Source organism: Bufo gargarizans, chromosome 10, assembly GCF_014858855.1.
Source record: "Bufo gargarizans isolate SCDJY-AF-19 chromosome 10, ASM1485885v1, whole genome shotgun sequence".
Lineage (NCBI taxonomy): Eukaryota > Metazoa > Chordata > Amphibia > Anura > Bufonidae > Bufo > Bufo gargarizans.
Genome location: NC_058089.1, coordinates 5,191,638 through 5,335,816, shown reverse-complemented (window position 1 = coordinate 5,335,816; position 144,179 = coordinate 5,191,638).

Below are 144,179 nucleotides of genomic sequence, written 5' to 3'. Positions count from 1 at the left end.
AACGCAATCGCAGTCAAAACTGACTGCAATTGGGTACCTACTCGCGCGGGTTTGCCGCAACGCATCCGGACCTTATCCGGACACGGTTGTGTGAAAGAGGCCTAAGGCCCCATTCACACGAGCAAGTTTTCCGCGCGGGTGCATTGCGTGATGTGAACGCATAGCACCCGCACTGAATCTTGACCCATTCATTTCAATGGGGCTGTGTGACATCACCGGGCTTCCTGGCAGCTCCACGGAGAGCCCAGTATGTCACCGGAACTCCGGAAAATGCCTTTGCCCTGCGCGATTTAGTGCGGGGAAAACGAGAGCATCGGAGCATGAACTGCTACAAAGCTCAAGTCAGGGAGGCTGCCAGGGTGAACCCGGACAACCCCTTTAGGACCAACATTCTGTGGCAGATAATTTCTCAACATAAAGTATCTTTATAGTTATCTGGAGCTCTAAAGGAAAATTATAAAATTCTATAAAATTACAAAGTTCTAGCTACTGCTAAGAGGAGCTTACTGAATTCCGTATATTCAATGAACTGAATGAGCTCTCAAGCTCCCCCTGGTGGTGGTTGCAGGAGATATGATAATTCATTTTCCTCCAAACGTATATTAAAAGTCTGTAATCCTTTATTGGGCACTAAAAAGTATTACATATTAGAAGTGAATTGTAAGAATTTCCTTGATAGAACAATAATTGGATAGGAAATGCTTCCTCGGGCGATTTGTAGCTTCTCTGACTTAAAGTTTGAACTTGAAAGTGTCAATGATTCTGACAGAATACAAGTGATGATAAGTCTGTCTGTTTTAAGTGATCATTACTCCGACTGATTTTTAACAAAGACGACTTCCTCATGATAATGAACCTTCTTTTTGAAGACTCCCGGGTATGATAGACAATTTTCATTATGTTTTAAGAAATGTGTTTGCTTTTATCCAGTCAAGAATATTCTCTAGAATCCTTTTTAAAGGTATATGTGTCATTGATCCTTATTTCTCACCTTAAAAAAATATAATCTACAAGAAAAGCTGAATAACTGTGCGCATACATTATGTTACTTGTCCTGTACTGATCTTTAGCAGTGTATACACAAGACACTTATGCTACGTTGCTTCTGAGTTTCATACTGTATTATATCCAAGGGCTGCACTCATTATTCTACTGGTGCCATCAGCATATACCTAGATTGGATACCCTGTACTGATCCTGAGTTACATCCTCTATTATATTCCAGAGCTGCACTCACTATTCTGCTGGTGGAGTCACTGTGTACATACATTACTTATCCTGTACTGATCCTGAGTTACATCCTGTATTATACTCCAGAGCTGCACTCACTATTCTGCTGGTGCAGTCACTGTGTACATACATTACTTATCCTGTACTGATCCTGAGTTACATCCTGTATTATACTCCAGAGCTGCACTCACTATTCTGCTGGTGGAGTCACTGTGTACATACATTGCTTATCCTGTACTGATCCTGAGTTACATCCTGTATTATACTCCAGAGCTGCACTCACTATTCTGCTGGTGCAGTCACTGTGTACATACAATACTTATCCTGTACTGATCCTGAGTTACATCTTGCATTATACTCCAGAGCCACACTCACTATACTGCTGGTGCAGTCACTGTGTAATTACATTACTTGTCCTGTAATGATCCTAAGTAACATCCTGTATTATACTCCAGAGCTGCACTCACTATTCTGCTGGTTGAGTCACTGTGTAATTACATTACTTGTCCTGTACTGATCCTGAGTTCTATCCTGTATTATACTGCAGAGCTGCACTCACTATTCTGCTGGTGCAGTCACTGTGTACATACATTCCTTATCCTGTACTGATCCTCAGTTATATCCTGTATTATACTCCAGAGCTGCACTCACTATTCTGCTGGTGCAGTCACTGTGCACATACATTACTTATCCTGTACTGATCATGAGTTACATCCTGTATTAGGGTATACCCCAGAGCTGCACTCACTATTCTGCTAGTGCAGTCACTGTGTACATACATATACATTACATTTCCTGTATCAATCCTGAATTACATCTTGTATGATACTCCAGAGCTTCACTCAGTATTCTGCTAGTGAAGTCGCCATATAGGTACATTGCACTACTTATCCTGTACTGATTATGACTTACATCCTATATTATACTCCAGAGCTTCTCTCACTATTCTGCTGGTGCAGTCACTGTGTACATACATCACTTATCCTGTACTGATCCTGAGTTGCAGTCTGTATTATACTCCAGAGCTGCACTCACTATTTTGCTGGTGCAGTCACTGTGTATATACAGGTCCTTCTAAAAAAATTAGCATATTGTGATAAAGTTCATTATTTTCTGTAATGTACTGATAAACATTAGACTTTCATATATTTTAGATTCATTACACACCAACTGAAGTAGTTTTAATATTGATGGATTTGGCATACAGCTCATGAAAACCCAAATTTCCTATCTAAAAAAATTAGCATATTTCATCCGACCAATAAAAGAAAAGTGTTTTTAATACAAAAAAAGTCAACCTTCAAATAATTATGTTCAGTTATGCACTCAATACTTGGTCGGGAATCCTTTTGAAGAAATGACTGCTTCAATGCGGCGTGGCATGGAGGCAATCAGCCTGTGGCACTGCTGAGGTGTTATGGAGGCCCAGGAGGCTTCAATGCGGCGTGGCATGGAGGCAATCAGCCTGTGGCACTGCTGAGGGGTTATGGAGGCCCAGGAGGCTTCAATGCGGCGTGGCATGGAGGCAATCAGCCTGTGGCACTGCTGAGGTGTTATGGAGGCCCAGGAGGCTTCAATGCGGCGTGGCATGGAGGCAATCAGCCTGTGGCACTGCTGAGGTGTTATGGAGGCCCAGGATGCTTCGATAGCGGCCTTAAGCTCATCCAGAGTGTTGGGTCTTGCGTCTCTCAACTTTCTCTTCCCAATATGCCACAGATTCTCTATGGGGTTCAGGTCAGGAGAGTTGGCAGGCCAATTGAGCACAGTAATACCATGGTCAGTAAACCATTTACCAGTGGTTTTGGCACTGTGAGCAGGTGCCAGGTCGTGCTGAAAAATGAAATCTTCATCTCCATAAAGCTTTTCAGCAGATGGAAGCATGAAGTGCTCCAAAATCTCCTGATAGCTGGCTGCATTGACCCTGCCCTTGATAAAACACAGTGGACCAACACCAGCAGCTGACATGGCACCCCAGACCATCACTGACTGTGGGGACTTGACACTGGACTTCAGGCATTTTGGCATTTCCCTCTCCCCAGTCTTCCTCCAGACTCTGGCACCTTGATTTCCGAATGACATGCAAAGTTTGCTTTCATCCGAAAAAAGTACTTTGGACCACTGAGCAACAGTCCAGTGCTGCTTCTCTGTAGCCCAGGTCAGGCGCTTCTGCCGCTGTTTCTGGTTCAAAAGTGGCTTGATCTGGGGAATGCGGCACCTGTAGCCCATTTCCTGCACACGCCTGTACACGGTGGCTCTGGATGTTTCTACTCCAGACTCAGTCCACTGCTTCTGCAGGTCCCCCTAGGTCTGGAATCGGTCCTTCTCCACAATCTTCCTCGGGGTCCGGTCACCTCTTCTCGTTGTGCAGCGTTTTCTGCCACACTTTTTCCTTCCCACAGACTTCCCACTGAGGTGCCTTGATACAGCGCTCTGGGAACAGCCTATTCCTTCAGACATTTCTTTCTGTGTCTTACCCTCTTGCTTGAGGGTGTCAATGATGGCCTTCTGGACAGCAGTCAGGTCGGCAGTCTTACCCATGATTGCGGTTTTGAGTAATGAACCAGGCTGGGAGTTTTTAAAAGCCTCAGGAATCTTTTGCAGGTGTTTAGAGTTAATTAGTTGATTCAGATGATTAGGTTAATAGCTCGTTTAGAGAACCTTTTCATGATATGCAAATTTTTTTAGATAGGAATTTTGGGTTTTCATGAGCTGTATGCCAAAATCATCAATATTAAAACAATAAAAGGCTTGAACTACTTCAGTTGGTGTGTAATGACACTAAAATATATGAAAGTCTAATGTTTATCAGTACATTACAGAAAATAATGAACTTTATCACAATATGCTAATTTTTTTAGAAGGACCTGTATATTACATTACTTATCCTGTACTGATCCTGAGTTACATCCTGTATTATACTCCAGAGCTGCACTCACTATTCTGCTGGTGCAGTCACTGTGTACATACATTACTTATCCTGTACTGATCCTGAGTTGCACCCTGTATTATACTCCAGAGCTGCACTCACTATTCTGCTGGTGCAGTCACTGTGTACATACATTACTTATCCTGTACTGATCCTGAGTTACATCATGTATTATACCCCAGAGCTGCTCTCACTATTCTGCTGGTGCAGTCACTGTGTACATACATTACTTATCCTGTACTGATCCTGAGTTACATCCTGTATTATACTCCAGAGCTGGACTCACTATTCTGCTGCTGCAGTCACTGTGTACATACAATACTTATCCTGTACTGATCCTCAGTTACATCCTGTATTTTACTCCAGAGCTGCACTCACTATTCTGCTGGTGCAGTCACTGTGTACATACATTACTTATCCTGTACTGATCCTGAGTTACATCCTGTATTATACTCCAGAGCTGCACTCACTATTCTGCTGGTGCAGTCACTGTGTACATACATTACTTATCCTGTACTGATCCTGAGTTGCACCCTGTATTATACTCCAGAGCTGCACTCACTATTCTGCTGGTGCAGTCACTGTGTACATACATTACTTATCCTGTACTGATCCTGAGTTACATCCTGTATTATACTCCAGAGCTGCGCTCACTATTCTGCTGGTGCAGTCACTGTGTACATACATTACTTATCCTGTACTGATCCTGAGTTACATCCTGTATTATACTCCAGAGCTGCACTCACTATTCTGCTGGTGCAGTCACTGTGTACATACATTACTTATCCTGTACTGATCCTGAGTTACATCCTGTATTATACCCCAGAGCTGCTCTCACTATTCTGCTGGTGCAGTCACTGTGTACATATATTACTTATCCTGTACTGATCCTGAGTTGCATCCTGTATTATACTCCAGAGCTGCACTCACTATTCTGCTGGTGCAGTCACTGTGTACATACATTACTTATCCTGTACTGATCCTGAGTTACATCCTGTATTATACCCCAGAGCTGCTCTCACTATTCTGCTGGTGCAGTCACTGTGTACATATATTACTTATCCTGTACTGATCCTGAGTTACATCCTGTATTATACCCCAGAGCTGCTCTCACTATTCTGCTGGTGCAGTCACTGTGTGCATACATTACTTATCCTGTACTGATCCTGAGCTAACTATTCCACTACATTACAACCCATATGATAGTCCAGAGCTAAATATACTGATGGTCGCTGTAAGAAACAATCAGCAATTTTTTCAATAAATACTCTTAGCAGCTAGTGATCAGCAGCATAGGCAATATTCGTTTTCGCCTAATTTTCGTCATAAATTAGCAAATTCTAGATTTCGCGATCTCCAGTCATTATTTTCTTGATTGCAAAAATCGGCAATGTAAATTGCACGTATTGCGCGCGCAATACAGGCGTGGCTCCCTTTTGCTACATTTGCCAGGCTTCTCGAAGTTTCCTGTGACTGGAGAAAATGGTTGGCAGCAACTTTCGTGAGTGTGAGGAAGAACTCCTGATCACTGGAAGTAATTTTACATTACAGCACTGTTTTTGATTTACATTTCGCATGCATGGCAGAACAATAGCTTTATATGCAGATGGAGTGCTCCAATATATTCGCGATTGCGCAAATTGGCACTAATGATGCGCATATTTTTTTTCACGCAATACATGCAACTTTACATTTTATCAGGTCTGAGTAGATATTACTGATTGGTGCACTAAGTATTCTTGTGACATCACAGCACTATGTCTGTAGCATGTATGTATGGACAGCAGAGAAACAGTAATCCCTATCACACTACCTAACACAGCTACACTATATCACTATCTAACCTAGACTGACTATCTCCCACTAACTATCTGTATTATAGATATGAGCTAACTAACTATATAATGTATTTGGATAAGGAATAGGATCCAGATGAAAGCACAGAGCTCAGCAATGTCACTGCTCTCTCTCTCTCAGAACTGCAAAAAAACTGCAGAAATCGGCCGCTGGGGAGTTTTCTCTATAGTAAGGGGTCGGCAACTTTCCTATTGGTTGCTAGGGATGTTGCTAAGCTCTGACAAAAATATTGCAGCCTTCTTATTGGCCCACAAGCAAGAAGGGAGGTTACTGATGGGGGGAAAAAAAACTAAAATATTCGCTATTACGAATATATATCACTACATTCTAGATTTTTGCGAATTCTTGAAGTGCCGATATTTATGATAAAATTTTTCGCGATTAGAATATTCACGCTCAACGCTATTAGTAGCTCAGCTATGATAATGAACAATTGAATTCATACCTTAGTGTAAAGATGGCACTTCTCAGAATATACGTCTCAGGAGCAAGACTTAGGCAGACACTGAAATAGTTAAGAATTATTAATGCAGCTCTGGGCTATAAAATTAGCTGCAACTCAATAAAACGGTTATCTGCAATCTCTTACCAAAGTTGTGTCTGAATTATAAATAAAAGCTTGGAAACTCATTTATTTCTAGCTCCGTGCTGCTCCTCAGGTAATTGCTGATGTTAATATTTTAATGTACAATGTGTTCAATCCAATAATAATTTGCTTAATAACAGCCCATGCAAATGTATTACTGTAATTATTGTATTCTTGGAATAAACACCCACAATGTTCTGTGCAGATAATAGGCACATCATCTGTGAGCAAAAAAAAAAAAAAAAAAAAGGCAGATTATTAGTCATTATCAATAGAGATGAGCGAATCGAAGTTGATGAATTTCAGCAAAAATTCGATTTGCATCGAATCTGAATTTCCTCACGCTTCGTGGTAACGAATCAAATTTTTTCTTAAAATGGCTGCTGCACGTGTGAGGACATGGAGAAAGGAACTCTGGGAAGGCGGGATCACCCACAATGCCATGCATGCGGCCAATCAGCAGCCAGCCATCCCTGTGATGTCACAGCCCTATAAATAGTCTCAGCCATCTTGGATACTGCCATTTACCAGTGTACTTAGTGCAGGGAGAGACAGGACAGGCACTAGGGACAGTCGTAGTAAATACTTCATTGTGCTAGAAAAAAATGATTTACAAGTTCAGGGAAAGATTATTCAAGGTGCAGGCAAAGGATAGGGAGGAATCATTCCACTGCATTTATGTAGAACAGGGTTCAGTCGGGGAGGTTACAGCCTGGGTAATAGGAACAATCCTATTACACCTTGCTGAATTCCCATTATACAGCTCTGCAAGTGCTGTTTCATACAGACATTAATAGGGTTTATTACAAGGAAATATTTCTAAGGCTACTTTCACACTTGCGGCAGAGTGATCCTGCAAGCAGTTCCGTCGTCGGAACTGCCTGCTGGATCAGGCAATCTGCATGCAAACGGACAGCATTTGTAGACAAATCCGGATCCGTCTCACAAATGCATTGCAAGAACACATTCGTCTCTCCGGCATTCCAGCAACTGATCCGGAATTTTGGACGGAGATAATACCGCAGCATGCTGCAGTATTTCCTCCGTCCAAAACGCCGTTCAGTGACTGAACTGAAGACATCCTGATGCATCCTGAACGGATTTCTCTCCATTCAGAATGCATGGGGATGAAACTGATCAGTTTTTTTCCGGTATTGAGCCCCTAGGACGGAACTCAATGCCGGAAAAGAATAACGCTAGTGTCAAAGTAGCCTAATTCTTATTTGCCCTTGTGTAGTGCAGTTATATGTTCTAAAGCTTTTTTGGGCTTGTATTAGTGAAAAAAATAGCTTATTTGCCGTTGTGTGGTGAAGTGAGAAAATTACAGCCCTTTTTGGCGTGTATTAGTGCCCAGCGATGCAGAGGTAAGTCATTACCTGTGCCTGCGCCGCGAGCAGCTCTGAAACACATGCGGTCACCGGGAGCAGGCAGTTTCGAGAACAGCCCGATGAAATCCGTTGAGGATGCATCAGGATGTCTTCAGTTCAGTCACTGAACAGCGTTTTGGACGGAGGAAATACTGCAGCATGCTGCGGTATTATCTCCGTCCAAAATTCCGGATCAGTTGCCGGATCAGTTGCTTGCGGCGCAGGCACAGGTAAGGACTTACCTCTGCATCGGGAATAAAGATGTCAGATTGCATGTGTTCGTCAGCGAACACTGCAAACTGCCCTTCACTGTTAGGCCTCATGCACACGACCGTTGTTGTGTTCCATGTCTGTTGTTCCGTTTTCCGTGATTTTCTGCGGACCCATTGACTTTCAATGGGTCAGTTGAAAACTCGGATAATGCACCGTTTGTCATCCGCGTCCGTGATCCGTGTTTCCAGTCCGTCAAAAAAATGTGACCTGTCCTATTTTTTTCACGGACAACGGTTTGCGGACCAATTTAAGTCAATAGATCCGTGAAAAAAACATGGAGGCACACAAGATTGTCATCCACGTCCGTGATTCAGTTTTTTTTCTATCATTTGCAAGGCAAACTTGACTTACTGTAGATTTTTTTTCACTTTCCTTCTTGTCTGATGATCCTCCAAACATCAAGGAAGACACACGGAAACAAAAACGGATCACGGAACAACGAAACCCCGTTTTGTGGACCGTGAAAAAATACTGTCGTGTGCATGAGTCCTTAGTGGCACAAAAAAAAATGTATTTGCCGTTCAGCGGTGCAGTTGTATGTTCTAAAGCCTTTTGTGTCGTGTATAAGTGGAAATAATAAGGGCCTATTTGCCGTTCAGCGGTGCAGTTATACACTGCCTGTCCGAAAAAAAAGGCGCCACCTGGAATTAACTAAGCAAATAGTTATGAGCCTCCTATTGGATAAATACTGCATAGGCGATTATCTTTTTGTTGGCAACAAGTTATTTAACCCCAACTGGTGCAAAGAGTTGCTTCTCATTTCTTAATAAACCATGTCGAAAGACACATCTCGTGCTCAAGGAAAGGATGTTAGTCTGTTTGAGAAGAGTGAAATCATTGGCATCCATTAAGCAGAGAAAACATCTAAGGAGATTGCAGAAACTGCTAAAATTGGGTTAAGATTGAACTGTCCAACACATTATTAAAAAGTGGAAGGATAGTGGGGACCCATCGTATTCGAGGAAGAAATGTGGCGGGAAAAAAATCCTGAATGATTGTGATCGGCGATCAGTTAAATGTGTGGTGAAATCAAATTGAAGAAAACCAACAGTAGAACTCAGGGCTATGTTTAATAGTAAAAGTAAGAGCATTTCCACACGCACAATGCGAAGGGAACTTAAGGGATTGGGACTGAACAGCTGTGTAGCCGTAAGAAAACCACTAATCATTTAGGCAAACCAGAAAAAAGGCTTCAATTTGCTAGGGAGCATAAAGATTTGACTCTGGAGGACCAATGGATAAAGGTGATGTGGTCTGATGAGTCCAGATTTACCCTGTTCCAGAGTGATGGGCGCATCAGCGTGAGAAGAGAGGCAGATGAAGTGATGCCCCCATCATGCCTAGTGCCTACTGTACAAGTCTGTGGGGGCAGTGCTATGATCTGGGGTTGCTGCAGTTGGTCAGGTTTAGGTTGAGCAACAGTATGTGCTCCAAGAATGAGGTCAGGTGACTACCTGAACATACTGAATGACCAGGTTATTCCATCAATGGATTTGTTCTTCCCTGATGGCACGGGCATATGCCAAGATGACAATGCCAGGATTCATCAGGCTCAAATTGTGAAAGAGTGCTTCAGGGAGCATGAGACATCATTGTCACACATGGATTGGCCACCACAGAGTCCAGACCTTAACCCCATTTAGAATCTTTGGCATGTACTGGAGAAGGCTTTGCGCAGTGGTCAGACTCTACCATCATCAATGCAAGATGTTGGTGAAAAATTGATGTAACACTGGATGGAAATAAATCTTGTGACATTGCAGAAGCTTATCGAAACAATGCCAGAGCGAATGCTTGCCGTAATCCAAGCTAAAGGCGGTCCAACTAAATATTTTTGGTGGCGACTTTTTTTTTTGATGAGCAGTGTATGTTCTAAAGCCCTTTTTGTCGTGTATTAGTGCAAAAGAAAAATATATTTGCCCTTCAGTGGTGCAGTTAAAAGTTCTAAAGCCTTCTGTGGAGTGTATAAGTGGAAAAAAGAAATACTGTATTTTTCGCCCTATAAGACGCACTTTTTCCCCTCCAAAAGTGGGGGGAAAATAGCAGTGCGTCTTATGGGGCGAATGCTGCTGATTTTGCCGAATATCAGGTAGTGGCAGTTGTCAATAGAGGGATTCTTCTACTGCTGATACTCTACAGGCAAACTGAAGATTTACTTTAAGTTCCAACTCTAGCACTCTGGTACTGAATATGATATTTGCTTACTTCATATTTTGAGTTATCTAATAAGGGTGTTCCCCTCGCGGAAGGCAAACACTTCTGCTTCTTTATTCGCAGGAAACTCTATCATAGAATTCAAGGTCCACTATATCCCAGAAGGCTTTGTAGTAGTAAAGACAACTTTGCGCAATAATTGTCTATTTGTGTCCCGGCACTCGGAAAGTTGCTCTCAGGCACATGTGCTAATGAGGTCCATAGGCTAGATTCAACTGTAACCCTTACTAGTCTCTCCCCATATTCAGACATAGACCTACTTGTCTGTAGATAAATATTAGGTATACTCCCTTAGCCTGACCATGACCAAGGGGTAGAAATAGCGGACCATGCCTGTTTCTTTCCTCCATGAACTCGCTTCTTCTCCTCTCACTAACTACTAACTTCCTGTTATTCTCTACATTCTGCATTCTTCTTTAAGCTAGACACACCCCACTATATATATTATGTTGTGCGAGCAACACCTAGGGGCGAGTGGGTGTAATGACATTGCCAGCCAGATAATAGGAAATACTATACAATGCAAATACATAAATAAGCAAATGTTTAAAGTGTCCCATTTACACACTGATGTGGGACGCTGCACTTGGACAGGAGCATGTTCAGCTTCTGCACCGTTGGATGCGTGCATGTATACTGTTGTCTCTTTGCAATCGCTTCAGTGATCCCGATGCATGCTCCCTTGCTTGCGTAGTGAAAGCCGAATTGTAACCATTTGGCAGAGAGAAGACTTCTGGCTCTCCACCTTGTTGGACCCTTGCTACTGGTCCAAAATGGGACCTTTTTTACACCCAATGAGAGGGAGGACAAACTGAACTACTATAGAGACATCCTATGTAGTCAGTTGGCTGATGCCTATCTTCGCCATTGTCCATCCTCTCGCAGGTCTGACCGGGGTGGCCCTATGCACTCACGTTCCACTGCCATAGCTGCTAAGGAGGGGTGGGGTGGCAGGAGCAGTACCAGCTCATCAGCATCAGCCTGAGTCTAGCGACGCTGATAAGCAGCTTTCTTCACCCGCCTAGTGAAGAAACTACTCACTAACAGCTAGACATAAAGCAGAACTTGAACCAGCAGGTGGTTGCATACTTGGACAGCACCCTGCCACCCCACATTGAAGATCCACTGGACTACTGGGCAGTCAAACTGGATTTGTGGCCGCAACTGGTAATGTTTGCCCTGGAAAAGCTGTCCTGCCCAGACAGTAGTGTGGCATCAGAGCGGGTGTTTAGTGCGGCGGGGGCCATAGTTACCCCAAGAAGAACGTGGAGAGACTGACCATTGTCAAGATGAATCAGGCATGGATCAGCTAGGATTTCCACCCACCATTGCCTGATGCATCAGACTAGATCATCCATGGTGCCACACCAACACTTTGACAAAAGAGACCGGTTTCTTCTGGCTACCTGCCTCAGCTACTATTCTGATGCTGCCAGCCGCCTGATGCCACACATCTGATGCCAAGTGCTCCTTCTTTCACCCACCATCTTCAGCTGATACTTGTATTGCCACCCACCTCCCCACTCTGTCACCGGGTCACTCTGTGGTCTACTGATGCTGATGCCACCTCCTCACTATGTCACCTTGCCACTCTGTGGTTTTATGATGCTGCTGTCACCTCCACACTATGTCACCTTGCCACTCTGTGGTCTCCAGATGTTGCTGCCACCTCCATACTGTCATTGTGCCACTCTGTGGCCTCCTCCTGATGCTGGTGCCGCCACCTCCACACTCTGTCATTGTGCCACTCTGTGGCCTCCTGGTGCTGCCGCCTCCTCCACACTCTGTCATTGCGCCACTCTGTGGCCTCCTGATGCTGCCGCCACCTCCACACTGTCATTGTGCCACTCTGTGGTCTCCTCATGCTGCTTCCACCTCATTACTTTGTCATGGGGCCACTCTGTGGACTTCTTATGCTGTTCCCACCCTTCCCACTTAACGACTGGCCACTATTTTACTTCCGGCCAGGCTGACATAATCATTTATTTGACCCTTCTTCTGATCTGTCAGAAGGAAGGAAAAATGAGATGCACAACGGATTGTATAGCAGCTGTAAGGCCTGAAAAATTCGCTCATCTCTAATTATCAATCACAAAGAAGAGTTGGTTCGTTCAGACTTGGTGAAACACTATTCCTAGTACAATGAGGCGGCAAATGAAATGTTAAGTTGGATGAACAGATTAAATATGACCAAACTTTTCAAGATTCTTTCAGGTTTGCCTAATTTAAAAAAAAATTGGTTCGGGGCACGAATTGATGAAAGCGACAGTGAGAGAGCACCCATTATACTAATCTGGGTTTCTTGACAATATAAATGCATTGTAGAAGGGGTCTGCTTTCTCATTATGCAGATCCAGCCGACAATGCCGGTAATTAGCCAGACATAAACCGGTGCGTGAAGCAGTTTGTGTCCAGCTGATTCTCTGCATTGTCTGCCGAAATGCGGATGAATCTCCACCGAACCCCATTATACTTAAGGAACCGGCGGGCAATCTCTTTGTATCCAGCATACAGCAGACTGTTCTCTGCCGGTGTTAAACTAGCCTAACTGCTGCCAAAACATGTTATCAAAAGCATTCTAGATGGGATTAGACATTACTGTCCTACAATAGGCCCAGGCACTTACCATTATGTCACGCAATAGATGTCCATTTTATGGAGTATCATAAACACTCATCTCATGGTGAGATTTTATCTATGGTGAAGGAGGGGGGATCTTCATCTCATTAGTCCTATTCATTGCTACTGCATTTCTACAGTTTTCTCCACTTTTTACCTTCTAATTTGCTTATGGACTCAACAAATTCAACACAATATCACATAAGCATGCTAGCTGAACCATAGACAAACTGAAATTCACGTCACGACCACTAGGTGCAGGGGGTTAACAAGAACCCATGGGGATCCATTTCAAAACTCAGAATTGGGCCCAACTCTATCATAACCACTAGGCTCAAGCGAATCGAGCTTCAGAACATAGGTCCGAAGTCGATTCCTTCAAAAACTCGATGTATGGGCTCCGTGCGCCAAACTTCATCTCGCCCAGTTGCGTGAGACTTCGGTGAATTACTACTGTATGCATATCTGCAGTGGGCTTACTGCAGTGGGCGCACTGAGGTACTGGCCAGTACCAAAGCCCACTTCAGATTCCTATTTTAAAATGTTTTTAAATACGCAGATAGTAATACCATAGGAATTCACCGAAATCTCACGCAACTTCGGTACAAGACAAAGTTTGGCTCACGGAGCCCATACATCAAGTTTTTGAACGAATCAACTTCGGATCTATGATCGATTAACCTTCAAGCAAAGTTTAGGTCACGAGAAAATTTTGATTATGTTTGTTTTCCTAATACACATGGATAATGCACAAAGTGATGTTACAATAGTGGGATAATGTGCACAGGAATGCCACAGTGCAGCACTAAGGCTCACAGTGATGCCACAACAGTATGATGAAAGGCACAGTAATGTACAGAGATAAATGAGTTATGTCACAACAGTGGGCATAATGTCCACAGTAATGCCAGAGTGCAGCAATAAGGATCACAGTGATGTCAAAATACCATGATTAAACACATGGTAATGTGCATAAGGAAATCAGTGATGTCACAATCATGGGATAATGTGCACAATAATGCCACAGTGCAGCAATAAGGCTCACAGTGATGTCACAACAGTGTAATAAAATGCATGGTAATGTGTAGAAGTAAATCAGTGATGTAACAGCACAGAAATAATGCAAAAAGAAATTTGCTCTTCCCTTGTCCATATAAATCATAGCACAGAATGGCTCCCTTAGTTGTTGGGCCCCATAGCAGCTGCCACCCTGGTTGTGAAGACCAGTAACTGGTTAGAAAGGACCTGTTATATCTCTACTAGGGATGAGCGAACCCGTAGAAGTTTGAGTTCACTGGGTTCGGCTGAACTTCACATCAAAGTTCAGGTTCAGAAACACGAACTTGACCCCGTACCCCATTAAAGTCAATGAGGACTCAAACTTCACTTAATTTTTTTGTGTTATAACAGGGTTATATCGGAAAATAATAGAATTCTTATAAGAGAATGCAAATCAATATGACCATTTAAGGGTTAAAAAACAACAACTCACCTTATCCACTTGATTACTCTGTGGCAGATTCTTCTATCTTGACTGAACCGGACCTGCCAAAGGACCTGCAATTTTGACATTACCACATGGGAGAGCGCAGTGACGTCATTGCGCACATCGCAGGCTTTTTGTTTTGTATATTGTTTTGCATTCTGTCTTAAAAATGCTATTATTTTCCGAAATAACCATGTTATAACGGAAAATAATAAAATCACCTGAACACTGAATCCCAACCCGGACTTTAGTGAAAAAGTCTGAGTTTGGGTTCTGGTCCGGGTAACCGAACTCCTAAAGTTCGGTACGAACCCGAACTTTGCAGTTCAGGTTTGCTCATCCCTAGTGTCTACCATTGTTCTTGTTCTCAACAGTGCTGACTTTGTAGGTACCCCCCCCTCCTGTGTTATGTTCGGTTGTCAATTTATTCACACTGTGGAATATCAGAGGAACACTGCAATGCGAAGTTATGAGCAATGGTAATCCATATTTCATGGAGAATTTAGGAATTTACTAAAACAGAGAAGTCGGGAGAGCTGACGGGTCCCGTTTATATCTATAATCTCCACGCAGATAGAACTGATTAAGGTCAGCCTGGTTTTGTGTGTTCTTGTAAATCAAATAGCGGTGCAATATCCAGGGATCCGGCTGCTACACTGAAATTTATTGAAAGTTTGTACTGAACCTAGCAATTATTATTCATAAGTCATTTCTCTGCTATCTAAGTTCTTCACGTCTTTCCCTCAAATGCCAAGAGAATGCCAAAAACCCGTAAGGTCATTTTTACATCAGAAGGAAAAAAAAATCCTGCAACGTACAGCATGGAAACGTTTTCTTGGCACATGAATAACATTTGTCGAAAGGGCCAAAGGAAGGAGTAATATAATCAGGACTCGGGGAAGAAAGAAGGTGACAAGTCTGCAATGAACATCGACGTTACACTTCTTCTAATGTGAACTGTTCCCAATAGAGTGACGTATGTGTGTGTACAGCAGTGTGCATATAGAAACGCTGAAAATGAGAGTACTTTCTGCTTGACACCACCACACTCCTACCACCGGTACGATAGATAGAGTTGAGCGAAGTTCTTGAAAATTTGATTCGGCTTCTTCGCAGAATTTTTCTACCAAATTTTCTTTGTGACAAATAACTTTGTCACAAAGCGCATTTCTTTGTATGTAATGGGTATACTGACAGGGAGCGGCGATTGCACTGACCCCAACCCATCAGATGCCGCGTTCATCGCTGATGGCGTCATCTGACATTATTATTAATTAAAATAAAATCATACTCACTTCATCCATTTAATCACAAAGAGCCTTCCGCCGCCATCTTGATAAAAGATACAGTGTGAATTCTCACGAGGCGTATGATGATGACATCATACAGTCATCGGCAGTTGTGGTGATGTCATACGTCACCGTGCACGAGATTTCGCTTTGGGATCTTCAATCAAGATGGCGGCAGCGGACTCTTTGGGCTCAAATGGATGAGGTTTATTTATTTATTTTCTACTGCATTTCAGGGATAATTGATTAGCACAAGGAAATTTGGCTTTGGATCCGAAATCCTCTTTGGACAGTTCAGTTTGCTCCACACTAATTATAGAGATAGCCACGTGTGGATAGTCTGTGGTAGGCGTCTTTTACACATCAGTGATTCTTGTTCGTATGCTTCGGTGATACTACGGAAGCATGCTCTATTTTCATCCGATCCTTGACACACAGTATAGTCTATGGGTCTGTGAAACCCATGGACACAGCATGGTTGCCATCCATGTTTAGTTTGTGGTTTTCACAGACCCTTGGTAGGAGATGCTCTGGAAATTCATTTTCAGCCTAGCAGTTTCCGTGGAATACGGACACACAGAGGACCAAAAACAAACACATGGACTCTTCACGGACATCTTCATGAAAGAACTTGTGACCATCTTGTGTCAGATGTCATTAAAGACAAGTGAAGTGGGCCTAACCCTTTAGTGTGCAGCCAGGTTTAGCCTTTTTGACATTTTTTTTTTTTTTTTGTCACCCCCACCTTACGAAAGCCATAACTTTTTTTTCCCAACATTAGCAATAAGAGAGCTTGTGTTTCAGGGGGCTAGATGTGTGTTTTTTAGTACAGTAGTTCCATATTCTGGCAATATATAATTTACTGAAAAACTGTTATCATTATTCTTAGTATTATTATTATTAATATTATTATTATTTTTATTATTAATAATCTTTTTAAGCGGGCGCAGAATCAGCAATTCTACATTTTTTTGGTTTTTAAAAAAAAGTTAAGGGTATCTTTTCATAAATGGCACATTATTCTTTTAGGTAGATGTAATTACAGTTGTAGCAAATTTCAAAAGTTTTTTTAAATGTTTTTAATGTTTTTAATTTTTTAACTGTTTTATTTTCCATTGATAAAACCGTACAAGGGCTTGATTTTTACAGCAATGGGGTGATGTTTTTGCCACCATTTTGGGATGCACACAACTTTTTTTTTACTGCTTTTTGTTCAAAAAGGAAAAAGAATAAAAAGAGCCACAATTTTGGCAATTTTTTAATTACTTTTTTTTTCTACTGCAGTCAATGTGCAGGACAATTAAGGGGAATTTTCTAACTGAAATATGGGGGGGACCATTTTTTTGCATTTTTTTTTTTCCAAAATGTTTTGTATCACTTTTATTAGTTATTGTAGGAGAGTCATCCTCTTATTGATATAATACAGCGCAATACTTCTTTATTGCAGTCTATAATGCCTGTCAATGACGCTGACAGGAATACTTTTAGGTCCTGTCTCTGAACCACTTTAAAGGGGGTTTTCTGGCTAACATCTCGATGACCTGTGGGTCCTATGAACCGGGCACCTTTACGTATTAGCAGCAACTGCAGATTCCGGAAGAAAATTGTGTATGAAGCCTAAACACCACAACACCATACAATGTGTAATGACCGTTATCTAGAGCTGATGTTCCTAATTAAATGAATGGTAGTGGAGCTGCAGTGGTCAAGGTGGGGTCTAGGCATCACCCTTATAAGAGGTCAGGTTGAAGGGGTTTATTCCAAAAGCTACTCCACAACTATCCACAGTTTATAAGTGGTATTGCATTTCAGTCCATCTCACTTTATTAGAGCTGAATTGCAATTTATGATGCAGCTCTTAAACAGGTGTGACACTGTTTTAAGAAAAAAGCCATCATAAATTTCAGTCCTCCACATCCTCTCTAGATATTAAAATAATTTTGACTGCCACTAGGGGATGCATGCTTCATGATACTTTATTATTGATTCCAATGGGGCCTGTATAATTCTCAGTGAGCTCCCCCTAGTGGTGGTTACACACAAACCTTTTTTTTTTATTATTGGTTTTGTGAATGGAAATTATATCAATGAGCTCCCCCTAGTGGTGGTTAAACACAAACATTTTTTTTTTAAATTAGTTTTGTGAATAGAAATTATATTTTGAGATGTGCTCCTGTTTTAGGGGAACAGACCTCCTAAAAAATTGTGCCACCTATTTAAATAATTTCATAGGTACACATGACTGCTCTAACTTCCTTGATTAACCCCTGTACTACCCAATCCATCAGGAATATAGAATGCGAACCAGGCTTACCTATTTTCCAAAAGCCCTGGACAGCCATATACTGGGGAAGTGGGGGCTTTTGCTAACTTCACTGTAGGCACCAATCCAATTGGTTCCCCTCGTTTTAAAATTATGATATTTTTTCTCTATTTGATCACTTGTCTATAGATAAAATATGTGAGTCCAAATCTCCGATCCCATTTACACCCCCTGGGGCTGCAGAGTCAGAGTGGAAACTAAAATGATCCTTCACGACTGTTCCTCTTTAACAATACACACAGATGTGACAGGGTCCATTCATTACCGTGCGTGGTGTGATGTACCAGTGGGTGTCATGGCATGATGTGATACATCTATATCTGCAGGACAAATGGCAAAGAAACAACAGATTCATCTAAGCTTACAGGCAAACCTAAAGGAATCAGTGGCTTCAGTTTAAAAAAAATGTCTTTAATGAGTTCTGAGCATTTTCTAAATTGTCGCTTGTTTATCTCAATAGGATGCACATAAAACTGGACCGCCATCTGTCCCCGGTTCCAGTCCCTGCCAGAAATCACAGACTTGGCAGTCCTACCAAGCCATATTTAAAGATGCATTCGACTTTTTAACACAATTTGATGTCACAAATTATAGACACTGTTAAATATAAATTACTGCTTTGGAAAGACAGGGTCGCATTCTGGATTACATTTGTATACAGAGTAGGAATCTCATAAATGGATGAATCAAACTTAGGGCTTACTCTTCAAATAGGCAGGGAAAGCGGTCTGGATCCTAGTACAGGGACTCACTGTCCTCGTTGGTCCTTACCTACAGTCGTGACAGTCCCCTTAGCAGTGTCTTTAAGCATCATAGTATCCCCATTACTGAGCCATACATTGCATCGTTATAGCAGAGCATTATAGCATAGATAGACAACCAAAGTTTCCTTATAACAATGTCACTGAGTGACATAGTACCCCCATTACTGAGTCATACATTGCACAATCATAACAGAGAGAGACAGCCAACGTGTCCCCATAACAGAACCATATTGTCTCAGTGACATAATATCTCCATTACTGAGCCATACATTGCATCATCATAGCAGACACAGCCAACTAAACTGTCTACATAGCAATGGCAGTAACTTCCATTACTCCCATAACAGTGACAGTCGGGGTACTCTCATTATTGATCCTACACAAAAACCATTGTAACAAAGCAGGTCAAAGTGACCCCATAACAGTGTCATGAAGTTCCAGCACCCTTATAACATCAACTCAGTATTCTAATCACTGAGGCATACATTGCATCTTCATAAAAGAGAGAACAAGTTAAAGTGTCCCCATAACAATGTCCAGGGGCGTAACTACCATAGCGGCAGAACATGCAACTGCCAGGGAAAGAGGGGGCCCAGTCTTAGTTGGGATTATCTCACTTTCTACTGGAGGTGAAAACTTGGTCAGGGGTGTAACTACCATAGCGGCAGAACATTCCTCTAAAGTTCCTCTAAATGAAGTTCCTCTAAAGGAACTACTGTACTTTTACCAAATGAGGCAGTGGAAAAATGGGCCAAGGGTCATTGAAAAGGGTTTAGGCAGAAACCCCTCTGTCCTGTGTGGGGGGCCTGGTTTGATCCTTTCTATGGGACCCTTACTTCTCTATGTACGCCACTGACAATGTCACCAGACTTCAGTTCACCTACTATATGACAAGAGTCTTAATAACTGAGTCATATGTTGCATCGTCATAACAGAGACAGCCATCTAAATTTTCCCAATAAGTTTCCCCAAGTTCCAGTACCCCTATTCACATGAAATCTTTCACTGCCCGCCATTAGGTATGCATATTGTAATTTAAATATTTTTCTCTCCACTCTATTCACTGAAGAAAATAAACTGTCAGATGAAATGCAGAATGTAAAAGTAAATTCCCCCCAAAAAAGTGCCCTGTCTAACCCAGGAAGAAGTACAGCGGCGTCTTAAAAAGATAGATAAATTTCCAGGACCAGATGGCATACACCCCCGTATCCTAAGAGAATTAAGTAATGTCATATCCAGACACTTGTTTCTGATATTTTCCGACTCTATAATGACAGGGAGTGTTCCACAGGACTGGCGCATAGCAAATGTGGTGCCAATATTCAAAAAGGGTCCAAAAACAGAGCCCGGAAACTATAGGCCGGAAAGTTTAACTTCTGTTGTGGGTAAACTGTTTAAAGGTTTTCTAAGAGATGCTATCTTAGAGCATCTCAACGGAAATAAGCAAATAACGCCGTATCAGCATGGCTTCATGAGGGATAATTCAATCAGTTTCTATGAGGAGGTGAGATCTAGACTTGACAGCGGCGAATCAATGGATGTCGTATATCTGGACTTCTCCAAAGCATTTGACACTGTACCACATAAAAGGTTAGTATATAAAATGAGAATGCTCGGACTGGGAGAAAATGTCTGTATGTGGGTAAGTAACTGGCTCATTGATAGAAAACATAGGGTGGTTATTAACGGTACACACTCAGATTGGGTCACTGTCACTAGTGGGGTACCTCAGGGGTCAGTACTGGGCCCTATTCTCTTCAATATATTTATTAATGATCTTGTAGAAGGCTTGCATAGTAAAGTATAAATTTTTGCAGATGACACTAAACTGTGTAAAGTAATTGACACGGAAGAGGACAGTATACTGTATATATATATATATATATATATATATATACAACAGAGGACAGTATACTACTACAGAGGAATCTGGATAGATTGGAGGCTTGGGCAGACAAGTGGCAGGTGAGGTTTAACATTGACAAATGTAAGGTTATGCACATGGGTAGCATGGGTAGGAATAATGCAAGTCACCCGTACATACTAAATGGTAAAACACTGGGTAACACTGACATGGAAAAGGACCTAGGAATTTTCGTGAACAGCAAACTAAGGCCTCATGCACACGACCGTTGTTGTGTTCCGCTCCGCAAAATGGGGTTCCGTTGTTCCGTGATCCATTTCCGTTTATGTTTCCGTGTGTCTTCCTTTATTTTTGGAGGATCACCAGACATGAAGGAAAGTTAAAAAAAAGTCTAAGTCAAGTTTGCCATGTAAAGTTTGCCACGGACGCGGATGACAATCTTGAGTGCCTCCGCTTTTTTTCACGAAGCCATTGAATTGAATGGGTCTGCAAACCGTTTTCCGTGAAAGAAAATAGGACTGGTTATATTTTTTTGATGGACTGAAACCACGGACACGGATGACAAACGGTGCATTAGCCGAGTTTTCAACTGACTTATTGAAAGTCAATGGGTCCGCAGAAAATCACGATAAATGGAACAACCGACACGGAATGAAACAACGGTCATGTGCATGAGGCCTAAGCTGTAGAAACGAGTGTCGGGCAGCTGCTGCCAAGGCCAATAAGATAATGGGTTGCATCAAAAGGGGCATAGATGCCCGTGATGAGAACATACAGGTAAAACTCGAAAAATTTGGATATATTGCAAAAGTCCATTTATTTCAGTAATGCAAATGAAAAGGAATTGCATTAATGCAGCTTAAAAATAGAATTTTGTGAAAAGGTTCAATACTCTAGTCAGCTAATTAATCCATATCCCCTGAGCAAAGGGGACCTCAAAATTGTGACTTTGGGGTTTCATAAACTGTAAGCCATAATCATCCAAATTATAACAAATAAAGGCTTGAAATATTTCGCTTTGCATGTAATGAGTCTATCTCATATATTAGTTTCACCTTTTAAGTTGCATTACTGAAATAAATGAACTTTGTACGATATTCAAATTTTTCGAGTTTCACCTGTAGTCCTACCACTTTGCAAATTACTGGTCAGACCACACATGGAGTACTGTAAACAGTTGTGGGCTCCTGTGAACAAGGCAGACATAGCAGAGCTGGAGAGGAGGGCAACTAAAGTAATTACAGGAATTGAGGAATTACAGTACCCTGAAAGATTATCAACATAAGGGTCCATAAAAGGGTCCATTCACACGTCTGCAATTTCGTTCCGCATTTTGCGGAACGGAATTGCGGACTCATTCATTTCTATGGTCTAGGGTCCGCAATTCCGATCCCGAAAAAAATAGAACATGTCCTATTCTTGTCCGCAATTGCTGACAAGAATAGGCATTTTCTATTAAGTGCCAGCAATGTACGGTCCGCAAAATCCGGCACGCACATCGCCGATGTCCGTCTTTTTGGGATCCACGGATCCGTGGATCCGCAAAACACACACTGTTTTGCGGAACAGTACTTTAGGGTTATTCACTTTAGAAAAAAGACGACTAAGCAGAGATCTAATTACTATGTATAAATATATCAGGGGTCAGTACAGAGATTCCTCCCATCATCTATTTATCCCCAGGACTGTGACGAGAGGACATCCTCTGTGTCTGGAGGAAAGAAGGTTTGTACACAAACATAGAAGAGGATTCTTTACGGTAAGAGCAGTGAGACTATGGAGCTCTCTGCCTGAGGAGGTGGTGATGGTGAGTACAATAAAGGAGTTCAAGAGCGGCCTGGATGTATTTCTGGAGCGTAATAATATTGCAGGCTATAGCTACTAGAGAGGGGTCGTTGATCCAGGGAGTTATTCTGATGCCTGGAGTCAGGAAGGAATTTTTTATTCCCCTAAAGTGGGGATTTTTTTTTGCCTTCCTCTAGATCAACTTGCAGGATAACAGACCGAACTGGATGGACAGATCAATGCATGTGTATATTAACCCTTTCATTGTCCCGGGTCACCAGTAGTGCTGATGTTTAACCTGTTTACTGCCCTAGACCACCCAGGAATACAGTCAATTGTTTTCACTGCACTAGACCAGGATGTTATATGGCCCTGTATATGTCGCTGCTTTATAGTTGATTATTAGAGCCATTTACATTTAATTGCTGCAAAACTTAAAGAGAACTGCACCCAGGTCTAAAGCTTCGCCCCCACCAGGACCGATGAACCTCTAGCTACATCCCTGTTTGTAGTTATGATCTTTATACATCACTGCAGAACCTATTTACCGGTTATAACAGGGAGTTAATGCAATTAATTATCTGTAAATATTTTCCCCATTAATCCATGACATTACATAATTGGAGGGGTGCCCTACAATTATCTAATTTTTGACAAATAATCAGCCTCACATTAAGTTTGCGAACTTGTAGAGATTTTCCCCTCCCATTTTTCAGCTTATGTTGAGCTCGCTGAGCTTTTTAATTATTGACTTAAATTAAGCAAGCAAAGTGTCATTTCTATATAGCATTTAACTAAGGAGTAATTACATGCGCAGTAATTATGTGTACCTTCTGCACAATTAATACATTACACTGTCTAAGTATTTAAATCTGATGAGAGTTAATTATGATTTTGAACTAAAAATGTCTGTCCCCGAACTGCTGCAGTTTTATAAACATATTTTTGGCAAAAAGTGCTGAAGTTAACATTAATTACTGTGTACGGGGGCATTATAGCAAAAGTAATGTCAGTGAAAGCCTGAAGTTACAAGCTTGCTTTTATACGAAACATTCCTTCTGTGTCTCTGGCCCATGAGTGGACATGGGAGCCCTTGACTCGGGATCCACATGGTTATCTTATCTATGAATCCATCAGATAGAAACTTTTATCCCTGAACTCTCAAACTACTGTGATGTGTTCTTACAAATTCTAGGGTGAATTTATTAATAGTGTCCTGAAGTTAGAACATAAAACTAGACCAGGCACAAACTACATCTTTCTTTCTTTCCTTCCTTTCTTTCCTTCTTTCTTTCTTTCTTTTTTTCTTTCTATTATTCCTTCCTTTCTTTCCTTTCCTTTCTTACTTTCCTTCTTTCTTTCCTTCCTTCCTTTCCGTCGTTTCTTTCTTTCTTTCTTTCTTCTTTCTTTCTTCTTTCTTTCTTTCTTTCTTCTTTCCTTCTTTCCTTTCTTTCTTTCTTTCTTTCTTCTTCTTCTTTCTTTCTTTCTTTCCTACTTCTTTCTTTCTTTCCTTCTTTCTTTCCTTTCTTTCTTTCTTCTTTCCTTCCCTTTTCCTGTCACGGTGGGGAGTGGGGAGAATACTCCCCACCGAACACAGTCAGGAAATGGGGATAACAACTAGGCTTGAATGCCGGGATAAGGGAGCAGGTCACCTCCTATTGCAAACCTGATCCTAGCCCTGACTCCTATCCGTATGAACAGACCCAGATGATAGTAGGGCTCATACACAGTAACCTCGGACCCTGAGTCACCATGATGATCCCTGAAAAGAAGGTCAGGAACTAGAGATTACCTTTTCCTCCACAGGCCTAGCAGCAAAGATAAGGGAAGACAGTGAACAGCAACTGGATCGGCAGGTAAGAACCCAGTAATACAACAACACACCGGAACAACAAGCATTTACCTGCCACAGCAACAGGGTGAAACACCAACACCAATAACTACCTGGAGCCCCATGCGCACAGGATGCATGGCGGCACCAGGCAGAGATGCTCACTGGCTCATAGTTCCCCCTCCGGGGAACCCAGGAGCCCTCTCACTGAAGGTACAGACTGACAGGGAACATCTAGCATACATGTAAGACAATACACACCAAGAAAATTTGATGGTTAAGCACTTGAATAGTGAAATAGGATATAAGAATCTGGATGAAGGTTAAGAGTTATTATGGGTCTAGCGATCTAAACTTGTTTGTTGAAATGAAGGGAAATAAGAATTTGAAAATATTACCTTGGTGTCTAACAGCTGTGTGTGTAGCGCGGCTTCCCACGTGTGGGAAGGCGTGCGCTTGCTTGAGCCGGGCGATAGGGGGGTGTGGCAAGTTGCAGGCTGACGATTGGAGGATACGGGAAGGCGGGGGGGCGGAGCTACTGATGGACCGCTGGAGTGAAACTATCTATGTGCGCAGTGTCAGTGCGCTCTGTATTGGAGTGCTGGCATTAATAGATAAGGGATATGAGGGCTGACTTGTGCTTGGTTGTGTGTGGGGTGAATTAGTGATTATGAATAGTACAATTGAATGTGGATGTACTGATGTGCATAATGGAGGATGGGCTGGGAGTGACCGAGGCAGGGGATGGTGGAATGGTGTATGAAATAATGGCAATGTAGAATATTAAGATGGAAAGGTGAATATGTGAAGGTGAAAAATAAATAAGAAAAAAAGAAAAAGAAAAAAGGAAAATAAATAATGAATAATAAATATAAGAATAGATATGAATATACATATTAGAATAAATATAAATATGAAAATAAATATAAAAAAAAAAAAGGGTGATGGGGATGGAATCGTATGGGTGGATGTGGGGCGACAAAGGAGGGCCACAAAAAAAGGGGGGGTTTAGAAACAGTTGCTTTCCAGGGATTTGTTGTGGCCATAAGGATCTATTGTCTGCAATTTGAGGATGAAGAACATTTTTTTTCTTCTTAGTTTCTGATACCGGTTGGTATGGGTAGTGGGAATTTGTTCTATTGGTGTTATGGACAGGTCCGCAGGATTTTTGTTATGGCAGTGGAGGAAATGTCGCGAGACCCCCTGTTTTGTGAAACCATTTGTAATGTTCCACCGATGTTTGTTTATTCTCTCTCTCAGCGTCAGGGTAGTGCGGTCTATGTATTGTAATCCGCAGGTGCATTCTAGTAAGTAGATGACGTAAGATGATGAGCATTTTAGAAAAATTTCAATTTGGAATTGTTCACCGGTGACGTTACTTGAATATCTGGTGACCCGGGAGAAGATGTTACTACAGCATTTACATCGGCGGTTTTTGGCACCTTTCTTCTTTCTTTCCTTCTTTTCCTTCCTTCCTTTCCCTCCTTTCTTCCTTCTTTTATTTTTTTCTTTTTCTCATGATCTATCTTTGTCAGTTGTAATCTATGAATCTATTGAATCTTCTTTAGAGAATGTTCTCATTATTTAATATTAAAAATTATTATACAGTAAAACTTCTCCAGAAGATCACCTTTTTGAGAAGGCCGACCCATTATCCAGACCAGATTTCCTGTGACAGATTTCCAGTTCCACCCTATATTATATTATACATATTGCTGATATCTACTTTGAGAAGACCTTGCCCTAGAAGACCACTTTCCAATGCAGTTCTGGGTGGCCATCTCATAAAGGTCTCATTGCATATTTACTCCTTTTTTCAGTACATTTATTTATAAGAAAGGACGCCTATTTTCATTACACATTGTCAATAAGAAAGCCAAGTCTTCTAGCAAGGTAAAGGAAATGGAATCAGAATGATTAAATCTCAACATATTTGGTCTTGTTTAAATGAAGTTGTCAATCTCCATATATCAAAGCATCCCTGGAATGTGAAATCACCAGATAGTTCTGCTGCACAATTTGTGTTTTGGAAATGCTGCTAAATGTCAATGAAAAGATAATAATAGTAAGACAATATTTCTAGCAGAGAAGTCTATTGGGTATAAAGAAAATAGATTTTTCCAACAAAAAATATATTAGCCTGCTTTTATTAAGAAATTGTGCGGACTATCCCGGAAGATTCAACCTCTAACATGAGACAATATTGCGAGTATAGATGAGTGAAATTCGGTTCACAGACATTCTGTCGATAAAGTAATGCACGGAAGGCTGAAATTTGGTTCTATATTTCAACAAGTCAGACCCTATATTATTTAACCATCTCTAGATTGCTACTGAAGCAAATTTTCACCTCTAAATGACTGTATATTTTATGGTGTTACACACAGAGCCAAATATTATTTTAACAATAAATAATGACACCAGATGGAGCTGCATTAACATAATACAAGGCCTTCTGAAGGCAAAGATAGGTATAACGGTGAAATAATGCACACCATTTAGTGAGCTAATCCAGCTTTGAATCCAAGATCTAAAGTCGATTCACTTAAACCTTTTTTTTTTTTTTTCTGTATGGAGACATTAAGATATATGGCCTCTGGCAAGTTGAAATTCGTAATTACCGAAGTCTCGGCTTTCGATTTTTAAACTTGAACCATTTTAAAACAAGAATCCGAAGTTGGCTTTGGTACCGGCTGGTACCTTGGTTCTGAAGCCGACTTCAGATCCAAGTTTTAAATGGCTTTAAAGTTCTAAAATCGAAGTCTGAAGTCTTGCAGGACTTTGGTGATAATGAATTTCCCTCATGGGAGCCCAAAAATTTGAATGCTTCGTACATTATTTTAGCTAATACAAATGCAAAACTAATGCTGTCCTCTGGTGTAACTTTCACTCTTTTTCACAGTTTTTTCACAGTTTTTACAGCTTTGGTCCCTTCACTTTCTGTGGGTTGACAGCAGAACATCCCATGTGACCATAAAGCAGCTGTGCATCTTCCAGGAATACATTGCAGGCAGCTTTTTTTAACCCCTCTCCGCCTCCCCCATAATTGCTGAAGCTCTGTTCTCCTGTCTTCCTACCCTGAATAGAAACACTGCTCCAGTGATTCCACTAATTGCTAGCGCTATAGTATGACTGGTTCTATATGTTGTGATGATGCAACAGACTAGGTCCTACCACGGATCCCTTAAAGTGAAAGGAGTCCCAGGCCTGACGTGATGCCACTTGCAGCGGGTGGTTGACAGCATCTGCGGTATCCCTTGCCCCTTAGATGGTTTCTACAATAAATTTCCCTCTTATAGAGCAAGTAACAGAGACGTCAGTTGCAGTTAAGCAACGAGGACGCAGAGTCCCCTTTGTAGATGGTAATGTTGGTACCCAGGGTAGGATTGCCAGAGTGGTGTAGAGTGGCCTACAGTCTCTGTAGATGTTGTATACATGTGTCACGGTGCTTCTACCTTTGTATGCGGTTGGATCCCAGACGTGGTGTAGTCCGAAGCAGTGCAAAAAGGGTAGTTGAACTTGGATGATGAATAAGTAGAAAAAATGGAGTCCAGACTTGTAGTAACATTGAACACAGCTTTACTTGGCATAAACGGTAATCCAAACAGTTTCCAAACGGTATCTTGGTCATCAGCAGGTACTGGCTTATTTTTGGCAGGCAAATGCTTCACTGCAACAATCTCAGCCCCACTATGCTAGCAGGAGTAAAAAAGGAACTTTCCTCTTCTGCTGGAACTTATTTTAGCTGTCTATAGTCTGTCTCTTACTTTAATCCTAGGAACTTTTTGTCTTGGCTTTTGAGTACCTTAAGCTCTAGCTTCAGCTTGGATGAAGGCAATGCGAGCACAGGAGGGGACAAGCAACCATGTAGACTTCAGAGGCAGGGCCTCTGGGCACAGCACAGCAGAGCAGGCAGTGCTCTGCTGGCTGACACACAACCTCTCCCTACGGAGGGTGGACCAGACTGCTCCCTAACTAACTAACTAACTAACTAACTAACTAACTAACTCCTCCCTCTCTAAAGAGGCTGGGAGGAACCAGAAGGTTCCTCTCCAGATAAACTCTCTCTTCCAATGCTGCCGCCATCTGCTGGTGTACCAGGCAATCACATGAACATAACCAGTTACATAAATGAATATGCACAATATTAGGTAATAATAAGAAAGAGTTACATTAGATAATATAAACTAGCACATAGGAGACAGTAGCAAGGTGCAAAAAAGAAGTGGTAATGGCACTCCAGGACATTACAATAACATTGACATAACCTTTAATGTGAAGCCTAAAAGCTAAAGGGTTAAAAAGCTGACCCTTAGATATTTGTATGATTTAGTTGGATCCCTGAATCTATGTTCTGGATAATGTGCGTATTGCGTTGTTGTGTGAAAGTCTTTGGAAAACATAAAATGCAGGACAATTATAATTATTATTGCTATTATTATTATCTTTTTTTATAGTGTTATTGCTTTTTTTTTGGTCAATTGCATTCTTTTTTTAAGTTGCAGTATTCTTCCACAGATGTGTGTTAGAGAAGTCTCTGACTGGTTGTGAGTGGTAATCTCTGTACAAGCAATGGTAGTCAGCTAAACTCACTAATATTCCTAGCTCGTGGTACCATGTATGTAAAAATCCAGTGAGGAGGATACAATGGAAATACTTTGGTAATTTATTGAGATTACCATGAGCAAATTCATATAGAAGAACATTGGAGTATATTGGAGGATATTAGAGGTCAAAACGAAATGCTCTCACCAGCTCTGAGTCTCCTGCAGAAGAAAGCACACAGGAACATAACAAACAGGATATGATGTCACCGAAAGGGAGGAGTAGAACAGAGAGCAAAGGCAATGGGATTTACATAATACATTCAGAAACCTATAACAAGAATGACCACAGGGTGGCAGCATTACATAACATGGTAATGATATGATAACACAAATACAGCCATTAATCTTAAATGGAAGAAATAAATGCTGGGACAGCACATGCAGCATGGTCTGGGGGCAGCTTGTTGCCATTTTTCATTGTATTTATATATGGAATATTTTTACCAAAGATTTTTTTCTCCAGTACAGTTCTGCAGATGTAGTCACTTTACAGGGGGCAAATACTTTGTTCTTGAAAAACATTTAAAAATGTCATTCAAAATCACTGGGGTGGGGGGATAAAACACACTTTATGTTAATCAAGAGTTTTTTTAGGCTACAAAACTACACAAAACTTTGTATGGCTGCAAACTAATGCTTTGAAATCAGCAGCAAGTCTGCATTACAATCTGCTTGTACGACATACGGATTCTGCAGTGGATTTGTCCTTGGTGCCACTTTATGCTGTATGTGAGTTCATCTTAAAGGGGTTCTGCAGTTTGTTTAAACTAATGATCTATCCTCTGGATAGATCATTAGCATCTGATCGGCGGGGGTCCGACACCCGGGTGTCATTAGGCAAAACGGATCCGTTTTTTTTTCTTCTCATTTTTAAAGGTCTGCGCATGCGCATTCCGGTATTTTGAAAGCCGGCACTAATACATTCCTATGGAAAAAAGGCAAGTCTTCAGTTTTTTTTGCCGGAGATAAAACCGTAGCATGCTACGGTTTTCTCTTTTGCCTGATCAGTCAAAAATGACTGAACTGAAGACATCCTGATGCATCCTGAACGGATTGCTTTCCATTCAGAATGCATGGGGATATGCCTGATCAGTTATTTTCCGGTATTGAGCCCCTGTGACGGAACTCTATGCCGGAAAAGAAAAACGCTAATATAAAAGTAGCCTTACTCATGTAACAACAATTCTAGTACATCTATCTGTACGACTCTATGTTGTGTCATTCCTCTATTACTCCTGCTAGAAGTTTTTGAATGAATTGCCAGGAGTCTGCAATAAAGGTCCAAGTGGGTGTTACCAGTCTGCCACTGGGAGCAGTAATTGGATAGTGTCAGGCTGTGTCCCAAACCCCCCCCCCCCTGTTAACACCCAGTTGGACCTTTATTGCATACCGGTGGCAATTCATTTGTAAACTTCTTGCAGGAATAAAAGAGGAATGACACAAGATAGATGCTCCAGAATTGTTATTATATGGAGAATGCAAGTACTTATTAAAGCAGCTGTTAGAAGGGATTAAAAGTCCTCTTTCGGTCAAAAGAATGGCAAATTTGATGTTCCAGGAACGTAATACTTTAGAACCATATAATTAATTGGTAAATTACCGAGTTGTCACCTTCTTAATTGTTCCTATCACATTACCATTCTATAGGCTACAATTACAGACAAATCCATATTTTTTAATGAACATAAATATTCCCTGTGTGTTTAACCCTGGCGGCTGGAAACTGCCTTGAGGAAGTCCTGTGTACAAACACATTAGAAATGAGAGATCTGCACGCAGCCTCATCTCATTGCAACAAGACACTCCAGGGAACGTCTAAATGATCCATTTAAACGGTTCTTGGGTGGATAAAAGCACTTGCTCTTTGGCCCCCATGCTTTGTAATGTACGTGAGGGATGTTTAAATGGATCAGTTAAACATAGCCTGCCATGCTTTACTGCTTAATTGGATTTGAATGTGCTACATATTTAAATTGTACAAAGAAGGGTAACGTTTTTAACCCCTTCTCCCCTCTGGCATCCTTTTCATATTTTCGTGTTGGAAAAATAAGTTATTACGATGAAACAGATGTCGATATCTGCACATGAAGCACATAGGAAACAGCAAAAAGTTTCCATTCAAAGCCATCATTTAGGAATTGGAAATTTAAAGGGGTTGCCCATTGGGGCAAAAGTTAAGAAGAAGCCTGACCGGGCTACGAATCAGTCATAAAATAGAAGTATTGATTGGCACAGTCTGAGAGCTACACTTGTCATGTCAGGGATGTCTCATCAAAAATGGTCCTCACTAGAGAAGAGCGAATCGAATCAGAAGAAGTGGAATTCAATCTAAATTTCATGAAAAATTTGATTCGCAACAAATGCGAATTTCCTCGCGCTTTGTGGTAACGAATTGCAATTTTTCCTAAAATGGAAGTTACACGTGTGAGGACTGAGGACATAGGACATGGAACTCATGCATGCAGCCAATCAGCAGCCAGACAGTCCTGTGATGTCACAGCCCTATAAATACGGCAGCCATCTTGGAGTCAGACATTTTCTAGCATTCTAAGTGCAGGGACAGACGTGTGAAGATGCTAAGGACAGCAATAGGAAAAACCTCATTGTGAAAAAAAAAACAGAAAAAAAAAAATGATTTATAAGTGCAGGGAAAGGATAGGGAGGAATCATTTCACAGCATCTTAGTGCAGGGAGAGATGTCAGAAGGCGCTAGGGACATTGATAGGAAAGTGCAGGGAAAGATTATTTGGGGATCCAAATAGCCATTTGATAGCTCTGTCATTCCAGCAATTTGTTCTTGGGGTGCAAGTGCTATGTTGAAAAGCCTTTAGTTGCTTATATCTGTAGAAAAAAAATATATACAGTGGATATAAAAAGTCTACACCCCCCTGTTAAAATATCAGGTTTCTGTGATGTAAAAAAATGAGACAAAGATAAATCATTTCAGAACTTTTTCCACCTTTAATGTGACCTATAAACTGTACAACTCAATGGAAAAACAATCTGAAATCTTTTAGGTAGAGGAAGAAAAAATATAAAAATAAAATAATATGGTTGCATAAGTGGGCACACCCCTGAACTAACAATTTTTTGAAGCAGCTTCTGATGTTATTCCAGCACTCAGTCTTTTTGGGTATGAGTCTATCAGCAGGGCACATTTTGATTTGGCAAGATTTGCCCACTCTTCTTTGCAAAAACACTCCAAATCTGTCAGATTGCGAGGGCATCTCCTGGGCACAGCCCTCTTCAGATCACCCCACAGATTGGGGATTGCCCCTGACTTCTTTACTCCACCAGAGGAAAGCGGCTGAACATAAAGGCACTCTAAATGTGGCTTTTATAGTGTATTGAATACACTGTATTCCCATGTACCCCTTCCACCACTAAAATAGGTATATGGTTCAATATCCCTTTTCTCATCCTCCTCCTCCATCATATCAACATGCTTATTAGGCTGCCCTAGCTCCTAATGTTTTAGAGGGTCAGCAGCAGGCTTTCAACCATATTGTTTTTGAGGGTCACCAGCAGGCCCTCAACCATTATGTTTTAGAGGGTCAGCTCAGCAGCAGACCCTCACCCCTAAATGTTTAGATGGTCAGCTTGGCAGCAGGCGTCACCCACAAAATTTTCTAGATGGTCAGCTCGGCATCAGGCCCTCACCCACAAAATGTTTTAAATGGTCAGCTCGGCAGCAGACCCTCACCCATAATGTTTTAGATCGTCAGCTTGGCAGCAGGCCCTCGCCCAGAATTTTTTTTTGTTGGTCAGCTCGGTAGCAGGCTCTCACCCCCAATGATTTAGATGGTTAGCTCAGCAGCAGACCCTCACCCCTAGTGTTTTAGATGGTCAGATCAGCAGCAGGACCTCGCCCCTAATATTTTAGAGGGTCCCTAACAGGCCCTTGCTCCTAATGTTTTTAAGAGTTACCAGCAGGCCAGCAATCATAATTTGTCAAGGGTGTGTATGATGCCCTCCTTTATGTGTATTAAAGGTTGTATTGGAGTGCTGGTTCCTTGCAATTTTTGGAAGCTTTTTCACTTAGTGCATAGGTTTTATGAGTGTAGGAGTTCCACTACCTGAACAATTGTACCACAATGTGAATGAGGCCCTCCATTATGTGATATACAGGTTGTATCGGAGTGCCTCTTCCTTGTAATTTTTGGCAGCACGTGCACTTTATATACAAGTAAATATACAGGAAAGAATGTTTCCTAGCAATTTTTCCTCTAAAATAGATTTTATCTTCGGTTTGGTGCGTATTATTGTCAGTCTGTAAAAGTGGTGTATTACTCGGACAACATCATTCCCAGCAGCGACCTGGGAGTCCAAGATGCATCCAGACCTCCTCCCCATGCTGTTCCCGAACCATTTTAGTGGTGTTTCCATCAATTTCTGTCCTTTTATTATGAACCAGACACTCTCTTCTCTTCAGAGCAGGGGGTACCTGGTTTAATGCTCGGTAGAGCACCCTAGCATCCCGAGGTGTTCTACTCGAGCACCCAAGCACTTTGGTGCTCGGCCAACACTAGTCCCCACATGTCCAGAGGGTCAAAGGATCTGTCCCTGTTTTCCTGATGCAAACATTGACACTGCTATGAATGTACCACCCACCACCCATAAGGATGACTCTTAATTGATTTTTTGGATACAGAAGCATTCTTCCAAGTTATTCTGATACTAGCATTGACTCTGCCACAAATGTGCCGTGAGAACCTTGATGGATCTATTTTATATTGTTGGTTTCTAAAGTTCTAGTCTTTCAGCGAAGCTTCTGTGAAATCCTTTATATCTTATTTTTATAAGGTTTGCCAACTTTACCTAAATCAGGTAATTATGAGTCAAATCTAAATAAAGCAGGTGGGGACATAATTAACAAGAATATTTTCAATGCAGTAATATTAGATTCTCTTTCCTTAGTTCCCTCCTTTCTTGTTATCTTTCTTATTCAAAAATACTAATATTGCTACTAACTGATAATAATAAATCCATTATCGGCCTTGTTATCCCTCTTGCGATAATTGTTAGTAGACGTAGAATTTAATTAAGCAGTTCTATATTGGTAGTTAGTAAACTGTAAGTCATACTATCAGTATCAGCAGTAGAGATGTTTTTTTTTTTCCCCCGAAAGAACATAAGCGGATGATGAAGACATTTTCTGATTACTCCAGATATTGAATTTTATGCTTGTATGATTTTTTTTCTATAGTGTCTATTGATGCATCATTTGTAAACTAAAGATAGCAGTTGGTCAGTTCTAAACAAAATTAACTCTGTATTCCTTTGTCTCATTCTTCCTTCCATCCTATATTTCATCCTCTATTCATGTCTTCCTTCTTTTCTCACTTCCTTTCTTCCTTTCCATCTTCCTTTGTTGCTTAATTCCGCCTTCTATCATTTGTTTCTACTCTTCGTTTTAATTTTTTTCCTAACCTTTTTTTCCTTCTACTGTTGTTTACTTACTTTCTTCTTTTTTGCTTTCTTTCTTCCTTATTTCCCATTTTCCTTTCTTTACTCCATCCTTTTCCAACCCTCTTCTTCTTCTCTTACTTCAAATGATGGCCAGAGGGTAGAGAAAGGCGCTCATAGGGTGAGTATGTTCAATAAGTGGAAAATCCACAAAAAAAAAGGGTTTTGTTTGCTCACCTTTTGTGGTTGCACCTAATTGGGTGCAACCCCAGTGAAAGTTGTTTGAGGACGGTTCACAGTTGGTGCAGCCCAGATCTCTCCAAATCCCTTGGGTGGGAGCCACCCCACCACTCGGGTTAGACAGTGGGAACAAGAAGAAAGGACGCTTGACTGTTTCGGTCGAACGTATGGAAAGTAGGAGGCGCACTATCACAACTGGATGATTTGTATTTTTCAGGTTTATTGGTAGACAACGCGTTTCGGGGTACTTCTGACCCCTTTATCAAGTCAGAGGTTTTTAGGTTGTTGGTCAAAAACCTTATGTCAGCGGTGTCAGCGGCACGGCTAGTGTATCGGCAGCATGAGGTGAACGCTGAGCATGGGATGGAGCATGGAGGCAGCGAGGCCGAAGGACACACCTGGAAGGTATGCGCCTGCCATACCTGGAGGAGACAGCAGCTGGCAGCGAGGCAGGAGATGCAGGGGTCATGACAGGTGAAACAGCGAGAGTCAGGGCTGGCCTTAGGTGTTCAGGCGCCCTGTGCGAGCTATTCTTGTGGTGCCCCCCCCCCCCCTTAGGTTCACCTAAACATACACAAAGAGGAAAACAATCTTTGTAACAAATAGTTTTTCACACAATCTCGGGCCGGCCTGCTGTAAGACACCGACTGCGAGCTGTGTCCAGTGGCGGATCCAGAGCCTGGTCTCGGGAGGGGCACTTCCAGATTATTTTCTGTCCGCCGTCACAAAACAATGGTGCTTATAGAACAGACTACACAGTGCAGAGGTATACTGTATATTGTGGGGCACAGTGTATGCTATATGTGTATAACAAACATATTTCATATGAAAACTTACAATTACTTGGCTTGGCCCTTCGGGATCTCGGACGCCACTTCAACACTTTGGCCGGGAGCTCGGCGGAGCTGATGTTGTGTTTTATCCTATTGAGAAAGATTTCATAATACGGATTTGGAGGGGCAGAGGGATAGCAGAGCAGGGAGACGCTGGTGCTGCTACTAGGGTGTTTATACCATGAGGGGAGTAATAAAGCCCCCCCAGTAGAAATAATTCTCCTTATAATGTGACAGTGCAAATACCCCCTTGTAATGCCCCCAGTTGAGCTAATGTCCCCATAGTGCCCCACATAATGTGCCAGTATAAAATACCCCTATATAGTGCCCCTATAGTGCTCCTCTCCCCCCACCCTTCTAGTGCCCCCCATAATGTACCAATATAAAATGCCCCAGTAGATGCCCTCAGTGTCCCCCTTAATTTGCAAGTATAAAATACCCCTTCTTAGTGCCCCCATAGATGACCCCATAGTACTCCTCTCCCCCTTCCCCATAGTGCCCACCATAATGTGTCCCAGTATAAAATTCTACTGTACAGAGCCCCCATATAAAAAAAAACTTCTCTGTGGCCTCACTAGAAGCCCCTATAGTGCCCCCAATAATGTGCCAGTAATAAGTGCCCCTAATAATGTGCCAGTAGCAAGAGCAACCCCCCCAATCATGTGCCAGTAGTAACGGACCCCCATTATGTGCCAGTAATAAGAGCCCCCCCATCATGTGCCAGTAATAAGAGCCCCCCCATCATGTGCCAGTAATTACAGCCCCCATCATGTGCCAGTAATTACAGCCCCCCATCATGTGGCAGTAATAACAGCCCCCCAATGTGCCAGTAATAACAGCCCCCCAATGTGCCTATAAAAGTATTGCATATATAAAAAAAACAAAAAAAACACTTATACTTACCTCAGTGTCAGCGATGCGATGCAGGCCTCTTCCGGCCTGTTTCCCACGCTGTACGGTTCAGGCAGCGAGATGACGTCATTGCGCCGCCTGCGCGGCCCTCTGATAGGCTGCCTATTGCCTGCAGCCTATCAGAGGAAGGGAAAGGGACATGCCTCTCCCTCCTCTGCCTCAGCACAGTCACAATGGAAGCGTTCATCTCGGGGGGTGCAATTGCCCCGTTTCCTGCCCGTGGATCCGCCAGTGGCTGTGTCGGCCGCCAGGCGCCCCTGTTGCCATGGTGCCCTGTGCGGCCGCACAGCTCGCACACCCAAAAGGCCGGCCCTGGCGAGAGGTATGGTAGAAGGCCCAGACCTAACGTATTCCTTACTTCCAGCCTAGCTTCCTTTCTTCTTTCTTTCTTCCCAAATCTCTTCCTTTCTTTCTACCCATGTTTCCTGCCTTATTTTGTATCTTCCTTTCTTACTTTATTTCTTTGTTCCTTCCCTTCTTCCTTTCCTTCTAATTTTTACCTTACTTTTATCCAATCCTTCCTTCCTTCCTCTTTTTTCTTCATTTCTGTCCATTTCTCCCATCCTTTCTTTCCTTCTCCTTTCTTTGTGTTCATATAGCTGTAGTTACTAGATGGAACAGGGACTAGATGTAATACAGTCAGTAGCAGCAGTAATACATTTTATTTTTTCAAATGCATTTTTTTTATACTTTTGTTATATTGGAAGAATAAAGAATTCATTCCACCCTCTTTATTTTTACACTCGCTTATTGAATCCTTTTTCTAAGCTAAAGAAATGAGTGAGTCAGATGGAGGACAACAACAATGTGAACAGCTGTGGGAACACAACAAAGTTCTTCTCCTCATCCAACACAAAGATGCCCTCAGTAGATAGAGGATTGTATGTATTATGTAAGGATAGGTTCACAGGACAGGACCACTCATCTTTAATGAAGACACCTCTTGAAACTAAAAGGACACACTGGGTCAGATTTATTGCCTTAAACTTAGACCAGTCAAACATTAGAGGCTTATGCTTTGTGGCAGATTTGGTGCACCTTTTTTATTCTCTTAGCTTACTTTTTTTTTTTTCACCAGACATTTGGTGTCATTTGGCACATTTTCAAGTTTGAAGAAACTTTTTCAAAACTGTCTAGTGAAGTGCAAAAAGTGTCTAAAACTCCTAAAACAAATCTGACATAAGGCATCAGCAACAATATACTTCAGACCAAAGTGAATAAATGAAATATGTACAACGTCCACCTCCCCATCATCTGCAATGTGCGCCATGAGCCTGGGGGTGGGGTACATTGCTTTGTAGGTAGAATATTTGACAGTTTTCCTGATGTAATATCTACAAAATAATTACATGCTTACTATTTCCATGCTAAGCATTTACTGTAATTATTTCATATAGATTTTTTTCATTGTGAAAAGGTGCAAATATTGCTTTTGTGACATGTTTCTGATGCCCCAATAATAGGGTTCACTGAGTGTCAAATTAATTGAATGAAGTTTTGCTTAGTAAGAGACATTATTTCAAGGTTGTATTATAGTCTTTAAGGCTCCATTCACATGTCCGTGGTGTGTTGCGGACCCGCAAATTGCGGATCCGCAACACACCCGCCCGGCACCCCTATAAAAATGCAGCTGCGGACAAGAATAGGACATGTTCTATCTTTTGCAGAGCTGTGGACCCGAAGATCGGGGCCGCGCTCCGCAAATGCGGGTGCGGACAGCACACTGTGTGCTGTCCGCATCCATTCCATCACCATAGAAAATGAATGGGTCTGCACCCGTTCCGCAAAATTGCGGAACGGATTCGGACCCATTTGCGGACGTGTGAATGGAGCCTTATCCTTATGCTTTTAGCTTACAAATGATAGATATACGGTAGATTTTATTGTTTATTACAATGACAATGAAGACTCTGTCCATTTCCCTAGGGATGTCTTAGAAGAGAAAAAGATTTTCCTATTAGTCAAAGCAGCAAAAAACTATGTATAAATATATCAGGGGTCAGTACAGAGATCTCTCCCATCATCTATTTATCCCCAGGGCTGTGACTGTGACGAGGGGACATCCTCTGCGCCTGGAGGAAAGAAGGTTTGTACACAAACATAGAAGAGGATTCTTTACGGTAAGAGCAGTGAGACTATGGAGCTCTCTGCCTGAGGAGGTGGTGATGGTGAGTACAATACAGGAATTCAAGCTGGGCCTGGATGTATTTCTGGAGCGTAATGATATTACAGGCTATAGTTTTTATTTTCCAAAAGAAAAAAAAATGATAGGGTTCTATTGCCTGTTAATCTATCTCCACAAGGAAGTTCTGTTTCTGGTTTAGCTTTTGTGGATTGAAGAGCTGCAGCTAGTTTAGTTAATTCAGATTTTCTGATTTCTCTGGGATCCTAATTACTTAGGTTACCTGTTACCTGAACCAATTCCAGTCTCTGGGGTGGATACTACTCCTTTGGCCAGAGGATTTATTGAATGTGAGACTCCAGATTTGGTAATGAAGATTTGTTCTATTCATTCTGAAAAGTGTGCCTTATACGTCATGAGAAATGTGTCTGCTGACATCGTCCTACGGTTACCCTGGTTGAGGAGCCTTTAATTTGAATAAAATACGGGAAGGAGACGAATGGAAGACAGCTTCAGTACCCCTGAAGGGCATTTTGAATACCTTATAAAGCCCTTTGGGCTGTGTAATGTCCCAGCAGTCTTCCAAAACCTAATTAATAGAGTTGAGCGGACACCTGGATGTTCAGGTTCGCCGGGTTCCGCTGAACTTTGCAAAAAAGTTTGAGTTCGGTACCCGAACTTGACCCGAACTTGACCCGAAACCCATAGAATTCAATGAGGACCCGAACTTTAGAGCACTAAAATGGCTCTAAAAAAGTCATGAAAAAGGGCTGCAAAAGGCAGCAAAATGTGGTTAAGAGCATGACAAGTGCTCTGCAAACAAATGTGGATAGGGTAACGACTTTAACCGCTTCAGGACCGCCGCACGCAGGATTGCATCCTGGCGGCGGCCCTGTTATTCCTCTTGAAGGCGCCGGCGCGTCATCCGGAGGTAAACGAGTGCATCTACAGCCTGCCACATTTAAATGGATTCTTGATCAATGCTGAATGCAGCATAAAAAGGAACAAATGACCCTGCATCACAATCAACCCTTAATATGATATACAGGCAAGCACTGTAGGGTCTGAAGGACCCCAGGGCTCTCCAGCCTTATTATCTGTGGTAAGGGCATATTACAGTTTTTTGAGAACCTCTTAAAACCAGTGATATCATGCACTATAAACTGATAGAGCACACAGAGCATGATCTATGGGGATTTAGAAAGAATTCAAATTTGATACTATTTCATAAATGTTGTCTTCACGGTATAACCTCAGTCATGCGTTCTATGCTTTTCAGAATATCTCCCCTAGGTTCTAACCTATCCTAACATATAGTGGACACCCGCTGCTCAGGCTGTTCTATTAGTTTTGAAGATAAACAGACACGCGAAAGGCAGGCTGAGCTCGCATTCAGCAAAGCAGCGTGAAAACTATTCATAAATGGGATTGCGGTAGAAAGCTTTTTCTGACCTCATAAGCTTTTCCCATATGTACCGGAGAGGTCTAGAAATGAATTAAAGGAAAATGTAAATATCACACTGTAAATAGGAAATGTCAGCTATGAAAATTCATTTCAGGGGAGTAAGCAATATCCTTCTGAAAATGTGGCACCATGACATACAAGCAAATACACAGCATTGTTTCGGTGTTTTTACAATATATAAGAATGGGCGTAACTATAACCGTAGCAGCTACATGTAGCAACTGGTGAGGGGCCAAAACACCAGGGGTCTACTCAGATGCAAGAAGTTAGGGACATTTTAACACATTGGCGGGCCAAGTACAAAAAGCGGGCTTCACCCTGTAGGTGTTTGCTAGTTTCACACTGCCATTAGTAGTTCCAGGAGGCTGTCCCGGCAGAGGGCATCCAGTATTGGTGGAGGTTACCATAATGCCTGTTGGCCCTGTTGGCTTTACTAGGGTCTGGCGGAGATCTGGACACTACTCGGCAGCTTCCCTACGCTAGGTAGCATGATTTACATGTTGAGTAAGTGAGTTAAGTTGGGAAGGGGGTACAATTTGGCTTATTTATGGTGGATGTTAAAGAACAACAATCAAGGTTATTCAATAAGGTCAATCATTATTCATAACCCTAATGTTTCACCAGAATACAAAACAATGGAGAGCGATTTTGCAGGCATTTAAAGCACTTTCCACTCGGGTAGAATCGAATCACATGGCTAATTTGGACCTGAAACAAATTTTAATAAATTTGCTAATATCTACACCGGATGACACTAAGTGTTTTCTTTTTTTAGACCCCCATTTGGCATTTTGGGGGGATTTCTATAAGAAAACTTTTTACACTGTCATAACTCTATAAGGGCATCCAACTGATGATTAAATACAAAGATGCAGTAAGTTATCCATAAAGAAAATGTGTTATCAGAAAATGACCTATTGTTTAACACATTATCAAATTTTTATGTTGATATTTTTTAGAATTTTTAGAGAGGGTTTTTTTTTGTTTGTTATTTCTTTTTTTTCTAATTTTAATTTTACTATCTATATTTAAACAAACAAATATATATATATATATATATATATATATATATATTTTTTTTTGTTAGACCTAGTGGCCAGTGTTAAAATTGCATATATGTATATATATATATATAGAAACCAAAAAAGGATCACAGCAGCACAAGACCGATGATACGGGTGCAAGTCCTCTCAGCCGTAGGCTCAAACGGCTATAGGTAAGTATAGTATCCAAAGGATGAGGCAGCACTCCAATTAAAGTGAAGAAATGGTGGATCTTTTATTCCCCTCTGCGACGCCCCAACCGTCTCAATGCGGTCTTCCTTGAGGAAGACCGCATTGAGACGGTTGGGGCGTTGCAGAGGGGAATAAAAGATCCACCATGTCTTCACTTTAATTGGAGTGCTGCCTCATCCTTTGGATACTATATATATATATATATATATATATATGCAGGTGAAACTTGAAAAATTTGAATATTGTGCAAAAGTCCATTTATTTCAGTAATACAAATTAAAAGGAATTGTATTAATGCAGCTTAAAATTAGAAATTTGTGAAAAGGTTCAATATTCTAGCCTCCTGAGCAAAGGGTACCTTAAAATTGTGACTTTGGGGTTTCATAAGCTATAAGCCATAATCATCCAAATTATAACAAATAAAGGCTTGAAATATCTCGCTTTGCCTGTAATGAGTCTATCACATGTTAGTTTCACCTTTTAAGTTGCATTACTGAAATAAATGAACTTTGCACGATATTCTAATTTTTCGAGTTTCACCTGTATATATATTCTTGCAATTTTCACACTGGCCACTAGGTCTATTAATAGGTCATAAATTCCTGTTCTGTGCAGGTAACTTTTCAGTAGCTCTCTCATTATCACCACAGGCACAATTACAATGACAAGTGACACCTCTATATCAATTCTCTCTACCAAATCACATAGACCACACATGTAATATAACAAAACATCACTTTATTGAAACACAATGTAACAATGACAATAACCACATATAAAATCATGCGGATGAGTACTGTGATAGAGACCCCCCTTGGCTAGTAAAGTGCATCCAATATTAGATAAAGTGACCAATGCAAAATGGCAAGAACCAGGAATTACTGTAGGGAAAACAACTCAGACTACCAACTGAGTCAAAGGTTGAACCCACATTAGTTTGCCCATACGGGTATCAAAATTCAAATAGTGATCAATTGATCAATACAGTCTACTGGTACAGCCATAATCAATGCATAAATACAAAAATAGACATAAATTGATACGCCATACTAACCCGGGGGGGGGGGGGAGGAGCAGTTTCCCTGATGCGGGTTTCGCCTCGCCAAGCTTTTCTTTTGTATATATATATATATATATATATATATAGGACAAAATTTGGACTGCACTCCGGAGGACTTTCCAAAAAGTCAATGAACTTTATTCACCCATAAAGTGGCACAGAGTGACGTTTCGGCTCATACATGAGCCTTTCTCAAGCCTTCTTAACCACTTCAGCCCCGCTAGCTTAAACACCCTTAATGACCAGACCACTTTTTACAATTCTGCACTACACTACTTTAACCGTTTATTGCTCGGTCATGCAACTTACCACCTAAATGAATTTTACCTCCTTTTCTTCTCACTAATAGAGCTTTCATTTGGTGGTATTTCATTGCTGCTTTTTTTGTTATTAATCGAAATTTACAGAAATTTTTGCAAAAAAATGAAATTTTTCACTTTCAGTTGTAAATTTTTTTTTTAAAAAACGACATCTATATATAAATTTTTCTCTAAATTTATTGTTCTACATGTCTTTGATTAAAAAAAATGTTTGACATGAAAAATTCAAGCAAAAAAATATATGCTTAACATAAAAACGTGATTTAAACAGAAGGTCATTACACATTCCATTTAATTGACCATGTAAGTTTATTCAGTGATGCCATAAGGCATATTTGATTGTGGCTTACTCTATTGATGCATAATAATGTAAAAAGGATATATTGCCTTAGTCCTTGCTCTCCTCTCCATATGTCACAAAATGAAATGCTGAAATGAAGTACCGTACAACCCAAGCAATCTTACCGACCTGTCACGTGACAAGGTATGTCCTCAGATACTCTTTGAAACATAGAAAACTGACTATCGAATCTCCAGTCTCCAACCAATATGTTACAAGTTTATCTTCTCTGTTTTTCTTGGTGTCCTTGTATATGTTGCAAATGATCTGAAAAAAAAAAAAAATCTTTATTGAGTCATCCATACTTTAAATTAGCTCATCTATAATAGACAAAAAAGTTGTAAAAACTTTCAATACTTTTTTTGCAAAATGCCTCAACTTTTTGAGCTCGTCGAGCATTACATCCCAAAACCATGAAGTCAATCTACTTTACAGCATTGACAATCTCCACTCTACCAAGAAGTTTTTTTTTTACTATGTTTTGGAATGTGTCTGTGGGAACTGGAGATCATTCACCGCAAAAAGCATTTCTGATACTGGACACGATAGCCTGACTCACTATCTGGACTCAATCCATCCCAAAGGTGATTTAGTATGGTCTTCCGCCTCTCAGTAAGACAACTTTCGATTTACTGGGGCAGATCTGCAGATTAGAAATTTCACAAACTGACCTCATGCTTTGCCACAATGACAACTTTTCACCTACTCACAGGACAGTTGCTAACTGTCGGATTGGTAGTAACCCCTCCGATCATGAGAATGGGGGTCCTTTGTCGGGAGGTTTGACTAGAGTAGCAGTTGACTCAATAAAACCTATAGGGCTGCTGTAGATGGCCAAATACTATACTTGCTGTCTGCTGGAATTAACATGCTCAACCAACACTCCATGCAAACTTTTTCAAATGTATTTAGTTGTTTCCTTTATTTACTGGTTTCCATTAGATTTTATATGAAAGGAACTTGAATATTAATGGCCTATTCTTAGGATAGGAAATCAATAATGGATCAGTGGAGCTGACTCTCAGCACCTTAGCCAATCATCTGTTTGTAGGGGCTCGATCAAGCACTGAGGCCTCTTCATTAGATACCCGACACAACACCATACGTTTTATAATGGCTGTACTCGGTATTGAAGCTCAATCCCATTTGCTTGTGGTATTAGAGGTGATGTATCTTCTGTTAGGTTTTTAATATAGAGCATATAATTATCTCTCATTCTGCTTATCATATGGTTTAAATCCAATATGTGGAGTCGGGAAGGAATTTTTTTCTCCTAAACTGAGAAAGATTGGCTTCTACCTCACAGTTTTTTTTTTTGCCTTCCAGGATAACAGGCTGAACTAGATGGGCAGATGTCTTTTTCAGCCCTATACACTATGTTACTATGTCCACTGAGTCCTAAGAATAGGCTTACAGTACTTTTCAGCTTGTGCTGTGTACACGATGAACAGGATCAGCGGGGCCCACTTTATCAACAGGGGGTGGCAAAACAATAAAAGGCGTTATCACTAGAGATGAGCGAATCGAAGTTGACAAAGTGGAATTCGATCCGAATTTCAGGAAATATTCGATCTGCAACTAATGCAAATTTCCTCATGCTTCGTGGTAACGAATCACAATTTTTACTAAAACGGCGTCTACACGTGTGAGGACTGAGTACATGGGACAAGGAACTCTGGGAATGCAGCCAATCAGCAGCCAGCCAGCCCTGTGATGTCACAGCCCTAAAAATAGCCATTATACAGCTCTGTCATTCCAGCAATTTGTTATTGGGCTGCAAGTGCTATGTTGAAAAGCCTTTAGTGGCTTATATCTTAGTATCTTTAGTATCTTATATTATTACTACAAGACAAATATATACAAATTTTACTTCTACAGTTATTTCTGTTGAAAGTGTTTAGGGGCGTATTTTAGTACTACAAGAAAAATATATACGCACTTCACTTTCAAATTTTTTTCTGGTGAAAGCTTATAGTGTCACAGAAAATAATGTACTATAATAATAATAGATGCAAGCATAACATATAGACTAAGCCCTCACTCTATTGATAAAATCTGAGACACTTGGTCAATACATTTTGATCAAAACACATCTAAGCCCACCTACCAAGCGACAAGGTGGTCTCAGTTCAGGCAGGTCCTATGCTATATATGTAGCGTAGGACCCGCCAGAACTGAGACCACCTTGTCGCTTGGTAGGTGGGCTTAGATGTGTTTTGATCAAAATGTATTGACCAAGTGTCTCAGATTTTATCAATAGAGTGAGGGCTTAGTCCATATGTTATGCTTGCATCTATTATTATAGTGCATTATTTTCTGTGACTGTATAAATGTTGCCATGTACATCCACAACATTCATTATCATATTGTGCAGGATGTTTTATATATTTTTTTCAGTGTTTTAAAAAAAGCGTATAGTGGCCTATTTCTGTACAAACAGAAAAATACATTGTCAGTTCACGTCCGCTGCGGTTATATGTCCTGAAAGCGTTTAGTGGCCTATTTCAGTACAAAAAGAAAAACAAATTCCCAGTTCATGTCGGCGGCGCTTATATGTCTTGAAAGCATTTAGTGGACTATTTCAGTACAAAATGCAAAATATATACGCATTTCACTTCTGCAGTTATTATTATTTCAGTACAAAAACAAAATATGTTCAGCGTCCACTTTTGCAGTTGTATGTGGTAAAAAATTTAGTAACGAATTTCGGTAGAAAAAAAATATATATTCAGCGTTCACTGTTGCAGTTATATGTGGCAAAACCTTTAGTGATGTATTTCGGTTGAAAAACAAAATATATTCAACGTTCAGCGCTGCAGTAATATTTGTGATAAAATCTTTATTGACGTATTTCAGTTCGAAAAAACTAATTTTATTCAGCAGTCAGAGCTGCGGTTATATGCGGTAAAATTTCCATGATGTCTCCATGATAAATCTGCAGCGTGAGGACCCCGTGTGGCTTCTACACACTTTCAAAATAATCCTTCAGCGGAGCGAATAGATGCTGGATGACCGGGACGCTCCATGACCTTCCCAGGAGCTGGTGTCATTTCTGAGACGTCTGTATAGTGTGGGGGGAATCCGAAGACCCTCTCCATCTCCGTGCTCTGTTATATGTGGTAAAATCTTTATTGACACATTTTTCTCGAAGTTATATGTGGTAAAACCTTTTGGGACGTATTTCAGTCGAAAAACAAATTTTATTCATCATTCAGCGCTGCAGTTATATGTGGTAAAATCTTTATTGACTTATTTCCGTTGAAAAACACATTTTAATCAGCGTTCAGTGCTGCAGTTATAGGCGGCAAAATATTTATTGACGTATTTCCGTTGAAAAAAAAATTATTCAGCGTTTAGTGCTGCAGTTATATGCAGCAAAATTTTTATTGACCTATTTCTGTTGAAAAACAAATTTTATTCAGCATTCAGCACTGCGGTTATATCCAGTAAAATCTTTATGGAAGTATTTTGGTCGAAAAACTAAATTAATTCAGTGATCAGCGCTGCAGTTATATGCAGTAAAACCTTTAGTGACGTATCTTGATGAACTTCGCGACTCTTCCGGGCTTCAAGCTATCTTGACCTTTTGTCTTCTCATTGTCTGTAGCTACTAGAGGCTTGTTCATGCCAGGCAGGTTTCCCCAGTAGTATCTGGGTCGATGAGCAGCTGATACCGTACTTGCATTAATCTTGACAGGATTCGTCTCCAGGTAGAGAGAAATTGTTTTTTTTATTTTTTCTCCATCATAACCACGTCGTTGAATAAACAGAAGACTGGCAGATTCTCTCCTGTCTTAGGCAACACTTAATTTTTATTTTAAAATTAAATTGAACCAAAACTTGATCAAAATTATAAGAAAGTAAACTTAAATTCACCAATATATTATCCCAATCATTGAGGAAAATTCACTGACAATAAATTTGCCAAGCCTTCTGTGTCGGAGAACGTGTATTATTAAATAGTGTTTTAAGCAACACTTTCCATATGTTCCATATTCCCTATAAATGAATAGATGAAGCGGCCACTCTGTGGACTCCTCATGCTGCTGCCACCTCCATAATCTCTTGTCATCGTGCCACTCTGTGGCCTCCTCATGCTGCTGCCACCTCCGCAATCTCTCGTCGTCGTGCCACTCTGTGGCCTCCTCTTGCTGTGGCCTCCTCATGCTGCTGCCACTTCCACACTATGTCACCTTGCCACTCTGTGGTCTCCTGATGCTGCCACTACCTCCACACTCAATTATTGTGCCACCCTGTGGCCTCCTCCTGATGCTGCTGCCGCCGCCACCTCCAGACTCTGTCATTGTGCCACTCGGTGGCCTTCTCTTGATGTTGCTACTGCTGCTGCCACCACCTCCAGACTCTGTCATTGTGCCACTCGGGGCATCCTACTGATGCTGCTGCTGCCGCCACCTCAGGACTCTGTCATTGTGCCGCTCGGTGGCCTACTCATACTGCTGCCACCTCCAGGTTCTGTAATTGTGCCACTCGGTGGCCTCCTCATACTGCTGCCACCTCCACACTCTGTCATTGTGCCACTTGGTGGCCTTCTCCTGATGCTGTTACTGCTGCTGCTTCCACCTCCAGACTTTGTCATTGGGCCTCTCTGTGGTCTCCTCTTGCTTTTTCCAACCTCCCCACTTCATGACTGGGCCACTATTTTGCCTTTCGACCTGGCTGACATCATCATTTGTTTGACCCTTCTTCTGATCTGTCAGAAGGAAGGAAAAATGAGACGCACAACGGATTCTGTCTGTCTAGAAGCTGTAAGGCCTGTATGGTCCCATCAGAATTGGCTTATGATTTGGTAGCCAAAAGCAGGAGTGGGTACAAAACACAGAAGACATGCAAATATTCCATTAACGTGTCATCTCTTTTTTAGATCCAGTCCTGTTTTGTTTTTTTTGCATTAGAAATACTGATGGATTACTGACCAAATGTTAACTGAGTGCAGTGGCGTAGCGTGGGTAGCCAGCACCCGGGGCAAGCCAAGTATTGCGCCTTCCCCCCCAACCTGTGACCACGCCCCTTTTTAATACTAATAATGTAGTAGATGTTACCTGCAGTCCTATGTAACACCACAGATAACACGGTGATAACTCTGAGTTCAGATAATGTAGTAGATGTCTCCTGCAGTCCTATGTAACACCACAGATAACACAGTGATAGCTCTCTGAGCACAGAATATGTAGTAGATGGGTGTGAGGCCCCAAAATTCAGAACACACACAGTGTGACCTCAAGTCTGGGGCCAGGCTGAGGCAGTGTGGGACAAATTCTATATACCCCCTACCCTACCGTGAAACAGATATTTGGATGGACATAACATACATTGCTATGAAATATACAGGAGAATACAGCACCATACCTGTTACATCCAGTGATATAGACTTTCCTCAACGTCCTCATTCGGAGATAGGACCATCATGACACCTTCTTTCAGCCGTGTCTCGTCTCTGCAAAGTTTTGCAGAAAATGTTTTAGATCCCTCACTTTACTATCATCCTCAGATAACAGACGTCCCCTTCCCCAGTAGTGCCATAAGTATAATGCTCTCTGTATAATTATAATATATAATGGCCCCCTCTGTATTATTATTATAATGACCACCTCTGTAGTATTATAGTAATAATTATGGCCCCCTTCAGCCCCTCCAGCATACAGTCCCGTGTAAGATACATCACTCCCCCTGCCTTCAGTCCTTCTTGCAAACAGTCCCATGTAAAATACATCACTCTCCCTTCAGCTCCTCCGGCATACAGTCCCATGTAAGATACATCACTGCCCTGCCTTCAGCCCCTCCAGCATACAGTCCCATGTAAAATACATCACTTTCCCTTCAGCTCCTCCAGCATACAGTCCCATGTAAGATACAACCCCCAGAGGATGCCATCTTCCCATCTCTCCTGTCCATATACCAGGCCTACCAGTATTACCCCTTCAAATACCGCCTGGTCACCCCATACCTAACACTCTGAGTCACTTGTCTCCCTGAGTGTTAGGTGGGGTGACCAGGCAGGCAGGTGGTATATCAAGGGCTAATGCTGGTAGACCTGGTATATGGACAGCAGAGATGGGCAGATGGCATCCTCTGTGCAGTACTGTCTCTTTGGTCTTCCTTCACCAGCACCCTGACTGCCACGGTCCTGCTTGGCCTGGCTCTCATGGCACTTCACTGACTGGTGCTCGGCTATCGGCACTGAGTGACAGTCACACTGCGACACTGACTGAGTCACTCAGTGCCGATAGCCGAGCACCAGGCAGTGAAGTGCCATGAGAGCCAGGCCAAGCAGGACCGTGGCAGTCAGGGTGCTGTTGAAGGATGACCAGAGAGACAGTACTGCCCAGAGGATGCCATCTGCCCATCTCTGCTGTCCATATACCAGGGTAGGCCTGGTATATGAAGAGCAGAGATGGGCAGATGGCATCCCAGAGAGGGATTTGACGTGAATATATTGGCATCGAACCAAATTTTTCTCGAAAAAATTGGCGAACCAGCGAATCCAATTTTTTTAAAATTCACTCATCTCTAGTCATCACTATTATAAACTTTGAATCATATAATATAGGCTAAAAACATTAAAAATCAATGATGGAGCCAGCTCCTCTGCCCTCTCCAAACACGTGACTAATGCACACTGCATAAAGCATGCTCACTACAATCTATCATAGGCATCAAAAGGTTGATTTCTGATTTAGCTTTCAGAAAATAAAAACAGACTAAAACACAATATTGAGGTGCTTTATTATGTTAATGCATCTCGTTTCTGGTATTAGTATCCAAAATTTTGACAAATTGTGTATTGCACGCATTTATTGTAGTTGAACGCCAAAAAAAAACATAGTCATTTGTGGCACACTCTCCATTTTAGGTTGTATCCACAGAATATGGCCATGTCTTTGCTTTGCTGAGTAATACAATGTGCCAGGTTTATTAATGTTGGTTAGTTGGTACAAAATACTAGTCCAAACTATACCACCCAAGAGATGGCATACGTAAGGGTAATAAGACTGACACATGCCAAATTTGTACCAAACAGCATGCACCTAAGTGATAAATCTGGAACATCTTGAGCCTAGCTCCCCTAGCTCTAGGCTAATTTTAATTAAGTCATTTCATTAAATCTGTTCTAATGTTTTAAAGTATATTTTAAAAGAGGTGTTTTAAAAAGGTCGCATTTATTTTCTAAAACAGATGGTATGGGTTTAAAAATATGAATCTCTCCAATCCTCAGCAACTGTGATTCCATAGCTTCTGGGTCCCTGCTGGTCTCAGATTCAACAGGAAATGTCTGGAGATATCTGCTCAGTGGATGAGGTGGCGTAACTAGAAATGGCCAGGTCCCACTTTGCAACTCCTGACTCCTGTGCAATCCCTACTTCTGAGGCTGGTCAAGATCGCGCTGTAAGACGAGGCCCGGCAGCCGCTCAGTCTGTTTCCTATAGTGCCGCTGTATATAATGTCATTGTATAATATTGTTGAGGGGGCCCTGACAATAGAATCTGTTAGTCCTCCTCCTAGCTGGGCCCCTTCTGAGATTGCGCCCCAAAGCAGTCACTTCCCCTTGTTCCCCTATAGCTACACCCCTGTCTCCACCCCAGCCAGTGACTGGTAGAGCAGACATCTCCTATCATTTCCTGTGCGTCAAACCGGAACCAGGAAGTGTGGATCAGTGAGAACTCAGTAAGCATTGCAATGGCATTAGTGGGGGATCGGCAAGGAAAATAAGGCTCCTTTTATTTTAACCTATTCTGTTCCATCAGACAACTTCTTGAATTTGTACAGGACAATTAAAATGATACTTCTTCTTTAAATGGAAATTATATTTTTCCAAACTGTGTGGCTAACGATCAGTTTCTGAATCTGGTCTCAATTATCTCTTGTAAATGACAAGTTTTGGACCGTCCTCCTGGCACAGACCGAGTGAGCAGATCTAATGCAAGAGATAGTTGCACAATTCATCTTGTTATCTGTAATAGGTGACAAATCTGCTCGGTGCAAGCATTTATTCCCAGGCTTGACACAAAATAACTGCATTAAATCATTGGTAATCATTGTAGCTGGGGATTCTCAGGCTTGTGTTTGTGACTGTGATATAATGATACAGTAAGTAAAACAGCAGGAGGGATTACAATAGAAGAAATTTGAATAGTCATGATGAAAGAAAATAAAAAAAAGTGCATGTTCTAGAGATGTCTCATTCATCAAATTCACAGAGCGCTCCCAAATCAGAGTCCCTGAGAAATGTTATGGTCAGGGGAGTTAAAGTGATGAAAGTTATGGAACTCTGCTAAAGTGATGCAAATGGGTAAATTATGGAGTTACTGAGGAAAACATTCAATGAGATGTGGAATACATAATTAATAATGATTCCAGAGAAGCAGAACACTTGTGAGCTTTGGGTTTGGTTTTTCTGAAATGTTTCTCATTTACTGAAATGTTGGCATCCCACTTCATTGAGCTCCATCAATCATCTCCGATCTGTCGTGTAACTCAGTAGTAAATCCTTTAACGTACAGCTCCATCACAGGAGAAAAGAAGCATTGCACAGTTCCATATAATGCATGAACATACTGGATCCTGTAGGTCAAGAGATGATCTTTGTGGCCACTCTTCACTCTGGTTAATAGGTGAAGATTCAATATGAAAATCTCACCTCCTCCTTGGCTGAGGAATGTATTTTCTGAACCAGATGATCCCTTTAAATACTAATTAGACAAGGGTGAATCAATTCTATAGATTCAGAACGTTTCCCAAATTTTGACAACAAATTGTATTCTAATGAGCCTGAATTTCTTGTGATTTGTTTCAGTTGAATGACAGAGAAAGGGGGAGAGAGAAAATATATTTTCTAGAAATGCAGAAGTACTCAGATTAGTTTCCTTCTGACAAGAAAAGAACACTAAGCATCTCTGATGCCAGCAGATGTAAGATGCGCTAATTTGCATATGTGTTTTTCCCTGGAATACAATACTTGTAATGCTTCCTAGATGGTCTCCATAAAGAGACAGATCACCCCAAAGACCATGATGCAGGCCACTAAGTTAACCAGGACAATTTCCTCTTGAGACACTCAGTATTATTTTGGATGGACATCTGACTTTCATGGCTCATTCAGAGGAGTATAATACAGTGACAAACAGTTGGGATCCTTTTATTAAGACTGTTTACACCAATATTTGTGACTTTTTATTACTACCTGTGTGACAAAATCGTGTTGTATGCACCATTTTCACAATGCCCTTAACATTGGGGAGTGGCCATCAGCCCTGGCAAAATGGCCTCCAGTATTTAATTTTTAGAAGAAAATCGGACTTGCCTGTCTCTTTTCCAGTGGAGTGCTACATTTGGGTCTTTCTCTCTCTCTCTCTGTTGCCAATGACTTATATTTATTTATCTGGTGCGGGTGATCAACAAGAAACAACCACCTAGCAGCAACTTAGCAAGCTAAGACACCTTTTGCTCAGGCACCCTTCCCTTGGGAAGGTCCCAAAAGTATCCACAGGTTGCCAACTGGTGAAGATTAAGGTGTGTGTTGGTCCTTTAAAAGCCAAAGGGAGCACACGGGCACCCACTGAGAAGCAACTTTGCCTGCAATCAGATCACATCCTGTGAAGAAAGACAAACTGGATTTGGAGATGAGTCTGGCACACTAGGTAAGCAGAGTGGGAAAGCACCACTGTAACATGGAGACCTTCTGTAGATTCAAATCACCATCCACATCTACATCCTACTTGGTTTGAATATTGGCAGTTCTGTATGGTACTGTATGTATAGTACTGTATATGTAGAGACAATATTGATTATTATGAGATCAAAAAATAATTTGGAATGGAAGAACTTGATTGATCTAAAAAAAAATAATCTACTCTTATGACTTAGGGAATGCAAATTTCCAAAGAATTTTCTAAAATCTCATAGAAAACATTCACAGTCAAATATTGACAGTCCAAGCTTCAAAATGTTGATAGACATGTTCTTGGAACCAGAACTTATGTTAACACATGAAATTCAAAGAACCCTCATGTACTAACTAACACTTCTTTGGTTGTAGAGATGTAAATTCCCACAAATGTCCCAAAATCTAGTAGAAAGCCTTCACAGAAAAGTGATGGCTACAAGAGCTTTGATTTCCACATGCATTTAGCCATGTATATGTTCACCTAGATATTACAGCTCTTATGGTAGACTCACTTGGCCAACAGAACACCTATACCTAGGCTGTATGATATTGTGATTATGTAGGTAATGGATTTGATGATCAAGAATGAGGTTACGAAAAGGATATTTCCTAAGAAGTTGAATGAGGGGGCAGCTCTGCTGGTGTCCCAGCCTGGCCACAGGAACTCTCAGGAATTATTGGTATCAAAACGTATTGAATGTTAACTACAACTTTCAAGCTGTTAATAAAATGCTGGATAACCAAAGAAGAAATCCATATTGTAAATGTTTTAAGTAAATACTAAGCGTGAATGAGCCACATTACCAGCAAGATATTAAAATAAAAAATGAAATCTTGATCTTTTAATTAGTAAGGAAGCTTGAGAAGCTTTAGAGGTAATTCCAAGGGATCTAGATGATCAGATTGTTCATTGTGCGCTTGTCTTTTTACCGATCCTCTGCTCACTTGCATACCAGCTCTATCTATCCGCATAAATCCTGCAGCGAGGGGCTGCAGTGAGCTGTATATTGAGAGAAAATTATGGGCAGATAAATTTTACTTTCTGAATTGTGATCTGAAAATGACACGCTCAATTATTAAAGGGAGATAAATCTTTTCACATGCAGGTTGATGCCAAGAAATTCAACACCTTAGATAAAGAGTAAAGAAGATGGCACTGCCATGACACGGAGCTCAACAAATCTAAGGGCTCATGCCTCAATGTGTCTTTCATACAAAAGTGCAGGGGGGTAGCTATTTAGACCCTAGAAGAGATGAACAGATCAGTTCTCAATATCTTGAATTTGACCAAAATTTTGGAAAAATTACCAAGCAGTGATGGCCAGTTTGCCGCATTCGCCCGCGAACACATGTGGGCTGCCATCTTAAATCACAAGTCCGGCGATGCACAGGCAAGCCCTTACCTGTGCCTGCGCCGCGAGCCGGTCAGAAACAAATGCGGTCACCGGGAGCAGGCAGTTCTGAGAACAGCCCATTGAAGGCCCCCGGCGGCTGTTCTCGGAACTGCCCGCATTTGTTTCAGACCGGCTCGCGAAGCAGGCACAGGTAAGGGCTTACCTGTGCATCGCCGGACTTCGCTGGGGAACACAGCAAACTGGCCATCACTGTTCCCAAGCTGCATCTGATTCTACATTTTTGGGGACTTGATTTGGGGAAATTTGGGTGGTGGGAGAAGGAGAGAGAAAGAGATATTAGTTCTAAGGGATTGCAGAATGTCATACACAAATTCTCAGGCCAATTTGAACACTTTTGTACATAACTGATGGACAGAATCCATTTTTTAGAGGATCTTGTTTATTTTTTCTTCCGTTCTTCTGATGGATCAGAAAATGAAACAGAGATGTGCACTCTCCCTGCACAAACTACTCCCAAGTGTGGTGTAGGTGTGTGTGTTACTATATCATAATAATAATGATAATTATAATGATAATAATATAAAGTGAATAAAAAAGTTTTAAAAAATAGTACAAGTAGTAGTAGTAGTAGCAACAGCATAAAAGTAGGGAAAATCATTTATTAAATTATCATTATACAGTAATAATAATGATAAAATAAATAAGTAAAGAATACTACTATTACTAATATTAATAATAATAATTATTATTATTACTATTATTATTATTATTATTATTATTGTTATTATTTCCTATTTAGAAAAAAATACAAGGTAATATACAGACATTTTCTATTCTTTTTGCCTTATGCATATATATCCATCCCTTTCATACTTATTGCCATCCTTACTAATTTGTGCGGCGCTCAGCTCATCCCTTGAATCATTCAGTAGGCCAGTTTCGCCTGCCAGACTCTGTATTATCATGAAGTAACCTTCATTGAGAATATGCTTTGCTGATGGACAAGCTACATTACATATTTCATTTTTTTTTTATATCTCGAAAGAGCATCTGAGTAGAGGACCCATCTGTCGCTATTAGGCAGACAGGGCCAAATGAAGTGAAAGAGCAAGGCATGCTGGCACATGATGAGCCTCGGTTGTACATGGCTGTAGCCATGGGGCATCTGTCCACTCCAGACAAGAGACCCCTGGAACATCGCGCTCACCCTTCTGGCACCTCGTGTAATTATTATGACCAGCTGTAATCAGCACCAATGATTGCCCTGCCGAATAGTGATACTTGGGAATAATCGCTTGCACATATTGTTTTTGTATTTGTAATAAAGGACTTGCCAATTCATTACCCTGCAGTCAGTGACAGATAAGGCGGGAGCCCGGAGGGCCCACGTTTGTGGTGCTAATACTGTAAAAATAATTTCATAGTTTACCAGTGTCAAATTCAATTTCCCAACTTTCCAATTACAAAGGAAATTAAGCAAAGTGGCTGGTTTCCAATGTGCAGCTGCCGAGACTGGCACCATTTTTATTGCATATTAATCATGATGTAGTAGAGCTCGATCTGTCCTTTAACCACTTGGGCTGTATCATTTCTACACTGTGATTGCGCTGGGTTTATACATAGTAGAAGCAACTGCATAGTCAAGAACTGAACAGTCACACATGTCTACAGGCGTTTAGTGGTGGGTTCATATGACTGAGTTTTCCTCATTAGAAAAATTGTGGCAAATCCATGTCTCCCACCCATCCTGAACCAACGGGACACCCTGGATTTCTGTTCTGTCCTGGTGTTCCTAGGAAGGCTGCTGTATGATCCTATGGTGAAAGCTCCCTCACTGAAGATGGTAGCCTAGGAAGCAGTACAGGGTGCTATCAGAAAACTACCCTGCCTGCCACCTCCCCTGACATGTTTGTTAGATTGACTACTTGCATGACCCATGTAATAACAATTCTGGACCATCTATTCTAATCACTCTGTGTTGCACCATTCCTCTATTATTCCTTCTATAATGCAGTCAGAAATAAAGGCACTTCTGGGTCTTACCAGTTGGGGGGTGTTCCTGTATAGTCTTACACACTGCTTCCAGTGTCAGACTGTGCAGGGTCACACACTGACTGGTCACACTAAGAAGGACCTTTATTTCTGACTGCAGGCAATTCATAATAGAAGGTATAATAGATGAAGGGGAAGCTCCATAATTGCCATACTCCAAAGAGGTCATGTAAGTAGAAGTGACTGGTCCTTTTTAAATACAATTTGTACGGTAAACAATTTTTAGATTTTTATATATATATATATATATATATATATATATATATATACAGTATATCCCTTAAAACAATAACTGTAAGAATCTGTCTGTGGATAACTCATTAATTTCTATGAGAGAGTGTTGTGGGCATGGTCTGTGACCTATACAGAGTTCATTGTGCAGGGAGGGGAGTAGATTAGCTGTGTTATCACCTATTCTAAACAATGGATCATGTGCTATTTACATATACGGTAGGTGTTAACTTTTATTGTAATCCTACTGTAATGAGATGACTGCAGAGAAGTAAACTCTACAGAATAGGAAGTCTTGGTATATGCTTAGTGGATTTTAGGGATTTTAATATACAGTACAGACCAAAAGTTTGGACACACCTTCTCATTCAAAGAGTTTTCTTTATTTTCATGACTATGAAAATTGTAGATTCACACTGAAGGCATCAAAACTATGAATTAACACATGTGGAATTATATACATAACAAAAAAGTGTGAAACAACTGAAAATATGTCATATTCTAGGTTCTTCAAAGTACCTTTTGCTTTGATTACTGCTTTGCACACTCTTGGCATTCTCTTGATGAGCTTCAAGAGGTAGACACCTGAAATGGTTTTCACTTCACAGGTGTGCCCTGTCAGGTTTAATAAGTGGGATTTCTTGCCTTATAAATGGGGTTGGGACCATCAGTTGCGTTAAGGGGAAGTCAGGTGGATACACAGCTGACAGTCCTAGTGAATAGACAGTTAGAATTTGTATTATGTCAAGAAAAAAGCAGCCAAGTAAAGAAAAACGAGTGGCCATCATTACTTTAAGAAATGAAGGTCAGTCAGTCCGAAAAAATTGGGAAAACTTTGAAAGTAAGGGCTATTTGACCATAAAGGAGAGTGATGGGGTGCTGCGCCAGATGACCTGGCCTCCACAGTCACCGGACCTGAACCCAATCGAGATGGTTTGGGGTGAGCTGGACCGCAGAGTGAAGGCAAAAGGGCCAACAAGTGCTAAGCATCTCTGGGAACTCCTTCAAGACTGTTGGAAGACCATTTCAGGTGACTACCTCTTGAAGCTCATCAAGAGAATGCCAAGAGTGTGCAAAATAGTAATCAAAGCAAAAAATGGCTACTATGGAGAACCTAGAATATGACATTTTCAGTTGTTTCACACTTTTTTGTTATGGATATAATTCCACATGTGTTAATTCATAGTTTTGATGCCTTCATAGTCATGAAAAAAAAGCAAACTCTTTGAATGAGAAGGTGTGTCCAAACTTTTGGTCTGTGCTGTAGATGGAAAACAAAAGAAATAAAAAAAAATAAACCTCCTCCCCCCAAAAAAAGACAACAACATGAAACAGAAAACTGTCATAAGGATATTGTCTGTCATACATCTAGCCAATGGAGTTGTACGGACACATTACATCATGAACAAATGTGGTAAGCATAGATCCTTCCAAACTCATCCCTGCTACATCTGAACTATTTGCCTCTTCTTACAAACCTGTACAGCTGCCTAGAATGATTAGATTCAGTGAGCATAGCACAGTGAGAACTGGCTCATAACAGCAGAACAAGCTTTTGTATTCTGCAGAGATAGACCTCAGTCTCAGATTTAGTAAATCTGAAAACATCAGCGTGCAGGATTCAGCAGCACATTTATCCTTATTGCCAGGTTAAAGAACCAGCATAGGAAAGAGAGCGCTCATCATCCGTAACCCAGTACAGTACTTCTGTTCACTAGATATGTGAATGGCCAGCATACAGTATACCGTATATACACATGATAGATAGACTGATAGATAATATATAGATAGATATGAGATCGATAAAAAGATATGACATCGATAGATAGATATGAGATAGATAGATAAAAAGATATGACATAGATCGATAGATAGATAGATACCGAAAAAGCTGAAGGACATGGCGGAAAAAAATCTAAGATTTCCAAAACCCTCTAGACACACCGATCACTCTGCAGGAGATAACAGAGAGGATCTCAGTGATAAAGAGTAAAAAAGCCAGCTGCCGAAATGGGATCCTTCCAGAAATGATCAAATACAGCCGCCAGGTATCCAAGCCGCAATAGTAAAACTCTACAATGTTGTACTGAGTGCCGGCTACTTCCCCGAGAGCTGGAACCAGGGCATCATCACCCTCATACACAAGGGCAGAGACAGGTACGACCCAGCCAAATACAGAGGGATATGCGTCAGCAGCAACCTGGGAAAACTCCTCAGCAGTATCCTGAATAAGAGGATCCTCAGCTTCCTCACCCAGCACAACATCCTCAGCAGAAGCCAAGCAGGTTTCATGCCAAACCACCGCACCGCGGACCACGTCTACACCCTGCAGAGCCTCATCAAGAGCCATGTCCACAATACAAAGCATGGAAAATTCTATGCCTGCTGTGTGGACTTTAAGAAGGCCTTTGACTCAGTGTGGCACCTAGGCCTATTCTCGAAACTCCTCGAAAGCGGAATAGAAGGAAAAATATGATGTCATTAGAAGTTTCTACAAAGAGAGCAGATGCAGCGTGAAGGTGAATGGGAGGCTTATTTCCGGCCTTTCTTGTTGGCCGAGACTGTGGGAACAATTGCTGTGAATAGGACAGTTTTTCCTGTGGTGTGCCAGCACAGTCACCACATCTGGATTGCAGGGTGGGCGTAACCATGCAAAGAAGTAGTGTATAATGCGATGGAAAAAAGGAGGCAATATGGACAATCACAATACATTCGTAAGTGCCTTCATTTACTTTGTTTATATGATAAATGCCATTTGCTGAAGTGAGACAACCCCTTTAACTTCTCCAACATCTGCCATCTAGAGATAGTGTTGACATCCCCCTGTGCATTAGATTAAATCTGCTGGTTCAGTCAAAATGTATCTGATATATATGGCAGGCTTTAATCTTTACAAAAGGGAAGAGTCATGCTTCACCGGGGACGGGGACGGGGGGTCACCCTTGCTTTGCTGCTTTCCCAGGGCACTGTACGTAGTAAAAGGATGTGACCATCATGAACTTTTAAGAACAGTATTTGTCTCTGTAATTACTTCTATTTAAATCCCGTCCTCTCAAAATTGTTCCTTGAAAACAGTCAAGAGTATTGAGGACTTTTATGATTACGAAAGTGTGAACTATAAATATCAGAGGCCACTCATCTCCAGGGCTCAAACATCATAAACTCAAGCTGAGCTTATTGTATTTCTGCCTTCAATTTGATTGAAATGCATACTCCAATGGAGCCGCTGTCAGAAGGATCGCTGGCTTTCTCCACGCTTCCTCTAATCTTGGTTTTTTGAATCGAGGCTTTAACGTAATTTTCTTAATTTAAGCAATAAAGAGATGTGAGTATATTTCCGGAGCCTCTCTATCAACTGAAAACCAAATCATGTTATGGTAATGACTTCCAATCATATTTAAAAGGGTTCTTTATCAAAGCCATTATAGGCAGCCCTTTAGAAGAAAAAAAAAAAAGATAACTTGGAAAAAGTAAAGCTGAAAATATCTGACTGTTCAAGTATTTCGAAGAAAGCAGAAGGAAAAGATGGTCAGAAATGTCTACCATAAATGACAATGTTGGAAAAATTTTAAATTGGCATATATTGTTCAAAACACTCAAAAATATAATTTCATTTTGGAAGATTCTGTCTGTTTTTGAAAGTTTTAAAATTTGTAAATATTTCCAAATGTACATTTTGTTAGAAAGAACGATAGTCAATCCTTACGATAGGCCATCAAAGTGTGATTGGTGAAGGTCTAACCCCTGAATTAAGAGGCTGATGGAGGTCCATAATAGGAAGAATTCAACATTTTTGGAATAACATTGAGTAATCTGCAGCCTTTACATTCCTGCAATGTCGATTTGCACTTATTATGATCTGCAGGAGTTCGATGATCTGACACCATCAATCACATCACACACTGATCTAGGGATTAGCATTTATAGTTTCTAGAAATACACTTCGATACTTAACCTTCATTATTTTTGGAAATTACTGCATTTGTTTCATTTCCTGCAAAATTTTTAAAAATAAAATAACACATCACATTTGTATTGTGTGCCTAATATAACCACCAATTAGAAATAGTAATGTAGACCCACGCAGCTTCAATAGATAAGGTGGAATTGGGCAGCCCCCATCATTGAACCCCTCAGATGCTGCAGCATCTGAGATTAACAACATTGAGGGATTTCAGGGGTTAAATAAAGGCTCATCCATTTGATTGCGTAGAGGACGCCGTCATATGTCACTGCATGTATCTTCAATCAAGATGTTTGAGATGGCCTCTTCCTACACAAATGGATGAAGTGCGCCTGTATTTTTATTTATTTTTTACCACCATTTCAGGGAAAATTGATTTGTTACCACATACTCACTCAACACTCATTTCAATCTATCTACAGTATCTATCTATCTATCTATCTATCTATCTATCTATCTATCTATCTATTTATCTATCTATCTATCTAACAAAACAGAAGTGGCACCCTCTTCATATTTGCTTGGATAGGTGTATGCCACCCCTTAAATCAATCAGATGGTCATGTTGCACCTATGATGTTAGACATCTTTTTCCTGAACCTTCTCTGTGTCAAATAGAGAATTTTCTCTACCACAACATGCCCAGACTAGATGTTGAGTATGGGGTTGCATCAAGATTTTGTTTGTCCATGACCTGGAACTTCCAAATGTCCTAGTGACCACTGAGTCACAAGCATACAGTTTACACATTGCTAACATTTTAGTATTTCAATGGAGGGCAGTCATCAGGGTTGCCAGATTTTTTTTCTTGACAAATTATGCCAAAACCAAGGACAGCCAATAATTTTTATGGACAAATTGAAAAACCATAATGAATGGTTAAACATATCATACTAAGTAATACATAGCTATAGCTCAATATACTGATAATAATTTCTTACCAAGTACCAACAGCCTTGAAGAAAAATTCACATACACTTCTATTTTTTTTTTCAAGGAAACAGGAAAAAAGTCGCCTATTTTTACAGATTGTCCAGAAATTTCTGGACAGTTGGCAACCCTGGCAGTCACTCCAGTGGGTGCTTACCATTTTCTAGTTGTGAAAGGAGAGCTACAACAAACTTTGCTCTGTGTTACAGTGTCTCTCTGATATGACCTCCTGTACATAAATTCCTCTACCTCAACATCAATTTTTGCATCCAGAGTCTTGTTTTGGTCTTTGACCAGTCTGTGGGACAACCAGAAACTAGAAGTCCTTAACCAAATTCAAGCAAATGTAAGACTGGACACATATGTAAGAGTATATTCAGGAAGCATGTCCGTGTGGGGCACTAATAGTTCACTCCTCTTACATGATTCTCCTCATTTGATTATTTCAGTTTGCACTTCTTTGTGTAGATTGTGCTGCTTTTATCCATAATTTATATGTTTAATTCTGTTATTCCGAGGAGCATTGTGTTAAATACCTGGTATACCATCAGATGAGTTAGCTTTTAGGTTCTTATAATGGTGACGTGACTAGAAATCTTTCCCATGTGTTTCATTTCCAGCAGTAACAACAGAGTTGCTCTCCTGTGGTTCATAAGTATGACTAAAATTAGATTACGTTTTGTACATTGTTGACCAAGGTAGTGACTAGGACCTCAAGGACATACAGTACACCAGTACGTCTTGAGTCTAAACATAAGACATATTTCAACAGCAAAACAAGAGCAGACAGACAACAAATTCAAGAAGAAAGGCTAAGAAGAGAAAGGATTTTGAAAAGACACGTGAGGAGCAATGAACAGAGATGGGATGACTTGTGACAGAAGGGTTCTTTTAAGATTTTGCCGTATGGCACAAAAGACCTTGATAGGTCTCTTTTGTGAAGATTTTCTGAAACACAGTGGTCTAATGTATTCAGCGTTTCAAAGTCATAAGAAAGGCAGGAGCAGACCATCAACATAAAGTGGCCCTGGAAAAAAAACTAAAAGTAGCCCTTACCATCAGCATGCTGCCTGGACCTCTCTAAGTAATGGGCTCCATAATGTTCCCCATAGTAAGTGGCAAAGGAAAGACGATACCCATACCAAGTGATTGTCTCTGGTGTAAGCCACGGGTCTCTTCCAGCCTGAGATGTCTGTGCCATTTTTACACTGCCTCATATAGTAGACTGTGGCTTATGAGGATGAACAGCATGGCAAAGAGCAAGGGGCTCCCATGCTTTAAAACCATATTTAACTGCATCACCATATTGAGAATGGAAGCACATGGGTCCATGCAGCCACACCACATAAGATAGGACATGTCCTATCTTTGGCTGCATCTTGCGGATTGTGGACCCATTGAAGTCAATAGATTAACGATGCCGGGAGCACATGGCAGGTGTCCTAATTCCTGCAACGGAACTGATCAGTGAGGGTGCCGCATGATGAATCCCTACCAACTGGATATAAATGACCTATCATCATGATAAGTCATCAATATCTGGAGCCTGGAAGTCCCTCTAAACAATAGGACCCTACTGGAAATAGGTGGAATAGTGCCCTGTGCAGTACCTTATTTTGGCTTAATGCTGCTCAATGAATTCACTAGGAAATGTACATAGCTGTATTGTGAGTCATTGCCTGCCCATAGTATGGAAGCATGAAATACAAATGTGCATTCTCTACCTCTCAGTACATCCCAAGATATGTGGAATGCGATGACCAAGTTTGAAAAATAAATACAGTATAGACCAAAAGTTTGGACACACCTTCTCATTCAAAGAGTTTTCTTTATTTTCATGACTATGAAAATTGTAGATCCACACTGAAGGCATCAAAACTATGAATTAACACATGTGGAATTATATACATAACAAAAAAGTGTGAAACAACTGAAAATATGTCATATTCTAGGTTCTTCAAAGTAGCCACCTTTTGCTTTGATTACTGCTTTGCACACTCTTGGCATTCTCTTAATAAGCTTCAAGAGGTAGTCACCTGAAATGGTCTTCCAACAGTCTTGGAGGAGTTCCCAGAGATCCTTAGCACTTGTTGGCCCTTTTGCCTTCACTCTGCGGTCCAGCTCACCCCAAACCATCTCGATTGGGTTCAGGTCCAGTGACTGTGGCGGCCAGGTCATCTGGCGCAAGACCCCATCACTCTCCTTCATGGTCAAATAGCCCTTACACAGCCTGGAGGTGTGTTTGGGGTCATTGTCCTGTTGAAAAATTAATGATGGTCCAACTAAACGCAAACGCTGTGGTAGCCATGCTGGTTCAGTATGCCTTCAATTTTGAATAAATATCCAACAGTGTCACCAGCAAAGCACCCCCACACCATCACACCTCCTCCATGCTTCACGGTGGGAACCAGGCATGTAGAGTCCATCCGTTCACCTTTTCTGCGTCGCACAAAGACACGGTGGTTGGAACCAAAGATCTCAAATTTGGACTCATTAGACCAAAGCACAGATTTCCACTGGTCTAATGTCCATTCCTTGTGTTCTTTAGCCCAAACACGTCTCTTCTGCTTGTTGCCTGTCCTTAGCAGTGGTTTTCTAGCAGATATTCTACCATGAAGGCCTGATTCACACAGTCTCTTCTTAACAGTTGTTCTAGAGATGAGTCTGCTGCTAGAACTCTGTGTGGCATTGACCTGGTCTCTAATCTGAGCTGCTGTTAACCTGCGATTTCTGAGGCTGGTGACTCAGATGAACTTATCCTCCGCAGCAGAGTTGACTCTTGGTCTTTTTTTTGTGACTGCACTTGGGGACACTTTCAAAGTTTTCCCAAATTTTCAAACTGACTGACCTTCATTTCTTAAAGTAATGATGGCCACTCGTTTTTCTTTACTTAGCTGCTTTTTTCTTGCCATAATGCAAATTCTAACAGTCTATTCAGTAGGACTATCAGCTGTGTATCCACCTGACTTCTCCACAACGCAACTGATGGTCCCAACCCCATTTATAAGGCAAGAAATCCCACTTATTAAACCTGACTGGGCACACCTGTGAAGTGAAAACCATCTCAGGTGACTACCTCTTGAAGCTCATCAAGAGAATGCCAAGAGTGTGCAAAGCAGTAATCAAAGCAAAAGGTGGCTACTTTGAAGAACCTAGAATATGACATATTTTCAGTTGTTTCACACTTTTTTGTTATGTATATAATTCCACATGTGTTAATTCATAGTTTTGATGCCTTCAGTGTGAATCTACAATTTCCATAGTCATGAAAATAAAGAAAACTCTTTGAATGAGAAGGTGTGTCCAAACTTTTTGTCTGTACTGTATATATTTTGGGAATATTCTGATGTTGTATGTGTCTATGTGCGGCCATTTAACACCAAAGCTGCCAGATTTCTGCTGTTTCAAACAGCAGACACCCTGAGCTAGTGTCTGCAATTGGTGATAACCCAGATTGCAGAAACTGAAACCTTCAGCTGCCGTGATCGCAATTAAGGTTTTCCCCAGGAGCTCCTGAATGACTTTCCTGCACAGTGATCGGGGAAACCATTACTTTGCTGTAGTAGTAGGCTGGGTCCCTTTGCTGTAGTAGTAGGCTGGGTCCCGCTGAAAAATCTCAGTTCCTTCAGAAGCCTTCAGGTGGCAGGGCTCCATAGAAATTCTCTGAATCACACATAGACTGGTGTTAAATCACTTTTAAAAAAAAGTACAACAAAAACGTTTTTTAAAAATATAAAAAATAAAAAACTATAAAATTCACCCATCTTTCCCTATAATTAAAATAACAAGTCTCCCAAACTATTAAAATATACGGTAAAGGCCGTAACGGAAAATAAATCAAAATGCCTGATTCGTGATTTTTTGGTCACTACACCTCACAAAGCAAATCAAATAAAAGTCACACCTACTCCAAGAAGGTATCAATAAACACTACGGATCAATCCACCAAAAATAAGCCCTCACACAGCCCTGTCAGAATGAATGAAAAAAAAAATAACGACAATATATTTTTCCCCAAGATTTTTTTTGTTGTAATAAAACACAAGAAAAACTATATAAATGTGGTGTCACTGTAATCGTACTGACCTGCAGAATTAGGCTAACAGGTCAGTTTTACCACATACAGAACACTGTAAAAACAAACCCCATCAAACTGTGGCAGAGTTGCTTTTTTTTCCAATTGTACTTCATTTGGTTAGTTTTTTCCCCCCCCCCCCCCCCCCAGCTTTTAACTACATCATATGCAAAATTAAATGGTGCCATTAGAAAGTGCAGCCCACAAAAAACAAGCCCTCATATGACTATTTGAACAGAAAAATAAAGTGAAAAATATGGCTCTGGGAAGGCTGAAAATAAAAATAGGAAATGCCAAAAAAAAAACTCCACGAGCCTCGTTCTAGAAATTAATTGGTGCTTTAACTAACCAACGACTCTTTTCTAACATACATGGATGAAGATGTATGAAAGTAAACCTTAACCTTAAAGGGGTTTTGGGGATTTTGATACTAATGACCTATCCTCAGGATAGGTCATCAGTATCTGATCGGTGGGGTTCTAACTCCCCTGAGTGCCACGGCCTTCTAACAGCTTACCAAGCACATTGTCTTACATTGTATAATGGCTGTGCAGATCTGTCCGTCCTTTCCTCTAGGCTCAAGATATCCAGCTTTGAAAAAAAATGTTTTCCAATCCTCTGTCGGGAGTTGTTTATGTTATATGTTCCTATACATAAGGGGTTGTCTGGGTTGTCAGAACTAAAACTGGACATAACCCCTTCTTTGCCCAGGATGTCCCTCTGAGTTGGGCATCGGAGCATGCTCCGATGCTCTCCCTTGCCCTACGTTGAATTGCGCAGGGCAAAGACTTTTTCAGCAGATCCGGTGACTTACCTGGTCTCACCATGAGAATGCTAGGTGAAGGCTTCAGCCTAGCAGTGAGCCCGGTGACATTACCAGCACTAATGGGTGGTGACATCACCAGGAATACTGCTAGGCAGAAGCCTTCACCTAGCAGTGTAAAAATATAAACAAAACAGCCCTTGCCCTGTGTGATGCAGTGCAGGGCAAGAGAGGGCATAAACAATGAAAATCTCCGATGCTCTACTCAGAGGGGATTCCTAGGTGAAGAAGGGGATATGTCCGGGTTCAGAGCTGCAGCATTTTCAAGATGTGAGCTGCTGCCTGACAAAGGTTTTTTTGACCATGCGGCGATATTGTGTTACATTTGTATAATGTAATAATGAGAAACTGGAACCTTTAACAACATTTGCAGAAAGTCCTGGGTAGATCCATATTCTCTAACCTGTAAATCTCTACTTATTGCTAAATTACACCGTGTAGGATGATGAGAATGATAGTTTTTCAATTGCCTAAGAGCCACCGTTTGGAGAACACTGATATAAAGTGCAACAGTGAGAAATAGTTCTCTGCTATTAAAAGCAATTATTTGTGCCGCTTCCTTACACCCATTGCTAAATAAACCCCCTTCTGTCTCCCTTTTATTTTCATCCAACTATATCTCCACTGTCTAAAGGTAAGCCGAGTTTGAAGGTTGCTGGTGCAGTCAATTTCCTCTCCTGTCATATTCTTCATTCCTATCCTTCACTCCTGTGACACAGATCTTGAGATTACGATATTATTTTTAATGCTAACAGGGTATGTTTTCTGATAAGAGTCCCGGCTAATGGATTTTGCAAGAAAACTTGTGTGTAAAATGTCAACAATAGATAAGTACTGCAAAGAGTCAAACAGGCCGGCTCGCTGGAGAAAAGATGTTTATCTGTGAATATTTTACCTGGGATATAAAAACTTTGTTTTTCTCCCCCCTCTCGACTGGATTACGTGTTGCCATGGTGATTCCAACATTTCAGAGCATCGCTTTAATTTGGTTACAAGCGTCTCTACAAACAGAAGACGAGGATAATATTCCCTGTCAGACTGGTGTGTGCCACAGACGAGGAGACTTCACTCCTTACCCACTGCCCTTCTAGTGTAAAAATAATTCTTCTTAAAATGAGAATAGGATAATATGGCACCATTTTAGTGTTCTTAAAGGGAGGGTTCACTTATTGAAAGAGATTTTTCACCTAAATGTATGCACAACCAATTCTGATTATTGTCTTAGCAAAGGATAGAAAAGCATGTTGTTTGCGTACTATAAAGAACCGTCATCTATTATCCAATGTCTGGAAATGTTATAAAAAGTGTCTTGCTCTGGAGGACCCAGCATGTCCAAGCATTCCAATGATTTCAAATTTGCAAATTCCAGAGGTCCCTTCAGTGGTGCTCTCTCTCAACTTATTGAACAATCGTTCACTTACTTAAAGCTCCTCTGTCACAAGGATCAACCCTATTAAACCAGACATATTGCCTGATAGGGCTCATCATGATGACTAAAACAATACTTTTCATTTGTCTGTATGCTAAACAGCTACAGATAAATATGCATGTTATTCATATGCAAATGAGAAGTTTGAGCACTAGAAGGTGGGACTGAATCCTTTGAGCACTGCTTTGTAACACCTCCGAAAGTACACTCCCCCACTACTTGATTGACAGGGCCGGACATGCTGTGTCCTTGCATGCACATATCATATACACTATGTACTATAGTTTTACCACACTGAGATCTGCTCAGAAAGCCAATCTACATATTACTGCTTTATCCACAAGCACAATATATGATTATAAAGACACCAGTAATATGTGTCAGCTTATAAGCATAGGAAAAACATGCTACACTCTATGGTAATGATATAGCTTTGTGATAAGTGTGTAAATTTGCATGTAGAGATCCCCGGTTGAATCCTGGGAGAAACTTACATAAACTATTTTTTCAGTATTTTTTTTTTCTTACTCATTTAACCCAAAATAAAAAGCTATACTATAATAAAAAAATATATAATCATATAATAGCAATAAAAAGCTTTACTAGTATTGAGAATAATGTTTGTTTTTTTATTTTTGCTTAGAAACCCAAAACCTTTTACTGGTTAATTCAGATGCACAATATATGATTATAAAGAGACCAGAAATATTTATTAGTTTTTTAAGTCTAAAAACATTATACTCAATAGGATATAGGATATAGACTTTTGTTATGAATTAAATGTGGAAGAAGAAAAAACAAAAGTCTCTCCCCGGATTCAAACATGGGATTTCTATATGCAAAATCAAACAATTATCACAAAGCTATAGCAGCTATAGTACATAGTGGTGCAGCTATAGTACATAGTGTATATGATATGTACATGCTAGGACACAGCTCTGACCTCCCCATGTCCAGCCCTGTAAATCAAGGGGAGGGGGAGTTTGCAGAGCACAAATCAGTGCTCAAAGGATTCAGCTTCATCTCCTGGTGCTCAAACTTCTCACTTGCATATGTATAATTTTAATTAATAATTAATGCATATAATGAAAAGGGTTGATCCTGGTGACAGAGCCTCTTTAAATAGATTATTCATCTAAATGTAATTAATTCCAATCTGACTAATGTGCTAGTAAAGGACATAATATAAATTGTTGTTTAAATAGTATCAAAGAACCAGGAACTTCTTCTATTATCCAAATTGTAGAACTTCTGCAAACTGTTTAATGCTCTGGAGGACCCACTACGTCCAGGCATCACCTTGACAGTGTATTGATTTTAATGGGAAATCTATAATACTTTTTTTGTCCTGCAGTGGTGCTGCAGAGAAATTGAACACTTGTTACTTTTTTCCTCCACAGATCACAGATAAGTTCAGTGGGTTCCTGCATCAGGACACACAACTTACTGCTAGGGACGTTGTTTTTCTCTCTTATGCCCTCCTTGAAATTGTTTCCTAAAAGTTTGTCTAGGCTTCAGTGGTCAGATTAGAAAATGTGACTCATAAAGACTCAAGAAAAAGTCTTCTGAAGTTCTAAAACTCTTCAGATATTTTTACATAATTTAGTAAGCAGTAAACAAAGTTATAAGTCATCAGCGAAAACATGTTAATAATAGAAAAGGCTAAAATATGCTAATTACAAGAAAGATGAGCTTGTTGATTCGAGATGTGAGAAGACATCCTTGGATCTTTCATGATGAATAAGCCTGATGTAAACAGAGTACAGTAGTCAAACTTATCAGTTCATGCCATTTCCAGAGCAAGCTGATGACTAAGCTGGGTCTCCAGCAGAATACCAGTTTTAGGACTGATCAATTTTCCCTGAATGGCAGTAAAAAATAAAAACAATCATTCCTACCTCATCTTTTTGTGACATATGATGTCACCATGCTGGCTGACCTGATGACATCATCATGGCCACGCAAGATTTTGTTCTAGACCTTCAATCAAGATGGTGGTGGCTGGCTCTTCGAGATCAAATGGATGAGGTATATATGATTTTATATATATTTTTTATTTTATTTTACACCGCAATCAGCTATGAACGCGACATCTGAGGGGAACAATGATGGGGAGCTGCGCTATCGCCACTCCCTGTCATTGCACCCACTGCGCTTTGTGATTAAGTGACTTGAAAATTTTTGTAAAGTTCGGTGAAGCAGCCAGATTGAGTTTTTCAATACTTTGTTAATCCCTACTTATAGCCTCTGTGGCACATGTGTCCAGGAGACGCCTCTGGCGCCTGGATATGCATGTAAGCAGATTAATCACCTGTGTGGAAATCTCCACATCCCAAACTGGATTTTTAGGTGATGTACTGTAAGTACAGAAACGTGTTTACAAAAATGCAGAAGCGTTTGCATGCTGTCTAAAATATACATTATGTCCTACATATGGATGTTTAGGTTAGAGTCAGCTAGTGAAGTGCAGAGTAAGGAAGACTACTTTAAACTGACACCTTGGTGTATTAACTACCTGAAACCTGTAACATCCATGAAGAGTGCAGTGTGTGAAAAAATGCCAGTCCATGCATGATAAGTACTGCCCTGATCATTTTGCATTTGATATGTTCAGCAGAGAACTGTTCTGCTGCACAACTGCCTCATTATTGCTTCCTAAACTACTACACCGCAAATTGTTGGTGTTAGGACAACCTGGGAACCTGCCTTCCACTGTAAAACCATCAACACCAAGATTACCTCAACCATCACCAGGCAGGAGGACCCCAGAACCAGATTGTGACCTAAATGGGAGAACAAGTGTGCCCTTCCATCACTGCATGATGGTCCATGGAGCATCAGAACCGTGAGCACTACTACTACCATCATGTGAAACGACTCACACCGACACCATCCTCTATCGCACTCCCAACATTGTTGTCTGTGAGTGTTCTTGATTCGTCATAACACTTCCTAGTGAGCCGCCTTCCCATCTTTCCTTCCTCCTCCCACCATTTCATGTCTAGTCCCCACCCCTGTCGGCCACCTATTTATTTAATTCTTTTGTGGGATTTGAGGTTCCTCTAGGACTGAAGTAACTTCCTCCTTTTTTTCTCTCTGTCTTTACTGGTTGCATGAATGCCATGGGCATAGCTCCTGCAGTATCAGATATAGTAAAGGACGAACATTGGTTGAGACGCTTCCCGAATGCACGTTCGCGATCAAATGAACGCGAACAGCGCGTTCATGGCAGGCCCCATCTTTAATAGCAGGTGAACCTAAAAGAACATAGTGCACAAATAGTCCCACAACATGGACAGTGACATACCAGAGGGGGATCAATGGCAAATATATGATATCAAGTATATGGGACGGCTCACCATATATCAGGAATGATAAGGAATGATATGGTGCTCCAACTAAAATTGATTCACCCAAATCAATAAACTTAAGAGGTTACAGGATAGGGCACAAACGCGTTTCGGAGTGCCCTATCCACATACTTGCATAGTGGAGATATTATTTATTATAATTTAGAACAACTGTTTTTTTATATGCTTTAAGAAAAAGATTAAAGATCGTGATTTACAAACACCCGAAAGACACAGACTCTAGAGAAGAACGCCCATAGGATCAAGGAAGAGGTGAACGGTGGTTTGCTGTACCTGAAAAAAGATCTGTTTAATGTGTGGAACTCAAAATTCGCAGAGTCTGGGTTGAAGAATTTACCGAATTTTTGACTAAAGGCAGAGACACGTGGGACGCCGAATACGAACTTTCTACACTCCACAGCATATAGCCTGATTGCTGCAGAGACTATTAGCGGATGGCCTATAAAAGTCCTTACGCAGAAAGATAAGTACAGATTCTATGTACACTATGTTGTCGACTATTGCTGCCTTGTCGATTATGCTATTATATGAAAACGTGGGACGCCACAAATTATTTTAGCATGGACTGATTCAAACATACAATTTTGCACGTACCTACATTAAAAACTTCAGCTTACGACACTTTATATCGAAAGTCTTTGTGTGCACACGATTTATGATCCAAGGTTGGATGTGTTATTGACCTTTACATTTCTTCAGTTGCTTTTTTTAAGCGGTATTGGACATTTCAGTTTAACCATCGGTATATTATCCATTTATTGTCTTATCCGTTGGTTTTATGTTATTTTGTTTTGACATTTCTTTTTATGCTATAATTATTGCATGTTTTTAGACATATGTTTAATAAATCGGAATATTTTAGAATCCTCTATTTCAGTGTGACTCTGATTGTTGAGTGCCCTTCTATATGTATTTTTTTCAGAAAAGAACAAGTGATTATGTGGCTGGAGGTATATTAGGTGGTCAGTGGATAACAATTTTACTGTAGGCCAGTGGAGTATAGGCCCCAAAAATTATGCATTCACCTGACAGAAAAGAACAAGTGATTATGTGGATGTCACGACCATGGTCATGGTCGTGACTCCTTTAACCGCATGCAGTGGCCTGCAGTCTTGGTTGTGTTGTCAATCACAGGTGAGAGCTGAAGTATGTTGCCTCACCTGTGGTTGTCACTGGCAACATTTTTATGTGGCAGCTTGCTGTTTGTGTATGCGGTTGCACCTGTCTTCCTGTCTTTGTAGGTGTGCCTTTTATGTGTTTGGTGTGCACAAGGTTTAGGTGTGTGCACTGTGACACTTCCCTTCACTGGTGGCTGCCCGTGGCAACGTGTTCTATATTGTACATGTGGTGGCAGTGTCTCGGCCTTTTAGCTGACTCCCAGGACATGGCGGTAACAGCTCCAGTGTGTTTGTGTGTGTATTCCCCTTTAAGTGGTTTCACTTCCCTGGTTGGTGTTGGAAGGGTTAATTCCCTTTCCTGTGTGTGTCTGTGTGGGTGTGGCCACTTTGGGCTATAAAGCCTCTTTGGAGACCTGAAGCTGAGGGGTTCTTCAGCCATGCTTTGCTGGAGACATCCTCCTGGCAATTTACCATCTGCCAGTGAGGGCCACCCTTGTGGTCATAAGTTATGTCACACATGATGTTATGAAGGTGTGTTTTTGGTAAGTTGTTTATGTTTCCCCTTTATTGTAGCCTGGCCTGTGAGACTCCTGTTCCTCCGTGCCTAGGAGGAACAGGTTGTCTTACCCTGCTCCTAGTTGAAGGCAACCCTGAGGGCTAGTAGGGACTTCAAGGTTCCGGAGTATGAGCCCTCCTACCATCAGGGTCGGCTCATACAGCTAGGAGTCAGGGTCAGAGTTAGGGATATGATAGGAGGTGACCTGCTCCCAGATCTCTGTCCTGGCCATGCAGCGACTCCATCTTCTGGCATCGCACGGCTGAGGGTTTTCCCCATCCTCAGCCGTGACAGTGGATGGAGGTACAATAGGTGTTCACTGAATAACAATTTTACTGTAGGCTGTAGGTCTGGGTTGAAGAATTTACCGAATTCGTGATCAAAGGCGGAGACACGTGGTCCGAGACATGTGGGACGCCGAATACGAACTTTCTACACTCCACAGCATATAGCCTGATTGCTGCAGAGACTATTAGCGGATGGCCTATAAAAGTCCTTACGCAGAAAGATAAGTACAGATTCTATGTACACTATGTTGTCGACTATTGCTGCCTTGTCGATTATGCTATTATATGAAAACGTGGGACGCCACAAATTATTTTAGCATGGACTGATTCAAACATACAATTTTGCACGTACCTACATTAAAAACTTCAGCTTACGACACTTTATATCGAAAGTCTTTGTGTGCACACGATTTATGATCCAAGGTTGGATGTGTAATTGACCTTTACATTTCTTCAGTTGCGTTTTTTAAGCGGTATTGGACATTTCAGTTTAACCATCGGTATATTATCCATTTATTGTCTTATCCGTTGGTTTTATGTTATTTTGTTTTGACATTTCTTTTTATGCTATAATTATTGCATGTTTTTAGACATATGTTTATTAAATCAGAATATTTTAGAATCCTCTATTTCAGTGTGACTCTGATTGTTGAGTGCCCTTCTATATGTATTTTTTTCAGAAAAGAACAAGTGATTATGTGGCTGGAGGTATATTAGGCGGTCAATGGATAACAATTTTACTGTAGGCCAGTGGAGTATAGGCCCCAAAAATTATGCATTCACCTGACAGAAAAGAACAAGTGATTATGTGGATGTCACGACCATGGTCATGGTCGTGACTCCTGTAACCGCATGCAGTGGCCTGCAGTCTTGGTTGTGTTGTCAATCACAGGTGAGGGCTGAAGTATGTTGCCTCACCTGTGGTTGTCGCTGGCAACATTTTTATGTGGCAGCTTGCTGTTTGTGTATGCGGTTGCACCTGTCTTCCTGTCTTTGTAGGTGTGCCTTTTATGTGTTTGGTGTGCACGAGGTTTAGGTGTGTGCACTGTGACACTTCCCTTCACTGGTGGCTGCCCGTGGCAACGTGTTCTATATTGTACATGTGGTGGCAGTGTCTCGGCCTTTTAGCTGACTCCCAGGACATGGCGGTAACAGCTCCAGTGTGTTTGTGTGTGTATTCCCCTTTAAGTGGTTTCACTTCCCTGGTTGGTGTTGGAAGGGTTAATTCCCTTTCCTGTGTGTGTCTGTGTGGGTGTGGCCACTTTGGGCTATAAAGCCTCTTTGGAGACCTGAAGCTGAGGGGTTCTTCAGCCATGCTTTGCTGGAGACATCCTCCTGGCAATTTACAATCTGCCAGTGAGGGCCACCCTTGTGGTCATAAGTTATGTCACACATGATGTTATGAAGGTGTGTTTTTGGTAAGTTGTTTATGTTTCCCCTTTATTGTAGCCTGGCCTGTGAGACTCCTGTTCCTCCGTGCCTAGGAGGAACAGGTTGTCTTACCCTGCTCCTAGTTGAGGGCAACCCTGAGGGCTAGTAGGGACTTCAAGGTTCTGGAGTATGAGCCCTCCTACCATCAGGGTCGGCTCATACAGCTAGGAGTCAGGGTCAGAGTTAGGGATATGATAGGAGGTGACCTGCTCCCAGATCTCTGTCCTGGCCATGCAGCGACTCCATCTTCTGGCATCGCACGGCTGAGGGTTTTCCCCATCCTCAGCCGTGACAGTGGATGGAGGTACAATAGGTGTTCACTGAATAACAATTTTACTGTAGGCCAGTGGAGTACAGGCCCCAAAAATTAGGCATTCACCTGACAGAAAAGAACTTGTGATGATGTGGCTGGAGGTACAATAGGCAGTCACCGGCTAAAAATTTAACTGTAGGCCAGTACAGGCCCCAAAAATTAGGCATTCATCTGACAGAAAATAACTAGTAATTATGTGTCTGGAGGTACATTAGGCGGTCACTGGATACAAATTTTACTGTATATACATAAGACAAGGACCATTCTTTGTTCTGGGTGGTGTCTGATATGTGTGGGCTAGCATGAGGAAATTCAATTACACATAGTCGTCATAAGGGGTTAAATTCCTCCGAGATCCATGCCTCATTCATTTTTAGAAATGTGAGGTAGTCCACACTGTCGTGAGCTAGCCGAGTGCGCTTATCGGTCACGATTTCCCCTGCTGCGCTGAACGTCCTTTCGGACAGGACACTCGACGAGGGGCAAGCTAAGAGTTCCATGGCAAATTGTGCCAGCTCTGGCCACAGGTCAAGCCTGCACACCCACTAGTCCAGAGGTTCCTCACTTCTCAGAGCATCCACATCAGTGGTTAACCTGATGTAGTCGGACACCTGTCGGTCTAGGCGTTCCCTGAGGCTGGATCAAGAGGGCGGCTCTCGATGAGTTGGCTGCAAGAATGATCTCATATCCGAAGTCACCAACACATCTTCAAATTGTCCTCTTCTTGCAGGCGCAGTAGGATTGGTACCCGCACCTGTTTCGCTGTGGGTGTAAATTCCTCTGCCAGAGCCCGCAACATTAGAATGCAGCATCTCTCACAGCAAGGACTGGAAATTCTGCATTCTGACATCCCTCTGTGATGCTGGTAACATGTTCACTATTTTGTGTTTGTACCGGGGTCTAAGTATGTTGCCACCCAGTACAGGTCTCTGACCTTTATGATTTTTATACGGGGGTCCCTCTTCAAACACTGGAGCATGAAGGCCCTTATTTGCACAAAATTGGAAGCAGTGGAGTGCCCTGGCTCCTGCTGATCGCCCAGGAGAATGTCTTCCTTGGTCTCCTCCCCCCAGCCACGGACAACACCATGGATCCCCAAAAAGTTTGAAGTGCCCCTCTAAGAATGCTCTTCTTGCTCCTCCCCTGCCCCGAGACCATGCTCCTCTGACTCCTCTGCAGATTCCTGCTGACTTATCTCAGATGGAGTAGCCCCCCTGGGAATTCATTCAGCATTGCAACTTCCTCATCTTACAGCTCCTGCTCCTCAATGGCTTGATAAATGACATGAAGCATTGCACGCTCCAAAAAGAAGGCGTAAGGTACGATGTCACTGATGTACCCTGCCTGCGACTAACCAGATGATCTCATCAAATGGCCGCAGAATTCTGCATGTGTCGCGCATGAGCAGCCACTGGCGCGGTGAAAAGAAACCAAGCTCCCTAGAACCTGTCATGCTGCAGAGTTCGTAAAGGTAGTCGCTATTGGCACGTTGCTGGAGCAGCCTATCAAGCATATACGTCTGGCAGTCACAAATCAGACTTCTGACGAGCAGGTGGTGTCGCCGCTGAACGTCAGTTTAAGATCTTCTAAAATAGGCAAAGATTTTCCTGGTCTTCCACAAGACGTCCTGGACCCCGGGGTATTTGTCTACGAATCGCTGCAGAACTAAGTTCATGACGTGTGCCTTGCACGGCACATGTGTCTTTTTGCCCTGTTCCAGCGTGCTCAGCAGATTGGCACCGTTGTCACACACCACTTTACCAACTGTCAAATTGAGCAGGGTTAGCCACTAAACAGCCTGTGACCGCAGAGCTCAAAGCAGTGCAGGACTGGTATGGCTCTTGACTTCCAGGTACAACAGCAGCAAAACAGCATGGCAACGTCTCACCTGGTTATCCGGCGTCATCAACTTTTTACACTCGAACATTTGGGCCTCGGATGCCTGCCTTCTGCCAGATGAACGCGACGATGGCACGGTGGAAGGTCGAGTGGAGGACAAATGGAAGGAGAGAGGAGAAGGAGAAGAGGCAGGACGTGGAGCGCCGAGAGTGTGGCCTTGTGGGTTCTACCGGTGTTGCTCCCACTGGGCTCGGGGATGGAAGGCCAGCTGCCTTCTTAAGGCGGTCGTCCCTATGTGAGTGTTGGGCTTACCGCAACTTATGCATGGACAGCACAGGCTGCAGATGGCAACACTATTGTCAGCAGCTGACACGTTAAAAAAAGCCCATACTGCGTAGCCATGTGTCGGCGTCCTGGGAGCACAAGATGTGACCATGCATGGTGGATGGCTCGCTCCAGATACATTTGCAGTCTGTTTTTTGTCTCCTGTGCACTGCAAATTCTATCTGCTTCTCCTCATTCTCCTCCCTATCTTCTGCTCTGTCTCTGCCTCTGAACTCCCCTCCTCTTCCTCTCTTGTGGGCACCCAAGTGACGTTCATCGAAATGTCATCATTGTCACCTTTAATTTTCAAAAATGACCCTGTGCCAAAATCCCTAGAGAAGAGCAGTATTTGTGGAAGCAGGTATATATCGCAGGCCTCAATCAGTATTTAGGGGAAGCCGGTATGTCACACCACTCAACCAGTATTTTGTGGAAGCAGGTATATAGAACCCCTTAATAAATATTTTGCAGAAGTAGATATATTGCACCCCTCGATCAGTATTTTGTGGAAACAGGTATAGAGAACACCTGAATCAATATTTGGTGGAAGCAGGTATATCACAGCGCTCAATCAATATTTGGTGGAAGCAGGTATATCAAATCCCTCAATCAGTATTTTGTGCAAGCAAGTATATCGCACCCCTTAATCAGTATTTTGTGGAAGCAGGTATATCGCACCCCTCAATCAGTATTTTGCGGAAGCAGGTATATAGAACTCCTTAATCAGTATTTTGTAGAAGCAGGTATATCGCATCCCTCAATCAGTAGTTTGTGGAAGCCGCTGTATCGCAGGCCTCAACAAATATTTGGTGGAAGCAGGTATATCAAATCCCTCAATCAGTATTTTGTGGAAGCAGGTATATAGAACCGCTTAATCAGTATTCTGTAGAAGCAGGTATATTGCACCCCTCAATCAGTATTTTATGGAAACAGGTATATAGAACACCTGAATCAATATTTGATGGAAGCAGGTATATCGCACCCCTCAATCAGTATTTTGTGGAAGCAGGCATAGCAAGCCCCTTAATCAGTATTTTGTTGAAGCAGTTATATCGCACCCCTCAATTAGTATTTTGTGGAAGCAGGTATATAGAACACCTAAATCAATATTTGGTGGAAGCAGGTATATTGCACCCCTCAATCTATATTTGGTGGAAGCAGGTATATAGAACCCATTAATCAGTAATTTGTAGAAGCAGGTATATCGCACCCCTCAATCAGTATTTTGTGGAGACAGCTATATAGAACCCCTGAATCAATATTTCGTGGAAGCAGGTATATCGCACCCCTCAATCAGTATTTTGTGGAAACTGGTATATCGTAGGCCTCAATCAATATTTGGTGGAAGCAGGAATATTGCACCCCACAAACAGTATTTTGTGGAAGCAGGTATATAGAACCCCCTAATCAGTATTTTGTAGAAGCAGGTATATCCCACCCCTCTATCAGTATTTTGTGGAAACAGGTATATAGAACACCTGAATCAATATTTGATGGAAGCAGGTATATCGCACCCCCCAATCAGTAATTTGTGGAAGCAGGTATATCGCACCCCTCAATCAGTTTTTTGAGGGCAACAGGTATATCACACCCATTGCCAATAGTGGTTCCAATTGTGCTTGTCCCTCTATATACCTGCGGAAACGCAGCAGAACCGCACACAACTGCTGCACAATACAAATGCACTGTAAAATACTTTCTATGCTAGAAAGTATATTATAGGTATATCACACCCCTCAATCAGTTTTTTGGGGGCAACAGGTATATTAAACCAGTTGCAATTAGTTATTCCAATAGCGTTAGTCCCTCTATACAGCTGCAGTATCGCAGCAGAACCGCACACAACTGCTACATACTACAAGTGCACTATAATATACTTTCTATGTTGGAAAGCATATCACAACCCTCAGTATATTACACCTATTGATAGCACACCTATACCAGTCCTTAAAAAAACTTTTATGCCCCTATTAGCTAGCGTTTGATGTTCCTAACAGCCTGTCCCTGCTCCACAAAGCAACCACTTCCTACACTGGCAAAACACAGAATGTAAAATGGCTGCCAGATCGGGTTCTGTTCTAGGATGGGGGTGTGTCCATGTGCTGAAATGTCTCAATTGGCTGTCCTGTCCCACCTGATGGATGTGTCATGGGTCAAAGTTCGGCGCAATGCAAAATAATATGGTGAATTCTAACATCGCCATATGTTCGCATGTTCGGCGAATCGCGAACTAGCAAAGTTTGCCGCAAAACGACCGTCGGGGGAACTGCAAGCCATCTCTAATCAGATATAGCAGATTTCAGGGATAGACCCAGGTTTCCTTTAGGGGGTGGTAGCAATAAACCGTCCACAACCCTGAACTACCATCTCTTAAAAGGGTGAATCTGAATAAAAATGTATTTTACATACTTTGGACTGTTATTCCCCATGGATGTTGACTTGACCATGCTATGTTTGATGTGTTGGTGGTGCATTGGTTCTGGTTATGGATAGGGGTGCTGAATTGTGGTACCACACAGGGGTAGCCATGCATGCCGTATGGTGAGTGGTACATGTAAAGCAGTAGTGGACATCAGGTGGAGCCGGGGCAGTCTACTTGGTACTAAAGGAGAGATGCAACCCTGCTGATCTTTGAAGGTGGGGATGGATGCATCCAATAAAACAATCACCACTAGGGAAGTTCCAAAGTCAGAACCAAATGAAGTTGTCTTCTGCAGGACATTTGTGGTCCATGATTTGGTCAGAGTCTGGGGCCACCAGAAGATCATTTGAATCTTTGATGGACCAGGCTAATCATGCAGTTAATGGACACAATGGAGTATGGGGTGGAAAATCAAATGCAGAACACTGGAGACCAATTGTAGAAGCTAAAGACCCAAGGAATAACGTGGAGAAGTATGAATTGTACTCATCTGTTGCTGGCAGCACTCCAGTCTTGGTAAAGAAAAAGTAGATCCTTACACCCAAGGCAACATTTCAGCTCATCTCAATGGAGCCTTTGTCAAGCTTGATAAACGCTCCATTACGATGAGCTGAAACGTTGCATTGGGTCTAATAAAGGATCCACTTTTTCTTCACAAAGACTGGAGTGCTGCCTTGTTTATATTTTGGATAACATTTTGTGGATTTTCATCCAGAATCCTTTAAGGACTTTTGCACCTGACAAACTAAGGAGTGCCTCTATTTACCTTTTGTTGCTATCTATCTATCTATCTATCTATCTATCTATCTATCTATCTATTTACAGTATCTCATATTTTATATATCAATCTATCATCTATCTATCTATCTATCTATCTATCTATCTATCTATCTATCTTTTTTTACTGTCATTACATTACCTTATCCACACATTACAGCAGTGATGTGGATTACATTGACATTTAATAAATGAAGGTTAACAGTAGTAATAACTCTACTCCGGCTATATGCGTCTTTCATATAGAAGTGAGCCTGTACTGTCTATTGATTTGCTTTCAGCGCTCCACATGTTTCTGTGGGAGATGAGCAAAATTATTTGTCTATCATTAATCAGGATGTAAAAATGACCCAATCAATATCAGAGATGAGTGCTTCATTTTCCTTAGAAACATCGCCTGATGTCAGCTTCTTCTTATGTATAGTACGCGCTGCTGACCGCAACAACTATTAAATGACAGCATCGTATAAAACAAAAGAAAAAAGATGAAAAATAGAAAAGCAAACAAAAAGCATTATATTCTTTTTTTTGTTTTTGTTTTTTGTTTACGTTGGCTGTTACATGTTATTTATTCCCCCCTTCCTCTATTTGAGGTATCTAAACCATAGGATATGGAGAAGGGACAGGGCTAAGCTGATTTTTGTCTGGTTTGCTGGCAGCCTACAGCTGTACATGATTACCTTTATAAACTTAAACAGTATTGCTACCTTATGTAAAGTTATCCCCCTTTATAGGAGGTGTGGTAAATATTAGATTGGTGGTGGTCCTACCTCTGAGACCCCCAACAATCATGAGAACAGAGACTCCATACTCAGTGGAGCCCCTTGAAATGACAGGAGCTACCATTCTGGCATGCGTGCAGCCACCTCATTCATTTCTATCAGAGTTCAGGTAATGTAATTAATGTACAGAGTGACCTCACAAGCAGAATAGTGAGTGCAGCTCTTAAGTATAATACAGAAAAATGCTATTTTTTTAAATCTTCACTGACTTTTCAATACAATTTCTAATGCATGATACCAGTAGATTCAGCAGGCATATACGGATGTGTCCACCCTTACCATTCCTCAGATGGATTTCTTCAGTTTCTCACAATATAAATTCAATACAGTATTGCGACATGCTGGCCATACCCTCAAAAGGTAGTGTTGGTCAAGCACCAAAGTGCTCGTGTGCACGAGTAGAACACTTCCCTAGTAAGTATTCCTATACAGCAGAAGTCTCATATTTTTTTATTATTTTTTAAGACAGTGGCCATGGAGCTCTGTAGTGTAGTAGATAAGATTATTGGCTGTAATGTAGAAGGTTGTGAGTTCAAATCCCATCAGAAGCTTTTCAGAAATAGAGCCTAAATTTAATTTAAACATATATATGTTTTTATTTACTGCCTATCTAAAGTACGTTAAAAACACTTTATTTATTAATGTTAAAAATAATAAATCTCCACATGAATAGGCTGATAAGGTGAACTGGAATTTTTCAGACTATTTATATGCTGGTTCCTGGTAACACCCTACCACAAAGACTCCTTTATACTTAGGAGTGTATGGATAATGGGGTAAATCCTCTGGTGATCTCACAGGGATATTATTGCACTATATATACAGGGCTGTAAACCCTTTAGTAAGTGCTGTAAGGGGTCTCACACTTAGAGGATTAATCCCTAATAGGCTCAATATGAAAGCGAGAGTCAGTCTGCATGTTATCTTGTACTGCAGTCTAATGCTCAAAGCATTAGACTGTAGTACAAGAAAACATGCAGACTGACTCTCGCTTTCATATTGAGCCTATTAGGGATTAATCCTCTAAGTGTGAGACCCCTTACAGCACTTACTAAAGGGTTTACAGCCCTGTATATATAGTGCAATAATCGAGTTGCGGGCAGAGGTTGCGTTGGGAGCTCTAGAGGGTGACGTTAGATGGTAAGGCTCATCCGAGAGGGGCGCCCTAGACAAAATATTCTCCCTGCTGGAGATAGCCCAGGGGGGAGTGTGCTAAAGTAGCTGCAGAGTTCTTCTTCAACCCACCACAACAAGAGGTTTAGACTCTGATGCAGTACTGCAAAGCCCTACAGTAAACGCTCAATAATTTACAGCTGCGAGACCCATAGGCCATGGGAGCCTTCCAGGAGGTGGACCGGCTACTACGAGACCAGTTCATAGTGGGGCTCTCCAATAAGTTCTTACAGAACAAATTGCAAGAGATGACCCAGACAATGACCGACATAACATTTTACAGCATCTACCTAGCCTCAGTGGAGAGAGAGTAAGAGCACATACCTATGGCGGTGAGAGTGGTGAATAGCACCCATGCTACAAGGAACTGGTCAGGGGCTGAAGAATCAGAGTCCTAAAAGGATGTGGTCCAGGCCCTACGTACAGAATTGAGAGAGCTTCGGCTGTAAGTGTATTAAATGAAAACAGGATCACCCCCACCTCCGGAAGCGACCCCAGCAACTCCACCCAGGATAACTCGGGTGCGGGGGCCCGTCAGAAGAGGTTTCCTTTGATGAGCTTGTCGACAATATGGCCTTATGGCCAGAGAATACCCTAAACTGATTGAGTCCGAGACAACGTTAAACTTCTGACCGCTGCAGTAGCTGGGCATCCTGCGGCCGTACACTAGAAGATAAGCCCTATGCGTGAGGAACACGACCTGTATGCCAGCAGACCCGTTATGGAAGCCAAGTTGGAAGACCAAAAGGTATGCTACCTAGTTGATACAGGGTCAGAGTACACACTTATGCCTCTGCAGTTCTTCGAAAGACACTTTAGACATATAATGGAGCCAGAAGAAAGGAGCGTCATCAGGCTGATGACCGCCAATTACAGAGAGATGGATGTCCAAGGGATAGTCTGGATGCAGGTCTGACTGTTAGGACAAGACGTCGGCAAGAAGGGGGTCGTGCTCGTGGACTATCCGTCCCGGAAAGGAATGGATGTGATCCTAGGTATGAATGTACTGAGAGACCTAGACCATCAACTCTATGCCAAGGAATGGCCGAAGTATTGGCAACGGGTCACCACATACTGGCCAACCCAGAAGGTTTTACAACAGATGGTGAGAAGCTGTAGTCTGCAAAAGAGCAACATGTCCGGTCGGCCCATCGGAGACATGAAGGTGCCGCGGAGGACCCCGGTGAAGATCCCACTTCGACAAGAACAAAAATGGATGCTGCGGGTGGGGTCTGGACGACGACTGAATGGACTGGATGTCCTGATCGAGCCCGCTTATCAAGAGGAAACACAGGCCCGCCCACTGGTAGCCTGGGCCCTTGCCATTTTGAAGAATGGATGTGTGCCTGTATGCTGCCTAAATGTTGAAGACTGCGAGTTAACCGTCTCCGGAAACACCTTGCTGGCCAAAGTTTATGTGTTCAAGGGGGATATCTATCGACTAAGGAGCTTCACGCTACAGCCTGATAGAGGATCAACATGGACCTATGTTAAAGAGGTTCATCAAAGGGAGACCCAGACAGCAGAGTGGAATGGTCGAATGATCATTGCCCAGATGGGGGTGGACTGCAAGACTCTGACTCCTGGACAACAGAAGTTGCTGGAAGACACCCTCTGGGAATTTCAAGAGGCATTGTCGTGACATGATGAGGACTTTGGGTATGCTTCCGCCATTGAACACGAAATCCCAACCGGCGATGCTGCACCGATTAGGGAACACTACCAGCAAATCCCACCTAAAATGTACCAGGAGGTGAAGGATATGGTAGCCAGCATATTGGAAAACCGGGTGATTCAGAAGAGTCAAAGTCCTTGGGCTGCTCCAGTAGTCTTGGTGCGGAAGAAAGATGGGAGTCTCTGGTTCTGCATGGACTATCAGAAACTGAATGCCCAGACCGTCCAGGATGACAGTCCTTGTCAGCCCTGAGTCAGGCGAAGTTCTTCTCGACTTTTGACCTGGCCAGTGGGTATTAGCAGGTACCGGTGGCCAAGAAGGACAAAGTGAAGACGGCTTTCATTCTACCTATCGGACTCTACAAGTTCAACCGGATGCCATCCGGTCTCTCCATGGCCCCTGAAACATTCCAGCAGTTGATGGAGCATTGTCTGGAAAATTTCAACTTCGAGTCAGTATAGTCAGTGTTTGGGGCCTCCTTTGAAGATCACCTCCAGAAGCTGGGACAGGTCTTAGGATGGCTACGAGACCATGGGCTCAAGATCAAGCCCAAGAAGTGCCAACTGTTTCAAGAGCAGATAGAGTATTTGGGACATGTGGTCACCCCAGAGGGGGTAAAACTGGCCCTGAGAAGTGGCCCCAGCCGAGTACACTACGAGAGGTGCGGGCGTTCGTGGGACTGGCCGGTTACTACAGGAGGTTTATACCCAAATTTGCTCATTTGGTGGGCCTATTAAATAAGTTATTGAGGTGCACTGCGTGAGGCCCGAAGAATCTTCCCATTGACTGGGGACCCAAGCAACAAGAGGCCTTTGAGGCAGTGAAGGAGGCACTAACCAGTGCCCCGATTTTGGCTTATGCGCAGTTCGACACCCCATTCCTGCTGTACACTGACGGAAGTCTACATGGTCTTGAGGCAGTGTTATCCCAAGTCCAGGATGGACGTGACAGAGTTATTGCCTATGGCAACTGGTCTCTGAAGGAGCCAGAGCGCAACCCTGACAACTCTAGCTTCTTTAAATTGAAACTACTGGCGCTGGTTTGGTCCATGACCAAAAGGTTTACGGAATACCTGACAGGTGCAGAGGTGAACATGATGACGGACAACAACCCGTTAGCCCATCTGGAGAATGCCAAGCTCGGTATGCTTGAGCAGAGGTGGTTGGCTCGCCTTTCTAAGTTACATCACATCAAGTTTCGGTCAGGTGGGGAGAACGGCAACACCAATGAACTCTCCCAAGTCCCTGTAAGGGCGCCGAGTTACAGAGCCAATGAGGAGCTAGATGACACTGAAACTCCTGACCTTGGTCGATTACCCATGTTTCAGGATGTGTCACATTCAAGTAGGGTGGCGTCTGGGGTGTCCGTGGTATTAGGAAAGACGTTGGCTGATTGGGAGAGGGTCCAAAATAGCTACCCGGACCTGTTGAAAGTGAGAGAATGGGTCCGGACCAAGACCTGGCCTTGGCCGGAAGAGCAGGCCAAAAGTTGTTGAGGCAGTAGGATAAGCTGACTGTTACCCAGGGCCTCCTGTGTCGGATGATATACTTACAGTCAGAGCTGCAGTACCGGCAACAGATTGTCATCCCCATGTCATTGGGAAAGGAGGCCACCTAGGAAGCCTATGAGAGGGGCGCCCATTTTGGGAGTGACAAAACGTTCAAGTGGCTCCAACGGCTAGTGTACTGTCATCAGGCAGACATGGTGGCCGAGGCCTGTCTTAAGTGTCAGCCCTGTGAGTTGAGCAAAAGTACTGAACAGCAGGCTCCTGTCCAGGCCATCCGGACTTCAGCGCCACTAGAGCTTCTTATGATTGATTATGTGCAGATTGGATACTCTACCTCGGGATACTCGTACTGTCTAGTCATGAGAGACCATTTCACAAAGTATGCGGTGGCTGTACCCACTAGAGAACAGACAGCAGAGTTGGCCATTAAAGCGGTCTTCGGGTGTCCATGGAGAATACATTCAGACCAGGGGGCATGTTTCCAGGGTACTCTAATTAATGAACTATACCAGTTGTATAGGATCGAATGCTCCCGAACCACCCCATATCACCCCCAAGGAAACGCGGTGTGCCAACGCTTCAACCGCACTTTGCTCCAGATTCTACAGATTCTGGAGGATAGCTAAAAGGCTCAGTGGCCCGAATACCTACCTGAATTTAGGTGGGCCTATAACAACAGGGTACACAGTGCCGGATACTCCTCACATATGCTGATGTTTGGAAGAGTCGGACGGGAGATGGAAGACTTCCACATGCCTGACCCAATGGAACCAACACCAAGAAGTACCACTGCATGGGTGCAAGAGCACCACCGCCGGCTAAGAGCAGCACACAAGGTTGTGGGGGAGCGCCTGAGACAAGTGGTATACCCTAACCCAAGACCAGTGCAGAGGGATGGGTATGCCCCAGGTGATTGGGTAATGGTCAAAGCCAAACGGCCTTCTGGGAAGTTGGATGGGCAGTGGGAGGCGGTCCCATGCACAGTAAAAAGGAGGGTAGACCCTGCGACCCTGGTCTATGAGGTACAGCCAATAGGGACTGGGGGACCCTCATGGAACTTGCACCGTAACATGTTGAGACGTTGTAATTTTGATGAGCCAGTGTGCGTGGAGGAGATGCCTCCTCACGCTCAGAGTACAGAGGAAAGTCCCTGAGATGAGAAGGAGGAAGAATGGTAGGTTGTTCTTGCCCAGGTACTCAGAGAGAATGCTGAACAAATAGTAGATCCTCCCCTGACAGATGTGCCTGACGTCCCCAGTGTTTCTGATGTTCCCACACTGAGAAGGTCAACCAGGGCCAATGCGGGTGTGCCCCCACAGCGCTATGCACAGGATGAGTTTGTATGGGGGGAGTTACTGAGGAAGCAACCTCTAGTGGGGTGGCATGTGAGATTCAGAAGCAGCTGTCATTGCATGAACACTGTGTAATTTAAGTTCAAGACTTGTTTTTTTGTTGTTTAGCCATTAGATGTCGCGATCAGCGCTGACCGCGGCATAGAAGGGATTTGCGGTGGGTGACGGAGCACATCGGGTCCCCGCGCTGCTGTGGCGGGGACCCGACCGGTGAGAAGGCAGCCCGATGCCGTGCAGAGGCTGCCCAGTGCCTTTCACGGCATCTGGACCTGCCTTCAGGTGCCCAGGAGATCCAGCCTCAGGCCCGTCTCATAGGCAACCTGTTAGTGTATTACTCAGTGTAATACACTAACAGGCAATGCTTTACAATATGATGTATATATAAGATGTATTGTAATGCATTGCAGAGGAGTTCAGACCCCCAAAAGTAAAGTCCCAGAGTGGAACAGAAATAAAGTTTAAAAAAAAATCTAAAAAAAGTGTATAAAATAAAATAACATTTCAAGTAAAAAAAAAATGTAAAAAAGCCCCTTTCCCCCGATTTTATAAAAAAAAACAAAAAAACACACACATATTAGGTATCGCCACGTCCGTAACGACCGGCTCTAGAAATATGTCACATGATCCACCCCGTCCGATAAACACCATAAAAAAATAAAAACTGTACAGAAAAGCAATTTTTGTCACCTTACATCACAAAAAGTGCAACACCAAGCGATCAAAAAGGTGTATGCCCTCTAAAATTGTACCAATAAAACCGTCACCTCATCCCGCAAAAGAAGAGCCCCTACATAAGATAATCGCCCAAAAAATAAAAATAAACTATAGCTCTCAGAACATGGAGACACTTAAACATAATTTTTTTGCTTTCAAGAATGCAATTATTGTGTTAAAGTTTACATATTAGGTATTGCCACGTCCGTAACAACCAGCTCTATAAAAATATCACATTACTTAACCCCTTAGGTGAACACAGTAAAAAAATATATAAATTAAAACAGTGCCAAAAAAGCCATTTTTTGTTACCTTACATCGCGAAAATTGCAACACCAAGTGATTAAAAAGGCGTATGCCCCCCAAAATAGTACCAATCAAACCATAACCTCATCCCGCATAAAATGAGACCCTACCTGAGACAATTGCCCAAAAAACAAACAAAAAACTATGACTCAGACAATGGAGACACAAAAATATGATTTTTTTGCTTCAAAAATGCTATTATTGTGTTACAGTGAAATAAATAAAAAAGTAGATATGTTAGATATTGCCATGTCCGTAACAACCTGCTCTATATAAATAATCACATGACCTAACTCCTCACGTAAACACCGCAAAAATAAAACTTAAAAAAAAAACAGTGTAAAAAATGTCATTTTGTGTCACCTAACATAATTTAAAGTGCAACACCAAGCGATCAAAAAGTCGTATGCCCCACAACATAAAACCAATCAAACAGTCATCTCATCCTGCAAAAAATTAGATCCTACCTAAGACAATCGGTCAAAGAATAAAAAAACTATGGCTCTCAGACTATGGAGACACTGAAACATCATATTTTTTTTTTCAAAAATGCTATTATTGTGTAAAACTTAAATAAATAAGAAAAAGTATACATATTAGGTATTGCCACTTCCGTAATGATCTTTTCTATAAAAATATAATGTTCACCCCTCAGGTGAACGCTGTAAAAATTAAAACTGTGCCAAAACAACCCATTTTTTATTGCCTTGCCTCATAAAGTGTAATAATGAATGATCAAAAAATCATATGTACCCAAAAATGATACCAATAAAAACGTCAACTCTTCCTGCAAAAAATGAGCCCCTGCACAAGACAGAAAATGGAGACACAAAAACTTTTTTTTTTTTTTAAATGCTTTATTATGTAAAACTAAAACAAACAAAGAAAGTAGACATATTTGATATCACCGTGTCCGTAACAGCCTGCTGTATAAAAATAGCACGTGATCTAACCTGTCAGATGAACTTTGTAAAAAAAATTGTCAAAACAGCAATATTTTGGTTACCTTGCCTCGCAAAAAACTTAATATAGAGCAATTAAAAATCATATGTACTCAAAATAGTACCAATAAAACTGTCACCTTATCCCCTAGTTTCCAAAATGGGGTCACTTTTGGGAGTTTCTACTGTAGGGATGCATCAGGGGGGCTTCAAATGGGACATGGTGTCTAAAAACCAGTCCAGCAAAATCTGCCTTCCAATAACCATGCGGCAGTCCTTTCCTTCTGCTCCCTGCCATGTGGCCATACATCAGTTTACGACCACATATGGGGTGTTTCTGTAAACCTCAGAATCAGGGTAATAAATGTTAAGTTTTTTTGGGCTGTTAACCATCAATGTATTAAAGAATTTTTTTTTTTTATTAAAATGGAAAATCTGCCAAAACAGTGAAATTTAGAAAAGTCATCTCCATTTTCCTTTAATTCTTGTGGAACACCTAAAGGGTTAACAAAGTTTGTAAAATCAGTTTTGAGTATCTTGAGGGGTATAGTTTCTACAATGGGGTCATTTATGGGGGGTTCTATTATGTAAGCCCCACAAAGTGACTTCAGACCTTAACTGATCCTTAAAAAGTGGGTTTTGTAAAAAAAATAATTTTGAATTGCTTCTAAAATTCTAAGCCTTGTAACGTCCCCAAAAAATAAAATGACATTTACAGTTGCAAGAAAAAGTATGTGAATCCTTTAGAATGATATCGATTTCTGCACAAGTTGGTCATAAAACATGATCTGATCTTCATCTAAGTCACAACAATGGACAATCACAGTCTGCCTAAACTAATAACACACAAAGAATTAAATGTTACCATGTTGTTATTGAACACACCATGTAAACATTCACAGTGCAGGTGGAAAAAGTATGTGAACCCCTAGACTAATGACATCTCCAAGAGCTAATTGGAGTGAAGTGTCAGCCAACTGGAGTCCAATCAATGAGATGAGATTGGAGGTGTTGGTTACAGCTGCCCTGCCCTATAAAAAACACACACCAGTTATGGGTTTGCTTTTCACAAGAAGAATTGCCTGATGTGAATGATGCCTCGCACAAAAGAACTCTCAAAAGACCTACGATTAAGAATTGTTGACTTGCATAAAGTTGGAAAGGGTTATAAAAGTATCTCCAAAAGCCTTGCTGTTCATCAGTCCTCGGTAAGACAAATTGTCTATAAATGGAGAAAGTTCAGCACTGCTGCTACTTTCCCTAGGAGTGTCCGTCCTGTAAAGATGACTGCAAGAGCACAGCGCAGACTGCTCAATGAGGTGAAGAAGAATCCTAGAGTGTCAGCTAAAGACTTACAAAAGTCTCTGGCATATGCTAACATCCCTGTTAGCGAATCTACGATACGTAAAACACTAAACAAGAATGAATTTCATGGGACGATACCACAGAGGGAGTCACTGCTGTCCAAAAAAAACATTACTGCACGTTTACAGTTTGCACAAGAGCACCTGGATGTTCCACAGCAGTACTGGCAAAATATTCTGTGGAGAGATGAAACCAAAGTGGAGTTGTTTGGAAGAAACACACAACACTATGTGTGGAGAAAAAGAGGCACAGCACCCCAACACCAAAACCTCATCCCAACTGTGAAGTATGGTGGTGGGGCATCATGGTTTGGGGCTGCTTTGCTGCATCAGGGCCTGGACGGATTACTATCATCGAAGGAAAAATGAATCCCCAAGTTTATCAAGACATTTTGCAGGAGAACTTAAGGCCATCTGTCCACCAGCTGAAGCTCAACAGAAGATGGGTGTTGCAACAGGACAACGACCCAAAGCATAGAAGTAAATCAACAACAGAATGGCTTAAACAGAAGAAAATATGCCTTCTGGAGTGGCCCAGTCAGAATCCTGACCTCAACCCGATTGAGATGCTGTGGCATGACCTCAAGAAAGCGATTCACAGCAGACATCCCAAGAATATTGCTGAACTGAAACAGTTCTGTAAAGAGGAATGGTCAAGAATTACTCCTGACCATTGTGCACGTCTGATCTGCAACTACAGGAAACGTTTGGTTGAAGTTATTGCTGCTAAAGGAGGTTCAACCAGTTATTAAATCCAAGGGTTCACATACTTTTTCCACCTGCACTGTGAATGTTTACATGGTGTGTTCAATAAAAACATGGTAACATTTAATTCTTTGTGTGTTATTAGTTTGAGCAGACTGTGATTGTCTATTGTTGTGACTTAGATGAAGATCAGATCACATTTTATGACCAATTTGTGCAGAAATCCATATAAGTCCAAAGGGTTCACATACTTTTTCTTGCAACTGTACAAAATGATGCAAACACATAGTAGACATATGGGAAATGTTAAGTAATAAATATTTTATCAGGTATCACTTTCTGTTTTAAAAGCAGAGAAATAGAAATTTAGAAAATTGCACATTTTTCAGATTTTTTTGTAAATTTTGGATTTTTTCATAAATAAAGGTAAAATACATTGACTCAAATTTATGACTATCATGAAGTACAAGGTGTCACGAGAAAACATTCTCAGAATGGCTTGGATAAATAAAAGCGTTCCAAAGTTATTACCACATAAAGTGACACATTTCAGATTTGCAAAAAATGGCCTGGGCAGGAAGGGTAAAACTGGCCCGGGGTAGAAGGGGTTAATATGCTTATATTTTCACATGCCACAGAGATCTTGTGGGTTTTATATCTTAGCACAATGGTAACATATTGGGAGCCGGCCAGTGATCTATTCTGTAAGGCATTTCCCATCTGTTGAACAAGGTTAGGTCACTAGAATGATGCCGATTTTCAGTTCCGTTAAAGACAACATCTGTTTCCATAATATTAATCCATCAAGGGGTACACAGATGCAAAAGTGACATTTAATTCAAATCCTTTTTGTTTAAATAGAGGATAGATAGATAGATGGATAGATAGATATACACATATGCACATAAAAACTAAAAATAGCAAAAAATAACAATAAAATATATATTAAAACATACAGTGGCAATACCAAGAGAAGTGCATGTATGATAGATCTGCTGATAATGTGGTGTTATATAATATCATCCATACAGTGGTCAAAACACTGCCACACTAGGTACCATAATTGTGTAATGGTTCTTTAAATGTGATTACATTAATAACTCAATTTGTTACTCAAACATATTATATAGAGATGCAATATCCTTCAAATATAATGACACAGTTATATATGTTGTTACATAATTTGTTACATCCACAGAAGCTTTGCCTCCTTATAGGGATAATTATCTTCTTCAGAGAAGGTTTGATGTTAGTGATAACTGTAAGTCTTTTAGTTAGTTTGCCACTTTAGATACACAGATGTTACTGTCAAATGTCACTTAATTAGTATTGTGTCCATTATATCTGCGGTTTGCTCAATCATAATAGTGGAGATGCTGTATCTCATTAAACAGTGTTAACTGCCAGTTAATAGCAACCGCCGGCCGTGGCGTCCCACATGGTGGTCAGTGCCCCGTTCTCTGTTAGCTCCTTCCCACAGCCTACTTGGCTCGTGTTACCTCCATTCCCAGTAGCATTCTCTGCGATCCCTGGAAGACGGTACCTGGCCCCACGTGACTCCGTAGGTTGGTGCTTAGCGTCCAACATGTTTCCATGCACCTGCTCCAGGCTTTTCAAGCCTATGTTGTATTGGGGGATTGTAGGAGGATGGTTAAATAGTACTCAAAGCGCTTCACTTACTCAATACTGAAGCCATATTTTACAGATATCCATGGATATTAGTAGTTGGTCTTAGGGTTTGCAGTATCGTTCATATCTGTGGTTTTAAAAGATAGACATGCAAGCCCTAAGACCCACTACTAATATCCATGGACATCTTTGAGTAAGTGAAACACTTTAAGGACTATTTAACCCTTCTCCCACAATCCCCCAATACAACATAGGCTGGAGAAGCCTGGAGCCGGTGCATTGAAACACGTGGAAAGCTAAGCACCAACCTACGGAGTCATGTGGGACGCCAGGTACCATCTTCAGGGATCGCAGAGAACTCTGCTGGGAATGGAGGTAACACGAGCTGAGTAGGCTGTGGGAAGGAGGTAACAGAGACCAGGGAACTGACCACCAAATGGGACGCAATGGCCGGCAGTTGCCATTAACTGGCAGTTAACACTGCTTAATGAGATACAGCACCTCCACTATTGCGATTGAGCAAATCTCAGATATAATGGACACAATACCAATTAAGTGACATTTGATAGCAACATCTGTGTATCTAATGTGGCAAACTAACTAACTGACTCACAATTACCACTAACATCAAACCTTCTCTGAAGGAGATAATTATCCCTGTAAGGAGGCAAAGTTTCTGTGGATGTAACCAATTATGTGCCAACTAGAGATGAGCGAATCGAAGATGATGAAGTAGAATTCATTCCGAATTTCAGGAAAAATTTGATTCACACCGAAGGCGAATTTCCTTGCGCTTCATGGTAACAAATCAAATTTTTTCCTAAAATGGCTGCTGCACGTGTGAGGACATGGAAAAAGGAACTCTGGTAAAGCGAGGTAACCCATAATGCCATGCATGCAGCCAATCAGCAGCCAGCCAACCCTGTGATGTCACAGCCCTATAAATAGCTGCAGCCATCTTAGATTCTGCCATTTAACAGTGTACTTAGTGCAGGAAGAGATGTCTGCAGGCATTAGGGACAGTGATAGTAAAGACTTTATTGTGGTGAAAAAATTATTTATAAGTGCAGGGAAAGGATAGGGAGCAATTATTATACAGCATTATGTACAACAGGGTTTGGTAGGGATAGTGACAGCCTGGGTAATAGTAACAATCTTATTACACCTTGCTGCACTGGCTGCGGATCCAAATTGCCATTATACAACTCTGTAATTCCAGAAAACCGTTCTTGTTATTGGGGTGCAAGTTCTGTTTCATACAGCCATTAACAGGGATTATTACAAGGAAATATTACTACAGTAGTCTTATTTGCCCTTGTGTGGTGCAGTTATATGTTAAGCCCTTTTTGCCGTGTATTAGTGGCAAAATAAAAATATATTAGCCGTCCAGCGTTGCACTTATCTGTTAAAAAGCCTGTTGTGTTGTGTAAAAGTAGAAAACAATTAGGGCTTAATTGGCGTTCAGCAATGTAGTGATATACTCTAAAGCCCTGTTTGCCTTGTATTAGTGGCAAAATCAAAATATATTCGCCGTCCAGCTTTGCACTTATCGGTTGAAAAGCCTTTTGTGTTGTGCAAAAGTAGAACATAATTAGGGCCTAATTGCCATTCAGCAGTGTAGTTAGATACTCTAAACCCCTGTTTGCCTTGTATTAGTGGCGAAATAAAAATATATTCGCCGTCCAGCTTTGCACTTGTCTGTTGAAAAGCCTTTTGTGTAATGTAAAAGTAGAAAGATATTAGGGCCTAATTGAAGTTAATCGGTGCAGTGATATATTCTACAGCCCCGTGTATTAATGGCAAAATAAAAATATATTTGCCGTTATGCGTTGCACTTATCTGTTAAAAAGCCTTTTGTGTTGTGTAAAAGTAGAAAATAATTAGGGCCTAATTGCATTTCAGTGGTGCAGTGATATACTCTAAAACCCTTTTTACCATGTATTAGTGGCAAAATTAAAATCTATTTGCTGTCCAGCGTTGCACTTATCTTTTGAAAAGCCTGTTGTGTTGTGTAAAAGTAAAAAATTATTAAGGCCCGATTGCTGTTCTGCTGTGCAGTGATATATTCTAAAGCCCTGTTTACTGTGTATAAGTGGGAAAAAAAAATAAATGATCTAACATTTGGTTATTTGATATAACAGTATGTCAGACAGAGAAGTTCCAGGCCCTGCACAGGGGAGTGGCAGAGGCCTAAATGTTTCTGGTGCAGGCACAGGTCACAGCAGAGTAAGGAGGCGTGGCAGCAGGGGTCGCAGCGAGAGGCTTGAGCTCCCGATGTCATCTAGCGGTCGTGTCTTGACCAGCAACCCAGTGGTTCTTGAATAGTTGACTCGGTCATCCACTTAGTCCCAAGTTACATCAGAAACCCCCAGTCAAGAGTCAGTGGGTTCCTCTGACATGACGCTTAGTGGGCATGGCCCAGGAGCAGGCCCTGTGCCCCCACCTATCCTGAACCTTCCTCTGACACTTTCAGTTCCCTCACTGCGAGAAGTATTATATGCCGTAGGCTCGGCTCTACTTTTCAGCGTGGAAGAGCTACTAGAGGGCAGTTAATAGCTACCGCTCAGCCAAGATCTGGAGGAGACATCCGCCGCATCATCCGCTAGGCGGGAAAGTAGTGATGAGGAGAGTGCCGTGTGAGCTGGTGTTGTGTGCATTCAGGCTGCTGACCCAGAGACGGTTGAGGAGGACATCAGTGACATGCAGACACTACTCGAGGATGATGATGTAGCTGATCACACTTGGGAGCCGGGTGATGAAGGGGCTTCATCATCATCGGGAGAAGAGGGTGGCAGCTTGCCCGTGAGCCAGCGGCGAAGCCAGCAAGTCGCTAGCGTGGTCTGGAGTCAGCAGGGTGGCAGCAGTGGGAGGTTGGAAGCCAAACGTGCCTGGGGTGGACCACTCACTTTGCGGGAGCCTACCTGCCCGGGAAGTAGCGGTGCAGGGGTTCATGGAGGCAGCGGCATTAGCAATCAGTCAGTGCATAGTGTTGAGGGTAAAATCACCTACTCGGCGGTGTGGCAGATTTTTTTTAAGCTGCCGGAGGAGATGAACGTGGCCATATGTAGAATCTGTTGGCAGAAGGTGAAGCGTGGCCAGGGTGCCAATGTTGGCACCATGGCCCTGTGTCAACATATGAAGCGTATCCATAAAGTGGCTTATTGCTCTGATGTGGTGGTCCAGCATGCCGCAGCAACCGCTGCATCACCCAGTGGCACAAACCTGGTTTCAGACAGTCAAGGCTCTCCCACCTTAGCCGAAGGGAGCTGTCTGTCCTTCCCATCATCTGCTGGTCCTGATGCTCCTCCTCCTCCTCCTCTTCACTCATTTCGCCAGCATTCAATCATATAAGCGATTGCCAAGAGACAACAGTGCACTCATCCAACGGCGCAGAAGCTGAATGTGCTCCTGTCCAAGTTGCTGGTGCTGCAGTCCATCCATTTCCAAGTGGTGTACTCTGCACCTTTCAGAGAACTGATGGCTTGTGCCGAGCCGATGTGGAGAGTCCCAAGGCGTCATTTCTTTGCCAAAAAGGCAGTACCAGCCCTACACACACATGTAGAACAGAAGGTGGGCCAGTCCTTGAGCCTGTTAGTGTCTGCCAAAGTGCATGGCAGCGCCAACGTGTGGAGCTGTAACTACGATCAGGGACAATATATGTCCTTTACAGCCAACTAGGTCAATGTGGTTCCTGCAGAGCCACAACAGCAACTTGGCCAGGTGACGCTGCTTCCGCCTGCACGTTGCCACGCCATTGGTCCTGCAACAATGTCCGCCTCTGCCTCTTCATCCTCCACAGTGTCCTCAGCCTCCACTGCAAGGACAAGTCACAGTGCCCCTCCAGCATACCACATGTGCAGGGCACGGCGGTGTCACGCTGTTCTGCACCTCGTTTGCCTGGGAAAACTGCTCCATGTGCTTCAGCAAGAAATCGAATCCTGGCTTTCTCCGCGACAAATGAAAATCGGAACCATGCTTTCCGACACCGGGAAGAACATTGTGTCAGTGCTGCTTCAAAGAGGGCTGAGCCATGCACCCTGCATGGCACACGTGTTCAATCTGTTTGTCAAGTGTTTCCTGAAGTCTTCCACCCATCTGTAAGACATCCTAAAAATGGCCAGGAAACTTTGCATGCACTTCAGCCACTCATACACAACAAAGCACACCCTTCTTGAGCTGCAGCGGCAGAACGGCATCCCCTAACATAGGCTGATATGCTACGTTTCTACCCGTTAGAATTCCACCCTCGATATGTTCGACCAACTGTACAAACAGAGAAAGGCCATAAACAATTTCCTGATGATGCAAGCGGACAGGAGTACTCCTGTGTAACAGCCACTAGCAGCTCATGCATGACACATGCCGCTTGCTCAGGCCCTTTGAGGAGGCCACATTATTTGTCAGTGGTTAGGACTACGGAATGAACAGTGTCATTCCACTGCTTTATGTCCTGGAACTGATGCTGGTAAATTTGGATGGTCAGGGGACTGGAGACGTGGCACCTAGATCTCATGGCCACGTAAGCCCTGTAGGGGCTGAACTGGAGGAGGAGGAGATTGTAGCACAAGCAATGTGTAGCAAAAAGGGTGGTTTTTCTACACAGGTGATAGGAGAGGAGGAGCAGGTAGAGGAGCTACAGGGCAATGAGGAAGATGAAGCAGAGGACCCAGACACACCTTGGCAGTATGCAGTGGAGATGGAAGCAGGGAGTCCCACAGAGTCACTTCCGCAAATGGCCCACTGCATGCGCACTTGCTTGGGTAGTGACAGCCGAATTGTCACTATTCAGCAGAGGGATGACTTCTGGCTCTCTACCTTGTTGGACCCTTGCTACTGGTCCAAAATGGGGGTCTTTTTTACACCCGCTGAGAGGGAGGATAAACTGAACTATTATAGAGACATCCTATGTAGTCAGTTGGCCGCGGCCTATCTGCGTCATCATCCATCCTCTCGCAGGTCTGAGCTCTGCCCTCACATTTCACTGCCATGGCTGCTGGGGGCGGTGTGGTGGCAGGAGCAGTACCAGCTCCATCAGCAGCCTGAGTCTAGAGTAGCTCGTGAGCAGCTTTCTTCACTCGCCTAGTGAAAAAACTACTCACCAGCAGCTAGACATAGAGCAGAACCCGAACCAGCAGGTGGTGGCATACTTGAAGTCCACCCTGAAGATCTGTTGGACTACTAGGAAGCCAAACTGGAATTGTGGCTGCAACTGGCTGAGTTTGCCCTGAAAAATCTGTCCTGCCCGGGCCAGTAGTGTAGCATCAGAACGAGTGTTTAGTGTGGTGGGGGCCATAGTTACCCCAAGAAGAACTCGCCTGTCCACCCAAAATGTGGAGAGACTGACCTTTGTCAAGATGAATCAGGCGTGGATCAGCCAGGTTTTCCAACCACCAATTCCTGATGCATCAGACTAGATCATCCATGGTGCCACACCAACACTTTGACAAAAGAAACTGGTTTCTTCTGGCTACCTGCCTCAGCTACTATTCTGATGCTGCCATTCGCCTGATGCCACACATCTGATGCCAAGTGCTCATTCTTTCACCCACCATATTCAGCGGGTACTGGTATTGCCATTCACCTCCAAACTATGTCACCTAGCTACTCTGTGGCCTCCGGATGCTGCTGTCACCTTGCCACTCTGTGGTCTCCTCATGCTGCTGCCGCCACAACCACAATATGTAACCTTGCTCTCTGTGGCCGCCTAATGCTGCCGCCACCTCCACATTCATATCAGATCAAACAGATTTTTTGCAAAAAAATTAGGCAAACCAGCGAATCAAATTTTCGAAAATGTTGTTCATTTCTAGTACCAACATATATAAATGTGTCATTATATTTGAAGGATACATCATCTCTGTATAATATTATGTGGGAGTAACAAATAGAGTTTTTAATATCATCACATTTATAGGACCATTACGCAATTATGATCCCTAGTGTTGCAGTGTTTTGATAATTGTATGTATTACAGTTATTATCTAACACCACGTTATCAGCAAATCTATAATATATGCACTTCTCTTGGTATTGCCACTGTATGTTTTATTATACAGTATATTTTATTATTATTTTTTGCTATTTTTAGTTTTTATGTCCAGATGTGTATACAGACGTGGACAAAATTGTTGGTACCCTTTGGTCAATGAAAGAAAAAGTCACAATGGTCACAGAAATAACTTTAATCTGACAAAAGTAATAATAAATTAAAATTCTATAAATGTTAACCAATGAAAGTCAGACATTGTTTTTCAACCATGCTTCAACAGAATTATGTAAAAAAATAAACTCATGAAACAGGCATGGACAAAAATGATGGTACCCCTAGAAAACACAGAACATAATGTGACCAAAGGGACATGTTAATTCAAGGTGTGTCCACTAATTAGCATCACAGGTGTCTACAACCTTGTAATCAGCCATTGGGCCTATATATATGGCTCCAGGTAATCACTGTGTTGTTTGGTGATATGGTGTGTACCACACTCGACATGGACCAGAGGAAGCAAAGGAAAGAGCTGTCTCAAGAGATCAGAAAGAAAATTATAGACAAGCATGTTAAAGGTAAAGGCTATAAGACCATCTCCAAGCAACTAGATGTTCCTGTGAGTACAGTTGCACATATTATTCATAAGTTTAAGATCCATGGGACTGTAGCCAACCTCCCTGGACGTGGCCGCAGGAGGAAAATTGATGACAAATCTAAGAGACGGATAATCCGAATGGTAACAAAAGAGCCTAGAAAGACTTCTAAAGAGATTCAAGGTGAACTTCATGCTCAAGGAACATCAGTGTCAGATCGCACCATCCGTCGTTGTTTGAGCCAAAGTGGACTACATGGGAGACGACCAAGGAGGACACCATTGTTGAAAACGAATCATAAAAAAGCAAGACTGGAATATGCCAAACTACATGTTGACAAGCCACAAAGCTTCTGGGAGAATGTCCTGTGGACAGATGAGACAAAAATCGAAGTTTTTGCCAAGGCACATCAGCTGTATGTTCACAGACGAAAAAATGAAGCATATCAAGAAAAGAACACTGTCCCTACTGTGAAACATGGAGGAGGCTCTGTTATGTTCTGGGGCTGCTTTGCTGCGTCTGGCACAGGGTGTCTTGAATCTGTGCAGGGTACAATGAAATCTCAAGACTATCAAGGAATTCTAGAGAGAAATGTACTAGCCAGTGTCAGAAAGCTTGGTCTCAGTCGCAGGTCATGGGTCTTGCAACAGGACAATGACCCAAAACACACCGCTAAAAACACCCAAGAATGGCTAAGAGGAAAAAATTGGACTATTCTAAAGTGGCCTTCTATGAGCCCTGACCTCAATCCTATTGAGCATCTTTGGAAGGAGCTGAAACATGCAGTCTGGAAAAGGCACCCTTCAAACCGGACACAACTGGAGCAGTTTGCTCATGAGGAGTGGGCCAAAATACCTGCTGAGAGGTGCAGATGTCTCATTGACAGTTACAGGAAGCGTTTGATTGCAGTGATTGCCTCAAAAGGTTGCGCAACAAAATATTAAGTTAGGGGTACCATCATTTTTGTCCATGCCTGTTTCATGAGTTTATTTTTTTACATAATTCTGTTGAAGCATGGTTGAAAAACAATGTCTGACTTTCATTGGTTAACATTTATAGAATTTTAATTTATTATTACTTTTGTCAGATTAAAGTTATTTCTGTGACCATTGTGACTTTTTCTTTCATTGACCAAAGGGTACCAACAATTTTGTCCACGTCTGTATTTATCTATTTTGAATGAGGATAATAAATGGTAATTGAAGGAAATATATTCTCTGGATGGTTTCAGATGTAGAGTGCCTGTCTTAAACATACTCTTATTTATCTAATACATTGACAGAGTGAGTCAATTCGACAAGAGCACCATAACTTAGCAACAAGGGGGTGAGTCCCTATAATTTTTCGATTTCAGATAGTGTCACGGTGCGGTGTGGGGAAACTCCCCACTGATTACCAGTGGTAAACAGAGATAACAACTAGGCCTAGACACCCAGAATAGGAAGCAAGGCACCTCATAGAGAATCCCTAATCCTCGCCCTGACTCCTGACTGTGTGAGCGAACCAAGATGGTAGGAGGGCTCATACACAGGTACCTTTGACCCTGAGTCGCCCTGATAATCCCTGGAGTAGAGACAGGGCTGAGAACACCAGTTCTTCCAAGACACAGGATAACAGGATTCTCCACCGGCCTAGGTGCGAGGAAAGGGAAAGACAGAGAACAGCCATTGGATCGGCAGGTAAGAGCCCAGAACAACAAGCACTTACCTGCCGCAGCAACAATGACTGGAACCCATGCATCTGTACTGGAACCCGAACACCAAACAGGACGCAGCACAAAACAACAAACATGGAATCCAGAAAAACAGTAACTGACTGGACCCCCATGGGGACCCCTGGAGCCCTCTCACTGAAGGCACAGACAGACAGGGAACATGTCTAGAATCCATGCAGGACCGTACACACTAAAGACAGACCAGACATGGAACAACAAACTAGACATAACACCAACGCAAAACCTAACCCACACCACACATAGAATAGGGAAGGTAGGGTAAAAGACAAAGAGGAGACACCTGCTGTTTGTTAGTTTTTTTATTTCTTTGTCCTGTTTACTGAGACGGACGCACATGCTCAGTTTCATCCTTCAAATGCCTCCTGAGCTGTGATAGGGAGAGCTGAAACACGCCACTTTAGCTACAGTTGAAAAGACACACCCCTTGAGCGGTCAACTTGATATAAATCTATCAGACCGGGTGAACGGGGAGATCTCTGGATCCATGTGAGGTACAGGGCCTGCCTGTGTCTTTACTACCACCCAACCTGCCACTTTGTCCTGTGTCTCTATTCATCTACACAACCAGTGTGAAGTCCAGCTAAAGTAACCTGCATCTACGCCTTAGTGATTGTTTAGACTGCTCCTGCAGTTTTCCTGCAGTTTTGGTAAATTTTCTGTGTCCTAAGTTCCCGGTGCACCAGAGTTTCTGACCCCAGTTGGTCAGCTGACAACTACACCAGGACTATCCAAAGAGGCAGTGGTCTGGTTGCATCTCTGCAGGAAAACCCAGATCCCTGTAAAGGGGACAAAGGGTAAATGCCACTGGATCGGCAGGTAAGTGCTCAGTACAACAAGCACTGGAACCTGAACACCAAACATACACTGATTGCTCTCTTATACACTATTTCTAACACACACCGATATTCCTATTTGATATGGATCATTTCACATTATAAGGGCCTGTAACAAGTATTTATCTTGATTGGACTCTTTCCTCACCCTCATTCGTTTCATCTGGGTGACTGTCGCCCCTGTTGTGGCTGGGCTCTTCTTTGCCTTTCCCCCCCCCCACTTATTGCTATATGCAGCTGCAATTGCTGCATATTCAGCTACTCCTGGCAACCTCTCACCATCTGCTTTGATACTAGTGGTTCTTACTCCTCCCCTGTGGCGCCCGGTAGTTATTCTAAAGACCTCTTTTGGATTTGATCCAAGGGTAGTTTGTGACTAACACACTTTTTTGTTTTGTTTTTTTGCCCCCTTTCCCTTCCTTTCATACTTGGACTGGCCGATGGATACCCAACGCTCTGTCAGAGAAGCCGAGGCAGCCCTGGGTTGGATGTATCTTTGCTATGATCTATCTGATCTCTTCAAAAGAATTACCAGATAAGTCAGATCTCTTCTATTGAATGAAGATCAAGCCAAACTGAAAACAAACCCCACCAGAACCATACTTACCTTGAAAGAAGGACAAGACGATGAATTAATTGGGATAAGACCAGATAAGATCCTAGATATTACTAAGAGCTTTGTACAGAATGAGATAGACTGGTTCTTACTGACTTTGCATCTAGAACTAGGTCTCATACCAAGAGGCCTTAGATTTTCCCTAAAACCCACTTTCTCTGACGATTCTGTTTTTTCGTCTATGTGGCTTAAGAACAGTGATGAATGCTCTGTTAACTTTATGCAATAGTTGATTAGTAAAAGAAAACAGATATGTACCAACTTAGCAATTAAATTAAGAAGATACACTTCCACAAATATACATCAACCAAATAGCCAGACACCATTCAATTTCAGGCAAGAAACACTGAAAAGATATGAGTACGGAGAAGTCAGAAAGAAGTGTAAGAAACTGCTCAGAGATCTACTAGATTACCATACCAACAATATTAGAGCATGGGAAAGGAAATCCAGCTCTAGACTTGGACCCAGATCCAATACAACATTTAAGAAACCTTCATACTTTTATCAATTCACGGCCTGACCCTTCACTAATCAAGAGACAAATGGTCCAACCTACTAAAAATGTCCAGATTAGTAGGACCTTCTACTGTAGTAGAAACAGAAACAAAAATAAAAATACAAATATCACGCTTTCACCATGTCTCTCCAATGATACTCTCCCAATTACCACATCACGTGTCCGTCCTAGCGGGACCCAATTCAATACCGAACCCCCTCCTACCTTTCCATTACCATCCCCTGATATACTGACAAGACCCACCATAATTTACATAGATCATCCACATAGGCCGGTTACCCTCCCCCTTCCCCCATGATCTGAGTCTGGGAGTACCCCTTCACAAACCACCATCAACCTTGCATTGGTTACCTCGATTGATCCCGGAAACTGGTCTTTTTACTCTCTTAGCTCAACTACCAATGCCCCTTTCCTTTTATCATCTCCCCTGGTAATTGAGATCCCATTTCGGAACGCTAATACATCTTACTCTTTAGACCCACCTATCCCTATACCCTCTCAACACCCTACCACTCAGAATTCTCCTTTAAACATATCCACTTACTTTACCTCCACTAACCAATCTGAGATTTTTTTAAGCTTTACCCCCCAACCTATCAGACAGCCCTTTTTTAGAGAGAATATCTCCATCAATCCCCTTTTGACACCACCGACCAGAAAAACCTTATCCAGTATCCAAATATTGAGCCCATTGTTCACTCTGATGGGTCCCACATCCACAGACCCACCTCAGACAAAGCGCAGTCTAAAAATGACCTAATTCTTCACCCCTCTACCAGCCACACAAAAAAAGGCCAAAAAACGATTTAGAGGATGCATAGGAAGGAGACCTAGATTCACCCAAAAGAAAAAAGATAAGATAGAAGAAACCAAGTCTCCCTATAAAGAATCTAATAGCCTAGGAACAGTAACACTGGATCCCGTATTGAAAGCGAGAGAAAAAGAGACATTTAACCTCTCCAGCTACAAACTCCAAGAGAATAAACTAAAATTACTGAGTAAGGGTCTGTCATTTTGCCCCACAAACGAACCTGACTTATTCGAACTATTTATCGATCTAAACCAATTTGTCCACAAGCTCACCCTCCAGAGACAACTCACCATTAAGGAGTATTCATCATGTGGTCAGACAGTAGGGAGTGCATGTCCACCGGAACCATAAGTGGTGTAATTTTTAGTCCCCCCTCACCACGTGCATTCCCCAAGATGGCACACATCACAGAGAGGTATATAAAGCTTATAGATACCATTATATGTTTATGCTTTTATGGTTTATGTATACTGATTTCTCTTGAGGAAGGGGGTATTTGTAAAAAAGAAAACTGAAACGCATCGAGCCTCGGTATTTTCCTGAAGTACCCTCCATGGTGACTGCGGTTCTTCCTGTGATTCTACAAGCGATCCTGGCAGGGGAGTTTAGCCTATGGGTGTCTTTAGCTTATCCCATTGACTATCTCCCCTTGTAAAGTGAGTTACCTATACGTATATGTATACTAAACTTTATTAATGTTTTTAAATATTCAAATATTTCTTTATATGGTTTTATATGCTGGTATACACTGATTGTTCGATTTCATTACTTAATTTTTATGCTGGCATACAAACCGGATTCCAAAAAAGTTGGGACACTAAACAAATTGTGAATAAAAACTGAATGCAATGATGTGGAGATGGCAAATGTCAATATTTTATTTGTAATAGAACGTAGATGACGGATCAAACGTTTAATCCGAGTAAATGTATCATTTTAAAGGAAAAATACGTTGATTCAAATTTTCACGGTGTCAACAAATCCCCAAAAAGTTGGGACAAGTAGCAATAAGAGGCTGGAAAAAGTAAATTTGAGCATAACGAAGAGCTGGAAGACCAATTAACACTAATTAAGTCAATAGGCAACGTGATTGGGTATAAAAAGAGCTTCTCAGAGTGGCAGTGTCTCTCAGAAGCCAAGATGGGTAGAGGATCACCAATTCCCATAATGTTGCGCAGAAAGATAGTGGAGCAATATCAGAAAGGTGTTACCCAGCGAAAAATTGCAAAGACTTTGCATCTATCATCATCAACTGTGCATAACATTATCCGAAGATTCAGAGAATCTGGAACAATCTCTGTGCGTAAGGGTCAAGGCCGTAAAACTACACTGGGTGCCCGTGATCTCTGGGCCCTTAAACGACACTGCACCACAAACAGGAATGCTACTGTAAAGGAAATCACAGAATGGGCTCAGGAATACTTCCAGAAACCATTGTCAGTGAACACAATCCACCGTGCCGTTGCCAGCTGAAACTCTACAGTGCAAAGAAGAAACCATTTCTAAGCAAGGTCCACAAGCTCAGGCGCTTTCACTGGGCCAGGGATCATTTAAAATGGAGTGTGGCAAAATGGAAGACTGTTCTGTGGTCAGACGAGTCACGATTCGAAGTTATTTTTGGAAATCTGGGACGCCATGTCATCCAGACCAAAGAGAACAAGGACAACCCAAGTTGTTATCAACGCTCAGTTCAGAAGCCTGCATCTCTGATGGTATGGGGTTGCATGAGTGCGTGTGGCATGGGCAGCTTGCATGTCTCGAAAGGCACCATCAATGCAGAAAAATATATTCAGGTTCTAGAACAACATCTGCTCCCATCCAGACGTCATCTCTTTCAGGGAAGACCCTGCATTTTTCAACAAGATAATGCCAGACCACATTCTGCATCAATCACAACATCATGGCTGCGTAGGAGAAGGATCCGGGCACTGAAATGGCCGGTCTGCAGTCCAGATCTTTCACCTATAGAGAACATTTGGTGCATCATAAAGAGGAAGGTGCAACAAAGAAGGCCCAAGACGATTGAACAGTTAGAGGCCTGTATTAGACAAGAATGGGAGAGCATTCCTATTTCTAAACTTGAGAAACTGGTCTCCTCGGTCCCCAGACGTCTGTTGAGTGTTGTAAGAAGAAGGGGAGATGCCCCACAGTGGTGAAAATGGCCTTGTCCCAACTTTTTGGGGATTTCTTGACACCATGAAATTCTGATTCAACATATTTTTCCCTTAAAATTGTACATTTTCTCAGTTTAAACTTTTGTTCCGTGATTTATGTTCTATTCTGAATAAAATATTAGAAGTTGGCACCTCCACATCATTGCATTCAGTTTTTATTCACAATTTGTATAGTGTCCCAACTTTTTGGGAATCCGGTTTGTACACTGAACAGGTATTCATCTTGATTGGACTCTTTCCTTACCCTACCGTATTTCGTTTCATCTGGGTGAATGGCGCCCCTGTTGTGGCTGGGCTCTTCTTTGCCTTTTTTTCCCCACTTATTGCTATATGCAGCCGCTTTTGCTGTATATTCAGCCACTCCTGGCAGCCTTTCACCATCTGCTTTGACACTAGTGGTTCTTACTCCTCCCCTGTGGCGCCCAGTAGTTATTCTAAAGACCTCTTTTGGATTTGATCCAAGGGTAATCTGTGACTATTTTATTTATTTTTTGCCTGCCCCTTTCCCTTCCTTTCACAAAGGGTAAATACCAGGGGAGCGACAGGATAACACAATTAGGGTTAGCCCTAGTCCAAACCGGTTAGTTGGCACAGTGGGTCCACTCTTGTTGATCCAAAACAGACACAAGAAAGATAGATAGATAGATAGATAGATATATATAAAGATGAAAGAAGGCCAGCAGCACACCACGGATTTCAACGGAAAACGTGTAGTTTATTAACCCAGAGTCAGCAGCGACGTTTCAATTATTGCTGTCTTTCTCAAGCTATGCGCACATGTGTTACAAACATGCAATTTAAAGGTGCAACAATTTAAAATACTATTAAAACAATTTATCCATACAAGGGAAAAATTCATAAGATCCATGGTTCATCGTACTAAACAAAATACATAAATTGTGTCCCAAAGTTCCAAAATACAGTACATACATTAAGTGTCCGATAAAAATACATAGTGTTTATAATATAAGGCAAGTACCGTAAATACCCCTAATTAGTGCAGGTGTGTTGTACATAATCACCACATTAAAAACTCGCAATCAGCTGATGCTCAGTGCAGAGCTGGCATCATGATCCCGGCGGCGTCCCTGTTCAGTCTCTGCGCATGCGCGAGAAATTCAAATTGCGCGATACTACGTGCGCAGAGAAACTGACCAAAAACCACAACAAAGATGGCCAGGTCTGTCCCCCGGTCAGTGTGCGCATGTCCATGTGTAAGTATCGGCCTCCCATCAATGGTCACGTGATACAGATCACATGATCGGATGTCAACTGGTACATAAGCTATATTAAGAAATCCACATGTTGAAATCTAGATCTGGACCACTGTATACCCAGGACCCCCACAAAAGAACAAAAGTGGGAATCCAGGACCCAGTGTCCTGTCAACCTAATCACTGGCCACACTAACACCCTAACGTGCGCATATTGAGAAGGACTGGCGTCCAGCAGCAGCGATTGTCCGTATCAGCGAACCAATCACTGTCAAGCTGAGGAGGTGACGACGTCGCAAGGGGCCTCCCTGCGAACCGTCGCCCACTCCAATGGATCACCCCTCCCCCCAAAAAAACGCTCAGGGTGTAAATGCCAGAACTGGATAAATGGGAAATAAAATAAACATTAACATTTTATAGGGAAAACCGTATAGATATAATATATGGGTAGGTTCCGAACTGTCATGGACCATGCTCCACATCTGCACCGGAGCTGCAGTCGGGCCATCATGCGCGTGGATGAGGTCAAAAATAACTGTGGGTAGCCACCTGGATCAATGATGTTCCCCTCACAACAAAGAGCATCAGTCTTGACCATGGTCGATATACAAATCTAAAAACAAAGAAAGAATTTTTTACAAAAAATCCAAAATCGAATAACTTGATTGTTATGTACACATGTACACTCAACCCACAATAGAGGGTGAGACCCTTTGAAATCCGTGGTGTGCTGCTGGCCTTCTTTCATCTTTATAATATTGCATTGGACCTAGGTGCCGGTTCACACTGGTCTGATTTGCACCCGCAACTTACAGTGTGCTGCATCCTCACTTTTTCAAAGCCTAGATAGATAGATAGATACTGAAGAAAGCTAATATATAGATCTCAAAAATGTAGAACAAGCTATAGAAACTCCCTAGTTTGATTGGACAGTGGCATTTGGGCACTGTATGTGATTATCAAGCAGATTATAAAGCATTTTATTATTGCATTAACTAAATAAGTTGGGTGTCAATACTTCACTGGGTGACCTCAAAACTAAGGTCAGTCCTGGATCCAGCATTATACATAAGTGACTGCTCCTATTGAACCTTAAAAACAGCAAGAGATTTCATTTGTCCCCTTGTGTAGATTGCAATAAGCGGGATGTGTAACTTTATTACTTTTTTTTCTGCAATGTATCTTGATTAAATATATTCCATGCAGACTTGTGTGTTTCCTAGGTAACAGACTACAAACAAACCCTCTGTAGTCTGATCCTGAAGTCAAATATGTTATTCCACTCTGTCTTCTAATGGAAGTGACTAAGACATGATTGCAGAATTATACTGTAACCATGGAAACATAGAAGTCTGCATAGGAGCTGCATACACAATATGGTAGGACTATATTTAAAATAGTTTAATTTCAGATGAACTGGGCAATAAAATTTATGGCAAAGTTGAAGATAGTGTATTAATCCCCTAATAAACATGGAAGCTGTGGCAATGGGATGCCAGCGTTGGATTTTCCATTATATATTATAAATCCCAGGCTAGTTTTGTAGCGCTCAATGTGTTATTTATGTGATATTGTACTCATCTAATTTTATGTTATCCATTCACATAAAGTGATGTTCCAGTAACTGGTTGTGTAAACTGGTCTGATTGATCCGGTACTTGGGAATACATTGTGGGCACAGGTCAAGATTAAACAGAGATTCTTTCCATTTTTAGCAGCCTGCTATAGTTTTGGTGATGATTTATTAAACTCCCTTGTAAACTTGTCTCAGATTCATGCTTTATGCGTGTGAAAATAATGGATTTGTCAATGTTCCTCCATTACTCGCTGAAGGTCCTGTGTCTATTATGATTATCCATGTTTATGTCAGGGCAGTTAATATGCCTTCCAAACTGCAGTGTCATGATGCTGCGAAATAATTTTGTTTACTTTTGTATATTTTTGTTGATAAGTTGACTTTGTTCTCTTGTTCTTTAAACCAATTATATATACAATAAAGCGGACTGTAACACTCCTGAGACATGAGCACTGGTAGATGGTTGGTAGATGGTTTACAACAAAGAAAGGACTCCGGTTTTCCTAGTCGTACATCACTGTCATCAAGCCGCGTTCTAGAGCTGAACTATGGCGACTAATGTTCTTTGAAGAAAGAAGACTAATGAATTTTTAACTACAAACAAAATATGTATCAATAAACACCGACCAACCTCCTGGGCATAATTTTACAAAAAAGTTGACATTTCTGTCTGGGGCACTTGAGAGCTCTTTGTATGCTTATTTATAGCCCATTCAGAAGAGGTTGTTTTATTTGCTTTTGTGCCTTTTCAAACATTGAATACATAGAGCTGAAAGTAATGAGTCTGGTGCCCTGCAAGGGGCGAAGGAACCGTTTACAAGGCACCTACACTTACTGCTTGGCAAATATCCTGTGGTGTCAAGAACTGATAAAGGAGGAGTCGTAGCGAGGAAGATAAAAAGATGTTTGTGGTGCAGTGTCTTTTGTTTTTTTCCTTTTTTTTGTCATTTTAAAGGGATTTATAAGTTGGTGAAAGCCATATCGAGGATTTAGGCGCAATAATCTGGTCATTCATGGTGACAGAGTAAAAAAACTCTATCTATCTATCTATCTATCTAATAAACTATTTATTCACTCATATGACCACATTAAATGTTTCATCCTACCACCTTGGGCCTTTATCTATCTATCTATCTATCTATCTATCTATCTATCTATCTATCTATCTACATAATTGTGTCTCTTTTTTGCCAGTCTACCCTGCCTATCTCCCTTTATTTCTTTATTATCTATACCTCTATCTATACCTCTATCTGTCTCCTATCTTTCTATTATCTATCCCTTAACTTCTATCTATTTGTCTATCTATCTTAGAAAAATAGTAGCACCAGATAAAAACTGAAAATGTCACAAAGGTGCAAGCTTAAAGGGACAAGACTAATGTCCAAATAGACTAAAAAATCAACACATGGATGAATAAACTTTTTCTTCTTTTTTCATTATTTGAGTTTGCTGTCATTTTGCATTATCTATCTATCTATCTATCTATCTATCCATCTCATATCCATTTATATATGTCACATCTGTTTTACTATTTTCTTCTAGTTTCTTTCTTTATCATACAGACTTAGGATTGAACAAAAAAAGATGTGACAGACCAACAGATACAGACCCTTGGGAAACTATTAAGTAAATGATTAAAAGTCTTCAGATTGTAATTTTGATAATATAACAGTGACAGGCTCTTATAAGGGTCCCCGAGGCGAGCCGGAGAATTATATAAGTCAGACAAATGTAACACGAATTTATCCACATTCCAATCATATTAAGCCGGCGCGGTCAGGGCAAGCAAATAAATAAATAAAGGCATTTGCCCAAAGCAGGAGCTTAAATTTCAGGCTCAAGGTTAACCAACGGAGAGAGGGAGATCAGTTAAAAAGATGCGAATGAAATGAAATGACTTTCCGTCTTGTACGTGATCTTCCTGCCAGTAAATACTGAGTAGGGTCTTTTGGGAAATTTATATACATTGATATAATAGCTATTTTATAAGCACATATATTGCAATTTGGGGGAAACATCGTATTTATACAAAAATAATTTAGCTATTTAGATGTTTTTGGAATTGAAGATGTAACAGAGCTAAAGATATTTCCCAAATTTCATAGTAGGCATAAGAAACATCTAAACAATGTCAACCAGGGGTTCAGTTCCTGCAACTTAAGTTTGAGTTTCCTCCATATAGATGGCCAAGGCCAATAGTAATGCCAGTCTATTCTACAGTAGGGTTTTTGGGGGGATCCAGTGCCTGAATTCCCCCCGAACTTTTTAGAACATCCCCTATTTGTATTAGGCTACTTTCACATCTGCGTTGTGCTGTTCGGTTTTGAGATCCAGCACAGAATCTCAAAACCGCAGCACAACGCTTCAGTTTTGTCCCCATTCATTGTCAATGGGGACAAAACTGAACAAACCAAAACAGAGTTCACCAGAATGCATTATGTTCCAGTTTGTTGCGTTCCCACGCCGGAAACAAAACTGCAGCGTTTTGTGTGTGGCTTTTGAAATTAAACATGCCAGATCCAGCATAAAAAACAATGTAAGTCAAGGGTGCCATATCCATTTTTTTTCTGACAAAAAAGTATCCGGTGCCCATTGACTTACAATGGACTTACTTCTGGATACAGTGTGTTTATTTTTTATATAATACAACCAGATTCAATCTCAATGGATGTAGCTGGTTGTATTGCCAAATCTCAAAATCAGATAAGTAAAATTGCAGGTGTGAAAGTAGCCTTATTCGGAAACCTTTCCTTTGTAGCTATGGCAAATTGAACACTTGGCTCTGTTACATATCATACCATACAAAAATGTAATCAAAGGACTGGCAAATCACTTTGCATTGTACTAAAAAATGAGAGCATTTTCCAACGAAAGCTAGAAGAGTCCCTTTTTTATAAAAAGAGTAGTCTTTGCAGAGCTGCTATATAATGCATCAAGTAAAGGAAACTTTGGTAAAAAACTATGGGGCACAGTTATTAAGGCTGGAATTTTAGACGCTGGTCTTAATAAACCCCTAAGCTGGCGCCTCTTCATAACTCAACATAACTTCGGCAGATCCTTTGCCAGTTCTAAATGTAAGACAGCTTCCAATCTGTCTTACATTTGCACCTCTTTCTACATCTAAAACAGGTGTAGAAAATGGTAAATGAGATGGGCCTTCCGGCCCGTCCCCTTCCCCGCCCATGCCATGCCCACTTTTTAGACCCGGCTTGAGCACCACAATCTGTACCTGAAATACACCTAACATAGGCATTAGGGATGAGCGAATCAACTTCGGATGAAACATCCGAAGTCAATTCGCATAAAACTTTGTTTCAATACTGTACAGAGCGAGACAAAGTTATTACTTAATTTGTACTGTAAAAAACATTTCCCGAACTCGGGTTCAGTTACAAGGTACCACTACGAACCGAACCCGAGTTCAGGAAATGTTTTTTTACAGTACAAATTAATTTCTGAAGTTATTATGCGAAGTCTCGCAAAGTAATAACTTCGGCTCATCGGAGCCAATACTTTCTAATGCTGTACAAAGCGCTCGCTCCGTACAGTATTAAAACAATGTTTTATGCAAATCGACTTTGCATGTCTCATGCGAAGTCAATTCGCTCATCCCTAATAGACATATTTCAGCTTAATAAATGATCCCCTTTGTTTCCAACTGTAATCATAACGTTTGATTTCCCTGCTACCTCATGTGGGTTTCTGAATAATAAAATATGCAGCGTCCCACTCGGTACCCGTGGGAACTGCAAAATAGCTTAAAACAGCATTATCCTACTGCATGTCATTTTGTATTGCAACACCTGTTGTATCCCTGTTCATAGGCTGGCTAGGTGTAATTTATACATCCCACCACTAGATGGGGATAGCACTTAGGTCATCTAAATACTTAGGTCAGGCCTAGTGTAGGGAGAAAGAAGAAGGAAGTCAGGGAGTAGTCAGTTGGTAGTTGAAGTAAAGTGAGAGAGAGTACCAGAGTCAGTGGTTACTCTGGGGCTACACACCACAGATTAGTGGGTGAAGTCAGATGCAGAAATGAGGTAAAGCCAAGGTATGAGGTGCAGGAGAGCGTTTTCCTCCTGTGACCTTCTTAGATCCCAGAACCTCCAACCAGAGGATAGCGTTTTCATCCCTGGAAGAAGTTAAACAAGCTAAAGAGAGACATCAGTGATAACAGCCATTACTAAAGGCCAGGGCCGGCTCCAGGTTCATGTGGGCCCTTGGGCGATAAAGCCTCAGTGGGCCCCCCTGTGCTAAGGCCCCTTGCAGACAAGCGTTCCTCCAGCAGCGAGTCCGCATCGCAGCACCCGGCCTGACCTCCCAGCACTGATGGGATTCACATAGCATTATATTGATTTATGATGCTATGTAACCCTTATAGTCCTGGAATGTATTAGATGACACTAATAGCATTATGCCAGTTATCCAATACATTCCAGAACTTTAAGGGTTAGATCAATCAATATAATGCTATGTGACCTTCGGCAGCGCTGGGAGGTTGGGCCGGGTGCTGCGATGTGGACTTGCTGCGGGAGGAACGCTAGTCTGCAAGGGGCATAAGGGCTCTTTCATACGAGCGGATGCCGTGCGGGTAATCCGCTGCGTGAAAGAGTGCCAAGCCCCGTCCAGGACAGCCGAGACACGGAGCAGTAACATGATTGATAATGCTCTTTGCCTCTCTGTGATCATTTTACTACAAAATCACAGTGACAACTGTATCTCACTGTCATTTTGTAGTAAAAATGTCAGAGAGAGGCAAAGAGCATTATCAGTCATGTTACTGCTCCGTGTCTCTGCTGTCCTGGACGGGGCTTGGCACTCTTTCACGCAGCGGATTACCCGCCCGGCATCCACTCGTATGAAAGAGCCCTTAGGCCTCATGCACACGGCCGTTGTGCATCCGTTGCGGTCCCCAATGCACGGGCAACGTCCATGCAGTGGCCGGGACGAATCCGGACCCATTCAACTTGAATGGGTCCGTTAACCGTCCGCCCCCCGCAAAAAAATTTATTTTAAAAAAGTTCTATTTTATTGGGGTGCGGAGGCACGGCCAGAAATACCACGGAAGTACTCCATAGTGCTTCCAATCCATGCGTTCGTTCTGCATCTCTGTGATTGCGGACCCATTCAAGTGAATGGGTCCGCATCTGTGATGCGGAGTGCACATGGGCCGGTGCCCGTGTATTGCGTTGCGGACCTGCCGTATGCGGGCCGCAATACAGCCATGGGCACACAACGGCCGTGTGAATGAGGCTTAAAACAAACTCCTAAGAAAATGATAATCAATAATACACTTTATTGTCAAAAATTCATAAGAGGAAAATTTCCTCTTATGAAGTTTTGCCAATAAACTGTATAATTGATTTCATGTGTTCTGGTATTTTCTTATAGGAGTTTATATTGTGTTTTAGGCCGAATGCACACGTCCGCGTTCCACGGCTGTGAGCGGTCCGTGGTATCCCGGCCTGGCATCCTGCTAAGAGCAGGAGCGCACGGCGTCATTGGTTTCTGCTATGACGCCGTGCGCTTCATGCCGTCGCTGCACTACAGTAATACACTCGTATGATCTATACTAGTATATTACTGTAGTGCAGCGACAGCATGAAGCGCACGGCGTCATAGCAGAAACCAATGACGCCGTGCGCTCCTGCTCTTAGCAGGATGCCAGGCCGGGATACCACGGACCGCTCACAGCCGTGGAACGCGGACGTGTGCATTCGGCCTAAAACACAATATAAACTCCTATAAGAAAATACCAGAACACATGAAATCAATTATACAGTTTATTGGCAAAAATTCATGAACTGGTCTTGGTATGTGACTGTTACTAGTTCACCTTAATTCTAAATTTAAAACGAGTTCAGCAGCAGCATTCAGCTCCTCCAGGTTTCCTCTGGGCTGGGCGCCAGGTTTCCTCTGGGCTCGGCTATCAGGCCTGCTGCTGGCTGGGGGCGGGCTTACAGTGAGTCAGACTCAAATGAGGATCATCGCTGGATTCGTTGATCTGTGCGGCGTGCGGTGCCTGGACTCGGAGTCAGAAGAGAAGAGGATCACGTGAGAGAGGGGGCGGGCGCTGCGCTGCGCAACATGAATAATTATGGCTCGGACGGTGAGCAGGCGCTGCGCTGCGCAAATATTTCTGGCAAACATTTTAAAGGGGCCGCCGTGGAGACGAGTGGGCCCCCTAACTTACAGTGGGCCCCGGCACTTGCCCGGGTTTGCCGGGTTCTGACGCCGGCCCTGCTAAAGGCTTAATGGGCACCTTTGCACATGGTGGAGGACAATCTAGCTACAGGCAGCCTCACCATACTTTGAAGAATACAGACTAGCTACCTGTCCAAGGGCTTGGAAGTTACAGAAACAAAAAGTACTAAGCATACCAAATAAGTATTACAGGCAACCTCACCAAATAGCTCTGGTTCACTAGGGACCTGAAGCAAAGTCACCTACCAGAACTACTGATACAAAACCTTCAAGCTAAGCTAAACCCAACCAAACCTATTGACAGTGGATCAGCAGGATTCCTTTAAATTGCAAAGGACTGTATTCTGTTTGATGTACATGCTGCAACTGGAACCAACATCAGTAAAAGCTGTGAGTTGTATCCTACCACTGTCTACTTCATTCTTACCATTGGTTGTGCCACCATTAACGGTACTGGCGTCGCGACAAATACCATCAAGGGACTCAGCTGCAAAAAAGCAACTAAAGCACCCCTGACACCAAGTGCTCCTCAACCTCCATCTTGGCTGAAGCTTCCCTACCACAGAGCGCGCCCCGGAGGATTTTGTGCTGTCTTCCTCAACACTGTGCTGCCAGCCCAGGGAGGCTTTCTGCTAACCGTGAGTAAACTGATGAACTGTGTTGTTATTTGGCCCCTCATCGGCCCACCGTGCACCTCACGTGTTGCCCCTGAGGTTCTGACTGGCTGCAAATATCAGGTAAAATCAGTTCCGACTGTCATAGCAACAACCCTGGAGGGCAGAGGGTTACAACAGCAAGTCTGCACAGTCTTCTATATACTTCCTTGTATATACAGTATGCTTCCTTTTTCCTTGAAGTTACAGTATCTAAGACTAATGGCAAATAGTAATCTCTGCCATTCTCTGTAGTGGCCTGAAGTTGGGATACTGGTTGCGACACGCTGCATGCTGCTGCACAGGGCACATTCCCCAGCCTCTCCTGTGCCTTAAAGAGCCCACACACATTTGACCAAAGGTCATGGAAATGGACAATTTAAAGTATAATGAACATTCATTCAACAATATATGATGGAATTAGCTGAACAAAAACTCTCCAACTTCTGGAAGGTGTTTAAATCTTTAGGTCCATAGTCGGATGAGGAGTCTTTTGTTCTTTAGAAAGATATTTCTTTCTTAAATAATCTGCTTTTGAAAGAATGATCCCAAAAAGAGCACTTGTTCGTTGTCCGATGCCATTGAACATCTATGAACAGTGTGAGCAAGGGCAACATGCAATATGGACAAAATATGTATGGTTGGGTTGGTGTAAAGATTTGCCAGATGATCGGTCGCTCATCGGTCAACCATCAGCCTGGTAATATACAGACGTGGACAAAATTGTTGGTACCCTTTGGTCAATGAAAGAAAAAGTCACAATGGTCACAGAAATAACTTTAATCTGACAAAAGTAATAATAAATTAAAATTCTATAAATGTTAACCAATGAAAGTCAGGCATTGTTTTTCAACCATGCTTCAACAGAATTATGTAAAAAAATAAACTCATGAAACAGGCATGGACAAAAATGATGGTACCCCTAACTTAATATTTTGTTGCGCAACCTTTTGAGGCAATCACTGCAATCAAACGCTTCCTGTAACTGTCAATGAGACATCTGCACCTCTCAGCAGGTATTTTGGCCCACTCCTCATGAGCAAACTGCTCCAGTTGTGTCCGGTTTGAAGGGTGCCTTTTCCAGACTGCATGTTTCAGCTCCTTCCAAAGATGCTCAATAGGATTGAGGTCAGGGCTCATAGAAGGCCACTTTAGAATAGTCCAATTTTTTCCTCTTAGCCATTCTTGGGTGTTTTTAGCGGTGTGTTTTGGGTCATTGTCCTGTTGCAAGACCCATGACCTGCGACTGAGACCAAGCTTTCTGACACTGGCTAGTACATTTCTCTCTAGAATTCCTTGATAGTCTTGAGATTTCATTGTACCCTGCACAGATTCAAGACACCCTGTGCCAGACGCAGCAAAGCAGCCCCAGAACATAACAGAGCCTCCTCCATGTTTCACAGTAGGGACAGTGTTCTTTTCTTGATATGCTTCATTTTTTCGTCTGTGAACATACAGCTGATGTGCCTTGGCAAAAACTTCGATTTTTGTCTCATCTGTCCACAGGACATTCTCCCAGAAGCTTTGTGGCTTGTCAACATGTAGTTTGGCATATTCCAGTCTTGCTTTTTTATGATTCGTTTTCAACAATGGTGTCCTCCTTGGTCGTCTCCCATGTAGTCCACTTTGGCTCAAACAACGACGGATGGTGCGATCTGACACTGATGTTCCTTGAGCATGAAGTTCACCTTGAATCTCTTTAGAAGTCTTTCTAGGCTCTTTTGTTACCATTCGGATTATCCGTCTCTTAGATTTGTCATCAATTTTCCTCCTGCGGCCACGTCCAGGGAGGTTGGCTACAGTCCCATGGATCTTAAACTTATGAATAATATGTGCAACTGTACTCACAGGAACATCTAGTTGCTTGGAGATGGTCTTATAGCCTTTACCTTTAACATGCTTGTCTATAATTTTCTTTCTGATCTCTTGAGACAGCTCTTTCCTTTGCTTCCTCTGGTCCATGTCGAGTGTGGTACACACCATATCACCAAACAACACAGTGATTACCTGGAGCCATATATATAGGCCCAATGGCTGATTACAAGGTTGTAGACACCTGTGATGCTAATTAGTGGACACACCTTGAATTAACATGTCCCTTTGGTCACATTATGTTCTGTGTTTTCTAGGGGTACCATCATTTTTGTCCATGCCTGTTTCATGAGTTTATTTTTTTACATAATTCTGTTGAAGCATGGTTGAAAAACAATGTCTGACTTTCATTGGTTAACATTTATAGAATTTTAATTTATTATTACTTTTGTCAGATTAAAGTTATTTCTGTGACCATTGTGACTTTTTCTTTCATTGACCAAAGGGTACCAACAATTTTGTCCACGTCTGTATATGGCTGCTACTCTCCAGCATCTTGATCATTATCTGAAATTATCTATGTACCGATAGGTTCTATATGCAAACAAATGAAAAAATGGCGTGGTGTTAAACAGGCAGGAAGTGCTCAAACCTATATGCAGTTGTGCATATATATCATCACAGTTTTCCAGAAAATATCCGATAACCAGTTATACCAGTCTGGTTATAGGACATTTTCTGGAAACCTGTGATGAAATAAAAGAAACCTATTTGCAAAGACACAGCTGTTGGGATTTGTTGTTCCATTGTTCGTTGGAGGTTGCTCCTCTCCCGTCCAGCTTGCAATTTGGAGCGAGTGCTGGCCGGTTTCCTCATCGGTTGTGCATATATAAACAGGGGAGCAAATCCTGCACTTGTGGCCCGTTGCTAATGGCGATCCCCAGCAGAAATGCATACAGTGGAGGATGCCCGCGGCGGACCACAGGTATAACAATAGACATCCTACACAAGATAGCAATTATGTGGATGTGATAATCAATATAACAATATAATAATAGCAAAGACAGGTGCACTCTGCGGTCTTACTAAACCCTCAAACTGATGATAAAATTTAGAGATTAGCCAACATATTCCACTAGGGGGACATGTCTGAGCCCGAGCACCACGCCAAGGTTTCTCAAGTAGCTCGGGTCCTAACACTCACCTACCTGAGCCATATGGGCAATGCCAGGAGCTAGTGGGCAAATTATTGGCCCCCTAGTGGGATATGTTGGCTAATTTTCTTTAGACTGAAAGCTCAGGGGGCATGTCCATTCATAGAGGGCATGCTAATTCCGGTACAGCTTTCTCCCTTCTAACAATAAGTATTTCTAGCGGCAGTTGAAGAATGAAACTGAGCATATGCGACCACCTCAGAAGGTGGAAATGCACATTGCTATACAAATGAAACTTAAACATTAAAATTAAGTTTCATGAAGAAATACGAATATATTACATGTAAAGTGAATTACAAAAGTAACTAGTTTCTCATACTGCATTATATTACTATAGCATTTAATGTTGGCACGACCCCTGTAAACACCAGAGGAAGTGATGTGCCGCTAAGGCTGGTAAATAAATCACAGTTTACTACAGCCTTGCCTATTAGGGCACAATCAGAGAACCTTTCCATTCTGCCACGTTGAGCTTTGAATTTCATACAACATTGGACCATATTTCCATTCTTTTGCGTTGCTTATTTTCTTTTGGAGAACTTATGAGTCATGGTTTCTTTTCACAAAATGTCGAATGCAACATAAATTCTGAAGCAAGAAAATATAAAAAAAGGCGAGTAAGCTTTGAAAGCATTAGGTTTCTGATTTATTTGGGATAAAAATCAGAACCAAGGAAAATGTCACCTCTAAATGCAAGATTTTAATTCCCCTCCTGTCTCTCCAGAGAGTAGGAGTGCAAAGCCTCGTTAAACCATAAAGTAGGATTATCTGCGTGCCCTTTAGACAAATATAGAGTGGATTATCTGGATTAGTGGCTAAAAGGGGTTAATTTTATATTTATTAATAAAAATATATATATATGCACAGTTAAATTCTATTCATAAAAGGATAAAGAGCTCGGGTCAGTCCGGTCAGCGCTGGTCTGACACTTTATAAACCCTATTAAATATTATAAAAGATATAAATGGATTTTCATAGGTAGCAGTATCTGCTGGGATTTACGGCAATCTTTAAGAGAGCGCCCTTTGGATTTAAAATTCAAAACAGGCTAAGAGGCCACAACCATGAGCTCAACCTGTGTAGGCAGAAGCGGCGTCGAGCATCACATACCTATATTATAGGACTAGTGCGGGCTCACATTACAAACTCTCAGCATCTTTCTCATGTGTAATACGTAGATAAACAGATGTGTCTTTTTTAACCTTTCCGCTTAGTTCAACGTATCTCAAGATGAGTGAGGCAAGATGGCAAATTTTGGAAAAAATAAAAAAAACTATTCTTGATTGTCGCCAGTTTCTTATTCTATATGTGTCTATCTGTGGCCATTAAAAGGGTTATTCCATGACTAATGTAAAAGATGAAAATCTGATATCGTATAGTACATGACAACCTCTTTTTAACAAAGCTAGAACCAGCCCCTCACCTCACATGGATCCAGAGATCTCCCCATTCATTGCTTTGCTAGATTTATATCAAGCTGAAAGCTCAAGGGGAGTGTCTTTTCTGCTGCAGCTAAGGGGGCGTGTCCATGTTCTCCCTATCACAGGTCAGAATCCAGTTGAAGGACGATACTGAGCATGTGCGGCCATCTCAGTGAGCAGGGCAAAGAAATAATAAATTAAAAAACCAACAGGTGGCGCTATACAGATACATTTTATTGAATAACTCAGTGGCTATACTAAATTTGTAATTACATGCAATTACAAAAGTATTCCATTTCATGTGCTGGTTTGAAAGCTGTAGAATATTCTTTATGGAACAATCCCTTTGAATTTGCTAACATATCACAGTATTGTAAGAAATGAAAGTTATCATTGAAATCCAGGAAAAGGCAAGTGTATAGAGGTATCTTCTAGTCTATTCTCCCATCCACCTTGTCCTTATAGGGACCTGCATGGAAAAGTAATGAACCCTAATCTCCAAATTCTCCCTTATTGGATCCCACAAGTATATCGCCAGATGTAGTAAAGACTATTGACTTCAAGAAATGACAATGTAACTTCCTTTTGACTGGAGTTAACTGTTTGCCATCAGTAGATGTTTGGGGGCAACAGAGACTCCATGCGCCCACAGTTTACCCTACCCAACATATGAACAGCACATCCTCTCAGATTGTCATGGCCACTCAATGCCTATAGGATTCAGGCGCCTACCAGGACTTGTCTGCTTCTGATGTCAGCTATTTCTGTAGGTCACAAGGTTGTCATGATGATCCGTAGGAATCTGGAGTAATCTTTGTCAGAGTAATCTAAAGACTAAGGGTCCATTCACACATCCGTATGTGTTTTGCCACTCCGAAAAACATGGACATGGGGGGGGCGTTCTGCATTTTGCGGACCGCACATCGCCGGCATTCTCATAGAAAATGGCTTTTGCGGACAAGAATAGGACATGGAATGGTAGTGTGGATCCGGAAGTGCGGATCTGAAAATGCTGATGCAGACAGCACATTCCGGCCCTATTGAAAATGAATGGGTCCACACCTGTTCTACAAAATTGCAGAACGAATGCGGATACATTTTTCGGACGTGTGAACGGACCCTTAATCTGTAAAAAGTAAAAAAAAAAAATTGTCAATCTTTAAAACCACATGCACTTATGTATCAGGTGTCATGTAACATGATTGCAGTCACTTTCCCATATAATGTCCTCTTCTGCTCCAAATCAACTCCTGAACTCCTCTGGACATATCCAGTTGGACCATTGGTGGAGTCGGCTGCCTGCTCTCGAGGCATTGCTAGGCCAAAACATCCTAAAGTGGTGGCCATCACAGATTTAACTGTATAGCCATCCTCAGAAACATGATACACTCTCATAGGTCACAGGCCACTAGGCCTAAAGCCTATGAGGCAGGGCAGGAGGTCATGAAGGGATAACATGAAGAGTAGAGTCTTGTGTGGACACGATGACATCATCGTGCCAGGAGGCAGGTGGTGCAGTGAATTCATAGCAACTACCTTTTTTTTTCTGTCAATTTTGGGGCAATACAGGGGGGCAGTATAACTACTAGGGCACCACACAGGGCATTATGACTACATGGGAACTATAGGGGGCATTATAACTAGGGGACACTATATTGACTGGGGGCACTTCATGAGCACATTATTATTAATGAGGCACTATAGAGGGCATTATAACTACTGGGAGCATTATAGAGGAACCTTATTACTACTGGGTGAACATTAGGAGGCCGTATTACTATTATATGTGCTTTGGTAGGCTTATTACTTCTGGGGAATATTAGGGGACCTTATTACTACAGGGGGCACATTTTGGAGCTTTATCACTACTAAGATTACTATGGGGCATTATTAATACTTATGGCACTATCGGGGAATCATTATAATTGGGCACATTATGGAAGGCACTACTACTAATATGAGCATTATCACTATAGGGGACACTATTAGTAATGAGGGCCCTCTGGGAGATAGTCATAATTAGTAGAACTTTTGGGTGCACTATTAGTGTGTGGAGGGCTATCTGTAGGGTATTGTTATTGACCCTGAGTTGCAGAGTGGACAGTATTGGGAGTGCTATCAGGATAAGGCCTCATGCACAAGGCTGTGTTCCGCGGCCGAGAGTAATACACTAGTATACAGGGAGTGCAGAATTATTAGGCAAATTAGTATTTTGACCACATCATCTTCTTTATGCATGTTGTCTTACTCCAAGCTGTATAGGCTCGAAAGCCTACTACCAATTAAGCATATTAGGTGATGTGCATCTCTGTAATGAGAAGGGGTGTGGTCTAATGACATCAACACCCTATATCAGGTGTGCATAATTTTTAGGCAACTTCCTTTCCTTTGGCAAAATGGGTCAAAAGAAGGACTTGACAGGCTCAGAAAAGTCTAAAATAGTGAGATATCTTGCAGAGGGATGCAGCACTCTTAAAATTGCAAAGCTTCTGAAGCGTGATCATCGAACAATCAAGCGTTTCATTCAAAATAGTCAACAGGGTTGCAAGAAGCGTGTGGAAAAACCAAGGAGCAAAATAACTGCCCATGAACTGAGAAAAGTCAAGCGTGCAGCTGCCAAGATGCCACTTGCCACCAGTTTGGCCATATTTCAGAGCTGCAACATCACTGGAGTGCCCAAAAGCACAAGGTGTGCAATACTCAGAGACATGGCCAAGGTAACAAAGGCTGAAAGACGACCACCACTGAACAAGACACACAAGCTGAAACGTCAAGACTGGGCCAAGAAATATCTCAAGACTGATTTTTCTAAGGTTTTATGGACTGATGAAATGAGAGTGAGTCTTGATGGGCCAGATGGATGGGCCCGTGGCTGGATTGGTAAAGGGCAGAGAGCTCCAGTCCGACTCAGACGCCAGCAAGGTGGAGGTGGAGTACTGGTTTGGGCTGGTATCATCAAAGATGAGCTTGTGGGGCCTTTTCGGGTTGAGGATGGAGTCAAGCTCAACTCCCAGTCCTACTGCCAGTTTCTGGAAGACACCTTCTTCAAGCAGTGGTACAGGAAGAAGTCTGCATCCTTCAAGAAAAACATGATTTTCATGCAGGACAATGCTCCATTACACGCGTCCAAGTAATGACATGGCCTCCTTGTTCACCTGATCTGAACCCCATTAAGAACCTGTGGTCCATCATCAAATGTGAGATTTACAAGGAGGGAAAACAGTACACCTCTCTGAACAGTGTCTGGGAGGCTGTGGTTGCTGCTGCACGCAATGTTGATGGTGAACAGATCAAAACACTGACAGAATCCATGGATGGCAGGCTTTTGAGTGTCCTTGCAAAGAAAGGTGGCTATATTGGTCACTGATTTGTTTTTGTTTTGTTTTTGAATGTCAGAAATGTATATTTGTGAATGTTGAGATGTTATATTGGTTTCACTGGTAAAAATAAATAATTTAAATGGGTATATATTAGTTTTTTGTTAAGTTGCCTAATAATTATGCACAGTAATAGTCACCTGCACACACAGATATCCCCCTAAAATAGCTAAAACTAAAAACAAACTAAAAACTACTTCCAAAAATATTCAGCTTTGATATTAATGAGTTTTTTGGGTTCATTGAGAACATGGTTGTTGTTCAATAATAAAATTAATCCTCAAAAATACAACTTGCCTAATAATTCTGCACTCCCTGTAGTGTATTACTGTACAGCAGCGGAGGCATGAAGCGCACGGCGTCATAGCAACCAATGACGCCGTGCGCTCATGCTGTCAGGAGGAATCCCGGCCGGGTTTCCACGGTCCGCTCTCGGCCGCGGAACACGGCCGTGTGCATGAGGCCTAACAGTGTTGGGGCACCAGGAAGGGGGGGGGGTGATGGAAAAGTGAGGAATCTAAGATGCCTGCATTAGTGATGAGCGGCAGGAGGTATATTCAAATTTGCGATATTTCACGAATATTTGGGCGAATATTGGTCATATATTTGTGAATTTGAGATTATTTTCTTGATCACGAAAAATCGCAATGTAATATTCACGTAATGCACGCGAAATACAGGCGTGGGTCACTGTTGCTACATTTTCCAAGCTGCTAGAAGTTTCCTGAGACTGGAGAAAATGGTTGGCACGGCAGAACACTACAGAAGCTTAATATGCAGATACAGTGCTCCAATATATTTGCGAAAATCGGCAATTAATGATGCGCAATTAATGATGCGCATATTTGGCGCAATACGTGCAACTTCCCATTTTAGCAGGTCTGACTACATATTACTGATTGGTGCACTAAGTATTGTTGTGACATCACAGCACTATGTCTGTAGCATGTATGTATGTACACTAATCCCTATCACACTGCCTAACACCCTGCACACTAGATTACTATATAACCTACACTGACTATCTGTATTATATATATGAGCTAACTATTTATCTAATGTAATGAGGGGAAAGCACAGAGCACGGCAATGTCACTGCTGTCTCTCTCAGAACTTTAAAACACTGTAGAAAATGGCTGCTGGGGAGGTTCTTATATAGTAAGGGGTCGGCAACTTTCCTATTGGTTGCTAGGGATATTGCTAAGCTCAGACAAAGACATTGCAGCCTTCTCATTGGTCCACAAGCAAGAAGCAGGGTGGGATCATGTGTTCAGATGAAAAAAATCTAGAATATTCGAGAAAACTAATATACAGTACAGACCAAAAGTTTGGACACACCTTCTCATTCAAAGAGTTTTCTTTATTTTCATGACTATGAAAAATGTAGATTCACACTGAAGGCATCAAAACTATGAATTAACACATGTGGAATTATATACATAACAAAAAAGTGTGAAACAACTGAAAATATGTCATATTCTAGGTTCTTCAAAGTAGCCACCTTTTCCTTTGATTACTGCTTTGCACACTCTTGGCATTCTCTTGATAAGCTTCAAGAGGTAGTCACCTGAAATGGTCTTCACTTCACAGGTGTGCCCTGTCAGGTTTAATAAGTGGGATTTCTTGCCTTATAAATGGGGTTGGGACCATCAGTTGCGTTGTGGATAAGTCAGGTGGATACACAGCTGATAGTCCTACTGAATAGACTGTTAGAATTTGTGTTATGGCAAGAAAAAAGCAGCTAAGTAAAGAAAAATGAGTGGCCATTATTACTTTAAGAAATGAAGGTCAGTCAGTCCCAAAAATTGGGAAAACATTGAAAGTGTCCCCAAGTGCAGTCACAAAAACCATCAAGCGCTACAAAGAAACTGTCTCACATGCGGACCGCCCCAGGAAAGGAAGACCAAGAGTCACCTCTGCTGCGGAGGATAAGTTCTTCCGAGTCACCAGCCTCAGAAATCGCAGGTTAATAGCAGCTCAGATTAGAGACCAGGTCAATGCCACACAGAGTTCTAGCAGCAGACACATCTCTAGAACAACTGTTAAGAGGAGACTGTGTGAATCAGGCCTTCATGGTAGAATAACTGCTAGGAAACCACTGCTAAGGACAGGCAACAAGCAGAAGAGACTTGTTTGGGCTAAAGAACACAAGGAATGGACATTAGACCAGTGGAAATCTGTGCTTTGGTCTGATGAGTCCAAATTTGAGATCTTTGGTTCCAACAACCGTGTCTTTATGCGACGCAGAAAAGGTGAACGGATGGACTCTACATGCTTGGTTCCCACCGTGAAGCATGGAGGAGGAGGTGTGATGGTGTGGGGGTGCTTTGCTGGTGACACTGTTGGGGATTTATTCAAAATTGAAGGCATACTGAACCAGCATGGCTACCACAGCATCTTGCAGCGGCATGCTATTCCATCCGGTTTACGTTTAGTTGGACCATCATTTATTTTTCAACAGGACAATGACCCCAAACACACCTCCAGGCTGTGTAAGGGCTATTTGACCATGAAGGAGAGTGATGGGGTGCTGCGCCAGATGACCTGGCCTTCACAGTCACCGGACCTGAACCCAATCGAGATGGTTTGGGGTGAGCTGGACCGCAGAGTGAAGGCAAAAGGGCCAACAAGTGCTAAGCATCTCTGGGAACTCCTTCAAGACTGTTGGAAGACCAATTCAGGTGACTACCTCTTGAAGCTCATCAAGAGAATACAAAGCAGTAACCAAAGCAAAAGGTGGCTACATTGAAGAACCTAGAATATGACATATTTTCAGTTGTTTCACACTTTTTTGTTATGTATATAATTCCACATGTGTTAATTCATAGTTTTGATGCCTTCAGTGTGAATCTACAATTTTCATAGTCATGAAAATAAAGAAAACTCTTTGAATGAGAAGGTGTGTCCAAACTTTTGGTCTGTACTGTATATCACTATATTCTAGATATTCGCAAATTATCGAAGTGCCGATATTCGCGAATAATATTCCCTATTTGAATATTCAAGCTCAACACTAATCTGCATGACAAACTCTGCAGAAATGAGAAGTGGCTGAAAGATGTCATCATGGCGGTCTACTCTCTATTTGCTTTGTGATCGCTTTGTGATCGAGTGTAAAAACAGTGTGAAATTAACATTAAACTTTTTTTTAATCAAACTTACCGGCCGGCCTCCTGCCATCTTGCTTGAAGATCTGGAGCGAAATCTCGCCCGTTGCGAGATTACATCATCATGCTAGCTTGCCTGGTGACGTCATACGTCACCACGCACAGAATTTCTGCTGAGATATTTAATCAAGATGGAGGCAAGCAAATACAGGAGGTAAGTATGATTTTTTATTTATTTTTTACACTATTTCATGTTCAATCAATTCGCTGACACGAAGCACGAGGAAATTCGGCTTTGAGGCAAATCGAATTTATCCTGAAATTCGGATCGAATTTGCTCATCTCTAAATATAGTATATCTTCCATGTACTTTATCATTTAGCTATAATAGCCCGCCTACATTCAGTGCGCCGCCTGAGCTGTTCATAGTGCGCCCTGCGCTGATGAATGGCAGGAAAAGTCTAAAGCATATTGGTACACCATAGACCTTTTCCAGGGTGCGGGTGCCCACAGAGAGGGCTCTGAGTGCTGCCTCTGGCACCCGTGCCATAGGTTCGCCACCACTGCTCTAGACTGTGAAGAAGTAAATTGTGGGGGCGTTACATATCATAAGTATCTCTGGGGTTATATCCGAGGGACAATTTTGTATGCAGGGGAGGAAGGGGTTCACAAGAGGTAAATTCATTGCAAGCTGGAAGATGCAGATGCTTGATGAGAAGCAGCCCCCACAGAAAAGGAAGCAAGTCCTCCAAAAACTAATTATTTATGTACTTAAAAATAAATTCAAAACATAGTAGAAAAAAAAAGACAACAGTCCTCTGAATTATTGCCAGTAATTCATCTGGTTTTCAGCATACAGTAAAAATATTGATCCCTGGTAGAGCAAGGGAGAACTGTGTAGTTATCACAATAAGAGGAGCTTCTTGGCGTAATTGAAGTTGACAATAGTAAATTGTAAAAATGTTGAAAGAGAACACAAAGAAATATTGGAAAGAAAATAGCAATACCCTCCGATCTGAGGAGGACAGTGAGTTATTAGTCCTCCCAGCGCAATCCTTTTACTTTTAAACTGCATTCAGTGTTTGGGAACTCTCCGAAAAATGAACATCAAGAAATGTGAACAAGACAAAGAAAAACACAGTTGTGTTTAAGCTGCGTCTTCACTGGGACTTCATCTGTCTTCTATGGACAGTGGAGGCGGACAATCTTCGTGCTAAGCCTCTGTGGATGTCTTCTAGCACAGTAGAAACCAATAGCAGGAGTATAGCTATCAGCCCTGGTGCCCACACAAGAGGACACCTGCTTTATCAATGTCACATGGCATGTTGTGAGGGGAGGGTTACAATTTTTGGGAGCCAAGAGCTTTGAATTACACACTATATGTATATCCCGGCCTCACTTCTTATACATACATGTGAGCCCTTGCCCTGCCTTACCCTTCCTCTAGGCTCAACATATCCAGAAATATATTAAATGAGCTTAGAAAAACAAACAAACAAAAAAAAAAAAAAACATTAATTTGTGATACTCTGTCTGGAGATATTTACCATATATGTGTCTGTATATGCCACCTAGTGGTTGTAATGTGAATTGCAGTCTTTCATGCTTTTGAATGCTTGTTGTGTTCACGGTGCATTTGCTGTGTATCACAATACATTTGACCACAAACTGTGCAGTCTCAGAAATACCACCACCCCGGGCCCAAATAACAATAAGCATCCCTTTCTGCAACTTTTCTAAATTGCCCCTTTTACTTATTGACTGCAGGAATGCATATGTGTGCAGACAGCCTATTGCACACCTTATATACCCACCAAGCCAGTTTACTACACATGGTAAACCCTGCCAATGTCGAAAGTAGGAAGTGATGGTATTAATGGGACTCTACTGTGTAGCTATATATATATATATATATATATATATATGCATATATCCTCACACTAATGCTTTATATTTCTATAACATGGAGGGATGTCCTTGGCGTACTCCCTCTAACAGCTCATTCAGAAGCTTTCCCACCCACACTGTCAGAAAGTCAATTTTCTTCAGACAGAGAAGTGAAGACGTTGTTCATTTGTTGCTAAGCTCTGGGTACAACAGGCATTCATTCCACATATTGTACTATAAGTCTCTGTGGACCGGTATGATGAAGTGTGGGGGGGGTCTGAGGGACGCACAGCCTGCACTAGTAACTGAAGGTGATCAATGTCTTATGCATCCTGGGGAATATAGCATTTCCGTTTGCTTCTTCTTTACAGTTAACAGTCTATCCAGTTCTATGCAATGGACAAAGATGTAAATTGAGGCTTTTGGGACCCCAATGGAAAATCTGGTACAGGCCCCCTCCTGCTTACCATTTACTGTTTATAATACTGGTGTCTTCATATGTTGTAGGTTCCAGGGCGTGGGAATTACAGCTATCTCTGCATGGTCTATAGTTACACTCCCTGCAGAGGACATTTCAGTCTATGCCATAATCATTTATGAGTCATGAGGACATGGACATACATTTTGGGTGTTTATTTTTTTTGTTTGTTTCATAGTCTTGTAACTCGAAATAATATGTTTCCTTCTAGAATTTGCATCCCCCACCTATCCCTTGGTTGAACTTGATGGACTTATGTCTTTTTCAACCGTATTAACTATGTAACTATGTATATGTAAGATGTGTAAGTGTATGTCTGCTTTCTTCCAAAACAGTGTCAAACCTGTCCACCAGGTTGTGTGTGGTATAGCAGCTACTATGTCTACTACTATTTTAGTTATACTTTTTTAGTATATAACTAAGGCTAGGGCCACTTACAACTTTCTTTGACAATACAAACCAATATTTCTTATAATGTTTATGCATTTCTTATAGTTGTAAAATAGGCAAGCTAACCAGAAAAATGTTATGCTGGCCACATAATTTTGCCATAAAATCCAGGAAAAACTAGTATTGGTAAGAAGCTCTATACACTGTGGTTGCCCTATTTACAGAGTCTACTGGAATGCCAACTGCTTGGACTTGGATGTCATAAAGATTAGATATCTTGTGCATGGTGATCTGGTATCCTTAATATCTTTATGAAGATTTGGTGTGCAGTTAACACAAGGGTTTCATGAAGATCTGGTTCCTAGTGCATGGACTTTACTAAAATGTTACATATTTCCCTGAAATTCATAAAGATCTTATGCTCTTTTCTTGGATTAATTAAAGATCTGGTGTCCCTTACGTCTTCGTAAAAAAAACCTGATATCCAGTACTTCGATTTCATCTTATGTCTAGTACATTGACTTAAATAAGATCTTGTGTCTTGTGTTGAACTTAATGAAGATCTAATGTTCTGTTTTTGGACTACATTTGGAGCTTGTGTTTGATGCTTGAACTTCATGACGGCTGTATGCCCAGTCCTGTATGCTGTATCCTTTGTTTGGTCCTCATGACAATTTGATGTCCTGTTTTGGATTCAATGAAGATCGAGTATCCCTAACATTTTCAGATCTGTTTTATTCTGCTTGAACTTCATTAAAATAAGTTCACCAGTGCTTGAACATGTTTTGTCATGTGCTTGAACTTCGTGACGATGTAATGTCCTGTGTTTGAATTTCATTAGGCTATCATGTCTGATGATTGGAATTCAAGAAGATATTGATTTCTGTACATACAATTTATGAAGATTTAGTATTTAGTGCTTGAACTTCATGAAGATTTAGGATCCAGTGCTTGAAATTCATGGAGATTTAGTATCCAGTGCTTGAACTTCATGAAGAAAAATGCCCTGTTTGAACTCCACTAAACTCTTGTGTCTGGTGCTTGGACTTCAAGAAGATGTTGGGGGAGATTTATCATACTGGTGTAAAGTAGACCAGGCTTAGTTGCCCGTAGCAACCAATCAGATTTCAAAGGAGCTTATAAAAATGAAAGGTGGAATCTGATTGGTTGTTATGTGGGTTTGATAAAGGACCCCCATTGAGTCTCATGCCTAAAATTCTTATCCAGTGCTCGAACTTCATAAAGATCTGATGTCCTGTGCTTGGAATTTCTGAAGATCATGTGTCCAGTGCTTTGACTTTATGAAGATCTTGTGTCCAGTGCTTGGACTTAAATAAGATCATGTGCTCGTTATTGTCCATCATGGAGTGTACCTAGCAGTGTTAACTAATAACTGTGCCAAAAAGAAGTGATTTGCTTTATACTTCATCGCTACATTCAGTTGGTTTAACATTCATTGCGTTCATTGAGCTAATTGATATTGGAAAACTTTCCTAATTACACGAGTGACACATAATTCTAGCATCCCATACACTCTTCATTTACAGGGATATCTCCATTTCTATAGACATATGTGCAATTAAATTGAAGCCTAAAGGATTCGTAAGGCAATACCTTTTTAATTAAAAAGGCAGCGGTTTTGTCTCTTTGCAGTTCCCTGGAGAAAAAAAAATGAATCTCTCAGAAGCAAATTGTTTTGAAAGAGGATATAGGATGGAAAAAAAAATGTCTTACACATGAGCATTCCTGCCTATGAATACCTGAAGGTGCGCCCTGGTTACAGCAAACATATTGAATGTACAATCTGCATCCTATTATCAAAGGGAGAGAATCAGGGGGAGCTTTTATTTCAGAGTCAATAAGTCATAATTCCTGGCAACGGTCTTTTTATGTCTACAATTCTTATAAAATCGACATCAGTAGCATACTTGCTTGGCTCCCAACCAATTCCGCTCCAAGCAACAGATTCCAAAATTGGTTCCTTGCAGAGTTTTGGAAACTGGCCTTCCTATTTCTGCCTGTTTCCAGGTACTTTTGCAGTGTCCCACTCGTGCTAGAAGTGGGCCCTTAAACCTTTTATAATGTCATGTCATGCTAGTGTTAATTTTGTCTGTAATAGCTGCAAATTCCTTACAACAGGCTGGTCACCGCATTACACCTAGTCACCATTAGGTGGTGCCATAGCATCATATATATAGAACAGGCCAGTCGCAGGAAGTTAGATAAGAGCTTAGTGGCGGAGAGGAGAGAAGTCTAGCATGTAGCTTCTGATGTGTGGCCCCGGGCACTCTCCAGTAGGGCAATATATAGAGAGAGAATCAAGGCCAAGGTTACTGGATCCTTTCTGTAGTTCCAATGTCCATCCAGTGAAGAAGTGGACTTTTGTGTGTTAAGGCAACCTGTCCAAAGAATGCCTGCCGCTAGGAAGACCGCCCCGTTGGTTGCAGAAGCTAAATGTGAATTAGGATCAAGATCCAAGTAGCGGAAGTCTGGGTTATTGGAGGGAAGCCACAGCTAAAGAAAGTACCTTTCCTACACCAGACAATCCTAAGCCTGTATTAACCAGCCCTACCGAGCCTTTTGCTGGGATTTGCAGCTCTGCCATCTTATTGTATACCAAAGCATGACTACTGGATTATAACTACCTCAAGGCAATTATTCGAGTTTCAGTTTGTTTAACTCCTGACTCTTTCCTAATTTGTAACTATTCCCCATTGCACCTTACGGTGCTGGCATCACGAACACCAGGGAACCTTATTCTACAGCACCTTAAACACAGACCACCAAGGGCACCTCAACCACCATCTGGCGGGAGTCCCTGGACAATAGAGTGTTCCCCGAAGGAACTAGTGTTGTCCTTCCATTCACTGCACGCCGGCCCAGGGACCTCTACAGAACTGTGAGTAAACTACTACTACCCCCATCGGCCCACCATAACTCACATATTGCCCCTGTGGCCCGGTCGCTGCACTTTGCTTTGCACACCATGTAATACACTTTAAATGTTATCTGTGATTATCCACAGAACTGCAGGTCAGCCTACTGCTATACTGTACAATGTAAGGAATATCAGCACCATGGACAGCATCCAGCCAAGGCCAAGTGCATAGCGGGAGGGAGCAATGCATGACACATGAGCAATTATCTGCCCTCCAAGCTCTATACATTGTGTATAATACATTTTTTCAGAAGTGTTCCTACTTACAGCGGTAGACTGGCTATAGCCCCTACAGGAATTTTCCTGGTGGGCCAATGCCCATAGGGCCACTCAAGCCTGCCTCACTTCCCCTGGCCGGGTACTGGGGGAACTATAATGGTCATTATCAGAGACAGTCCAGGCAACATGCTGAAGGTAGAGTAGGCTTGGTGGCCCACATCTCACCTTCTAAGCCCTATGCTCCATATCCATATTAGAGACAACTGGAGGAGGGAAGAACGTGGCAGCTACTGATGGGCCCCACAGAGGGACAGCTTATGGCAAGGTATTTTGTGCTGCACTGTGGTATTTGGTTTGTTGAGGTGGTATTCTGTGCTGCAATATGATATTGCTGACCCTGCCCAACTTGCATTGGCCCAATCTACTTGTGCTGCCACATCTTCTATCAATTTGGACCCACCTACAGCAAAGTGGTAACTTTTAGTTTTTTTTAATCCAGGACCACTTTAAATTCCCAGTCCTCCCCTGCCTATAGATTTTGTATTTGATGTAGATGGTGTTGCCCCATGGATAAGGGCAGGTTTTGCTTGTGATACAACCATTGGCGTAACTACCAGGATAGCTGGTTAGCAACAACTACTGGGCCCAATAACTAAGGAGAATCATATCCATTTAGACATACAGTCTGTACAATTATTAATGTGTATGGACATCCATTGTGGCCATCTTGATTGAAGACAAAAAATGCATGGTACCACATGGTATCTTCAATAAAGATGGCCACGACGGCCTCTTCACTATCAAATGGATAAGGTATGTATTTTTTTACCGCCATTTCAGTAAAAACTGGTTTGTTACCATGAAGAGCGAGGAACTTCAGCTTTGCAGCAAATCAAATTTTTACAGAAATTTGGATCAAAGTCAATTAGTTTGGCTTTGATTCGGTCAACACTAATTATGACTCTACTGTGTGCATTATCTCTGCTCATCAGGGAAACCAACAGAATCAGATACGTGTCTTGTGTTCTGAATTTACTACTAAATTGGTCATGTTTTAGCTATGGGGCTTTATGGATCCTTGCTACGCTCTTGGACACAACCCAAAAAGTTTTATCCAACTTGCACTGGGGCAGTTCAAAATCTTCATGTCCCACAACACCGATAACTTGCATTACTTCCTCGAAGGCCACTTTTTAGCCTGTTATGTGGCGGTAGACATAGTTCTGATATGTGATCTATGGTTTATGAGGAAAGGACTGCAGTAAATAGTATCCGGTAAAAACGAACTGGAACTAAATATGAACACTCTTAGGCATGTGAACTGCTCCCAAGCAATGATACAGCAGAAGAACTGAGTATAGCCATGCAGTAAACATAGTTACATAGTTAATACGGTTGGAAAAAGACATAGAAAAAAGGGGAGGAGCACCTTGGAAACTTGCATCTAGGGGACTGAAGTGAAGGAATTACTAACCGTGGTATGTTAGTAGCTCTGTGATACTATTTATGAAAATTTGTCCACGAGTTCACATTAAATGTTCCATATTAAAGCCCAGTTAAGGTTCATGCACACAAACATATTTTTTTTTGCGGACCATATGCAGAACCATTCATTTCAATGGTCCACAAAAAAAAACGGTCCATTTCTGTATGTACGTTCTGCAAAAAAATTAAACATGTCCTATTATTGTCTGCATTGCAGACAAGGAAAGGACTGTTCTATTAGGGGCCGGCTGTTCCGTTCCGCAAAATACGGAATGCACACGGACGTCATAAGTATTTTTTGCGTATCCATTTTTTTGCAGACCACAAAATACATACGGTCATGTACATGAGCCCTTAATTTGTGAAACAAACCTTCTTTTAATAAAAAAAAAAAAAGGCTACGTACTACCAGAAGCAGTGCCACACCTGGCCATAGGTTGTGTCAGGCACAGGGGCGTAGCTATAGGAGGTGCAGAGGTAGCAGTCGCTACCGGGCCCAGGAGCCAGAGGGGCCCAAAGACCCTTGTGCCACATAAGAAGACACTGGAATTATAGAAAGTGCATGCAGGTCAATTTACACCTCTGGCTGGAGGGAAGGGGTTAGGTTAAGAATATGGCATGAGGGGGTGCCCTTTCAATGTTTGCCTCAGGCAGCAGGAAGGCTATGTGCTACCCTGCCCCTTGCCAACAAGCACTGAGGGATGGGGGCCCAAGCTGAACTCTTGCACCAGGGCCCATGAGCTTTTAGCTACACCCCTGGTCAGGCATTACAGCTGGGTTCCATTGGTGAATAAGACTAGGCTGCAATACCCCACACAGCCTGCAGACAGATGTGGCGCTGTGTTCAGAAGAAAGCAGACATATTTCTTTTTCACTGTACGACCCCTTTAAGTAACGCTGTATTCTTCTGTCTTTTCTCTTTTCCGAGCAGTCTTCCATCCAGCCACATCTGAAGGACGGCGCACAGATTGTTGATATTCCCATTTTCATGAGAAGTGACATTTGGCGTGTGGGACTCGCATGAAAACACCAAAAAAAAGATGTGTTTATAGGGAAATTTATCACAGGATATTTCTTTCTGCAGAAATGTCCAAAAATAAATGATGTTTAAGGAAAACCAATAGAGGGAGAAGGTGAGCTGCAAACCGAGCGAGGGGATCAGTGCGGAGGAGAGCTGTGACATTTGTTCAGTAGACGCGGCACGGGGTGCGGTACGCGGCTCCCAGCTTCCAATACATTGTAAATACAAATACAAAGACCTGTGCACTTTACAGCGAAATGTGTGAGGCTTTTATCTCCAGCGTAATGACTACGAAAACATATCATCAGCCCCTGTGATATTCCAAAAAGCAGCAGATAATGTGCAGACATTTCACTGCAGTTATTAGTGACGCAGGTTTAATGGACTGCTGCTTGTGAATAGCGCCAAACCTTCTGTACACTTCATTTGCAAAGTAGATAGACATGAGATAGATATGAGATAGATAGATAGATAGATAGATAGATAGATAGATAGATAATAGATAGATATGAGATAGATAGATAGATAGATAGATAGATAGATAGATAGATAGATAATAGATAGATATGAGAGAGAGAGATAGATAGATAGATAGATAGATATAGTGATAGATATGAGATAGATAGATAGATAGATAGATAGATACAGTACATAGATAGATAGATAGATAGATAGATAGATAGATATAGTGATAGATATGAGATAGATAGATGATAGATAGATAGACAACAACAACATACAAAGGCAATACAAAAATACCCTCAGAAAGAAAAAGCAAGGCAACATCTCAACCAAGCTCCTCCAACTCCAAGACGCTCTCCAGGACAACTGCTTCTGGGAACTATGGAAGGAGATGGACAAAACCAGCAAGAACACCAACCTCCACATCCAAAACGGCAACATCTGGCTCCAGTACTTCAAGGACCTGTACAAAGCCATTTCGAGGGAGGATCAAAGCCCAGAACAAAAATAAATCACGAAAAAGCTGAAGGATATGGAGGAAAAAATCAAAGATTTCCAAAACCCTCTAGACACACCGATCACGCTGCAGGAGATAACAGAGAGGATCTCAATGATAAAGAGTAAAAAAGCCAGCGGCCCAGATGGGATTCTTCCAGAAATGATCAAACACAGCCTGCCAGGTATCCAGGTCGCATTAGTAAAACTCTACAATGTTGTGCTGAGTGTCGGCTACTTCCCCCAGAGCTGGAACCAGGGCATCATCACCCCCATACACAAGGGCGGAGACAAGTATGACCCAGCCAACTATAGAGGGATATGTGTCGGCAGCAACCTGGGAAAACTCCTCAGCAGTATCCTGAATAAGAGGATCCTCAGCTTCCTCACCCAGCACAACATCCTCAGCAGAAGCCAAGCAGGCTTCATACCAAACCACCGCACCACGGACCACATCTACACCCTGCAGAGCCTCATCAAGAGCCATGTCCACAATACAAAGCAGGGAAAGATCTATGCCTGCTTTGTGGACTTTAAGAAGGCCTTTGACTCAGTGTGGCATCCGGGCCTATTCCTGAAACTTCTTGAAAGCGGAATAGGAGGAAAAACATATGATGTCATCAGAAGCTCCTACACTGAGAACAGATGCAGCGTGAAGGTAAATGGGAGGAGAACGGCTTATTTCCAGCAGAACCGAGGAGTCAGACAGGGCTGCAGCCTCAGTCCAACCCTGTTTAACATCTACATCAATGAGCTGGCGGCGGCTCTGGAGTCCTCCACAGCACCTGGTCTCACCCTCCATGACACTGAGGTGAAATTTCTCCTTTATGCAGATGATCTTCTGCTACTATCGCCAACTGAGAAAGGTCTCCAAGATAACCTGAAAATCCTGGAGAAGTTCAGTAACACATGGGCACTGCCCATCAATCCAAAGAAAACCAACATCATGGTGTTCCAGAAAAGAAATCGAAAAGCAGCCGGGCGTCCTCCCTTCCTGCTAAACAACTGTCCAATTTCAGAAACAGACAGCTACACCTACCTGGGCCTAGAAATCAGCCAATCAGGGAATTTTAAGAAAGCCATGGAAATACTGAAAGACAAGGCGAGCAAAACCTTCTATGCCATCAGAAGGCGTCTGTATCACCTTAAAGCACCAGTGACCGTCTGGCTTAAAATCCTTGACACCATCATCGCCCCAATCCTCCTGTATGGCAGCGAAGTCTGGGGCCCAGACACATACCCAGACCGGGCAAAGTGGGACTCTGGGCCAACAGAACTATTCCACCTAGAACTCTGCAAACACTTTCTCCAGGTCCACAGATGCACCTCAAACAGCGCCTGTCGAGCAGAACTGGGCAGATTCCCACTCTACTTTGCTGTACAGAAGAGGGCGCTATCATTCAGAGCCCATCTACATAGCAGCAGTCCCAGCTCCTACCATCACAAAGCCTTGCTACACCAAGAAGCCCCAGAAAAACAAAGCACCCCGCAACAAGTCACCCAAACCCAGCCTGCCCAATCCACCAACCAATATAGCCTGACAAAGGGCGGAATCCAGAGGACGATACACAAGTACAAAGAGGAGTATATTAGCGTCTGGAAAAACGACATAAGAGCATCCCAGAAGCTGACAGTATACCGGAGCCTGCAGAGGGAGTACAAACTGGCCCCATATCTGGAGAAACTCCCCAATCCAAAAGACAGACAGATCCTGAGCCGGTACAGACTGAGTGCCCACAGCCTGCTCATTGAATCCGGGCGTCATCGACAGAGGTACATGCCCAGGGAGAGCAGACTGTGCCAGCAGTGCGACCAGGAGGCCGTGGAGGATGAGGCTCATTTCCTGCTGCGGTGCCCCAAATACTCAGCAGTGAGAGAGACTCACTTCAGGAGACTGTCTGATCTCTGCCCAGACTTCACCTCCATGGAGGAGGAAGAGAGACTCTCCATACTGCTGGGGGAAGAGGAGAACACAACGGCCATAGCAGCACAATATATTACTGCCTGCCATGGACTGAGAGGAGCCTGATATACTATGGACTCCTATACCCCCACCCTGGATGTGTCCCCACCCCCAACCCTACCCAATTATTTACCACTTGCTTTGGCAATGCTAAAATGTATTTAGTCCTGCCAATAAAGCTGATTTGATTTGATTTGATAGATAGATAGATAGATAGATAGATAGATAGATACAGTACATAGATAGATAGATAGATAGATAGATAGATAGATAGATAGATAGATACAGTACATAGATAGATAGATAGATAGATAGATAGATAGATAGATAGATAGATATGAGATAAATAGATAGATAGATATGAGATAGATAGATAGATAGATAGGAGATAGATAGATAGATAGATAGATAGATAGATAGATAGATAGATAGATAGGAGATAGATAGATAGATAGATAGGATAATATAGTTAGATAGATAGATAGATAGATAGATAGATAGATAGATAGATAGATAGATAGATATGAGATAGATATTCAGAAGTAGTGGAAGTGACTTTGTCGCTTACCTGCTTTTTACAAGCACCATGGAAACTCTGACATTCCAGCCTAGAGTAGGATATGTGTGGGTGATACATGACAGAGATACAAAGTATCTTTGTAAGTCACCTCCTCTCTAGGCAGAACACAATGGGGGACATTTATCAATATCATTACAAATACTAACATTACAAATCAATGTGACTTTTTAAAAAATAAACTTGATTATCCGCCCATTTCTCTTGATTTGCAACATTTTAGCGCCAATAGCACAAAAATGCAACTTTTTTTAAACATCATTTCAGCCAACCCTGCCAGACCGCACTTGTGACTTTTGAAATATATTTGTGACATTTCCACTTGCACATTGCGACTTTTGTCACAAATTGGGTCATTTTGTTATTGTTTTGTTTTTGTCAATTTACTGACAGAACCTGCTGTTTAGCTCATTTATCTCTTATATATATATAAAAATTAGTTTATGTCTGTCTGTCTGGACCGATCTTCCCCAAATTTGGCACACAGGTCACTGTCAAAGGGGCGGTCACTGTGAAAGTCACTGTTAAAGGGGTGGTCACTGTTAAAGTCACTGTTAAAGGGGAGCTCACTGTGAAAGTCACTGTTAAAGGGCAGCCACTGTTAAAGGGGTGGTCACTGTGAAAGTCACTGTTAAAGGGGCGGTCGATTTGAAAGTCACTGTTAAAGGGGCGGTTACTGTTAAAGGGGCAGTCATTGTGAAAGTCACTGCTAAAGGGGCAGTCACTGTAAAAGTCACTGTTAAAGGGGCGGTCAATGTGAAAGTCACTGTTAAAGGGGAAGTTACAGTGAAAGTCACTGTCAAAGGGGCGATCACTGTGAAAGTCACTGTTAAAGGGGCGGTCACTGTGAAATTCACTGTTAAAGGGCGGCCACTGTGAAAGTCACTGTTAAAGGGGCGGCCACTGTTAATGGGGCGGTCACTGTTAAAGGGGCGGTCACTGTGAAAGTCACTGTTAAAGGGGCGGTTACTGTTAAAGGGGCGGTCACTGTGAAAGTCACTGTTAAAGGGGCAATGACTGTGAAAGTCACTGTTAAAAGGGCAGCCACTGTTAAGGGGCAGTCATTGTAAAAGTCATTGTTAGAAGGGTTGTTACTGTTAAAGGGGCAGTCACTGTGAAAGCCATTGTTAAAGGGGCAGTCATTTTGAAAGTCACTGTTAAAGGGGCGGTCACTGTGAAAGTCACTGTTAAAGGGGCGGTCACTTTGAAAGTCATTGTTAAAGGGGTGGTCACTATGAATGTCACTGTTAAAGGGGCGGCCACTGTTAAAGGAGCGGTCACTGTGAAAGTCACTGTTAAAGGGGCGGTCACTGTGAAAGTCACTGTTAAAGTGGCGGTCATAGTAAAAATCACTGTTAAGGAGGCGGTCACTGTTAAAGGGCCGGTCCCTGTAAAAGTCAATGTTAAAGGAGTGGTCACTGTGAAAGTCACTGTTAAAGGGGCGGTCACTGTGAACGTCATTTTAAAGTGGTGGGCACTGTGGAGGTCACTGTTAAAGGGGCAGGCACTGTTAAAGGTGCGGGCACTGTGGAGGTCATTGTGAAAGGGGCAGGTACTGTAGAGGTCACTGTTATGGGGGAAACTGTCAATATCTTTTTTACAACACACGGAAACATAAAATGAAATAGATTAAATAGACCCGTGCGTAGCCGAGTCCTTCTGCTAGTATTAGATAAAAATAAATGCTTCCTGTCTTAATACTTACCGATCACTGGTTCCCACCACAAGTTGGTTTTCTTTTCATAAATGCAACTCTTTGACAAAAAGTCACATCTTTCTTCCATAAATGCGGCTTTTTACACAAAACACCACCACATAAGCTGGCTTAATTGTCCACAACAATTTGAGACATTTCTGTCGATAAGAGGATGATAAATGAGGCGTAACATGTGCCAATTTGATAGCTCCGCCCACTTTGACATTTATAGCTCAAATCTGGCTTAATGCATTCTTTATGGTGAAAATTCTGGAGAAAGCAATTGATTTATTTGTCGCAAATCAAAACACTGTTCTTTTTGGTGCATTTTATGCCTTAATTCAATTCTGGTGCCACGTGCTTCGAAAATGTCCCCTAGTGTATCAGGAATGTCTTCTCCAGATTATAACACTTCATAGGCTGCCTGGTCACCAGATTTATCACCAATCAAGCATTTATGGGACTTTAGCTTCAATAAACTACGGGTGTGCAGGATCTCCAGGAAAAGCTGCCACACCTATGGCTGGATACCATAAGGAACCTGTCTCCTCTCATCTTGTATCCAGGCTAGAGACCATATCTCATCTTGTATCCAGGCTAGAGACCGTATCTCATCTTGTATCCAGGCTAGAGACCGTATCTCATCTTATATCCAGGGTAGAGGCCATATCTTACCCTGTATCCAGGTTAGCAGAGTTATTTATCTTACCTTGTATCCATGCTAGACGCCATATATCATCTTGTATCCAAGTTATAGGCCATATATCATCTTGCATCCAGGCTAGAGGCCGTATCTCATCTTGTATCCAAGCTATAGGCTATATCTCATACTGTATCCAGGCTAGAGGCCGTATTTCATCTTGTATCCAGGCTAGAGGCCATATCTCATATTGTATACAGGCTAGAGGCCATATATCATCTTGTATCCAAGCTAGAGGCCGTATCTCATCTTATATCCAGGCTAGAGGCAGTTTCTCATCCTGTATTCAGGCTAGAGGCCGTATCTCATCTTGTATCCAGGATAGATGCCATATCTCACCCTGTATCCAGGCTAGAGGATGTATTGCATCTTATATCCAGGCTAGAGGCTGTATGTCATCTTGTATCAAGGCTAGAGGCCATATATTATCATGTATTCAAGCTATAGGCCCATACCTTTTTATGGTTCTATTGAAGGAAGAACTTGACTGACCCGCTAACAATATAACAAGTTGCATTTAAAAAAAGGCAGGCAGTTTCCAGTACAGTTTTTTTTTTTCCTATACAGAATGTAAAGTAACAAAAATAACTAACTAAATCAATCAATAAATAAATATATTCCAAAATAAATATGATGATAGATAATAGTCAAGCAAAACATGAACCCCACCGACCAGGTGCCATGTATAATATTGGTTTCTTTGTATTCAGCCAAAGGGTTTCTGGATTCCCTCAAGGACCTGGGTTCAGCTGTTAACTCTGCAACTCTCTAATCTCTAATCCCCTGCTTTTAAACTCTGACTCAAATCCCACGTACTTTACATCATCATAATAATATATGTGCCAGATAAATGATACTCCAAGACATTTGTCTAATCACAGGTCACTAGGAGGAGGAAAAACAAAACAAAAGACACATGTATAGAAATGAGCTGCAATGAGGAGCCAAGGCGAGGAGTGCAGTAGATAAAAAAAGCTTTAATATCCAACTATCAAATATTTATGTCACAGTTTGATGGCCCTTGGGAGAGGGATGTGATTTTCCAGAAGTGAGACGTACTTCTTCTAAATGTGTCCATCCATCAGCTCTTCATGAAGTCATACTTTGCATATGCAGCAAAAAAAAAAAAAAAGCCTTCTCTGGCGGAGACATTGACTACTGGAAAGGAAATGGAAATTATGTTTCATCTAAGTAGTTTTATGGAATAAAAAAGAAAATTACCATATTTCTATTCAGTGAAAAAGACCTGTCTCATAGTGTAGAAGAGACACTAAGCATGACAAGAAGCACTGCAAGGAGAAGCTGCAACTTACAGCCTTGTTAAAGGGAACTCACTACCTAGGTACTGGGAGCAGCCATGTTGCTGTGACAGTAGCTCAAGTGATGTTCTTTACTGAAGGCACCTGCACTTAAAGGGCATCTGTCAGCAGTTTTGTCCCTATGACACTGGGTGACCAGTTACATGTCCACTTGGCAGCTGAAGGCATCTGAGATGATCCCATGTTCATATGTGTCGGCATTACTGAGAAACATGATGTTTTAATAAATGCAAATGAGCCTCTAGGAGCAACGGGGGCGTTGCCATTACACCTACAGATTCGTCTCTCTCTGCAACTGCCGCGCTCTCTGCACTTTGATTGACAGGGTCAGGTGTGATGACATTTTCACTGGCTGGCCTATCAATCAAAGTGGAGAGGGCGCAGTAGATACAGAGAAAGCAGAGCCTCCAGGTGTAATGGCAACGCCCCCGTTGCTCCTAGAGACTGATTTGCATATGTTATTTTCTCAGCAATGCCGGCACATATGAACATGGGACCATCTCAGATGCCTTCAGCTGCCAAGTTCACATGTAACAGGTCAGCCAGTGTCAACTAGGTCGGAAAGTGACTCAATGACTTCAATGGGAGAATGCAGTGATCTTGTGTAGATAAAGCTGTGCAGGGAGGAGGAGCTGAGATGTCCAAATTACTTATTGTAAGTGGTGTGATCTTGTGTTACCTGCCTTTTAAGTAGAGGTGTGGTAAACTGCCCTCTCATGTAATGAAATAACTGCTGACTAGTAATGAACGGCATAGGCAATATTCTCTTTCACTATATTTTGTGAATTTTTCGCATAATATTCACAATAAATTTGCGAATTCTAGAATTTGTGATCTATTTCCAGTCATTATTTTCGCGGTTGTGCAAATCTAATGATGCACATATTTTTTGCATGTTATCAGGTCTGAGTAGTTTTTACTGATTGGTGCACTGAGTATTGTTGTGACATCACAGCACTATGTCTGTAGCATGTATGTATGGACAGCAGAGAAACAGTAATTCCTATCACACTACCTAACACCCTTTACTGCTCTCTCTCTCTCAGAACTGCAAAAAACAGCAGAAAATGGCTGCTGGGGAGCTTCTTATATAGTAAGGGGGCCCATAAGCATTTTGTGATAATACTATATTCTACATCTTTGCGAATTCTCTAAGTGGATATTCACGATAAAAATTTGCGATTAGAATATTTTCAATGAACACTACTGCTGACCTTCTAATTAGTGTACACAACACAAGCTAAAAAAGCAAAGGAAGTCTTTAAGGGATTTAGCGCAGGGCAAAGGAGAGCATCGTAGCATGAACTGCTCCGATACTCAAGTCAGGGGGGCTGCCTGGGTGAAAATCGGGATATGTCCGGGTTCAGCTCTGATGCTCTCCTTTGCCCTGCGCTAGATCGTGCAGGGCAAAGGCATTTTCAGGAGTTCTGGTGATGAACCAGGCTCTCCATGGGGCTGCCAGGAAGTCAGCACTGATGGGCGGGCTTTAGCGCTCCGCTAGCCAGTAAAACGGCTAGGGCAGCACTAAAGGACGCCCATTAGAGCTGATGACGACACCGAACACACTGCCGGGGGAAGCCTTTTTCCAGCAGTGTTTTATTGTAAACAAAAGAGCCCGTGCCCTGCGCGATCTCATGCTCTGATGCTAACATCAGGGGGGCTGCCTGGGTGAAAAAATGGGTATGTCCGGGTTCAGCTCTAAACCTGGACAACCCCTTTAAAGTGGTCTTCTAAAAGAGAAGACAATTGATGACCCTGGACAATTCATGGACTATCCCATCTCTCATCCCGCGACCCCTATGATCAGATGTAGAACTCAGCACCTGAACGACACAGCTCCATCAGATGTGCGGTGATTGGAGCCATTTACCATTCACTTCAATAGGAGCAGCACTGCAGTAAACACCTGCATCCACTTCACAACAGACAAAGCTGTGTAGGTCCGGCACAAGAGCTACTGCAGAACAGCTGATGAACAGAGGTTTGGGGTATCAGACCCCCACGATCAGACAGTGAAGATTGGACAATCCCTTTAACGTGGCTCACTGCTATTGATGAATGCTGTTACTCCCTATTCTATTATAACCACGCAGGGTGACTACATACAATACAGACATAGCAAACTTTATCTTACAATTAATGAGTTAAAATACATTGCTGCAGCAAACTTTAAATCAACACTTGATAAACGCCATTGAAAAAGTCAAGTTTAGGATTCTTTAAGGATTTTGAGTGACCAGTCAAACATTGCTACATCTGTATGCCAGTAGTGAAGCCCTGTAGCACTATTATTCAAATCACATCCATTCCCAAGGTCCAGTCAGACATGTTTCTGGAATGTACGAGGGATGAAAGGGACGGGTGAAGGTTCTGTCTCTACGGCTAATAGGAAGATTTGAGAGAGGGAGACTAGAGATTATCCCCAATGAAGCTTATATGTCTGACAACACCGCAGAGAAAGGGGTGTAATTTATTATCCAGAATTAGGTGTATTTCTGGTGTAGATTGCAGTGCAACAGTTAGTTGCACCACAATCTCCAACTTTTCCACGCTCACGCCAGGTCTAAAAAGTGGGCATGGCGTGGGTAGGGAAGGGACGGGCAGGTAGGCCCATAA